General features: G+C 37.3%; 2 protein-coding genes across 4 annotated transcripts in view; both read left to right on the plus strand.

Moving 5' to 3' along the window:
• The first annotated feature begins 8,996 nt into the window (after window positions 1-8,996).
• On the plus strand, window positions 8,997-116,457 carry LOC111158985 (cancer susceptibility 4). Of its 2 annotated transcripts, XM_022521336.1 has the most exons (10): window positions 8,997-9,491; window positions 44,779-44,833; window positions 51,576-51,678; window positions 53,355-53,445; window positions 56,917-57,061; window positions 57,575-57,655; window positions 72,710-72,808; window positions 75,052-75,222; window positions 107,208-107,375; window positions 114,366-116,457. In XM_022521336.1, the coding sequence occupies exons 1-10, from the start codon at window positions 9,165-9,167 to the stop codon at window positions 114,434-114,436; spliced, it is 1,311 nt and encodes a 436-aa protein (XP_022377044.1). In that variant the 5' UTR covers window positions 8,997-9,164; the 3' UTR covers window positions 114,437-116,457. The 2 variants fall into 2 exon arrangements, with proteins under 2 accessions (XP_022377044.1, XP_022377053.1); XM_022521345.1 differs by lacking the exon at window positions 107,208-107,375 and having other exon boundaries at window positions 8,998-9,491.
• An 8,433-nt stretch (window positions 116,458-124,890) lies between these two features.
• The window catches only part of LOC111158971 (CTD small phosphatase like 2), a 77,221-nt gene continuing 57,932 nt past the window's right edge, over window positions 124,891-144,179 (plus strand). Inside the window, exon 1 of one of the 2 annotated variants that reach the window (XM_022521319.1) lies at window positions 124,891-125,104. The gene's annotated coding sequence lies outside the window, so the exon portion shown is untranslated. Of the gene's footprint in view, window positions 125,105-141,847; window positions 141,905-144,179 lie in introns of those variants that run through there. The other variant, XM_022521325.1, reaches the window with a different exon arrangement.

The following is a 144,179-nucleotide window of genomic DNA, read 5'->3' on the forward strand; positions in this document are numbered from 1 at the left end:
AGACAGAGAGGGAGAGAGGGAATCTCAACCAGACTCCCTGTTGACCACAGAGCCCAAAGTGGGGCTCGATCTCACAATCTGAGCTGAAATTAAGAGTCAGACACTCAACCAACTGAGCCACCCAGGCACCTTGGGCTCTGTGCACTCTTTCTTTCTAAAATAAATAAATAAAATCTTTAAAAAAAAATCTTGTTTGTCTGATGTAAGTATGGCTACTCTGGCTTTCTCTTGATGTCCATTAGCAAGATAAATTGTTCTTCATCCCCTCACATTCAATCTGCAGGTTTCTATAGATCTAAAATGAGTTTTTTGTAGGCAGCATATTTATCCATTCTGATACCCTATGTCTTTTGATTGAAGCATTTAATCCATTTACATTCAGAATGATTATTGATAGATGAGTTTTGTGCCATTGTATTACCTGCTGTCATTATTTTTGGAAATTTTCTCTGTTCCTTTCTTTTCTTTGTCACTTTTGGTCTTTCTCTCCCACTCAAAGAGTCCCTTTTAATATTTCTTGCAGGTCTGGTTTAGTGGTCATAAACTCCTTTAGTTTTTGTTTGCCTGGGAAATTCTTGATCTCTCCTTTTATGCTGAATGACAACCTTGCTTGATAGAGTATTCTTGGCTGTATATTTCTCCCATTCAGCATGTTGAATATATCATGCTAATCTCTTCTGGCCTGCCAAGTTTCTATGGTGAGATCTGTTGCTAACTTTGTCTTCCCCTGTAAGTTAGGGATTTCTTTTGTCTTGTTTTTAGAATTTTTTTCTTTATTTCTATATTTTGCAGACTTAACTAGAATATGTCTGGTGTTGACCTGCCTTTGTTGAATTTGATGGGAGTTCTCTGTGCCTCCTGGATTTGGATGTCTATTTTCTTCCCCAGATTAAAGAAATTTTCAGCTATTATTTGCTCAAATAAATAGTCTGCCCCTTTTCCCCCCTCTTCTTCTTCTGGAACTCCTATGATATGAAAGTTATTATGCTTTATGGAGTCACTGAGTTCCCTAAGTCTACATTCACATTCCAATATTATTCTTTCCCTCTTCTTTTCAATTCATTATTTTCCACAATTTTCTCTTTTGTATCATTTATTTGTTCCTCTGCTTCTTCCATCCTTGTGGTCATTACAACCAGTTGGCTTCACATCTTCATTGTAGCATTTTTAATTTTGGCCTGGCTAGTTTTGGGGTCATTTATCTCTGTGGTAAGGGACTCCCGGGTGTCTCCTATGCTTTTCTCAATCCCACCTAGTATCCTTATCATTGTTATTTTAAATTCTGGATCAAGCATATTATTTATATCTATTGTGGTTAGATCCCTGGCTGTGACCTTTTCTTGTTCTTTCTTTAGGGCTGAATTCCTCCATCTTGGCTTTTTGTCTAGGTCTTTGTCATCTTCTGTGTATTAGGAAAGCCTGTTATGTTTCCTGCTCATGAGAGTAAAAGCTTTCTAAAGAAGGGGTTGTGTACTGTCCAGGGCCTGGCACTTTAGGAAGTGTCTCTGCTGTATGCTGTGTGCACTCTGCTGCTGTGTTTTGGCTGCTCCTTCTCTCAGTCAGTCTTCCGCAGAGTTTCTCCTTGCCTTAAGTAGGGAGCATTTTGACCTTGTCCAGAATGTGGTGAGTTTTAACTAGGTGTGCTCTGGTCTGCTTGTTAAAACTGAGACCTGATACTATTTCCACTAGAGCTGAAGCTTTGCAGAACTCGGTGGTCAGGAGATATGGTGTGTGTGTATGGTGGGGTGGGGGGTGTAGGGGTCCTGTGCTGGCATTTGCCGGGGGGGGGGGGGTGCTGCTGCATTGGTTTTCAGGCAAACTTGCTGGGGAAAAGCAGCACCTGCACAGTGCAGGGGGGAGGGGCTTGATGTAAGTGGTGTTTTCTGCCAGTGTTGGTATTGTGCTACTTAATGAGGTTAGTTTATGCTGAGGGGTTGGGGAGATTTTGAAATGGTGCTCACGGACTCCTTTGTACCTAGAGAGGCAATGCCACCTCTCTCAGATGCGCTCCAAGAAAGGGCAACTGTCTTCTGAGTGTGTCCCAGGGGCTCCTCAGGTTACACCATCTGCCCCCACACTATGTGCCCTCCTTCTCCTCAGGAGCACTGCATTGCCTGCTGACTCTTCAGCTGTCAAACCACAGACCTCTAAGTCAGTCTTTGAGCCCTGTGGTTGTAAAAACTCACAAAAATCAGCCCCTCTCGTTTTCCCAGTCAATGGCTTTTGAGAAATGTTTTTCCATGTGCAATCCCCTGTGCTCTCCTCTCTGTCTGTCTCTGTCTCTCATTCTCTCACCTCTCTCTAAGACCAGGGCTCCCTCCCATCCATGGAAACCATGATCAGCTTCTCCCCCTCCCATCCATAGAACCCATGATTAGCTTCTCCCCCAAGTCACATCTCTGCATCTCCTACCTTCCACAGTATGACCTCTTCTCTCCCTCTAGTTGGTACAGTTTGTTCTGCCAATCCTCAGATCGATTTCTTGGGTATTCAGGAGGATTTGATATTTATCTAGCTGGGTTCAAGGGACAAGACAAGCCTGGGGTCCTCCTACTACTCCACCATCTTAGCTTCTTCTCAACATGGTATATATATTAACTCACTTAGTTCACACAACAGCTTTATAAGATAAGCATTATTACTATCCCCATTTGTGACAGAGTTTGTTCTTGCTTCCCTATACTTTTCCCTCCTTTCCCGTACTAGGAAACTGTAATTTTCAACTGAAGACTTTGTTGGTGTAGGGCTATATTTCCTTGCTTCTTTGGTCTCTGGGGGTGAAAATGTGACTAGGTTCAGATCAATGAGAAATAAGTGGAAATGCACATTTGGAGAAGTCTTCTTAAAAGCTGAAGGTAAGTAGGTTGGTGCCTTTCTTCTTTTTTGATTCCTGGATCAAGAAAGTCATGTCTGGAAATGAAGATGAGGTCTACACTATAGGGAAGACAGCAGTGAGCTTGAAGGAGCCTGTCATACCCATCCTGGATTGCTTGTGTCTGAATACATTTTATGTGTGAGAGAAAAAAAAAATCCTATCTTGTTCAAGTTATTTTTCCCCCGGATATGGAGCCCAACTTAATCCTAATTGATATGCCACTTTGGAAATGGGACACCTGGGGTCCTGAAGTTAAGTATCTTGTCTTACGTTACAAAAATAATAAGAGGCAGAGATTTTAACTCACACATTCTTTCTCCAGAGCCCATGCTAACATTATAGTACATTCCATAGGAAGCAGATTTGATATAGGGAAATAACAAAAGTGTGTTCTCTTCACTAGCATTGGTTGTCGGTTGCCATGGGAACAGGGCACTCCACTCACTAGGTAGTCTCTTCAATTGAGGCAGTACTGAAGATGGCTGATAACTGAAGTCTCTCTGTTGGCAGCACTCCTGAAGTTGGGGCAATAAGTCCTTTACGCCTGAAAGGGGATCTGGATTCTGCATCATAGCATCTACCTCCCATGCAGGACATCATACCCCCTGCTGTCCCTGTGGACAAATTACTCATTGATCATGCATCCTTCCTCACTTAGCCCAGATATACTTTCTCAAATTTTCTCTAATATAGCAATTCAGGCATAGTTACTAATTCACTGGAGTTAACACATAGCCTACTAGCCCTTTACCCCTAGCTGTCCAAAACCTGGTTGATATGGGGCTATAAAGGCCTGCACCCCTCTAACTTCGGACAACGCTGGAGACCAGCTTCAGACTCTAGATAGAACTGGCTGAGGTTTTTGCTGAGACTGCATAGCATTCCAACTCTCCCTCTTCCAATACTCTTTTCCTCCTATTATGAATCTCCATCTCAAAGCCTGTTTCCTGGGGAACCCAAACTGCAATATAATGTCTTTATCCACTTAGTAACTGTTCTTAATTAGAAGAAAGATATATCTCAAGAATAAGAAAACTCAGTTGTAGCTAACATTATTTGTTTTGGTCTTCCCAAAATTCTTTCTCTTTCTTGGTATTAGACTGACCACTGGGCATAGGGGAGTGTCTTATGCTGGGCTAATCATAATACCTTACCTCCCTGGCCACAGTGATGGATATAAGCGGTGTGCAATGATCAGGCTGGACAACCAGACTCCTTTCCTGGTAAATTTTGTACTGAAAGGCAGAACTCCCTTCTCAGATCAAGGAACTATTAAGATGTGACCCTGGGAATACTGGGGTCATATTTCTTTCTTTTTTTTTTTTTTAAGATTTTGTTTATTTATTTGACAGAGAGAGGAACCACAAATAGGCAGAGAGGCAGGCAGAGAGAGGGGGGGAAGCAGGCTCCACACCGAGCAGAGAGCTTGATGTGGGCTCGATCCCAGGACCCCGAGATCATGACCCAAGCCGAAGGCAGCTGCCCAACTGACTGAGCCACCCAGGCGCCTCTGAGATCATATTTCTTATCTGCAAAGCACCACCTGAAGAAAGAAAGAATAAAGCCAAGCAGAGGGGAAAACAGAAAGACTGAGTCCTGGAAGCATTGAGTTCCCTGTAGGCACCCCAGTTCCTGTTTCTCTTCTACTATTACTGTGAACTATCTTAGTATGCTTCTAAGATAAGTATAATTTTTTGCTTAACGCAGTTTTGACTGTTTTTTATTTTTTCCACTTGTAATGGAAGGAACTTGCTTAACACATTTGCGTATTTTGTATTTCTATGAGCTGCCACCTTCTCTAACCTAGTCCTACCCAATGTCAAAAATACTGAGGAATAATGGGGCAACTGGTTGGCTCAGTCAGTAGGGTATGCAACTCTTGATCTCAGGGTTGTGAGGTCAAGCCCCACACTAGGTGTTGAGATTGCTTAAAAATAAAATTAAAAAAAAAATAATGGGACATCTGGGTGGCTCAGTTGGTTAAGCTTCTAATTCTTGGTTTGGGCTTGGGTTGTGATTTCAGAGTCATGGAATTAAGCACCACCTCAGGCTCAAGCACAGGGTCTGCTTGAAATTCTTTCCCCCAATCTCTCCTGTGTCCCCATTCCTGCCCCTCTCTGTTCTTTCTCTTTCTCTCTCTCTTAAATAAATAAAATCTTTAAAAAAATATATATTGAGGAATAAGCTACAAAATAATCCACTTCTCTGGTCAACTGTAGCACATAATTTTTTTTTTTTTAAAGATTCATTTATTTTAGAGAGAGAGCACATGTGAGAGAAAGTGAGAGAGTGGGAGGAGGGGCAGAGGGAGAGAATCTTCAAGCTGACTCCCACTGAGTGCAGAGTTCATTGTGGGGCTCCAACCCACGACCCACGAGATCATGACCTGAGGTGAAACCAAGAGCAGGACCAGGCACACCAGCTCATAAAATTTTTTGAGTCAATATAAAATGACATATGCCAAATAGTGTTCTGAGCTCAAAAAAGTGTCTGGATTGCACAAGAGAAATGAACGATGTGATTTTTGCCCTTAAAGAAAACTCCATTTAAACACAAAATTCCCACTATTCAACCTCATTTGTCCCTTTATAATAGATGCTTATTCAAATAAATCGCTTTTGTGCTTTAAAAGATTTTAGGGGCACCTGGGTAGCTCAGTGGGTTAAGCCTCTGCCTTTGGCTCAGGGCATGATCCCAGGGTCCTGGGATTGAGCCTCGCATCAGGCTCTCTGCTTAGTGGGGAGTCTGCTTCCTCCTCTCTGCCTGCCTCTCTGCCTACTTGTGATCTCTGTCAAATAAATAAATAAAATCTTTTAAAAAATAAAAAATAAAAGGTTTTCTTTATTTATTTGAGAGAGAGAAAGTGCACATGAGCAGGGGGAGAAGCTGAGGGGGAGGGAGAGGGAGGGTGAGAATCTCTCAAGCAGACTCCATCTTAAGTGTGGAGCCTGAGGTAGGGCTCTACCCCATGACCCTGAGACCATGACCTGAACCAAAACCAAGAGTCTAATGCTCAAACAACTGAGCCACCCAGGTGCCCCTACCCCTCAAATTAATCTTAAAACATAATTTCTCAGTGATTATACTGCCTTTCCAGCTATGTGAACATATTTGTCTATACATGATAACCTAAAAGATATCCCAAAAGATAGAAACTGATGATTTAAAAATAATTTTGGAGTTTTAGAAATACAGAAAAAGTGAAAATGGTAGAGAATTCCTACATACCCCACATCGATCTCCCCCATTATCAACATGCTATATGAGCATGGTATATTTGTGATGATTAATTAATATTATTATTAAATGAAGTCCATATTTTATTCAGAGTTCCCTCCTTTACCCCTAATGTTTTTTTTTTGTTGTTGTTGTTGTTTTTCTGTTCTAGGATCCTATCCAGAATGCCACACTATATTTAGTAGTTACGGCACCTTATGATTTTTTTGCCTGTGGAAGTTTCTCAGATTTTCCTTGTTTTTGATGACCTTGATAGTTTGTAAGATTACTGGTCATTTTGTAGACTGTGCCTCAACTGGAATTTGTGTGATATATTTTCTCATGATTAGACTAGAGTTATGAGTTTTGAGAAGGAAGACCACAAAGTGCTATTCTCATCACATCATATCAAGGATATATACTAATACCATAATTTATCGGGGCACCTGGGTGGCTCAGTGGGTTAAGCCTCTGCTTTCGGCTTAGGTCATGATCTCAGGGTCCTAAGATCGAGCCCTCCACTGGGCTCTCTGCTCAGCAGGAAGCCTGCTTCCCCCCCCCCCGCCCCCGCCTGTCTCTATGCCTACTTGTGCTGTCTCTCTCTCAGTCAAATAAATTTAAAAAAATCTTTAAAAAAATAACATGATTTACCGATTTTGTTATGACTCTCCTGCCTTAAGGAATTGACTTTTACTTCCATTTATTTAATGCCTAACCCAGAACCATCTTTAGGAGAGAACTCATACAGTGTCTTGATGGTATGTGGATTGGGCTCTTTTTGTAGGGAGAATAGGTTGAAGAGGTAACCACAATGGAATAAAATCTTTTTCACTGGGGGAAGAGTGGAAAGAGGACTGGTTTTCAAGATTCAGCCCTGCCACCTGCTAGACATGTAACTTTGGACAAGTTACTTTTGCATCTGTAAAATGGAATAATGGAACAATAAGTACCAAATAGTTCTTTTAAGCATCTGCAGAAAAAAATGTGAACGTGTTTTATAAAATATTAAACTTTTACAGGTCAGAATCCCATATAAAAATGAAAACATTTTTCAAAGAGTGACATCTTAAGCAGTTAACACTACTTTATAGTTAATTTTCAACTGCTGGCTACACAAAGCAAGGCCATTATGAAGTTGAGGAAAGAATATGTGGGAAGGTTCGTTATAGTCAGTGATTTCCCATTATTGCTTTGTTCCCTCTTGTCAAATTCTGTTTGCCATTTGAGACTGGCAAATGTTTGCCATTTGATCTCATTATTTTTTTTAAGATTTTATTTTTTATTTATTTTTTTGAGAGACCACACAAGAGCATGGGAAGAAGGAGGGGAAGAGGGAGAAGCAGACTCCTCCCTGAGGAGGAGTGCCTCAGGTGCCCTAATTTCTTTGATCTTAGGAAACCAGAGCAAAAGCCTCAAGTGTGATGTGAACTAAAGATTAATAATTTTGGTGTTACTTGTTTTTCTGTATCTATGAGAGAGAATCTGTATCATTCTTTGAAGGTGCAATAAATCTTCCAGGCTACTCTGGGATCATTAGACAAGTAACTTCATTTTGAAATGGACAGGAAGCAAAGAATAATTATTTAAAGATGACAAGTCTTCTTTCCTCAAAACCATACCAGTCTGACTTGAATGAAAACACCAAAGCTTTTTTGTTTTTGGGGTTTTATGCTCATGGAAGTTCTTGAACCTAAAGTTTGAAAAATAAAGGAATTCCATCTCCTTAAACAGGACAGAGCCAATGACTTCCAAATTTTTTTTATGTCAGGACAAAGGAAACCTGCAGGAAAAAAAAAATGTGGTGGGAGCTTTTTCTGCATCATTATGATTAATGCTGAACATCTAGCAATGGTTAGCCTGGTATAACGCAAAAAGCAATGAAGTTTGAGAACAGTGATCTGCATCCAAGCTGAACTCTGTCTCAAACAAGATATGGGACTTTGGGAAAGTTTCTGGAACACCCTGTGTCTTGGATTCCTCATGTGTAAAACTGTGTTGAGAGGGAACATGAGAGTAGGCATACAAAAATAATTTGTAAAAGAGCTGTTATTTCTAACCCAGAGTGTTTCAGCTGTCATAACAGCATTAGTTGCCATTTATTGAGGGCAGGTTCTGGATTTTCTGTTTGGAAGCCTGGCTCAAAGCAAAAGCAGCAGTGAGTTTAAGAAAAGAGCTCACACATTCTTAAGTTCTTCTCTTTCTTGAAAGCCGTAACCTTGGAAACCAGGCTGGCACCACCCCCTTCGGTCATAAATCTTAGTTTGTCTTGATTTTTCTCTGTAATGTTTGGGGCACGCTATTTTATGGTCTTTTTTTGTTTACTCTCCACATCATTAGCACAAACGAGAACATCTCTTTTTACTGAATTATGTACAAAACCTTTCTAGTTGCCCTTTCTGCCCGCAGCTCACCTACCGTTTTCACTACAAAGCGGTCGCAGCCGCAGATGCCTTCGAAGACAAAAACTCTCGCAAGGACCAGGGTAGGACTGACACTCTCTAAACCCTGGGTCAAAGGAACCGAGAGCGCAAAAACTGAAGGGACTCGAGCTCGTTCCAGGAGCCAACACAAAGCGCCAAAATTAACACAACACTGCCCAACAGCGATAACACTCGCGAGATAAGAATGCAAAGGGCGAGAGAAACTCACTATCTCGCGAGAAGAGGGGGCGTCCGCGGAAACTAGGCAATGGCCCCCTAAGCGACCCGGACCCAGCCAATGGGCGGAGCCAGAGTTAAATCCGCCCCCTTCCGGCACCTTTCCCCGCCCCCCAACCCTGAGGTGTTAGGCTCCGGGTGCGGGCAGCTGGGTTCTCCTGCTTCCACCCGGCTGGTGCGGGTAGTTTTCACAGCCTAGGGAACGCGCTTTGGCCGGATTTGAGGAGGGGGGGCGGGGAGGGGCCTGAGGCTTGCGGCCCCGCCCCCTTCTCCGGCTCGCCGGCAGGCAGATTGGCCCGCCTCCTCCTTCGGCCGGCCCTAGGGCCGCGTCCCCCGGGCAACTCAGCTTCTGAGGCCTGAGCTTCTGCCCGCAGGTGTCGGCACCGAGGCCCCAGGGCACAGCCTAGTTCGACCCCATGGTGGGTTTTGGAGCTAACCGGCGGGCCGGCCGCCTGCCCTCCTTCGTGTTGGTGGTGCTGCTGGTGGTGATCGCGGTCCTCGCCTTCAACTACTGGAGTATCTCCTCCCGCCACGTCCTGCTTCAGGAGGAGGTGGCGGAGCTGCAGGGCCAGGTCCAGCGCACCGAGGTGGCCCGTGGGCGCCTGGAGAAGCGCAATTCCGACCTCCTGCTCTTGGTGGACTCGCACAAGAAACAGATCGACCAGAAGGAGGCCGACTACGGCCGCCTCAGCAGCCGGCTGCAGGCCAGGGAGGGTCTGGGGAAAAGATGCGAGGATGACAAGGTAAGGACGAGCCCTCTCCTTTCAACCCCCATAGTTTCAACCCCGGGGTTGGGGGGCGGTTAGCCCGCCGCGGTTGCTTTTTGCCTTCCAGGATCGCAGCCCTGGAGGCTCCCCTTACCGTCAACAACCCTGTTTCTGCCAGACTTTTCCCGGTTTATCACTGCCACGTTCTCCAGTCTCTACCAGACGAAACTGGCCGTAAGTTCTGGTTCTCTAGAGTGGCCTGTGTGTGGATGCCGCCTTTTCTCCAAGCTCAGCTGATGAGCTGGCAGTAGTAGTCATCTGGCCTATGTGGCAGCCTTAGGTTTACACAGACACCAGTCTGGAGATTGCCAGATTTGGTGTTGGTATTGTTGCCTTATCCTTATTCGTGCATACAGATCAATATTAATTTCTTTAATTAATTAAAGAAAGAAACCTCTAACTCCTGTTCTTACGTATTTTTTAAGCAGTATGACTTTTCTTAAACTGTGTAGGTTGGTATGTTAAGTAGTTGAAGAATCAGATGTTACTACATTTTTTGTATCAAAGGGTTACAGTAAATGGGCTCTGGAGCCACATATGAGCCAGAATTGTGACTTGGACATAGTTAATACAAAATTATGTATTCAGTTTGAATTGTTAATGAAATTAGCCAAAAAGGTAGAGTCTATAATTATGTTCTGAGCAACAGAATCTCATGTCAGTGTCGTGGTTGTTGAGAGAAATAAAAAATGAAAAATTTTATGCTTAAGTGGCTCTTAGGGTTGGTGTTTTATGTAAATGGAAAGCCATACAAAGTTTAAATTTAAAAAGTTTGAGGTTGGACTGTAACTAGACCTGCTACTGAGTATTCTTTTTTCTTACTCACCAGCATATTGGAGTTACATTATTAATTTATGACTTATGCAACTTCTGTTGGTACAGCAGAGTTGTGGAAATTTCTGGGTAGGCTAAATAGATGCCTTTTTTCTGGACCCTTCTATGGTAATCTTCACATTTTGTGTGTGTGTGTTCCTGTTGTTACTGTTTTTATTTTGTATGTCAAAATCATTTGTACCAAGTCATTATAAATTGGAGCTCCAGCTTCCTTATTTTCATCTTCCTCCACCTGACTTACTTCATGCAGATTGGGGCCCTCAGGTAACTGCTGCTCTATAACCCTCTTCTTTTGCCCATAACATAGACACCCTCTGAGAGGAGCAACACATCAGCAAATTTATATACATGCTACACACTGAACTATAAAGACTGAAAAATTCTCTAGGGTGGAGTATGCAGAAATCTATGAAATTTTGGAGTATTAAAATAAGGTCATTAGACTTGGCTAGGCATTGCTCTTCAAATTCTCTCCAATCTAAGAGGAAAGATAAGTTTTTTCTAGTCATTATACTCTGTCCATTTCTTCCAACTACTAGTCTGTGATTATGTTTCAGCATGTTTTCCCTTTTACCTTCAACCAGGTACAGGTGTCCCCCATTCCAAATTTTTTTTCATTCTACTATATACTGCCTTTTTCCAACCAACCAATTTCTTTTTTTTTTTTTTTTAAGAGTCATTTTCACTTAAGGATGTCTTTTTCTTTCTTTCTTTCTTTCTTTTTTCTTTTTCTTTTTTTTTTTTTTTTTTAAGATTTTATACATTTATTTGACAGAGAGAGAGAGCACAAGCTGGGGGAGCAGCAGAGGGAGAGGGAGAAGCAGGCTCCTCAAAGCTGGGAGCATTATGCGGGGCTCGATCCCAGACTCCAGGATCACAACCAAGATGAAGAAAGACACTTAACGGACTGGGCCACCCAGACGCCCCACCAATTTCTCTCTTTTTTTTTTTTCCTTTCACTGCTAAACTACAATTATTGGTGGTCTAGAAATGCTTCATCTACTTCTTTTATCATTTCCATCCTAATCTTTTTTTATTATGCTTGCCAGCCTTCTTTCCTCCCCTTTTCTGAAGCTGTTTTCTTAAAGGTCACAAATGACAGTTTTCCTAATCCAATCCAAAAAATTTTTTTATTATCAATCTATTTAATCTCTCAGTAGTCTGGTTCTGTTGACTCTTTTTAGAAACCATCTCCTTTCTTGCTTCTATAATAATGAACTCTCCAGATTGCTTCCTACCTTCTTCACTGTGTTTCTTCCAGCTCCCTAATAATGGACTCTGTTCTTGGGCCTTTGCTTTCTCTGTAGAATAGTGTTTCTCAAAATGGTGTTAAACAGAATACTCTCCTAAGAATTGTTTATAAGTGGTCAGGATTAAAAAGGAAAACTATTTTGGAGGGAAATGTTAAACATTATAAGTAGAATATACTCTTCTTGGAGTTCATAATGCCTGCTAGCATATAAAGGCTATCTTGGTAAATAAGCCTATTTAATTTTGCTTAACCTGATCTCTCAGTTAATTTGATCACAGGTTACTATTTTCATGGCCTACTTGTTAGCATGGTACAGAAAAATCCAGCGAAGCACAGTAGTTGGGGAAATATTACCATAGGTGTCTTAACTACTTTTGTTTCGAAAATTTATGCAGCTGGCTCACGCATCTAAATCTCTCACTTGTATGTCAGTTCCATATTTTGAGCTCCTACAGCAACTTTGTTGGAATGCTTGTGCATGTTTGTTCTTGGGGTTGAGGGGGCTTTGAGCCTCTAATAGGGTAGTTTTGGTCTAGATGAGCTATAGATGAAAAGTTCTCTTTTAGACATGTTTCCTTTATATATATCTGGGGAAGTCTATGGTAGCTTAGAAAACATTTCAAGTTTTGAAGACTGCAATATAGCTTAGAATTGTAACTCAGTTTCTAGCTATGTGATGTTAGGCAACTTATTTAACTACATTGGGTTCATTTCCTCATCTGTAAAATGGGGATCATAATACCTACCTACGTATTATACAGATCTGAGATCACATATATGGAAATATCAAACTTGACACATTACAAATCAGACTGTAGAAAAAACAAAGCCCTAAAGCTTTATTATTTTCTATAACTGATGTAAAAATTGCTCTGGATGGTGACAGTGTTGGGGGAAGAAGTAAATTAGTCAAAGAAAAGTGTCTCATTCATTTTAAAACAGACTTGTTTATTTAATGTAGTCTCCTGAATAGAGGCTCTGCCTTTTAGGATTTTTACCAATAGACACTGGTGGTGGCCTGCTCAGTGTCCACTCACACCCCACTTCATTTTTGCAGACCAGCCCTATTTTGTATGATATATATCCTTCCCTTGTGACTCAGGGCTAAGTCCTAATAGATCTAAACTGATGATGGTAATTCCATTTTTCTTCCTAGTGATTAATTTAATGAGGGGCTTTTGATGTGGCTGGTGAGTTGTGAGGGGAAGTTTTCCTTGCTCCTTAAAGAATGACATTCTAAAATATTCTTACCCCAAATCTAAAATCCCCAGTCTAATCATGAGAAAGCATCAGACAAATTCATACTGAGTGATATTCTGCAAAATACCTGACAAGTGCTCTTCAAAAGAGTCTCACTTAGGCGCCTGGGTGGCTCAGTTGGTTGAGTGTCTGCCTTCAGGTCAGGTCATGATCCTGGGGGTTCTGAGATGGAGCCCTGCTTCTGGCTCCCTGCTGAGCAGGGAGCCTGTTTCTCCCTCTGCCCCTCACTCAGCTTGTGCTCTCTCCCTCTCAAATAAATAAATAAATAAATAAATAAAATCTTAAAAAAAAAAATCCCAAAACAAAAAAACCAAGAGTCTCACTTGAAGAGATGGTTTCTTCTTCTGTCAGATGTTTCTTCTGCATGTGATACCTGAAATGGAGAGGTCAAGAGTGCCAGGAGAGTTAACCTGAGGAATGGCTGAGGCACTGAAGATTATAGGGTAGAATATTGTAATAGAATTATTGGCACTTGTTACTTGAGATAAAAAATTTTCCTATGTTTAAGTCAGTCAAATTGAGATTTTTTTTAACTGCATCCTAAGGTGTCCTAGTAACATTCTTATTGTCATGGTAGTCTGAGGTGTAGGTTAAGTTTTATATGTTCCCAGGGCATTGTGGGCAGTGACCTCAGAATTGCATGTCATTTTGGGAGTCTTCTAGAGTCTTTTTCTTAAGTGTCAACAGTGGTGTTTGAATGCCTGATGAGGCATTCTTTTATAGTCTTTTGGAGACCATGATCCTATGGAGGCATCACCCCCTATATGCCCACCTCCTTCCAATAGATGTTTCACACCAAAAATCCCTTTGCCCTGCTGAGTTGCCTTAGTTAGTATGCATGTGTAGGGGGTGTTGGCAAGGCAGTTCTTGCTCAGGCTTTTTCTTTTCTTTTTTTAAATAAACTTTTAGAGGCGCCTGGCTGGTTTAGTCGGTTGAGCAGCCTACTCTTGGTTTCAACTGCGGTCATGAACTCTGGGCCTCTCAGAGTGATGGGGTGGGGCCCCCTCCTCAGGCTTCATGCTCAGTAGAGGTCTGTTTCCCCTCTGCCTCTGCCCTTCTCTCCACTCACCACACACTCTCTCTCTCTCTCTGTCTGGAATAAATAAACAAATCTTTAAAGAAATTAAATAGGGCACCTAGATGGCTCAGTTGGTTAAGCATCTGCCTTCAGCTTAGGTCACGATCCTGGAGTCCTAGGATGGAGCCCGGCATCTGGCTCCTTGCTAGGCAGGGAGTCTGCTGCTCCCTCCGCCACTCACTCTGCTCGTGCTCTGTCTCCCAAATAAATAAATAAAATCTTTAAAAAATAAAAAAATTAAATAAACTTTTATTTTATAACAATTATAGATATACGAAATTACTGCAAAGATAGTGCAGAAAGGGCACCTGGGTGGCTCAGTGGGTTAAGCCTCTGCCTTCAGCTCAAGTCATGATCTCAGGGTCCTGGGATCAGCCCCACATCGGGCTCTCTGCTCAGTGGGAAGCCTGCTTCCCCCTCCTAGCCTGCCTCTCTGCCTACTTGTGATCTTTCTCTCTATTAAATAAATAAATAAAATCTTGAAAAAAAAAAAGATAGTACAGAGAGTTTCCATATACCCCACACCTGGTTTTATTATTAACATCTTACATTAGTATGGTACATTTGTCATAATTAATGAACCCCTGTTGATACATTGTTATTAACTAAAATCCATACTTTATTCCAGTTTCCTCATTTTTTCCCTAATGTCCTTTATCTGTTCTAGGATCCCATCCAGAGTACCACATTACATTTAGCCTCATGTCTCTGTAGGCTCCTTTTGGTCGTGACAGTTTTTCAGGCTTTGTTTTTGATGACCTTGGCGGTTTTGAGGAGTACTGGTCAGATATCCCTCAGTTGGGTTTTGTCTGATGCTCTTCTAAGGATTAGAATAGGATTATGGTTTTTATGGTTTTTGGGAAGAAGACCACAGAGGTAAAGTGTCATTTTTATCACATCATATTAGTAGTACATCTCTCAAAATGACTTCTCACTGTTGATGTTAACCTTGATCACCTGGCTTGAAGTAGTGTTTGTCCTGTTTCTCTACCGTAAAGTTACTCTTTTTTTCCTCTTTTTCCACACTGTACTCTTCGGAAGGAAGTTACTATGTGCAGCCCACACTTAAAATGAATGGGAGTTATACCCTTACCTCCTTAAGGTCAAAGTATCTGTATAAATTATTTGAAAACCTTCTGCATGGACCTTTGTCTCTTTTTCCTTAATTAATTAATTAATTAATTTAGTCATTTATTTATATTAGTATGGACTCATGGATATTTATTTTATACTTCAGGTTATAATCCAATGTCACTTTATATTTTTGCTCAAATTGTTCCAATTTTGACCATTGGGAGCTCTTTGAGTTGTTTCCTGCATCCCTTTGACATAATACCCATTGCTGTGACATGCCGCTTCCTTACTTCCTGGCAATAAAAGATGCTCCAGTTTACCTTGTAGATTTCCTGCCCCAGTCCTCGAATCAGCAATTTCTCCAAGACTTGGTTTCTTTCATTGAAAAATGGTATTAGAGACGAAGATCTAGGTGCTAGGTGTGCTACTGTCAGGGTAGCTTTGGGAGTCCAGAAATCCCAGCTCCAAAGGAATCGGAAAGGTGATAATGGACATCTTCCAACTTATTGTACTGTCCTGCCATTTTCAGTCTGTTACCTCTGTTATCTGGGCTGTTAGAACACAGAAATAACTTAAGGGAGCATAAGTTGTCTGGGAAAGTAAGAAGCAAGGCCCACTTCTGTGGGATTCTCCCATATTTATCTTATTTTTTGCCATCCTCTAAAGGAGTTTCCCCAGAGGGTTCTTTTAGTTTGCTAGGACTCCCATGCAAAATACTGCAGACTGGATGGCTGAAAACAACAGAAATTTTATGTTCTCACAGTTCTGGAGACTAGAAATCCAAGGTTGAAGTACAGCAGATTTGTTCCTTCTGGAGCCTCTCTCCTTGGTTTGCAGATGGCTGCCCTCTTGCAGTTTTGCTATCACATGGTTGTGGTCCTCCTTCCCTGCCTGACCTGCTTTGCACACAAATCCTTAGCATCTCTTCCTTTTCTTATAAGAACACGAGTCATAATGGATGAGGGCCCAACGCTAATGGCCTCATTTTAACTTAATCACCTCTTTAAAGACCTTATTTCCAAATAGGTTACATTCTGAGGTATTGGGGTTTGAGACTTCAATATGTGGATTTTAGGGGGAACACAGTTCAACCCTTCAGAAGGGGAATCTATGATACGCACAATACCTTTCTTTCCTCTTTGCGTCAGACAGGACTATCCTTCTGTTTCCCGCGTGTAGGGTATTTCTCTTCTCTGACCTTGAATTCTTCCTCTGTATATCTTATATTAAAGCTGTGTGGTCCACATGAGCCAAGTCAGGTTCTTGCAAATTAAAAGGAGCTGTTAGAATGTACCCCCCAAATTGTTCCGTTATTACAAATGCAAAAAAAAAAAAAAAAGTCAGTTTTGAGGTTTGGAGCTAAACAATAAATAATCTGTTTTGCCTTTAACAACCAGAGTCTTCCCTGAGGTAGTATATACCTGTGGTTAAATAGGGAAAAAATTATGTGCCAGAAAGGAGGATGGGAAGCATATTACCTTTTTTCCCAAAAAAATATGCTCAGAGTGTGTGTGTGTGTGTGTGTGTGTGTGCGCGCGCGCACGCATGTGCGCATAAAACCTTGGCACACAGTAGATATTTATTGCTGTGGACTCAAATCCTGGTGCTGCCATTTAGTTATGTGTGTAACTTTGGGCAAGTGATTTTTCTCTGCCTCACTTTCCTCATCTGTAAAATGAGGATAATAATAGTTACCTCTTTTTCTTATAAAGTTTAAATGAATAAATTTATTAACGTGTTCAGAATAATGCATACCATATATTAAGAAAGAAAGAAAGAGAGAGAAAGAAAGATAGAAAGATCAACAGATAGATAAATTGGTTCAGTAAGTGTTATACTAGCTATTATTCCGCAGCTACATCCTGTCTTCTTTCCAGGATGTAGAGAGTTCCTGCCTAGAACTGGTCCCACCTCCAGCCTACCTGCCTCACCCATTGCCCTTGGTTGTTTGACTTTTTCTTTCCTCCCAGGTTTCCTGGTCCATTTTTAATTAGGCTTCATTGACTCCTCCCATATTTTTCTTAGCTGACTGCCCTGGAGCCTGCCAGTTCCTCTGTGATTTGAGGATCAACCTTCTACAGTTCTTGTAATATGCTGCACATGATAATTCCTGCCTTGGCCTCTGCCTCATCAGTCATAATCTGGCCAAGTTCTAGCTGTAATTTAATTGCTACCTCAAATTATTCATAAACCATACAAAATTCATACCTCCTCTCCAAACTGTATCACTTTCATATTTTCTTGGCCATGCAACTATTATTAAGACTGAGGTTAGAAATTTTGGTGTCGGGGCACCTGGGTGGCTCAGTGGGTTAAAGCCTCTGCCTTCGGCTCAGGTCATGATCCCAGGGTCCTGGGATCGAGCCCCGCATCAGGCTCTCTGCTCAGTGGGGAGCCTGCTTCCCCTCTCTATCTGCCTGCTTGTGCTCTCTATCCAATAAATAAATAAATAAATAAATAAATAAAAATTTGGTGTCATCTTTGATACCTAGCATCTGGTATTCAGTGATTTAACATACAGAGGTATTCCTTGATCAGATTGAGTTAAAAAACATCTTCCTGGTTGCAGAATAGAGAATTGACTGGAAAGGAAACAGCAGTAGCTTCCTAGCTAGTCTCCTTGCCCAGGTCTGTATTTCTTTCAGTCGATTCCTACCCTTAAAGCAAATCTGATCTTCCTCAAAACTTACATTCAGAGTGGCTATTTCACTGCATTAATTCTGATGTCTAACTTTTAAGGTCTTCCCATGGAGTGGCTTCAGTGGCCTTTGGCTCCCATGATCTCCTGAATCAAACTGTGATCTAGACATGTTATTTTGTTTCCTTTTGTTTCCACCTGCCTCTCTGTGTCATGTTAATTACTGTTTTTGTACTTTTGTTCCTGGTGTTTGACTCTTAGTGTCTTACCTCGGTTCTGTGTACATATTTTATCCATCTTTTACCCAGCTTTAAAAAAAAAATTTTTTTAAGATTTTATTTATTTGACAGAGGTGAGAGAGAGAACATGAGCAGGGGGAGCAGCAGAGGCAGAGGGAGGAGGAGGCTCCTGGCTGAGCAGAAAGCCTGAGGTGGGGCTTGATACCAGGATCCTGGAATCATGACCCGAGCTGAAGGCAGTCTCTTAACCAATTGAGCCAGCCAGGTTCCCCTTTACCTACTTTTTTTTTTTTTTCTATGTCCAGGACTTCTGCCCCAGAGCATGCTTTTCCTTCCTTATATACTATTTACACTTACTATATGAGCCACACTAATTTTTTTGTTTGTTTTTCATTTTTCACTAGTAGCTTCTTATATGTTAACGTTGTCTTCTCAAAAAAAGTTTCAGTTCCATGAGGAAGGACCATATTGTAAATCTCTCCTGTGAGTTCTTAACAGTCCTTAGTGCTGATACAAAGTGTTATGGGTTACTGGATTAGTGTGGACCCTGATCCACTCACTGTCTTGTATCCTTTTAAGAGGACATTTGGACATGGTTACACAAAGACACACAGGAAAGAAGAGCATGAGACAGTGGAGGCCTTGACTGGAGTGATGCATCTACATGCGAGGGGATGACAGGGATTGCTAGCAACCACTTAGAAGCTAAGAGGCAAGGAAGGGTCTTGCCCTAGAGCCTTCAGAGAGAGAGCATGGCACTCCTAATTTTGAACTTCTAGCCTCCAGAACTGTGAGAGAATAAATTTCATTTGTTTTAAGTTTTAGGTGGCACTGAGTTTGTGGCACTTCGTTACAACAGCCCTAGGAAAAGACTAATACAAGATTCAATAAAAACTCCAGTAGGCTTTTTTATTATTGAAACTGACAAACTGATTCAAAAAAGTATCTGGAAATGCAAATAACCTAGAATAGCCAAAGCAATTTACAAAAAAAAAAAAAAAAAAAAAAAGCTGTAATGGAGAAAAGAGAGAAAAGTCTATTCTACCAAAAATATTGAAACAATTCAATATACTGAAATAATTTCAATATTTTTTATTTTTAACTGCCACCTTACAGTATGTGCAAAATTAACTTGGGGCTCCTGGATGGCTCTGTCAGTTAAGCCTCTACCTTTGGCTCAGGTCATGATCCCAGGGTCATGGAATGGAGCCCCGCCTTGGGCTCCCTGCTCAGTGAGGGGTCTGCTTCTTCATCTCCCTCTGCTGCTCCCCCTGCTTGTGCTATCGCTTTCTTTCTATTAAATAAATACATAGAATCTTTAAACAATAACAACAGAATTAACTTGAAATAAATCACAAACCTAAGTGTAAAAGATGAAACAATCTTCTAGAAGATAACACAAGGGAAAATATTTGCAATTTAGGATATGAATGGATTTCTGAGGACACAAAAAGCATAAGCCATAAAGAAAAATATTGATAAATTAGACTTTCAAAATGAAAAACTCAAAAAACACTACTTTTTAAAAGAGAGTGAGACACAGATTGGGAGAAATATTCATGGTACAGAATATATAAAAACTTCCTAAAACTCAATAATAAGAAGATAACCCATCGGGAAAATGGGTAAAGAGGATTAGGAGGTACGGGCTCCCAGTTATGGAATGAGTAAGTCACAGAGATAAAATTACAGCATAAGGAGTATAGTTAGTGGTAGTGCAATGCGATTGTTTGGTGACAGATCTGAGCTATACCTGTGTTGAGCATAGTGTAATATATAGAGTTGTCCCATCATTATGTTGTATACCTGAAACTAATGTAACATTTTGTGTCAACTATATTTTAATGAAAATAAATAAATAAGACAATCTAATTTTAAAAGATGAGCCAAGGATTTGAAAAGACACTTCATCAAAGAAGACTGATGAATGGCAAATAAGCACATGAAAAGATGCTCAATATCATAAGTCATCAAGTAAATGCAGATTAAAACTGCAATGGGGCACTGGTACAGAGCCATTAAAATGACTTTCATAAAAAGACTTAAAATACTGAGTGTTAGTGTGGATGTATGTAGAGAAACTAGAGTTCTCATGTACTACTGGTGGGAGTATAAAATGGTATAACCATTTTGGAAAACTGCTTAGCAGTTTCTTATAAAGTTAAATATATATCTTATCATATGACCCAGCCATTCCACTCCTAGGTTTTTACTGAAGAGAAGTAAAAACATATGACCAAAACAAAAAAATTTATACACAGACATCCATAGCAGCTATATTCACAAAAGCCCCAAACTGGAAAAACCCAAATGTCTATCAACAGGCAAATGGATAAACAAAATGTGATAAATCTGTAGAGTAGAATATTTCACAACAGTAAAAAAGAATGAATTACTGATACACCCAACAACATAGATGAATCCAAAAACCATTGCGCTGGGTGAAAGAAGCCCAGCTAAAACAGTACATAGTTGGGATTCCATTTATATAGTTTTCTGGAAGAAGGAAACTAATCTATAGTAATAGAAGACAGAATTGTTGTCACCTGAGGCCAGAGATAGAGGAAGGGATAACAAAGGGATGAAAGGAAACTTTGAGGGGGTGGTAAAAATGTTCTCTATTTTGATTGCAGTGGTGGTTACACAAATGCATAAAGCTATCAAAAGCCATTACATTGAATGCTGTAAATAAATGCTGTCTGTTGTACGTAAATTATACATCAATGAAGTTATTTAAAAATAAAAATTAAGCATGTCATAAAAGGAGATGAAGAAGCCAGTTAATTCCTTCCTATAGCCCTAAACATAGCTTACAGATCTTTTCACACTCTGACTCCAGCCTTGCAGTCCAGCATCAGATATTATTATTCTCCCTTTGGTTCCCTCCTCTGCACATACTGAACTTTTATATCCTCTAACACTCCATGGTTTTTCCTCTTCTTTGCTTTGAAACATGAAGTGTCCTCCATTTGGAACCCTCATCTTTTCCAAGCTTCTTATTTCTCCAGACCTCTCTCTTTCTTTACCCCACTAAAACCTCATCTTTTTTAGGACTCAGCTAAAACTCTCTTTCTCAAGAATGTCTTCCCCAAAACTCTTAAATTGGGTTAGGTCTTCCCCTCATATTCTCTGCTCAATTGTAAGCTCTATAATCATGTATACTATATTTGCTCTCATTCTCTGATTCACTGCTGCAACCATAGTATATAGCATAGGTACTGCTCCAAAATAGAAACTCAAATGTATTTGATGAATAAAGTAATGAAATTAGGGTTAAAGATGGAAGCACAGGATATATAAACATTCAATAGGAGACAGATATGATGAGAGAGGAATAGGTGCTACTAAAGACAAGGGATAAAAATTTGAAAAAGGAAGGAAGGGCAGGACAGATCAGTACAAAATGCTAAGTAGGGTCAAGTTTAAGAGTGAAAAATGTTAGTTGATGAGGTCTCTGTTAATCATCTAATGAGAAACAGTTTTTCCCCAAGGTGAATTTAAATTAGATATATAGGATTGAAATTATAAGGTACAAATATATCATTTTATATTAAATATAAAAGGCTTCCTGTAGATAAGGTTTGAATTTATCCTTAGGGGAAGGACCTAGTTTGCCAGAGACAAAGAATCAGACATGGAAGGTAACAGGCAACATTGTTCAAAGGAGGACCTACCTGGCCAGGAAGAAATAATGGCAGGAAAGTTAGATAAAGTTATTTAGGAATCAGAAAGAGAACCTTGAGGCAGTGGGGGAAGCTGGAAATACTACATACCTAGCTAGCTGTGTCTAAAGGGAACCTTGGACTTTCAGTCAAAGGAAATGTTAATTTTCATCCAAGGAAGAAGCTAAAATGGGGAAAATTTAGGTCTTAAACCACAAAAAATTAGTTCTTCTTGCTTAATGAAGTCGCAATCTATAAAGTTCTCCTTATTACTCGGAGGACAGGTATCATACCACACAATTAAGGATTGTTTCTCTTCCTCTATCAAGCAGGTGGAAGGAAGCTCCTGGAATGTCCTTTTACCTTTTCTCTGCATAACTAAATCATAGCCATCAGTTTTCTTTTCTTTTCTTTTTTTTTTTTTTTTTAAGATTTTATTTATTTGTTTGAGAGAGAGAGTGTGCATACCCAATTTGAAGGGAAGGGCAGAAAGAGAGGGAGAAAGCAGAGTCCCCACTGAGCAGGAAGCCTGGGTCAAGGCAGATACTTAACTGAGCCATCCAGGCACCCAACGTAGCCATCATTTTTCAAGAATCAATTTATGATCTCTTTGGAACCTCCTGGGGATCACTGTTCCTTAATATGGAAGCAAAAGAAAGTGGAGAAATATGAAAATAAAAGGAGACAAAAAAGAAAAATGGGGACAGGTTTCAAAGATCTTTTTAGTATAGAGTAAGTGCTCAATATATTTTTGTCAGTTTAATTAATATATTCAAGCTTAAAGAGAACAGTATAAGACTAACTATACCAATATACCCAGGAAGAAAAGGAACTAACATTACTGAATGTCAAACTCTGTACTGGACAGGTGTTAACATATTTTATTTCATTAATCTTCTCATTTTATGAATGAAGAAACAGGCTTAAGAGGTAAGGCAGAATTCTAAACTCAGGTCTTTGATTATGACAACCCTTGCTCTTTCTAGTAAACTGTGTTGCCACACAGAATTTTATTTTATTTAATTTTATTTATTTAATTTTTTAAAGATTTTATTTATTTATTTGACAGAGAGAGATCACAAGTAGACGGAGAGGCAGGCAGAGAGAGAGAGAGAGAGAGAGAGAAGCAGGCTCCCTGCTGAGCAGAGAGCCCGATGCGGGACTCGATCCCAGGACCCTGAGATCATGACCTGAGCTGAAGGCAGAGGCTTAACCCAGTGAGCCACCCAGGTGCCCCTACACACAGTATTTTATATGTATGTTCATAAGTATATAAAATTAGGGGCGTTTGTGTGGCTCAGTTGCTAAAGCCACTGACTCTTGGTTTTGGCTCAGGTCATGACATCAAACCCCGCACTGGGCTCTATGCTTAGTGGGGAGTCTCTTTAAAGATTCTTTCCCTCTACCCCTGCCTTGTCTCTTTCATGTGTGCACCCACTCCCTCAAATACATAAATAAATTAATTAATAAACAAACAAACAAACAAACAAATAAATCTTTTTAAAAAAGAGAAAATGTAAAATTATATATATAAAATATATTATGTGATATTATATAAGAGCAGTATCTCACCAACAAATTAAATAACTTTAGAGTATTCACTATGTGTATTAGTTGCTTAGGGCTATAACAAAGCACCACAAAATGAGTGGCCTAAAACAACAGAAACTTGGGGTACCTGAGTGCCTCCAACTCTTTGTTTGGACTCAGATCACGATCTCATGGGTGGTGGGATCAAGCCCTACAGAGGAATCTATACTTAGCAAGGAGTCTGCTTGAAGAGTTTCTCCCTCTGCCCCTACTCCACTTTCTGTCTTTCTCTTTCTCTGTCTTCTAAAATAAATAAATCAATCTTTAAAAAAAAAAAGAAAAAAACCAAACCCAAACCCAGAAACTTAAAAAAAACCCCAAAACTTGTTATCTTACAGTTTTGGAGAATGGAAGTCCAAAATTAAGGTGTTGTCAGCATCATATTCCCAGCAGAGCCTCTAGGGGTAAGATTCTTCTAGCTTCTGATAACATCAGGTGTTCCTTGGCTTACTGCAGCAGAACTCTGGTCCCTGTTTCCATCTTCTATAGCTGTCTTCCCAATATGTCTGTGTATCTTTGTCTCTTCACATGGTGTTTTCTTCCCTAATTCTGTTTTCTCTTTTTCTAAAGATAGTGGCCAAATTGGATTAAACTCTGCCTTAATTCAGTATGACTCTGTTGTAACTTGATTACATCTACAGTGGCTCTCTTTCCAAGTAAGGGTCATTCACAGGTACTGGGAGGTTAGGACTTCAACACATCTTTTTGGGCACACAATTCAGCCCATAGTAAATCTAGAAATCAATTTGGAGTGAATTGAATCTTAATAATATAGAATATTTCAGTCCATGTATGTGGTGTTTCTCTATTTTTTAGCCTTCTTTAAATTCTTGCAGCAGCGTTTTATAATTTTCAGTATATAGCACTCCTATATATTTTACTACATGTATTTCTAAGTATTTTGTGTACTTGATGCTATCAAAAATGAAATTATATCTTTTTTTCTACTTGTTCTTTGCATAGAAATGCGATTAATTTTTGTATATTGATTATTTCCGTGCATTAGAGCTCATTCTAGTATTAATGGAATCCAAGGAATTCTAAGGAATCTACCAGTAAAAAGCCACAATACTCATTAGTAGTAGGTTTTTTGTAGCCTGCTTAAAATTTAGAATTCTTTATGTGTATCATTGTGTCATCTACATATAATTCCTTTTTTTTTTTTTTAAGAGAAGGGGAAGGGGTGGGACAGAGGGAGAGGGAGAGATAGAGAATCTTAAGCAGTCTTCACATCTAGTGTGGAGCTTCATGCAGGGCTTGATCTCACAACCCTGAGATCACAACCTGAGCCAAAATCAAGAGATGGATGCTTAACTGACTGAGGCACCTGGGTGCCCCTCTCCCCTTTTCAGTTGCATGATTTTTATTTTTCCTTGCCTTACTACAAAAGCTAGGACCTCTAATACAATGTTAGATAGAATTGGTGAGATTGGATATCCTTAGAGAAAATGCATTTGACAAAATTTAATACCCATTTATGACAGGAAACTCTAAGCAAAATAGGAATGAAAGGAAACTTCTTCAAATTCATAAAGGGTATCTATCAAAGCCCCCACAGCTAACATTATATATATATATTTTTTTTAAAGATTTTATTTATTTATTTATTTGACAGACAGAGATCACAAGTAGGCAGAGAGGCAGGCAGAGAGAGAAGAGGAAGCAGGCTCCCCGCCAAGCAGAGAGCCTGATGCGGGGCTATGCGGGGCTCGATCCCAGGACCCTGAGATCATGACCTGAGCCGAAGGCAGAGGCTTTAACCCGCTGAGCCACCAGGTACTCCACTAACGTTATATTTAATGGTAAAAGACTAAATGCTTTTCCCTAAGTCCAGAAACATTGTGGATTTTGAGTAATTACTTGATCAGATTAAGCTTAAAACATTTATTCTGGCTGCATAATATAGAGTTGATTGGAGGGAAGAAAAAAATAGATATAAGGAAAATAATCAAGGTTTTTATTTAAAATTTTTTTTTAGTAGTGCAGATAAGAGATAATGGAGTCTTCAACTAAGCATAGTGCAATTCTTAGCCTGGTCAGTACTAGCCTCAGGGAGCATTTTTATTAGTATTAATGACAGGGGAGCATTTAGACATTGAGGTAGGAATGGTAGATGTTCTGTATTGCAGGAGTGAATTCCAACAATGAGGAGCTGTCCTGCTTTTATGCAATTAAAATTTTATACAGTTGGGCGCCTGGGTGGTTCAGTGGGTTAAAGCCTCTGCCTTCGGCTCAGGTCATGATCTCAGGGTCCTGGGATCGAGCCCCGCATAGCCCCGCATCAGGCTCTCTGCTTGGCGGGGAGCCTGCTTCCTCCTCTCTCTCTGCCTGCCTCTCTGCCTACTTGTGATCTCTGCCTGTCAAATAAATAAATAATCTTAAAAAAATAAAAAGATTTTATACAATTAAGATTTTATAATACATTTGATGTGTGATGGGGATTCAAAGATGAATCCCTTGATACTGGTTTGTGCAGCCCAGCTGATGGTGTGCTGTGACCTGAGGTAGGAACCTTAGATTAGAAGTTAGAGAAAAGTACAAATTTAGGTAAATTGCGTTTGAGGAATCTATGAAATATCAAGTAGGTATTGGAAATACACTTCTGGAACTCAGTAGAAATGATGGGTTAGGGACAGATTTAAATCTGTTAGGGTTGTTAAAATCATAGGAATTGTAGGTTGTAGAGGGACGTGCATATATAGTGCAGAGCTTTGCAGCAGATAAAGGTTTAGTAGAGGAGGAACAGGTTTAAATGATTGAGAAAGATTAGCCAGACAGAAAGGAACGAAAAACCCCAGATACTGTGGTGTCATAGAGGCCAAGGGAAAAGAGTTTTGAGAAAGAGTTGTCAGTGTTAATTACCATATTTGTTTATTATAATTGTCTCTCCATATCTAGACTGTAAGCCAGGCATGGCTGTATGTTCTGTTCATCTGTGTATTTACACAGTTCTTGGCATAACATTACTTAATAAATGTTTAAGGTTCTTGAGGGCAGTGTCCCTTTCTTTTTATCTGCTGTGTTTAGAGTATCTGACTAATACCCACTTAATAAATAATTGTTGAATGAATTACCAGATCTGCATGTTTATACGGTATGTTCTTTTTTTTTTGTATCTTTTTTTCTGTGTCTTCCGACTTTATATTATGAATTTCTTGACTATAAAAATCTAGTCTAAAGCATGTAAACATGTACATATTTGGTATTGTACCCTATAGGTATAATACTTAAATAAGTAAATGTTTGGTGATTGATTGAGTAGTTTGCACTGGCTCTCAAAGCGTGCATAAATATGTGCTAGGGCTACCATAGATATCCATATACCTGATTACACTACTTTTCTGGAAGGCATGGTCAAAATTTTCTGATGTAAAACTACTCATTATTAACTAATTTTCTTTCTAGACAGAATGTATCTTCTCTTTGAAATGTATGCTAGTACATTTAGATTAGTATTTTGTTCATGTAAAAACCCCAAAATATTTTTCTGGTTCAATTTAGCATCTAAAAGAAGAGAAGAAAACCTTGGGATTAATTTAGTGGGAGTATAAGGAAAAAAATCATTATATATTGCATATCGTCAGGGACTTGTTTTGTAAACTGGAAGCTAACTTGAATAAATTCAGAAAGAGTAAAATGAAATAAGTCCTTTTCCTGACATAGTACTTTCTGATTTTTTCAAAGCATGATATATACATAAGTCATTTATTTGGGAAAGTTGAGTGTCTACCATGGGCTATGTGCTAGGCATAGAAAGATGGTAAGATTCAGTACTCGTTCTTAAGGAACTCAATGTAATCAAAGAGATACGCATCAAGAAAAAACCATAATGCATTTTTAAAATGCTACAGTAGAACTATTTACGAAGGGATTTGAGAGTACAAAGGAATAATTAACTGCTTCAGGAAGTCAAGAAGGAAAGGATTCACTGAAGAATGAATCCTGATGGATGAAGAGTAGTTCACCAAACTTAGGGGTAAAGCCAAAGAAACGTAAATGACACCAGGAAAGATTGAAAGTCTGTTGTACCTTCATGGGTGAGGCAGTTCAGTAAGAGAGTGGCATGCAGGGTGGTGAAAAGGAAGGGAATTTGTGGCTGGAGTTGAAGCTATTTAGGGTCAGACTCTTTGTTATCATTTTTTTGTTGTAGTGGTAAAATATACTTAACATAAAATTTATTATTTTAGGATCTTAAGGGTGCTTGTGTGGCCCAGTTGGCTAAGCATCACCTTTTTTTTTTTTTTTTTAAGATTTTATTTTATTTATTTGACACAGAGAGAGAGAGAGCGCGAGAGCGCGAGCACAAGCAGGGAGAGTGGCAGGCAGAGGGAGAGGGAGAAGCAGGCTCTCTGGGATCATGACCTGAGCTGAATGCAGACACTTAACCGACTGAGCCACTCAGGTACCCCAAGCATCCAGCTCTTGATTTTGGCTCAGGTCATGATCTCAGGGTTCTGAGATTGAGCCCCACATTGGGCTTCATGCGGGGCATGGAGCCTGCTTCAGATTCTCTCTCTCACTCTGTCCCTTCCCTCCTCCCTCTTTAAAAAAAATTTGCTATTTTAACTGTTGTTTTAAAAGATGTTATTTATTTATTTATTTATTTGACAGAGAGTGAGAGAGAGAGAGAGACTGTGAGAGAGGGAACACAAGCAGGGGTAGTGGGAGAGGGAGAATGAGAGGGAGAAGCAGGTTTCCCGCTGGGCAGGGAGCCCAATGCAGGGCTGGATCCTAGGACCCTGGGATCATGACCTGAGCCAAAGGCAGACACTTAATGAGTGAGCCACCGAGGGACCTCTGTTTTAACCGTTTTTACGTTTATAATTTAATGGCATTAAGTACATTAATGATGACAAATAACCGTTACCACTGTCTATTTCTAGAACTGTTTTTATCATTTCTAACAAAAACTCTGTACCCATTAGGCAATAACTATTCCCATAAACCAGCCCCAGATAACCTCTATTTTACTTTAGTCTCTATGAATTTTTCTATTCCAGATTCTTCATACAACTGGAATCATACCATATTTGTCCATTTCTGTTTGGCTTATTTCACTTAGCATAATGTTTTCAGGGTTTACCCATGTTGTGGCACGTATCAGAACTTAATTCCTCTTTATGGCTGAATAACATTACCGTCTTTTTCTCTCTGTGTATATATATCATTCTGTTTATACATTTATCTGTTGCTGGACACTTGATTTGTTTCCACCTTTTGGCTATTGTGAATACTACTACTACTTTGAACATTGATACAGAAGTATCGGTTTGAATCTGTTTTTAGTTCTTTTGGGTATTCACCTCGGAGTGGAATTGCTGAATCATATGGTAATTCTATGTTTAACTTTTTGAGGAAGCATCAAACTGTTTTTCACAGTGCCTGCACAATTCTACATTCTTACCAGCAATGTACAGGGGTTCCAGTTTCCTTTTATTCTCATCAACATGTTTGTTTGTTTTGTTTTTAATAATAGCCATTGTACTGGGTATGAAGAGATACCCCACCGTATTTGCATTTCTCTCTAATGATGTTGAATATTTTTTCATGTGCTTTTTGGTCATTTTTATCTTTGGAGAAAGATCTGTTCAAGTCTTTTGCCCATTTTTAATTGGATTATTTGTTTTTTTGCTAAGTTGTAGGAGTTCTTTATTTACTCTAGATGTTAAACCCTTTTCAGGGACACCTGGGTGGCTCAGTCTGTTAAGCGGCTGCCTTCTGCTCAGGACATGATCCTGAGGACCTGGGATCGAGCCCTGCATCAGGCTCCTTGCTCAGCAGGGAGCCTGGTTCTCTCTCTGCCTGCTGCTCTTTCTGCTGTGCGCTCTCTTTCTCTGACAAATAAATAAAATAAAGTCTTTAAAAAAAAAACCTTTTCAGATATATGATTTGCAGATATTTTCTCCCTTCAGTATGTTGTTTTTTCCCTCTGTTGATAATATCCTTTGATATTATCAATGGAGTGATAATATCTGTATCCTTTGATGCACAAAAGTTTTTAATTTTGATGGAATCCATTTTCATCCATTTTTTCTTTTGTTGACTTTGCTTTTGGTGTCATAGTTAAGAAACCATTCCCAAATCAGAGGTCATGAAGATTTCCCCCTATATTTTCTTCTAAGAGTTTTATAGTTTTAGCTGTTAAGTTTAGGTTTTTTGATCCATTTGAGTTAATATTCCTGTATGGTATAAGGTAAGAGTCTAACTTCATTCTTTTGCATATGGTTGTCCAGTTGTCCCACCACCATTTGTTGAGGAGATTTTTTTCTCCCCATTGAATGGTCTTAGCATCCTTATTGCAAAATCAGTTAACATATATGTGAGGTTTTATTTCTGGGCTCTCTGGGGTCAGATTCTTAAAAGTCTTAAATGCCATACTCTAAGGAGTTCTAATTTCACCTTCTAGGTGATAGAGAACAATATAATTAAATTTGTATTTTGCAAAGATAGTTATGGGTATAGTATAGAGGATAATTATAGAGGAAAGAAAATAAAATCAGGATCAGTTCAGAAATAGAAATATGTTGTTGCAGAAGTTTAGGCAAGAACTATGGGTCTATATTTAAGACAATGGCAGCAAGAATAGAGAATAATAGAGTTGAAAGTTGCATTTGATATTCATAGCTAAACTCCAGAGTAGGTAGGACTTGCAGTTCCATTTTATAGATGAGAAAACTAACGCTTTTTTGTTAAAGATTTTATTTATCTGTTTGAGAGAGTGAGAGAGACCATGCACGCACACATGCACAAGTTGGGGGAGGGGGCAGAGAGAAAGGGAAAAGCAGACTCCCTGCTGAGCAGGGAACCTGATCATCAGACTCAATCCCAGGACCCTGGGATCATGACCTGAGCCAAAGGCAGACGCTTAACCACTAGGCCACCCATGTCCCCCGAAAACTAAAGCTTTTAAAAGTTATTTGCCTCAGGTCTTTAGTACCTGATGTTGGATCTAAAACCTTAGGTCTTCTGATTCCTAATGCCATAGTTTTTTTAATGTATCATGGTTACTTTCTCAGATGGAGAATTATAATAAACATGGGACACAAGGGATTAGTTCTGGCACTGGTCATACTTAACATTTTTAATGAATGACTTAGAAAAAGTTCACGGTCTACAGGTGGCACTCTTTTTTTTTTTTTTTTTAAGATTTTATCCATTTATTTGACAGAGAGAGAGATCACAAGTAGGCAGAGAGGCAGGCAGAGAGAGAGGGAAGCAGGCTCCCTGCTAGCAGAGAGGCCGATGCAGGGCTCGATCCCAGGACCCTGAGATCACGACCTGAGCTGAAGGCAGAGGCTTTAACCCACTGAGCCACCCAGGTGCCCCTACAGGTGGCACTCTTGAAGGGGAAGGGTTATTAACAAAAAGATCATTAACTGAGTTGGGAAAAAAGTTGAAGCTCCAGTGGAAGCATTTAGGAGAAAATAATCCAAAATGTACTTATTTATATAATAAGTAGCTTGGCGCCAGCAAAAAAGGAATCAGGAATAAAGTAACATGTTAGGAAATTCTTTGAAATTCCTAGTTTATCATTTTGGCCAAAAAGGCTAAATTTGAGGGACCACCATGTTAAGTACTGGGAACAGTAAAGAAGATATTCTACTAGGTAACATTTGTTGAACACTTACTATGTGCCAGGCAGTGTTGTAAACACTATTTGTTTATCTCAGTCCTCTGAGGCAGATAATATTCTTATTTTACAAATGAGGAAACAGAAGCACAAAGAAGTTAATAAGCAGTTCGGCCCAGGTAATAATAAGTTATGAATTCAGAGTTCAGACCTAGGCAGCTTAATCTTAGAGCTGTTCTTTTAAGCACTATGTTATTGGGCTTTCCATAGTCACAGTCTTTCCTTATGCACAACACTGTTGAGTATTAATTACATGAGGGAGGTTTAATAAGGATACAAAGAACAACTGAAATCAAGGAATGAAAGGTCAGTTACTAAAGAACCATCTAAAAAGACCTGAAAGTGGGGCGCCTGGGTGGCTCAGTGGGTTAAAGCCTCTGCCTTCAGCTCGGGTCATGATCTCAGGGTCCTGGGATCAAGCCCCGCATCGGGCTCTCTGCTCCGCAGGGAGCCTGCTTCCTCCCCTCTCTCTCTGCCTGCCTCTATGCCTACTTGTGATCTCTCTCTCTCTCTCTCTCTGTCAAATAAATAAAATCTTAAAAAAAAAAAAGAATTTAAATCAATAAGCTAACCTTTCCCTTTTAAAAAATAAATAAATAAATAAAAAGACCTGAAAGAGCATGACTAAAAATATGGATAGAAACTTTCCATACCAAATTCTCTAACGCGGTTTTGCGCTTAGACACATTCTGCTTATTAGTGACCCATTCTGATAGCCACTTGCCTAATGCCATATGGTATCTTATACTGTAAATGGAAGAAAGGAGGAAACTATTTTAAAGCTTAGAGGAAAGAGTTTCTTAACAAGTTTTACTTCTTTAAATAGTACTTCTCCCACAAAACAAAAAACATTTATTTCTCAAATGTTAACGGTGCCTGGAATACCTTCAATTCGGATTTGAGTTAACAGCATAGTGTCTGTATTTTCCAAATTGAAAATCAGGACATCATGTCTGAAGAAGAATTAAAAAAAAAACAAAAAACAAAAAACTATTGAGAAAAACTGCATAACATAAAACTGACCATCTTAACCATTGTTAAGTGTACAGTCATGTTAGCAGTATACATATTGTTGTGCAACAGATCTCTAGAACCTTTTCATCTTCAAAATTGAAACTCTATACCCATTGAACAAAGCTCTCTTTTTTCCCTTCCCCAGCCCCTAGCTGAAAGAGAATTTTCTTGATTTGAGAAAAAAATTTAAAAATTATTACTGTGGCATGAAATTACATGTTTTATTGCACATATAAGGAGTCCCTTTCATTAACAGAAGGAAATTATATTAAATTGGAACCTTTAGAAAATCTAGGACATATACTCACTCAAGGTGCTGAGGACTGAAGTGAACTTTCTAGTACAATGACTTCTGGGGAATTAGTATCAGAAAACTAAGGGCTGACTCTACCACCATCAGTTTTTTTTATTTGGAAGTAATGAGTATGATCACTTGAGATAACTTTCATAGAAAGTGAGGCTGAAACCCAGTTTTGGTCTTCTGCTATGTAGAAGGATTATTGCTGGAAGTAAGTCTGGTAGCTTATTCTGAAAACAACAACATATTCCCTTAAATTCACTCTAATCAGGCTTTTGCCCTCATCTTACCAACTGCGGTCTAGTATTTGAGTATTGGCTAAAATCCAGTTGTCAGTTCTTAGTCATTATTTTACTTCACCTATGAGCAGCATTTGATACAGTTGTTTACTTCCTCTTCTTCCTTGAACCATGTTCTTCATTTGGGCTTACAGGAAATACTGCTTTCTTTCCACCTCACTAGTCATTCCTTCTCATTCTGTTTTTCTGGTTCCTCCTCAACTAGAATACTCCAAGGCTTAGTCCTTGAACCTCTTCTTTATCTACACATAGTCCTTTAGAGAGCTCACCCTGCCACCTCTTTCAATACCATTTATATACTGATGATTTCCAAATTTATATCTCTAACCCAGACTGTTCTCTTAAGTTCCAGCCTTGACATTTAACTCTCTACTCATCTTCTTCTCCTGGATGGCATATATGGTTTTGGACTTAACCAGTCCAAAGCCAAATTCCTGATCTTTCCCCTACCTCAAAACTTCTATGCACAGTTTTTCCTAGCTCAGTTAATGGCAACTCCTTCCTATCAGTTTCACAGGCCAGAAGCTCTGGAGACATTCTTGACCCTTTCTTAGCCCCACATCCAATTTATCAGCAAATCTCGTTGGCTTAGCTTCCAAATAAATCCAGCATCCAGACACTTCTCTCTACCTCCTTTACTACCACTCTGGTCTAAATTGTCAACATCTCTTGCCTAAATTATTGGTGATAGCTTAACTAGATTCCTTTCTTCTTGCTCCTTGCTCCTACTTCAATCTGTTTTCAACATAGCACTATGTTAAAATGCCAGTTATGTTATATTCCTTACTTGCCTAAGATGCTCCAGTGGCTTTCATCTCAATTGCAGAAAAAGTCCCGAGTCTTTCCACTGGTCCACAGGCCCTTCACCCTCTGCTTCCCTTACATTTCTCTGACCTCTTACTACCCTTGTTGCTCATTTCATTCACACCATGCTGGCTGTTTTGATCAGTTCTTTGACGTATCAATCATTTTCCTGTGATGATGCTTTTACTTACACTGGCTATACCTTCTGTCCTAGACCCACTTTCCCCACATAGCTTCATGGTAACTCTCATTCTTAAAAGTTTTCATTTAAATGACAGGTTTTTGTTAAGGCCTTCCCCCCTTTTCCATCTCTAATGTATTTTCTCCACAGCACTTACCACTTTCTATGCTATGGTATGACTCCTTTATTATAATAAACATTATACATTAAATATTATAATCTTCTAGCAAGAGCAGGGATTTTTGTCTTTTGTTGTGATTTGCTATATCCCCAGTGCTTAGAATAGTGACTTCCATGAAATAGCTGCTCAATAAATATATGTTAAATAAATTAACATAGGAAGAAATTAAATGCACACTTAAGACCTAAAAGGGAATTTGACAACGGTGTTGGGTAGTCTTGGTAGGAGGTGGCTGGAATATGACTGAGTTAGAGGGGACCTGGAAGTGGAAGCTTCAAAATATTGGGAACATGTTGGAAGGATGGGAATAGTGAATATAATGAAATTCTTAGTTATAGAAATTAACATTATGATATTATAGAATCAGCTTAAGTCGGTTTTTAATTTATAGTAGTAAAAAGGAAAGGAAAGGGCATTCTGATGAACCATGGACATAGGAAAAAGTAGTTTAACTTAGAGATGGTTAAAACTAGCTTGACTATGTCAAGGAGACCATTTTTGATAAATGGATAAAGTGGTTCCCACCTTTTGGAAGGCATTAAATGCTTGATAGAAGAGTTTTAGATTTCACACTATGGGTAATAGTATTCTATTATTGGATTTTGACTGGAAGAAAGATTTTTATGGAAAACAAGTTTTTGCCAAGATGTTTGTCACTACCATATGGAAATAGATAAAAGCGGGAAAAAGACTGGTGATAGGTTAGATTTCTTCATTTATTTATTCTGTCACAATGTTGAGTGCCTGAATTGTGCCAGGGGATAAGGGGTGACCAATCGAATAAGATCTCTGCTCTTACAGAGGTTCTGTTCTAGTTCAGCTAGATGAAAATAGTCCTTGTAGATTAAGGTGGTTGTCATGAACATAGAAAGAATTAAGGGTCAGATCTGAGAGAAATTGCAAAAGAAGAATTGGCTGGACTTGGTGAAAGCTTGTGTGGAGTGTGAATGCATGCAGTTCTAGGCACTAATGGGCTGGTTAATAAGATGAAGAGAGAGGGAAGAGGCAGGAGAACCGAAAGATTGAAGGTAGTGTGGAAGCTGAGAAGCGTTGCTAGTTTGTAGAGAAACTATTTTTATTTTTTATATTTCAAGTTTTAAGGATTAGTGAGGTGTGTAAGTAGAAATGCTTTATGAACTGGAAATGGCAGATGGGGAGGAGACTCTTCCTCTCATACCTTAAAGTCTGCCTTTCTTTCTCTGCCGACCTCTTCTTCTCTCCTTTCTGTTTCTTAGTCCTCCATCTGTATCATCTTATGTGGCTTAAAATTTATCACTGACTTGGGGTACCTGGGTGGCTCAACTGGTAGAGCATGCAGCTCATTCTCAGGGTTGTGAGTTCTAGCCCCACATTGGGTGTGGAGCCTACTTAAAAAATCAGCTGGTTAAGCATCTGACTCTTGGTTTCAGCTCAGGTTGTGATCTCATGGGTTGTGGGATTGAGCCCTGCTTGGGGCTCCTCTATCAACAGGGAGTCTGCTTGAAAGAATCTCTCCCCGTGCCCCTTGCCCCACTGGTGCACACTTTCTCTCTCTCCTCAAAATAAATAAATAAATCTTTAAAAAAATTATCACTCACTCAACATGCTCTTTGTGGTTTGACTGAAGGTACGGCTCTACATCTTCCTCATTCTAGGAACTAGGGAGACGGAGCAGCCCCCATCTGAAACATCAGTTGCTATGGTAGAATGAGAGAGTGGTGAATTATGCTTCTTGTAATTTCTTATATCTGGGAGTGATTCATGTTGTTTTGCTCATATTTATGCAACTCTTGATCTCAGGATTGTGAGTTTGAGCTCCATGTTGCATGTAGAGTTTACTTAATTAAAAAAAATTAAAGTTTGTGAACTTCAGACTTGCATATTCTTGGGAGAATATATCAAAAAGAAATTGGGGGGTTGCCTGGGTGGTTCGTCAGTTGGTGGAGTGTCTGACTCTCAGTTTTGGCTCAGGTCATAATCTCCCAGTTGTGAGATTGAGCCCCTTGTTGGGCTCCACACTCAGCACTGAGTCTGCTTGGAATTCTTTCCCTCTTCCTCTGCCCCTCCTCCCACTTGCATGTGCACTCCCCCCACCACCCAAATGGGTGAATAAATAAAATCTTTAAAGAAAAAAAGATATTAGAACTGCCGATGGACTATATTTGTTTTTCAGCTTCACCTGGACCACTTATCTTTTCCTTCTTTTCCAGCAGACTTGTTCATTCTTTACTACCTATCCAGCTAAGATTCCGTGGTCGGTTGTTTCAGTTTAGTTTCTCTCTTGTACATGCCATTATTCTCTCTTGTACATGTCTATTTCAAGCATAGCTGGAGAAAAGTATATAACCAGACTGGTACTTGTAGAAATTTATGTTCAGCTGCCCCAAATGGGTTTTCAGCAGCCCTTACAAATTACAATACTCTCTAGACAGCGTTATCTATTCCAGCAGCTTTCAAACTTCTACCCTCCTCAAGCCTTCCCTGCCTTCTTTCCCCCATTTAAATTCCTCTTTCCCTTCCTACAGCCCAGCAGGTGATCTTGTCTCCTTTTTGACCAAGAATTGGACAGGAACTGATAAATTTTTATTACCAAATCTGTAGGCATACCTACTTCTCTAACCATATGTTTTCCCTCCTTGTTGGAGTTAAAAAAAAAAGTTCCTACTTTATCTAGGACCAGCCTCTGTACCTGTTTTCTGGATTTAATTCCCTCCACCTTTAAAAAGACCTTGTAATATTATTAATCCAGTCTTCCTCTTATATTCAACTTCTTTGACTCTATTTGCTCCTCGGCACTTAAAAAATGCTTGCATCTTTTCTTCCTTTCTGAGTTACATTTCTTGAAAAGAGAATTGTCTTTGTTCACATTTGGATTTTCTCTTCCTACTCCTGATATCTCACCATCTTTTCACCCAGCTCTCTGTGCTCTTGGCTTCCATGACACCAGACTCTTTTTTTTCTTCTCTCAGTTCTTTTGTCTTTTCAGATTTTATTTCTCTATTAGAAAGAGCACATGAGCAGGGCAGAGGAAGAGGGAGAAGTAGGCTCCCTTGCTGAGCAGGGAGCCTAGCGTGGGGCTTGATTCCAGGACCCTGGAATCATGATCTGAGCCTAAGGCAGACACTTAACTGACTGAGCCACCCAGGCACTCTGTGAAGTTTATTTACGTAGCTGATCTAGTATATGCACGGTGTCATGAGCACAGACTCTTGTGTGGCACTGCTTGGGAGAATATTCAGAATCTACTGTAGGCATATGAAATAGAGTACAGTTTCCTTATCTGTAAAATGTAAAGCCTACCTCATAGGATGTTTGTGAGAATTAAATGTAGTATACTTATAAAACACTTAGCACAAGACCCAACACAAAATAAACATTAAAAAAAAATTTACACCCATCAGTTTGTGTCAATATCCCATTTTGATCCAGCTGGTATAGGTGCCGGCCAAAGACATACTATAGATTACTCAATCACTAAACCTGGCTGCTTATCAGAATCACTTGAGCTTTTAAAAAAAGATTTCTGGGCCCATTCCCAGACTACTAAATCACACTGGAGTGAGGTGGAGGAGGCAAGAATATGTATTTCTTACAGCTCTCTAGGTGATTCTGAGCATGATCCAGGTTTAGCAGTTACGTTATAGAAGATAGAATTGCCTCTCGAAATCATCTGAGTATGAGATATAAGGAAAAATGTTTCTGGTGTGGAGAAAAAGGAGCCAGAAATGACATCTGTAAAAGCCAATTATATATAACCTTTGGGATCAATGGTCAAAGTTATGCTGATTGCCCAAGAACAGGTAGGTCATAATGAAAGTAAAGCACACACAGCTGAGCCATTTTCAAGGTCCCAGAATGAAAAGAGAAGCAGAGCAACTGAGCTGATAACAGCTGCCAAAATTAATTCAAAGTAGCCATATGGGATGGGGAAAGCACTAAAAGAGCTTCAGAAAGAGTTGGTAAAAATATAAAGATTAAGTGTTAGGTATTGGAGGAAGAAAGATTAGAGGAAAATAGATGAAATAGCTGGGGATGAGCGAGAAGTGCTATAGGAAACTATCAGAAGATAATTGTTACTAAAGAAAGAGATAAAGAACATATGTCTTGGAAGAGAGAAAAAAAGGTTTCAGAAATGATAGTAAACACATTTTAAGAGATTAATATGGGAAAGGCCAAAGACAGTGTGCATAATCAGCCAATTATAGATCGATTTCAAATCCCAGAGAAAAAAGCATTGCAGAAGAGGAGAGGGAAACTAAGGCCCAAGGCAATGAAGTTGATAATGAGGGGAAATAAATGAGGGAGTTTAGAAGTCTTGGAGGATAATTAGAATTATACAAATACGAATAAAGTACAATTTAAGGTAGAAAACTATGTAGCACAGAGAGTATGGAGCATGAAGATCTAGGGAGTCATTCAGCAAACATTTACTGAGATGGATGCACAGGGGTGAGTGAGAGACACAGTCACTGTTCTCATGGAATTGTCATTTCTGATAAACCTTGGGAGTAGAAGACAAGGTGACATTCTTATTGGAAATAGGACGGTGTGTGATAAAAGAATGTTTAGTTCGGGGCGCCTGTGTGGCTCAGTGGGTTAGGCTGCTGCCTTCGGCTCAGGTCATGATCTCAGGGTCCTGGGATCGAGTCCCGCATCAGGTTCTCTGCTCAGCGGGGAGCTTGCTTCCCTCTCTCTCTCTGCCTGCCTCTCTGTCTACTTGTGATCTCTGTCTGTCAAATAAATAAAATCTTTAAAAAAAAAAAAGAAGAAAAAAAGAAAAAAAAAAGAATGTTTAGTTTTTGACAGGATTGAATATGAGGTTCTTACCAGTAGGCAAGGTATTTTGAGTATTGTGGGTTTTTGAAGGATATGTTGGAATCCAGGTTGGAATCTATCTGATAGATGTAAATTAGGCAAGGGCGTGGGGTTGTGTTTGTGTGCACACGTGCATCTGTGTGCATGCATGTCTAACACATACCTCTCATCCCCAAAGAAATTTGATAGAGAAATTATTTGAGATCTTGCATATTGTAAAAAAGGGAATTTTGGCAAAAGTCTGAAAGTGACCAAAAGGGTCCTGTATAGCCAGACAATGAGAGTCCTTTCATAAAATAATGATTAAATAATACTTCTTAGAGTTTATGTACTATTACCTGTCTGGAATATATTTAGGGGGAAAAAAAAGTATTCCTATGGCATTGCCAGTTCCAACAGAGTTTTTGTGGTAAAGTGAAATGTCTTTTTCTGATCATGCAATAGTGAGAACTTAAATTAGTTTCAAAACAACTGGGAAGTTTTATCAGAGTCATTTAAAGGTAAGCAAATTCATGTTAGAATACCAGAAAATTAAAACTATGAGGAGGAATAATCAGAAGGGAAGCCAAGCTTCCTTTTGAAGATGATGAGATGGTAGAAGTATTAAAAGAAGTGAAGACTCTCAGAGGGTTAAAGCCAAAGGAGTTAAAGAACTGATTAATGAGAAGCTTAAAAGGAAAGGAAGACAAAGTTGAAGAAATTAGTGCAAATAAAAAAAATCAGAAACCAAATAGGAAAAGTCTTCATAAACAGACTCAAGATAGTAGAAAACATAAGATTAAAGCCAAAATTACGTCATTGCTTTATATTAGATTTTGCAAGAATACAAAAAAAGTTTTATGTTAGCTGAAAACACATTCAGATTTCCTTGAAAGGATAACATTGAATGTTAGAAGGATTCTTTATGAAAATATTTTAGAAGCTAGATAAGAATTGAAGGGGGTGAAGAGGTGTGTATATGGAGAGAAGAGACATCAGATGCCTATGATATTGCAATGTCAAAAAGATGAACAGATTAGTAGCAGACATCAAGAGTCTGAAAGTGAGCAATACAGTAAAATTGCTGTAGAGGGAAGAGAACTTATGGGTTTAATGATCTACCAGCTGGGCTCTGCTGAGATCTTTGAGCAAATCCTTGGCACCTCTGTTCAAAGGCATGTGGAAGGTGTGATAACTTGCACAATGAAACTACTGTTAATAGGAAGTGAGAGAAATTGGGAACTGGTACTTGCTGGTAATACTAAACATTAAGTATAAGATTATTGTGAGACTCCTGCTGGAAAGATTGACTGGAATAATAGAGAACATGAGATGCCAAGGGAACAATGTGCCATAAGGGGGAGTGGGGTCTGAGAAGCTAACTGAAAAATTCTTCATGTCAAAGGAATGGGGTAGAAAATTTATTATGCTTGGAGTAAGTAAAGACTTATTTAGACAAGCTATGATTTTCTCTTTAATACCATGTAAAATACATTATTCCAGAGCAGCTTTTGAAATGTGAGGACTTGATATATATGCCATTGGGATCAGCATCTCCTTCTCAAAAAAGAATATTGAAGAGAAAATTAAAATGATAAGAATAAAGCAGTACTGGGGTACCTGGGTGGCTCAGTGAGTTAAGCCGCTGCCTTTGGCTCGGGTCATGGTCTCAGGGTCCTGGGATCGAGTCCCGCATCGGGCTCTCTGCTCAGCGGGGAGCCTGCTTCCCTCTCTCTCTCTCTCTGCCTGCCTCTCTGCCTACTTGTGATCTGTCCCTGTCAAATAAATAAATAAAATCTTAAAAAAAAAAAAGAATAAAGCAGTACTGTTCATATAATCGTGTACTATTTTTGTGGTCTGTAGACTGAATTTTCTTCCTCCATTAAAATTTTTTTTAAAGTATATAAGGATACAAAAGAGACAGTTTAGGGAAGCTGAGCACTCATAGCCTAGCATTTAAGAACAGCATCTCTCTAGCAATTTAAAAAGCAAGTAAAATAGAGTGTAGAGAAGTTGGAATAACATCATAAAAATGGATAAAAAACAAAGTCATGCTAACTTGTTGAAAACAAGAAAAAAAGATGGTTATGTTCTTTGGAGGGGCAAAAAAATGCAAAGAAAAAGGAGGGGGATCCTGAAAATAAAGGAAGTGGGAAAGAATGTAAACACAGGCTAATTACAAATGATTGGAGAGTAGTTCTTAGTGATCAGCTGCAGAAATTGGTATCAGTTTCTCCTGCTACCTCTGCACTTTTCCATCAGTGATCTCACCATTAGTTCCCTTGGCTTTAATTGCCTTTCATATGCTAATGAACCTCAACTCAATGGTGCTGAAGCTCCAGACCTTTTCCAGATCTCTTTTGGGGTGTGTCACAAGTGCCCTCATATTCAGCAGGTTCAAACCTGAAAAAAATCATTCCCCCACTTCTTCCCACCCCAAGTCTATTTTTCTTGCTTCCCTATTGGGGAGTATTCCAGCCTTACTCATTTAGTGTCCTACTTTAGAAATCTAAACATCGTCCCTGGTGTTTCTTCTTTTACCGCTGTTATCTAATCAGTCAGCAAGATTATTCATTCATCCTCTTTCATATTTCCCACATATATTTATTTCTCTATTATTCTATTAGTTTAGATCAGAGGTTGGCAAACTTTTTTTTTCCATAAAGGGCCATATTGGAAATACGTTAGGCTTTGCAGGCCATATGGTCTTTGTCATAATCACCATAGCTCCAGCCAGTGATAATATGTAAATGAATGGATGTGGCTGTTTCCCATAAAACGTTATTTATAGACACTGAAATTTCCATTTCATTTAATTCACAAAATATTATTCTTCTTTTGATTTTCCAACCATTTAAAAATGTATAAACCATCCTTAGCTTGACATCCCTCCCAAAACAGGAAGCAGGCCAGATTTGGCTCACAGGCCATAGTGTGCCCTTCCCTGGCCTAGACCATCATTTTCTTACCTGAAATGCAACAGTGGTCTCCTGCTCTCCTACTTTCCTTACCTGGTCTCCCTCTCTCGTCTTGTCCCTCTGGTCCATTCATCACACTGAAACCAGGTTGCAAATTGGATCTCTTTACCTTGCTTGAAGTCCTTTAAAGGTTGACCATTGCCATTGGAATGTATCCACATTTTTGGGCAAGACCATTTATAATGTGCACCTTGCTTACGTTTGTAGGCATATTTCTTGCTATTTCCTTCTGTCTGTTACAGCTTCTTAGAACTGTTTGAAGTTTTTGTAATGTGTGGTATTTTTCACTTCAGAGTTTTGACACATGCCTCGAATATCTTTCCCCCTTACCCTCAGCCCACTTCTACCTGGCAAAACTTTACTCTTCCTACTGGACATATTTCAGCTATCATCTCCAGAAGCCACCCCTCATTCCCCTAAGGCATTTCATCTAAGGAGTTAAATGTTTCTACTAAGTTTTCCTGTCATGTCTGTAGGACCTAATAATACCATTTATTTTACTGTATTATAATTGACAAGTTACTTGACTGCCTCTCCTAAATAATAAACTTCTTGGGTGCCTGGAGTTTGTCCATTATTTTATCCCCAGTTTCATATCCAGTCCCTGTAATACCTTTGGCATTTTCATTTCTATTTTTTTTGCATTAAAAATTTGAGATACAATTTTTATATCATAAAACTTAACCTTTTAAGGTGTACAGTTCAGGTTTTTTTCTCCAGTTCAGTTTGGTTTTTAATAAATTCACAGTACTATGCAGCCACCACTAATTCCAGAACATTTTCATCACCACCAGAAGAAACCCTATGTTCTTTTGCGACTGGCTTCTTTTACTTAGCATATATAATGTTTTTAAGGTTCATCCATACTGTAGCATGTACAAGTACTTCATTCCTTTTTATGACTGAATATCAACATCATATTTTAAACTTCATTCTTCAAAGCTACCTACCAGGACTCTAGGGGAAAAAGAGAGAGGGACTCCTAGATTGCCACTTCTGTTTCAACTAGAACAGGTATGCTTTCATTAGTTATTTGTTATGGATAAACTTTCACTTGAAATTTGAAAGTCACTGGCTCTCCGTTTGAAGAGTATACTCTTCTTAGGGCTAAAGGACTTTTTCTCCAATCTTCTTTCTCACTGTTTTTTTCCCTTTATTATGTGCTATAATCAAACAGTATTTTGATCAGGTCTTCATATGTGCCTCATGCTTGCTTGCTTGCTTGCTTTCCTTCTTTCTTTTTTAAAGATTTTATTTATCTGTTTGAGAGAAAGAGAGAGATATCGAGAGACAGCACAAGTCAGAGAAGCAGACTCCCTGCTGAGCGAGGAGCCTGATGCAGGACTCAATCCGAGGATCCCGGAATCATGACCCTGAGCACTGAAGGCAGCCATTTAACAGACTAAGCCACCTAGGCGCCTCATGCCTCATGCTTTCTTTGCTCTTTAACTTTTCTTATGTAATCCCCTCTATCTAAAATGTCTTTTTCTACCAATTTACAATTTTACTTAGCCTTCATAGCCTAAGTCAGATAAAATCCCTTCCATAAAGTTTTCCCTAATCACATTAACTAAGATTCATCCCTGAATTCCTACAGTAATTATACTGCTTTAGGTGCAGCCTTGTCTGCTGATTCCTTGAGGCTGCTCTCATATTTTCCAGTTGTTTTATATTCTCCCATCCAGTACCTTGGCATAGTAATTTTTTAAAATATGAATGAAAGTGACATGGCCTTTAGAAAAGGAGCAACCTCACTCCTGGGCATTTGTCTCAGAGAAGTGAAAACTAACGTTCATGTAAAAATCTGTACATGATTTTTCATAGCACCTGTATTTGTAATAACTAAAAAGTAGAAACCACAAAAATATACAGTAGTTGAATTTTTTTAAAAAACAGTAGTACATTCGTATCATGGAATACGACTCAGCAATAAAAAGGAATGAACTATTGATATATGCAACAACTATGTGTTATGCTGAGTAAAAAAAATCTTAAAAGATCACATGTTGGGGTGCCTGGGTGGCTCAGTGGGTTAAGCCACGGCCTTCAGCTCAGGTCATGGTCTCAGGGTCCTGGGATCAAGCCCTGAATTGGGCTCTCTCTGCCCAGTGGGGGACCTGCTTCCCCCTCTTTCTCCCTCTGCTGCTCTGCCTACTTGTGGTCTCTCTCTCTGTGTCAAATAAATAAATAAAATATTTTTTTTTTAAAAAGATCACATGTTATATGATTCCATTTATATAAGATTCTTGAAATGACAAGTTGCAGAGATGGAGGACAAATTAGTAGTTACCAGGGATTAGAGATGGTATGAGGAAAGAGGATAGATTTGAATATAAAGGACAGTATGAGGGACATCTTTGTGATGATAGAGTATAGAGTATTCTGTATCTTGGTTTTTGGTGGTGGTCATATCTGTACATATGACAAAATAACATAGAATTAATGCTTACATGTTGTACCAATGTCAGATTCTCGGTTTAGATGTTATTCGTGGTTATATAGGATGTATGCACTGGGGGAGTTGTGTGACGGGTACATGGGACTTCTCTGTGTTGTCTTTGCAATTTCTTACAAATCTATAATTATTTCAAACTAAGAATTTTAAAGCTTTCTCTTCAGAGATTGAGGAGGTATTTATCATAATCATTTTGGTACTCATGGTGCTGCTTCTGATCAATATGAATCTGTAAAGTTACTCTTGAGGGTGACAAGGGAACCTGTTTGTAGCGATATTTTAGTTGCATTTACCAATTCAATGAAGCCTTTTTAAGCAAGAACTGGTACAGTAGTTCTTTGTGGGTGAATCTTAGCTCTCCAAGGCCTTTTTAAAAAATTTTTTTAAATTAAGTGCTAAGCCTGGGGTGTCTGGCTGGCTCAGTTGGAAGAGCTTGTGACTCTTGATCTCAGGGTCGTGAATTGGAACCCCATGTTGGGTGTAAAGATTACTTAAAAAAAAAAAAAGATTTAAATGAAGTGCTGTGCCTTAATTTGAGTCATATTTTGGTATACTTCTAAGTTCTTACTGTTCTTTTATATTGGCTCTCGAAGGGCAGTGAACACAATTATAGGTCCTGTGTAGTATATGTTATCTTATGGGAGCTTAATAAGCATCAGTTATTTTTGATTTGCCATTAACTGATTCAAATAATTAATTCTTTTCTTAATACAGAGTTAATAAGAGGTCTCTTCTGGTAAGATTTTGAAAAATCCCATTAAGCAATATTCAACTCAAACTTTTAAATGTTTGAAAGTTATTAGACTATATTAAGTAAAATGAATATCCTTTTGCAAATTTAAAATGAGTATTACAAAATCAGAATTTATCTCTTAATTCTTTTTGGAAAGGGGTGGATTTGTATAAGTTAAGGATTTTTCTTTTGCATTTATGATCAAGTTCAAAGTGAATATGAGCCAAAAAAAGGAAATATGAGCAAAACTGTATATTCTATAGTAAAATGAAACGTAATTTTTTTTTCAGGTTAAACTACAGAACAACATATCATATCAGATGGCAGATATACATCATTTAAAGGGTAAGAAACTTAATTGCAGATTAAAGATAAATAAAGTTCACGAAATGTCTAAAATCCTTAAGAATTAAATATTGTTAGCTAAATGAAATAAAATGTTTTGAACAGAGTGATTCCAAGGCATTTATCCTTCTGTCTTAAGATAGAATAAAAGATTATAATGTTGCTTTATATATAATAAATACAAGTTAAAATTTGCATTTAAATCTTGTGTGGTAGACTGATTTCATGCAATGAAATGTTAAAAGAAGCATCAGAGAAAATTGAGCTGTAGCTTCAGAAGCTATCAGATTTCTAGGGAAAAGGTTAAGGGATAATCCCTTTGTACTGTTTCCAGCTGCTAAAATAATCCATTCGGGTCTAGAGGAGCTTTGGACAGGTCCTCCATGCTTAGTGTTTTAGATACCCTGGGAATAGAAAGAAACTTAGAACAGAAAGAAAACTTGAAAAGAAAGAAGCCAGGAAGGAAGAATCTGGGTGATTCAGTTGGTCAAGTGACTGCTTTCAGCTCAGGTTAGGATCCTGGATCCCAGGATCTAGTCCCACATACTGCATCAGGCTCCCTGCTCAGCAGGGAGTCTGCTTCTCCCTCTGACCCTCCCTGCTCTTATGCTCTCTCTCTCAAATAAATAAATAAAATCTTAAAAAAAAAAAAAAAAAAAGGAAAGAAAGAAAGAAGCCAGGAAAAAACCTGGAGATATAGATATAGATATATAGATATATAGATATATAGATATATAGATATATAGATATAGATATAGATATTCCCCCCTTAGGTGAAAAAATATATCACTAAAGCTTTTATAAAAAATAATGATAGTTAAGGAGAATAAACTCTATATACATTCCTTACATTACTTCACACCATCACTGGCCTTTGGAATTTGGGGTCTGAAGAGCACCCCCCTTTCCCTCCCACCTTTAGTTACAGCACTATATTATTTTAAAACTTTGCAACAATGACTCTAAGATTTTGTATGTGGTTAATAAATGCTTTGTAATTTCAAAAATATATCTTTATTCTATAACCATTTTAATACTCTTTAGGTAGAATTAGATGTTACATTTCTATTGTCCTCTTGAAGAAGCTAACCTGAGCTGGCTTTGTAGTTTATTGAAGTTTTGCTCTTCACCTAGCAAAACCATCTTTTTGTGTATGTGTGTGTGTGTTGTAACTTGAAAATAGAAATTATTTTTTACTATCTGTGATTTAGAACAGCTTTGATGTTCTCTTAGAAATTTACTTCCTGGGTGGCCATGTCTGATTTTGTTGCCTTTGTGTCCATGTTTTACTCTTTTTGACTCACAGCAGTACATCAGGAAGACACGGAAGATGCCACTCTGTCAGTGCTGCTTTCTGCTTGCTATTTTTTTTTAAGATTTTATTTATTTATTTGACAGATATCACAAGTAGACAGAGAGGCAGGCAGAGAGAGGGGGTGGGAAGCAGGCTCCCCGCAGAGCGGAGAGCCCGATGCGGGGCTCGATCCCAGGATCCTGGGATCATGACCTGAGCCGAAGGCAGAAGCTCAACCCACTGAGCCACCCAGGCACCCCTCTGCTTGCTATTTTAACAAATGATTCTGTTTGTCATCAAAGTACTTTCCTATTAAATAATCATAGATCAGTTGAATAAGAAGTCCAGTGGCTTCTGCTAGTCAATGCCAAAGTAAATGACAACCCCTGTGACTGAGTAAAAATCTTTATTTATTGTATTGTGTGCAATGAAGTAGATCTTGAGATGTTTGGAAATTTTCTGTGATAATCTTTAGTGGTAAGAAAGGCTTTGATTGGAACTCATAACTGTACAACTTTTGGTCTTAGTGCAGTTACTGAAGCTTGGACTCTTAGGAGTGAATATCCTTTTAAATGGACTTTTTGCACTTTAGGAACTATTTCTACTGAAACAAACTTCAAATCAATTATAAAATTCAAATTGGACTGTTTTCATTGAAATTAACATTGGGTATAATGGAATTAATACACACTAAGACTCTAAAAAACCTTATGGTAGTTAATATTTTTTTGGAAATGAAAGGAATGAGAGTTGGTTTTTAATCCCTGAGATAACAAAGTAACATTTTAGTATACACCCATTTATCTTGAATAGCTCGCCTTATTTTTATGCCTATTACTGAAAGGAAATTTGAAATAAAAATTTTCTAGAAGTAAATTTATTTATTTATTTATTTTGCCTTAAGTGTTGGTTCTAGGCAACCCATTTCTTAACTACATCCCTCTTGAAGGAGCATGGCCATGCCTTTCTGTAATATACCCTGGTGTTACTGTCAGAAGTAGATCATTCTGCATGATCAGCTGTGGACCTGATCTCTTGTTAAGTTACTCTGAGAATCCTGCTGTGGTTTTTAGGGGGAGCCACAGTAGACACAGTATCTTTGGGTTTAAAATAAAGAAAACAAGGGATGCTTCGCTGGCTCAGTTGGATAGAACATGCAACTCTTGATCTTGGGGTTGTGAGTTTGAGCCCCAGGTTGAGTGTGGAGCCTATTTAAAAAGTAAAATAAAATATACTGCAAGAAAGAAGGTAGAATAAAGACAATTAAAAAAAAATAAAAAAACACGGCCATCAGCTGAAGGTAAAATTGAGATATGGGAAAATTTTTCTTTAGTTTTGCTCTCCGATCTATTTACTTCTCCCCTTTTCAGGTCTTTGTGTTAAAGCACCAATTAGCTCCCGGCTTTGTAATCCTTTCCCTGTATTCAAACAGAAAAGAATCTGGTAGTTTACATGGACTGGAACTCACTGATGTTTTATTTTTCTTTGTCAATTGTATCTTAAGCCTTTTATTTCCAGTTACAAATAAAACTTTAGTTCTTTTTTTTTTTTTTTTTAAAGATTTTATTTATTTAATTGACAGAGAGATAGAGATCACAAGTAGGCAGAGGCAGGCAGAGGGAGAGAGAGAAGCAGGCTCTCTGCCAAGCAGGGAGCCCGATGCGGGGCTCGATCCCAGGACTCTGAGATCATGACCTGAGCCGAAGGCAGAGGCTTTAACCACTGAGCCACCCAGGCGCCCCAAAACTTTAGTTCTTTATAAAGGAATTTCCAATGTAGTTAGCGAAAAACTGTATGGGGAGGAGGAGAAGCCATCCCAAATCTTTTTTTTTTTTTTTTTAAAGATTGTATTTATTTATTTGACAGAGAGAGACACAGCGAGAGAGGAAACACAAGCAGGGAGACTGGGAGAGGGAGAAGCAGACTCCCCGCTATACAGGGAGCCCAATGCGGGGCTTGATTCCAGGACCCTGGAATCATGAGGGATCATGACCTGAGCCGAAGGCAGACGCTTAACTGACTGAGCCACACAGGTGCTCCACAAATCTTGAAATCATACTAAGCCTCAGGCTCATTCTGAAGATAAACTTAGCTACTTCAGTTATTTTACTGTGTGGGGGAAAAGAAGCCTAAAGACCACCAGTTGAAGTACATTCTCTAGTGGCTAGCTGCTTAGTGGTGCTCATTTTTTTTAATTGCAGTAACTTTTCAGTTTTAGAACCTTTCCTGCCTGAATACAGGTTCACTGAACTAGCTGACCATAAGCTACAAGGCTTTTTTGCCTCTTGCTGAGATCTCATTGTCTCTATAGAATCAACATCCATAGCTGAGGCCAGAGTTTGTCCTACCTCTAGTCCTCTGTGTCTTAGGAGATGGAGCCAGGGGTCAAGTAATAAGCAGAATGTGTTATTCAGGGATACCTGACATCAAATTTGCTATTTTTATCTGAGGTGGTTGTAATAGGTGAAAAACTATGAAGATCAACCATGTTTACATATTGGAGAATTAATAGAGTAAAAAGAAAGTTAAAATGTGGCTTGACTAAACTTACAGAAACAGAATGGAATGGTGGTTACCAGGGGTTGAAGTTGGGGTGGGGAAAATGAGGAGATGTTGGTCAAAATGTACAATCTCTCAGTTATAAGATGAGTAAGTTTTGGGGATCTAATAAACAACATCGTGATTATAGTTAAGGATACTGTATTGTGTTCTTGAAAATTCCTAAGAGAGTGTATTTTAAATGTTCTCACCACAAAAAAGAAATGATGATGATGTGAGATGATGGAGGTGTTAGCTAATGCTTTAGTGGTAATCATTCACAGTACATAAGTGAATTAAATCAACACGTTATACATTTTAAACTTATACAGTGTTCTATCTCAAAAATATATTTTTTAAAGATTTTATTTACTTATTTGACAGGGAGAGAGAGAGAGTGAGAGAGGGAACATAAGCAGAGGGAGTGGGAGAGGGAGAAGAAGGCTCCCCACTGAGCAGAGAGCCCAATGTGGGACTTGATCCCAGAACCCTGGGATCATGACCTGAGCTGAAGGCAGATGCTTAATGAGTGAGCCACCCAGGTGCCCTCAAAAAATTTTTTTAAATAAAAAATGTGGCTTGAATATATAAACATAATTATCAGTTACAAATATTTTACGTGAATCATTAACTTTTCACCACTGGTTATTATACTATACAATAACGATTAATATGCATGTTGTTAAATGTTTTATTTATATACTTCAGCAAGTGTCCATCTGACTTTAAAAATTTTTATTTGTTGTCATTGTCACAGTTATGATTCCACAATAAAATTTAGAAAGTAGAGAAAAAAATATGCTCAGAGTCCCACCACTAAACATGATCACTGGTAGCACTTTGATATGTTGTTATTCTAGTCCAGTTTTTTACATGTATATAATTACATTATAAATATATTTTACCTCTGCTTTTTGAAAACTTATATCCCAAGCATTTTTGGAGTGCCTTTAAAGTAATAAGACTAATTTTAGAAGCCTTCCATGAGAAGTAGATGTTATAATATTGGTACATTATGATTAGATATATTTAGTCTTTTTTTTTTTTAAAGGCTTCTTTTTTTTTTTTTTTTTTTAATTTGACAGACAGATCACAAGTAGGCAAAGAGGCAGGCAGAGAGAGAGGAGGAGGAGGCAGGCTCCCTGCTGAACAGAGAACCCAATGCGGGACTCGATCCCAGGACCCTGGGATCATGACCTGAGCCAAAGGCAGAGGCTTTAACCACTGAGCCACCCAGGTGCCCCTAGATATATTTAGTCTTAAGAGATGTTACTTTAGGGGCGCCTGGGTGGCTCAGTGGGTTAAAACCTCTGCCTTCAGCTCGGGTCATGATCCCAGGGTCCTGGGATCGAGCCCCGCGTCGGGCTCTCTGCTTGGCAGGGAGCCTGCTTCCCTTCCTCTCTCTCTGCCTGCCTCTCTGCCTACTTGTGATCTCTGTCTGTCAAATAAATAAATAAAATCTTTAAAAAAAAAAAAAAAGAGATGTTACTTTATATAGAAAAGACTTCTCTTGCCATTTATAAAAATTAAGACTTTCTTAACTACTACTTTTGCTTACTGCTAAGGCTGTTAGCTAATTTTTTAAAAGAAGATTTTATTTATTTGAGAGAGAGAGAGAGCGCATGAAAGGGGCGAGGGGCAGAGGGAGAAGCCAGCTCTCTGATGAGCAGAGGGCCTGATGTGGGACTTGATCCTGGGACTCCAGGATCATGACCTGAGCCGAAGGCAGTTGCTTAACCAACTGAGCCACCCAGGCTCCCGAATTTTTTTAATCCTCTGTTTAAGAAACTGACGTTTCTCTTCTCTGGCTGCATTTCTTTTATTTGTAGGGCCTCGTGAAGAGGGAGCAATCTATAAAATATGGGGCCGGTGATTGTGGATTAAATGTCAACAAAAGAATATCTGGGGCACCTGTGTGGCTCAGTCTGTTAAGCTTCCAACTCTTGATTTTGGCTCAGGTCATGATCTTAGGGTTGTGAGATCAAGCCTGGCAGTGGTTCCCACTCTGCATTGGGCGTGGAGCCTACTAAAGCTCTCTTTCCCTCTCCCTCTGCCCGTCCCAGCCTCCCCTTCTCTGGGGAGCAGGGGGCGGGGAAGAGCATCTGGTCCCACTTTTAATCTACTCTTCAGCTTGGAATTTCATGTTACTCATTACAACTAAAACTTTGAGCTCTTGTCCAGAAATTATAAGCTTTGAAAATATAATTATAGTATATGTGGACCTAGCATTAGTAGCAGAACTAGAAATGAGATCCATAGTGATTGGCATTTAATTTGGAAGTCAAATGTGATTTAGAATGAAAAGAAACCGTGAATTCTCTGTCCATAGCCAAAACATCGATTCCCTGCTCCCCTTTTATGTATTTATTTATTTTTAAGATTTTATTTATTCATTAGACAGAGGTCACAAGTAGTCATAGAGGCAGGCAGAGAGAGTGAGGGGGAAGCAGGCTACCCACTGAGCCACCCAGGCACTCCCCCCAACTCCCCTTTTATAAAGCAGATAGGTTTAAAGAGTTAGGGTTTTTTGGTTTTTGTCTTAGTTGCTATTAAGCATCTGACTCTTGGTTTCATCTCAGGTCACGATCTCAGAGTCAAGAGAAGAGCCCCTATCTTGGGCTCCTGCTCAGTGCAGAGTCTGCCTGAGATTCTCTCCCTATCCCTCTCCCTCTGTCCCTCCCCCTGCTCACTCTCTCTCCCCCACCTTAAATAAATAAATCTTAAAAAAATTTTATTGCCCATGCTTGTGTTATAAAAGACAATTAAATGTGGTACTAATTATACAATTTAACTGCCCTAGAGTTTGAGTAAAGAAATTGAGAAGTGTATATAAATTTTTAAAATCCTGTAATTTCTTGATAAGAAGCATTAGAGTGAGTAAACTATTCCTTTGATTCTTTGTGTGGCTAGAGCAACTTGCTGAACTTCGTCAGGAGTTTCTTCGACAAGAAGACCAGCTTCAGGACTACAGGAAGAACACTACTTACCTTGTGAAGAGGTTAGAATATGAGAGGTGAGATGCTATATGCAACAAATAGTTATGAATCTGGAATATTTGTCCAACTTTTGGACAATTTCTTTCTTTCTTTCTGATTTCTGTTTTTTTCTTTCATTTCATTAGGTCTTTTAAATTCCTTTTCTGTTGTCTTTCTATGCCTCTTTGAAATCTACTCTCTTTCATTTTGATATGATAAACACCATAAAAATATCTTTTACACGATATGTTTAGTCTGCCCATATAGAATAATTCATTGTCAGCCAGAAAATCTTGCAAGGCCTGAGTTCCATTGCATTAGATGTGCAAAGACTGACAGGAGAATCTGTGGTTCTCTTTGAGGGGCATTCAGAAGACAAAGCCCATGCTGGGAGGTGTCCCCAGAATGGCTGAGGGATTGAGTTCCAGCAGCTCCTGCTCTGTATTTCAGTCCTCTTGTGTACACCTCTACACTCAGTTGGTGAGGAGGTCAGGGAACCTCTTTCTAGCAATCACTCTTTAAAAATTTGTTATTTCTTTAATCAGTTTTACAATGAAAGGTATCTTTTGGATCTGCATACCCAAAACTAGAAAGATGAACCATATTTTAAAGCACCATGTATCCATTTCTGACTTCCTACTCTTGTAGTAATCAATATGCATCTACTTACATACATGTATTTTAACCCAATAGTATTCAGTAGTTTTCAGTTTATCTATAGAATTAGAGAGTTAGCATATTCAAGGGTAATATATTATTCCAGCATGTTAGTGTACCAAATTGTTAGTGTACCAATTGTTAATCTCTCCCAATTGCTGGACTGTTGTAGTTTTCCTTATCTTACTGTTGTAAACACCAGCTATAGACATTTTAATGCAAAAAGGATTTCTCTCTCTTATGTTGTTTCACTGGTATATATTCTCAAATACAGTATTGTATTGGTTTTGTTTGCATCACATATATGAAAAATGGTTGTACTAATTTATAATGTAAATATTTTCCCATACCCCTACCAATGTTGGCTTTTATAATTCAGTCTTAATTTCTAGTATAGGAATAAAGTACCATCATATATACATATAAGAAGTTTAATTGTACTTTTAATGGTTAAAGTTAACATTTTTCTGTATAGTTTACAACTATTTGTTTCTTTTTGTATGAATGATGTATTTGTATTCTATGACCAGTGGAAATTCCCAATCTTTATCTCTTCTGTTCCTTTACGTTTTTTCTTGATGGCTCCATTCTCTCTTATTTATTGGTTCCTTCCATTCTTGTTCTTCTTATGGTTTAGACTCTTACTGTTGTGTTGAAATGCTATCTTTTGGATGAATCATCTGCTACTATTCCTTATCAACTCATAATTCTGTGTTTTCTCATCTGTTACTATATATTGGTCTCATGGTTTTCTCTTCTGTAATGTCTTTTCTGTGTTTGAAGTTGGCTTTGATAGTTGTTTCTTTATAAATGTAATTTATAAAAATAATTTTTCATCTTTCTAATTTCCGTTATTTTAATTAGCTTTATAGTATTCTTTTCCTAAATATTCTCAGAATTTTGACTGTGAGCTATTTTTATATCTTTTCTTTGTCCTGTGCCCATCCTCTTGCTAACTGAATGCTTTATCTTTATAAATGTATGTTTTCAACTTCTAGACAACTTTGAAAAGTCAATGCAAGATAATATAGCTTAAAAGAATGACTCTGTGATTTAGTTTTCAGTGTGGACAACAGATCAAGGAGTTAAGAGCACAACATGAAGAAAATATTAAAAAGTTAGCTGACCAGTTTTTGCAGGAACAAAAGGTAAATTTAAAAAATACTTAGAATACATTCTTGTTATAAATCTTGTAATTTAGAAATTAAAATATGTACTTTTGTCATAAAGCATTGTATTTTTAAGTATTCTAGCTTGCCAGTATTTAAAATTGACTTGCAGTGTTTTTATTGCTGAGTAAATTAGACATTTGCAAAAAATATAACCTCAACTCTTGTAACTAATTTTGGGTTAAATATTTTTTATCTGACTTTCAAAAATAATTTTGCTATTAATATATTTCTCGGATTGTAAAGTGGATATTCCATCCGTTACTTCTTATTTTATGCTTTTGAGAAATAGAAAAATTTGAGACACCTGTTCATAAAGTATTAGTATCTGTTACTTTAAATTCTTTTCTTAAAACACAGAAATGAAACATTAGTCATTTTGATTCATATTTTTGGGGGTGGCAATTTCTTTTATTAATTTATCCATTTTCATTTGCTATATATTATGAAGGCCCTGCTAGAAATGGAAGGAACTTGAAAATTACTAGACATTAGGACATGCATTTTTTTTGCATCGTGTAATCTCACCTGATTAACCATGATTTGTAAAAAGTCTTGGGATTTAAAGAGAGATGGAATAGTGAAAAGTGTTAACATCTTACCTACAGGACTAGAAGTTAAGGAAACCAGATTTGTTCTTGGCTAACTCACTATTTTATAGCATAATATCGAGGGCATTGTTCTTTCTGTTTCATTTTTTGAATCTACAAAGTGGAGTAGCCGCTGCTCATCTGCAGTCTGCCTTGAAGAAATGTGAGCATAGATTGCTAGAAGATGACAGTGAGTGACTGAGTGAGCTACCATCTTAGCATAGAGGCATTGAAGGCAGCCAGAGGTATTATTGAGACACTAGATGGCTAGAGGGGCATAGTAGAACACAAAAGAAAGAGAGGGGTTTGCTGTTGCAATTGAATTATTATAAGACCAATATATAAATAAGGGGATAAATTTACTCTCTTCTGTTCTCCCAAGAAGAACAGATGAGACCTTTTCCTTTTTTCCGGGCAAGTGTGTACTAGGCTATTTTTATATTATTAGTTAACTAATGTTCTCTCCAGTTCTTATTTACCCTTATTTTGCCCTAAATGGAACAAAGAGGGGAGGAACTTCTCCTTTCTAGGGTAGCGCACCAGCCCTTACCCTTCAGGCCAGCTGCTAGTCCTACTCCCTATCCTTCATTCCCTGTTCTACTACCTTAATAAATTGATTCTGTGAAATTTCAGTTGTTTTTTTTTCATTGGAACAAATCTAATGGAAACTGTATGAAACAAGCATAAGTTGTATTCAGGGATTTTTTTTTTTTTAACCAACCACATGCCTACCTTAGAAATTACTGTGATGAAGAGGTCTGCAAACTAAATCCAACCTGCTGCCTGTGTCCATACAACCCATAAGCAAAACATGGTTATTACATTTAAAAATGGTTGAAAAAAACTAGGGAATATTTTATGACATTGGAAAATTAAAAGAAATTCATATTTTAGTGTCTGTAAATACCGTTTTTTTGGAACACAGCCATAGTCATTTGTTTACTGCTTTCATGCTATAAAGGAGGAGCAATTGTTGTAGAGCAGAGAAAACTAAGAATACCTGAGGGCTTAAATGAAATAGAGTATTCTGGATTGGATCCTAGAACAGAAAAAGGGCATAATGGAAAAAGAAGTGAAATCTGAATAAAGTCTGGAGTTCTCTTAATAATGTACTAATGCTGGTTTCATAGTTTTGCAAATGGACTGTGCTAACATAAGATGTTAACATTAAGGGAAATCCGGTGAGGAGTATAACTTCTCTGTAAGTCTAAAATTATTTCAGAATAAAAAGTTTTATTTAAAAAACATTTAGTGGCCCTCTTACCACATCACCAACATTGCGTTTAGAAAACCATCTAATTTTATTAAGAACATTTGCTATTGTCCAATCATATCAAGGTACTATCTTTAATAATTCATCTTCATTAACTATTTTAAATGGGAAAGTATTTTTGAGCAGTAATTTGTTGACTTTAAGTTTTGCTTAATATTATTTGTTTTATCCACCTCTACAAAGAGTACTATAGAAATAGCCTTATGATATAGCATTATAGTGAAATGCACAGAGATGCAGCCTGGCTCTTCAGGTTGTACCTCATGGATTTTCTTACCCTCAGCCTTCCTATTGACATGTTCAAAAATTTCAGTGTTATTTCACTCATCGATTATTAGGCTCAGAATTGGCTCCCAGGAGATGTGGGAATGAGGAAGACTGTGGTTTCTCTGTAACTATCTTGGTAACCTTGGATAAGCTACTGAACTTCTTCAAGCCTCAGTCTGACTTCATTATTTCCAAAGCTGTTCACTTTACTAGAGGATAGATTTGAAAGCAGTTTGTAAACTATGAAGCACAGTGCAAATGTTTATTGTTAATTTTATCTGCCAGCCCCACTGGAATACCTATACCTGATTGTCAAAACACCTTTTCTTCTTTATTGTGACAGATTTTTATAATTTGACTTGTTTTTCTAGATTTCCTTTAGATTTTTTGGTACTATTGTTTTTTATTGATTTTCTTTAGATTTTTTTAGTACTATTGTTTTTTATAACGAAATTTTATAATTTGACTTTCCTAGATTTCCTTTAGATTTTTTAGTATATTGTTTTTTGTAACATTGCATAGTGCTTTAGAGGTGACAAAGCATTTATATATGCATTAAATATTAAGTAGAAGGACCTAGGTGGCAACACAAGTATTTGTATTTAACTCCTTGCCTCTCTCAATTTTCCACTGAGGTCACTCAACCAATATGAAAGGCAAAACTGACCCACCAATAGAATTGAGTCAGGCCTAACCAGGTGTCTGAAGATTCAAGTTTCCAAAGAGATGATTGGGATAGAAGCATGTTAGAATACACTGACCTGTGTATTGTTCTGCCATTACTTCCTATGCTTGGGTGGCCAGTGCACCTAGAAAGAAGTCTGCCTGTTTTCCACCCTTGCTGTTTCTGCTTCTGGAAAAGCCTGGCAGGGTCACTAGCCATCTGTCACACTTGAGGGGGCACCCAGGTGCCAGCCTCCTATAGTCCACCATCCTGCTCGTTCACACCATAGGCCTTTAGAGAACTCACCCTGCCTGTAGCACCTAGGATAATGCCCAGCTGTAGTCCTCCACAACAACCTACAGTGCTCAGCAAGACTATCTTGCAGCATCACTCCCTCAGCATGGCCAAAGAAAATTACCTCTGCCCAACACTTTAGACCACTTACTCTAAAAAGTGTTATTCTTTTATTTCATATTAGGTCTAAAAACTGAACAGAAAATAGTATTATATCCCACATCTCCAAGTGTTTGGAATTTGGACTCATAGTATATGCTTCGGAAAATGAACTGTTTCAGAACATTTAATTGGTAGTTGTGTCAATTGCTTAATCTTTTGAAATGAAAAATATTTACTATTACCAAATCTTTATTTAACAGCAAGACTCAAACAGGTTTGAATCAAAAGATGAAAATGATTTGGGTATAAACAATCATGCAGTACCTAAAAACATTCCCAAAGTAGCTGAGAATGCTGCAGATAAGAATGAAGAACCATCAAGCAATCATATTCCACATGGGAAAGGTATTACTATTTTGTTTTGTGTTAATAGGATATTAACTTTTTCTACTCACTTTGAAGTGAACATTTTCAGTCATAAAGAATATTGCTTGATTTTAGCTTAGTTATGATTAGGTGTCAGTGTTGTTTCAAATTTGGATTTTTTGATAGAAAAGAGAAAAGAGTAAATTGTTTTAGAGTTACAACTGTGTCCAAAGCAAGATATAACGATATGCAGTCAATGTAGCCTACTGCTTTAGAAACTGATTATTACATTTGTTCAAAACCTTTTCAATTATGTAAGGGAACAAAAGAATTATTGGGGTGGCTCAGTTGGTTAAGTGGCCAACTCTGAATTTTGACTCAGGTCATGATCTCAGGGTCACGGGATCAAGCCCTCTATCGGGCTCCACCCTCAGCGTGGAGTCTGCTTGAGATTCTCTCCCTCTTACTGCACCCTTTCCCATGGTCTCTCTCTTGTCTCTGTAAAATAAATCTTATTAAAAAAAAGAATTATATCTTTTGTTACTTGGGCAGAACAAATCAAACGAGGTGGTGATGCAGGAATGCCTGGAATAGAAGAGAATGACCTTGCAAAAGTTGAAGATCTTCCTACTGGTAAGTAAAAGTTATCAGAGTATTTACCCTACCCTCTTTTTTAGTAAAAGTCATAGTCATTTGAGAAAAGTCATAGATCTCTGGAAGATTATATTTTCTGTTAATTAACTACCCATTAGTTGCCAGGACTTGTTTAGGATCCAACTGTTTTTGAAAAATCTTGCTAAAATTTTGCTAAAGTACTGTTTTTGTGTTGATAAGAGAACATTTTCTTAATTCAGAGTTATTGCTCATGACAGTTACCCTATGTTAGAGTCATTTGTGTTCACTAAAAGTATATATGGCTCATATCTTTGAGACAAAATGTTCCCAGATTGCTGTGTTGTTGGTGTGCTTTAATATGGCATGGTAATACCCTTATATAGGTTTTTAGGACTTGGCTTGTCCTTTCAGTTAATTACCCCACACTTAATAGTTTATTCCCTACTTTTCTTTTTCTTCTTTTATGGCCATTGCTGTTCAGTGTCTGTTTCTTTCTTCATTAATGTGTCTGCTTCTTACCATTTCCACTTGAAGTCACTTCTGGGTGACTTCTAGTCCTGTTCAGTGGTTGTTTTTGTTTTTGTTTGTTTGTTTACATGTCTCTTTGTTTTTCTTGCCATTTCTGTTTCTTGGTTGTCATAAGCACCCTTTCCTGCAGACTCCAATTTATTGTGGTGAAAAATTGGAAGTCTTTTATTCTTCCTGGCTATTTTGATTCCTTTTTCAATCGTAGGGATCACTTCTGTGGTTATAGCTCATTGTGTGTGGCTCAAATTGCCAAGTGTCCGAGATCCAAATGCATGAATATTAGTCCTTTTATTTGTATAGTTTCGTCATCTTTTCAAATTCTTTTATGTCTTTTCTTTTGGGTTTCCACTTCACAGTATATGCCTCTAAAATAAAGGCAAGGACAAGAGCAGTAACAGGAATTTAAAAATACAGAGTTAGTATGAGCTTGATTTGTTTGTGAAGTAATGAAGTCATCCAGCAATTCTTAAAGTGTGGTCCTTGGACCAGCAGTATCGGCATTACCTAAGAACTTGCTAGAAATGCAAATTCTTAGGTTCCATTTCAGACACTGAATGAGAGGTTCATGGGATGGAGCCCAGTAATCTGTGTTTTAACCAGCTCTCCAGGTGAATCTGATCTATGCTAAAGTTTTAAAACCACTAACTCAACTTTAATTTAATATTGAGAACAAGGACCATGTATTATTCTGAATTTTGCAGTACTTACTCCAATCCTAGACTTACTGAGCTTTAGCTTGATTAATCTCTTTCACATTGCCATTGATTGTTTTTTAAGTTTCACCCAAAGTTTTACCAAGGATAAACTGTAGGTTTTTAGTATATAGAAGTACCCTATACAATATAATACAACTTGCATGTATTTTCTTTTATTAACATATAATGTATTATTTGTTTCAGGGGTACAGGTCTGTGAATCATCAGCCTTACACAATTCATAGCACTCACCATAGCACATACCCTCCTCAGTGTCCATACCCAGCCACCCTATCCCTCCTCCACTCCCACCCCCCAGCAACCCTCAGTTTGTTTCCTGAGATTAAGAGTCTCTTATGGTTTGTCTCCCTCCCTGGACCCATCTTGTTTCATTTTTTTCCCTCCCTTCCCCCCATGACCCCCCCTCACCTTGTCTCTCAAACTCATCATATCAGAGAGATTGTATTAATATTGTCTTACCTCTATTGACTTATTTTGCTTAGTGTAATACCCTCTACTTCCATCCATGTCGTTGCAAATGGCAAGATTTCATTTTTTGATGGCTGCATAGTATTTCGGTGTGTTTGTGTGTATGTGTGTGTGTGTATATATATATATACACACACACACATACACACATATGTGTTTGTACACACACACACACCACATCTTCTTTATCCCCTTATCTCTTCATGGACATCTAGATTCTTTCCATAGTTTCCATAGTTTGGCTATTGTGGACACTGCTGCTCTGATATAAACATTCAGGTGCATGTGCCCCTTTGGATCACTACATTTGTATCTTTGGGATAAATACCCAGTAGTGCGATTCCCGGGTCTTAGGGTAGCTCTATTTTCAACTTTTTGAGGAACCTCCATACTGTTTTCCAGAGTGGCTGCACCAGCTTGTGTTCCCACCAACAGTGTAGGAGGATTCCCCTTTCTCCACATCTTCACCAACATCTGTTGTTTCCTGACTTGTTAATTTTAGCCATTTTAACTGCTCTGAGGTTGTATATCGCTGTGGTTTTGATTTGTATTTCCCTGATGCCGAGTGATGTTGAGAACTTTTTCATGTGTCTCTTGACCATTTTGATGCCTTCTTTGCATGCATTTGTTTTTGATGTCGTATATATAAAAAAATATGTTTACACTGAAATTTATAATTTTTAACCTCTTTTTGTGTATAGTTTTCAAGTTAAAATTATATCATTGCTATTCTAAGTATGTAGTGTCTCCATTTATTTTCTTATTGGTCCACTATCATAATTTATTACCTGGCCACCAAAGAATTCCAGAGTTAGAATTATATGATATGAAAATGCAAGAGGTCTTCAGGATCTTATCTTCACCATTTTTAGGTATATTGTGCTTATCAGACAGTGGTTTTCAGATGTCTTTCATACATGAACCCCTTTAGTAGGGCAAAAATCCTGTCTTGCTACTTCTGCTTGATTACGAAAATCACACAACCATTTCATTAGAATGAGTAGAGATGAATAATGATACTTTTGATGAGATGCCAACAAATTCTTGTCTGATTTTTACAGTATGAATTTGCTATCTTGATTCATATAATGGTTGTAGCACTATAGCTTAGAACTGGGAAGAACACCAAAAAATGGTATACATTTTATGTAAATTTAGCATTAATGCCAAAAATACCTGTATAAGTAGACACTGTCTACACTGTCGTGGCCTATTAGGGATCTTCTTCTGGATTAATTTTTCTTTATATTTGATTTTCTGTAGTTTGAATGTGATATGCTTTGATGTCGTTTGAGGGGGGCACTTACTATGCTTGGTGTTCTCTGAGCTTCCTGGACCTGCAATTTAGTACCTGACATTAATTTGGGGGAAATTCTTCATCATTATTGTTTCAAGTATTTCTTCTGCTCTTTTCTCTGTTCTCCTTCTAGTATTCCCGTTATGCATTATGTTATACGTTTTGTAGTTGTCTTAGATATTGGCTTTTTTTCCCCCCATTATTCTCTTTGCTTTTCAGTTTTTGAGGATTCTGTTGATAGATCCTTTAGCTCATAGCTTCTTTGCTCAGCTTTGTATGGTTTACTAATGAGCCCATCAAAGGTACTCTTCCTTGCTGTTACAGTGTTTTCTTATCTCTAGCATTTCTTATGGTTCTTTCTAGGATTTCCATCTCTCTATTTACATTGCCTATTTGTTCTTGCATGCTGTGTACTTTATCCATTAGAGTCTTTGGCACATTAATCATAGTTGTTTTAAATTCTCTGATGCTAGGTCTGTCTCTTCAAATTGTGCTTTTTTGCCTTTTGGTATGACTTGTAATTTTTTTCTTGATAGTCAGACATGATGTATGAGGTAATAGTTATTGCTGTAAGTAGGCCTTTAGTAATGTGGTAGTGAGGTATGAGGTAGTGGAGAGTCTGAAGTGTTCTTTAGTCCTATGATTTCTATTCTTTTAGAGCAAGTCTATGTCTCTGGTCTGTGAACTTCACAAGTTTTTTTCAGTTTTTTTCCTTCCCCTTAGGTGGGACAAGATGGCTAGAGTGGGCTGAAGTTGGGTATTTTTCTAATTGTGGTCACTCGCTCTGATAATACCCTAGCAAATTAGGCTCTGTTTGCCTAGTTTCTCCTGAGGGCAGGCCTTGTTAAGAGCAGAGTGCTCTGATGTATTTCAAAATGGTTTCTTTTTGCTTTCCTCCTGCCTGAGGGGATTCTACCTACCCCCCCAATATTTCCTTTGGGACTATAGTTGAGCTCCTGGAGGTAAATCTCACAATATTGTGGGGAGCCTCCCTGTGACTGAGTCTCCCTGGAATTTTTAACTCTCTGAGTTGTTCACACTGAACATCTTACAGTTCAGGTTTTCCTACCCTGCCACTGGCGCCTGTGGCACTTTCTGCTTATGAGTCTTTTTTGCAACCTGGGATTTCCTGTATTCACCTTTCTGTCTCTCCATTTTTAAGAACAGTGGTCTGCCCTGTGTCCTCTTCTCTTCTTATCCAGGAAGAGTTGCTGATTTTTCAGCCTGTATAGCTTTTTACTTACTAGGATAGTGTGGCAACTCCTAAGCTCCTTACTTGTAGAACCAGAAACCAGAAGTCCTATAGATTAATTTTTGAACTTCATTAAACTGTTGGTGCTTTGCTTTAAAAATCACTGTTCATGACAGTAACCCTTAATTATTTAGATATGTGTCTTGAGTATAAAGATTATTTTGGTATAGTAACTGTTGAAAAGAAACTTTGAGCTGTGTAGTCAGTCAGATGCACACAGAAAGGAAGCCATGTCATGTCTTTGTACCTTGAGCTCCTAGCTTGATGCCTTAGATGTAACAGGGTCCCAATAAATGTGTCTGCTTGAATTACCAGAATATCCCCACCTAGATGGGACAGTGGTATCTGGAATTAAACTGCCAGGATTCAAACCCTTGGCTCCCATCTTTTAATAGGTGTGTGATGATCATTTATTTGCTCTTAACATTATCTGTAAAATAAGATAACAACAGTTCCAACCTTGAAGTGTGAATGTGAGATTTCAATGTGAAGCAGGTAGGACAGGGCCTGGCTTCTTGCCACAGCTATATAAATCTTAGTTACTATTGTTATTATTATGATTATTGCATATCATTAGAAACATATTCTTGTCATTCCTTTTACTGAGTGTTGTCTTTTTCTTTCTGAAGTAGTCTATGCTGAAATTCTTTTTTTTTTTTTTTTTAAAGATTTTATTTATTTATTTGACAGAGAGAGATCACAAGTAGGCAGAGAAGCAGGCAGAGAGAGAGAGAGAGAGAAGCAGGCTCTCTGCGGAGCAGAGAGCCCAATGCGGGACTCGATCCCAGGACCCTGAGATCATGACCTGAGCCGAAGGCAGCGGCTTAACCCACTGAGCCACCCAGGCGCCCCTATGCTGAAATTCTTAATGCCAGTACAAGTTCTGGTGTATATGTGGAGTCCCTAATGGCTGTAGAGGTAGTAGCCCACAGAAGTAGTAGAGGAAAGAACACATCCTTGTCACTTTAAAGTAGATTTTTATCTGTTAATGATTGTTTTATTTATGATAGCCAAGGCTCTACCAGAAACTATAACAAAGCAGGGCTGAACTGTCTTAAAATGTAGCTCTAAAACAGTCAAGGGGTATATAACATGTGACTATGATTAACATGACATTTCAGCTTCTGAGCTCCCTAAACCATAGAGCTAAACCTCAGTGGATTTTGTTTGTTTTTAATGTTGATTTGAGTTAGTCTCTAAGATTTTATGGAGTCTTAGAATTTATCCTTTACCAAACCCTTACCTGGATATTTACCTTTATGCTGTTTTAGGCACCTGTTATGCTAGACAGCTATATATTTATATCACTAGTTTTTTAGATTAAAAAAAAAATCCAAAAATACAGAAAAACAGGATAATATGATAAATAGCCAAGTACCTACATCCCCCCCAAAAAGAAAGCCACAAAAATAACATAACATTTTGCCACATTTGTTTCAGATATTTCTGTTATTGATGTTATTATTAAAGAAATAAAACATTACAGATAAGTTGAAGCCTCCTTGTGTACCCTCCAGATCCTATTCCTGTCTCTTCTTCCCCAGAGGTAACTACTATGCTGAGATTGGTGTGTATCAATTTCCATACATGTTTTTAGACTTTTACTGTATTTGTAAGCATCTGTAAAACTATAAAGTATTGTTTTGTTTGCTGCCTTAAGCTTTAAATAAATGGTATCTTATTGTGTATATTATTCTGTAACTTGTTTTTCCTCCCTCAATTTTATGCTTTTGCAACTTACCCGTGTCATACCTGTGGCTTTTCAACAGTTATAATTATTTCATTGTATAAATATATCATGATTTATTATTCACATATAATAAACATTAAGACTGTTTTTAGTTTTTTGTTATTTCAGACAATACCACAGTGGATGTTCTTGTTTACATCTTCTTATGCACATGAGACTCTCTGGATTCTAATATTTGAGTAGTATATTGAGTTACAAAGATGAGCCTGCTACTGGCTAGAAAACGTGACTAGGGATCTACCTGTCTCAGGCTCTCCTCAGTCACAGAGTTGTGGGGATCAATAGCTCAACACACTGGTAACCCATAAACAATTCTCAGCACAGTGGTTACAAAACTGTGTATAAGGGTATGAACTTAAAAATAGAATGCTTGCATGATAGAATATCTTCATCTTCAGTAATATCAGTTGACATTTCTGCTGGTAATATAGGACAGTATCTGTTTATCCACATCCTCACTAACATTTGGGTTTGCTATACTTAAATTTTTTGCCATTTTGAAAGTTATAAAATGCTATCTTATTTCAACTTAAATATGCTGTGGTACTAGTGACATTAAGTATCCCTTCATATATTAGCCATTTTGGTTGCTGCCTTCTATAAATTACCTGGTAATCAATTTTGCCCAATTTTCTCTTGGTTTGTTGGTATTTTCCTTATTGATCTTTAAGAGTTCTTTAGAAGTATGTGATGCAAATGTCTTCTCCATGTCATGTGTATCAACAGACAGAAAAATCTTATTTCTTACATGGAAACTTTTTTCTAGTTTTAAGATCCAATTACTCTTTTAGTAAAAATTGCCTCTAATGATTTACTTTGGGGAAAATCCTGATAGATACAAAGATTTTTAGGTTCCTAAACAATTGGAAGTTCTTTTCTAATTAATAACTTAGAAAGAAAAAATTACTCCTTTTGGTTTATACATGTGTATTAGATAGAGCTACTCTATGTGTAAGATATTTAATTTTCTGAAATAGAGGCTTTTGACCCTGGCTGTATATTGGAATCATTGGGGAGTTAAAATAAAATTATGTCTGGGTCCCACTCCAGAGATTTTGATATGTTTGGTCTGAGATGCAGCTTGGGCACTGAATGTGCAAGTGTTCTGTAGGTGATTGTATTATGTAACTAAGGTTGAAAAACACTTCTCTTGGGGGAATTTTTTAGATCTATACTGTCTAATACAGTAGCAGTTGGTCACATGTATTTATTTAATTTCATTAAACTTAAATAGAACTAAAAAATGAGTTCCTAAATCTAGAGATACTTCAAGTGCCTAATGGTTGCCTGTGGCTAGTGGCTACTGTATTGGACAGTGCAAGTATAGAACATTTTCATCATTGCAGAAAGTTCTGTTGAACAGTGCTGCTCCACATGATAATAGTGATTACTCTTGGGAAAGAAGACTGAGGACAGAGATAAAAAGGTGACTTAGTTTTCATCATACAGTCTTTTGAACTTTTTGGATTTTGGTTTCAAAATTTCGTAAGGTAATTTCATAAATTACCTATTAAAAATAAATATTTTTTAAAAAATTAAAGAGAGGTGGGTGCCTGGGTGGCTCAATGGGTTAAGCCTCTGCCTTCAGCTCGGGTCATGGTCTCAGGGTCTTGGGATTGAGCCCGGCATTGGGCTCTCTGCTCAGCAGGGAGCTTGCTTCCTCCTCTCTCTCTGCCTGCCTCTCTGCCTACTTGTGATTTCTCTCTCTCTCTCTGTCAAATAAATAAATAAAATCTTAAAAAAAAAATTAAAGAGAGGTAATTATAGTGATGTATGAGAGGAGGGGGAAAAAAGATTTTTTTAAAAGATTGTATTTATCCATTTGATTTTATTTACCTTGCTTATTTATTTATATTTTGTCTATGGCTGCTTTTGTGCCAGAACAGTTGAGTACGGCCTCCAACCCTAAAATATTCACTAACTGACCCTTTAAGAAAAAGTTTTCAAAGAAACAAATTATACAAAATTGGGCATGGTTTTTGGGGGTAGGAAAAAAATTCTTAAGTTAGGGGTGCCTGGGTGGCTCAGTGGGTTAAAGCCTCTGCCTTCGGCTCAGGTCATGATCTCAAGGTCCTGGGATTGAGCCCCGCATCGGGCTCTCTGCTCAGCTGGGAGCCTGCTTCCTCCTTTCTCTCTGCCTGCTTCTCTGCCTACTTGTGATCTCTGTCTCTCAAATAAATAAATAAAATCTTTAAAAAAAATACTTAAGTTAGCATAATATCAAGTTGTATTATTGGAAATTGCTACTAAAGATACATAAACTTCTAATGGTACATTGGTTTATAATTTCTTTCGTTGTCGTATTTTATGGGGCCACAATTGAGAAAAAAGGAATCAGAATAGGGTCTTGAATTAGAAAATACCTAGAGAGAGTAGGATAGTTAGTACTCACTGGGTTTGAGGGCTTAATTGGTGTCTGTTTCTCTCACTTTTTAAGAACTGTACTTAAAAAGTTCTGTGTTTTAGTGGTTATTCCAGGGATTACTATATGCATCCTTTCTATATCAAGGTCTACTTAGAAATAATCTTGTCATCCTTCATGTGAAATATAGAACTTTACCAAGGTGTGATGCCATTAGCATTGCCTCATCTTTTGTTGTGTATTTTATTTATATATAAATCCTAATATTTTTAGTATTATTTTGCTTTAAAAAGCTTTATTTTAAGAACATAAGAGAAATGGGGTCGGGAGGGAGACAAACCATAAGAGACTCTTAATCTCACAAAACAAACTGATGGTTGCTGGGAGGAGGGGGGTAGGGAGAGGGTGGTTGGGTTATGTACATTGGGGAGGGTATGTGCTATGGTGAGTGCTGTGAAGTGTGTAAACCTGGCAATTCACAAACCTGTACCCCTGGGGCTAATAATACATTATATGTTAATAAAAAATTAAAAATTAAAGAAAAAATAGGGGAAAAAAAAAGAAAGAACATAAGAAGAATATATTATGGTCTCTTGTATTTACCATATTCTTACCTTTGGTCTTCATTCCTTCCTAAGGATTCTATTTTCTTTTCTTTTCTCTTTCTTTCTTTCTTCTTCTTTTCTTAAAGATCTATTTATTTATTAGAGAGAGAGAGAGAGAGAGCAGGGGGAGGGGTAGAATGAGAGGGAAAGAATCTTAAGCAGACTCCTTGCTGAGTGTGGAGCCCTACTCATGGCTCGATCTCACAGCCCTGAGATCATGACCTGAGCCAAAACCAAGTGAGATGGTTAACTAACTGAGCCACCCAGGTGCCCCTAGGTTCTGATCTCTATCTTGATTATTATTTTCCCTTCAGCTAGGAGAACTTCCTTTAACATTTCTTGAAATGCAGGTCTTCTAACAACACATTTTTTTCAACTTTTGTTTATCTAAAAACATTTTTATTTCATACTCATTTTTGAGTTATGTTTTTACTGAATATAGAAATTCAAGAGACCCCTGGGTGACTGGCTTGGTGGTTAAGTGTCTCCCTTCGGCTCAGGTCAAGATCCCAAAGTCCTGGGATTGAGTCCCGCATTGGGCTTCCTGCATAGTGGGGAGCTTCCCTGTACCTCCGGCTGCCTGTACTTTCTCTCTCTGACAAATAAATAAATAAAATCTTAAAAAAAAAAAAAAAAAGAAAGAAATTCAAGTTGATTTTTTTCTTTTATCATTTTAAAAATACAATTCCACTGTTTTATAGATTTCGTTGATTCTGAGCTAGCCATCATTATTTTTGTTGTGCCTTTGTATTACTGTGTGTGTTTTTTTTTTTTTTTTTTTTTTTTGTAACTGCTTTTAAGTTTTTTTCCTATAGCTTTGGTTTTCATGAGTTTCACTAAGATATACATTGAAATGGTCTTCTGGGTTTTTTTGTATTTGTCCTGCTTGAGATTCCCTGAGGTTCTTCAATATGTGGGTTGATGTTTTCCACCAAATTTGGGAAATTTTCAGCCTTCATTCAAATTCAGATATTATTCAAATTTTTTCTGCCCTGTTCTCTTTTTTTTCCTTCTGGAATTCAAGATATATGCATTTCAGACTGCTTTATATTATCCCATAGTTCACTGAAGTTCTATTCAGTTTTTTTGCAGTACTTTTTCTCTATCAGTTTGTTTAATGTCTTTGATCTGTCTTCAAATTCATTGACCCTTTTTCTACGGTGTTTAGTCTGTTGTTCAAAACCCATCCAGTGTATTTTTCATTTGAGACGTGTTTTGAGTTTTAGAATTTCTGTTTGGTTCTTTTTTTAGTTTCCATTTCTCTACTGGATGTCTCCATTTTTTCCCTTAAATTGTGTGTGTGTGTGTGTGTGAGAGAGAGAGAGAGAGAGAAACAGTTGTTTACAGGTCCTTGTATGTAGTTTCAGCAGGTGGGTCATCTTTGAGTCTGTTTCTCTTGATTGCTTTTTTTCTTTGATTATGGGTATTATTTCCTGCTTCTTTCTATGTCTAGTAATTTTATTGTGTGCTGTATGAATGCTATAGTATAGAAGTATGGGTTTTGTTTTTTAAAGGGTGCTGAGTTTTATTCTGGCAGACAGTTAAATTACTGGTGAATGCTTTTGATTCTATCAGACTTGATTTTATGCTGTCAGGACAGTATAGTTTTGATTTTGTTTTTCATCTGAAGGCATGGCCCTTAACTATATGGTATGATCCCTACTTCTAAAGTAGGCCTTGTAGCATCTCATCTGAATGCCCAGGATGGTCAGGAAAGATTCTCTATTGTGGCTGGCCCAAAGATGCATTGTTTTCAAGTGCTTTATGACCTGTTTCTTTTCAGCTCTCAGCCCTGCAGCAGCAAGTGCTTTCTGTTAGCCCCTCTAAATCTTATCCTGTGTGTATATTAGCTGAGGCCTCAGCCAAAGACCCAAGAGGAATATCCATGCAGATCTCTCTCCTCCATTTCACCCCACACAGCTTCTTTCTCTGTAGTATTCTGTCTTACAAATTCCAACCATCTTAGCTGCCCAAAATCTGATGATCTCTGCCTCCTCTGCTCACCGAGATTGCCCATCTCATGTATATAGCCCTTCTTTCAAGAGTTAATCTTGTGCTGCTGGTTGTCCAGTGCCTGAAAACTGTTGTCTTATTAAATATTTTTGTCCATATTAAAAAAAAGTCTGGGGTGTGAGAGGGTAAGTCCAGTGCTGGCTTCTATGTCATGGCTAGCAGTGGAAATTTGTGTTGCTCTTTTTAAATTATATAAATGGATCTCCATATTTGAAGGATGTGGAGTAAGCTTTGTGCAGTGGCAGTATCGTAGCCAATGAGGTTTATCTGAGGCGCGATTATTGCTAATTGAAGGATATGGAGTTCACAGGCCAGGTCTTACGAGCCACATGAGAATATCATTTTAATAGTCTCTTTAGATATGTATCTATATTGCTCAGAGGGTGGGGATGGTTCTACTGGCTCGTATTTGAATAGTTTACAAGCATGTTATATCTGTTTGTATATGCAGAACAAAGGAACATTAAAATGTTGTATCATTGTTTTATATTTAATGTTCATGCTTCAAGATGATTAATATTTTTATAGGCACTTATCAATTAGAGTTTCATAACTTCCCAAAACATTACTGTAAGTAAACATTCATCAGGATCCCCTGAATATGAGCAAACTATGTATTCATGAAGCTCAATATATTGGCTAGGGCCAGTAGTTCTACATTTAAATGTTTTTGTTTTTTCAGCATGAATCTTGGATTCTTTTTTCATTTAAGGATTAATACTTAACTTAGACAACTTCAGTATATATTGACCATCTACTATTATCTGGCTTATATCATAATTCATTAGTTAATATTCTTACTTAGCCTCCAAAACAATCATGCAGGGTAAACGGCATTATTCCTGTTTATCAGATGAAGACTAGGGCTTTTAGAAGTCACTAACCCAAAATCATACAGTTAATAAATTACAGAATCATGATTTAAGTCCAAATGGTCTAATTTGGTCTAATTCCAAAGCTTATGCTTTTTATTCTGTCTTTTATTCTCTTGGCTATGCAGCAGAACCACTTTTGGAGCTTTTAATGAATATAGATACCTGTGTACCACCCCCATATGCAGTATGTCCAGGATGGTATCTGTAATGGCGCAGTGTTCCCAGAGTTGAGGACTGTTGCCTATTAGTGTCATGTAACTTCTCGCTACTTCTCATAACTGGATTGTGATGCCCTGTAAGACAAAAACTGGAAGGTTTGAACATTTTTGAGGTTGTAGCCCTGTTGTTGGAAAACGGAAATGCGGACAGTTCTGTTTTGGCTTTCAGAGTAGGGACTGCAACTGAGGTCTAATAGAGAAGTGAAGGAGGATTAACCCTAAACCTTCTATCACCTTTTATAAGCATCTCAGTGATTTTCTCCAGAAATGACTACTTTGAATTTTTAAGTCAAGTGAAATGTATATCTTCTGTCATGAGTTTCAGTTTCCTCATCTGTGAAAGGCATATTTATCTCACATAGATTTGAGGGTGACATGAGATTAGTGCCTGCTTTATACCAAACAGTCAGAAAATAGGAGTTACTGTTATTATTAGTAGTACATTATTGCCTCCTTTGGAATTGCCAAATGTAGTCCCAGCCATCAGCCCCCCAGCCCCCTAACCAGTTATTCCTAATGTTTTAATTGTTGTGTCTCTAATATAGATCCTTCTTTCTTCTCTGGCCTCCTTTCTAACACTTCTCCCTCACTCCTTTCTTTGCAGTTCCTCAGATATGCTATGCATCTCCTGTCTCAAGGCCTTTGTGTGTACTTGATGGTCTTTGCCTGAATGCTTTCCCTCCATGTTGGTTCAAACATGATTTAAAGTGATTTAAACACTCTGCTCAAATGTCTCTTCTTTGAAAATGGCTCCCCTGACCAAGCTATATATAAAGTAGAATCTTCCACCACTCTCTATCATATCTCCCTGTTTTACTTTATACATAACACTTTTCTCTCTGACATTTATATTTTTTACATATTCTTGTTTACTTATTATCTACCCAACAAGAATGTAAGCTTCATGGGGACAGTAACTTGGTCTATTTTGTTCACTGTTGAATCTCCAGCTTTTTATAACAGTGCCTAGCATATAATAGACACTTAATAGATATTGTTGAATGATTGAATTTTCATACAGATAGCTCTCCTTTATAAAAAATATAAAATGCAGAACCCGAGTAATAGGGTAAATGCTCTGTGCTACAATTTTATTTCCTGTGTTTTGTCTTTATCATAACTAGGCTTTATCATTTTATCTTTGGTACTTTTCCTTAATAATGGCTTTATCAATGATATATCTTTTAGTAGCCTAGTTATTAATATTATCTGATGGCAGCATGGTGTTATCTGTTGATTTATATACTTTCCCCTGGCTCTTAATAGTCCTCAATGGAGAGGACCAGGGTAAAATACATAGAAAGTTAGAAATGCTTTGATACAAATTATTGTTTGCTCTTGCCCTACTGCTTAGTACTTCCCTGAGAATTTACTCTATCGTGTAGATGTAAAAAGGCATAACACAAAATTGTTTATAATGACAAACTAAAAGTTATATGTGTTTTACAGAGGGTTAATTCATTAAATTTATTATATCCATAAAGTATGGTATGTAGTTGTGTTGAATGTTGAATGTTGAACTGTATTTATTAACATACAAATATATTTATGATTTTTTAAATGAAAAAAGCAGGGTACAAGAAAGCAAGTATAATATCTCATTTTTGAGGAATAAACATTAGATACTTACATGTATATAGAAAAAGAATTTGAAGAACTCTGTAAAAATTGGAGAGTGAGATTAGCACTGTCACTTATCTTCAAGCCCACTAGTAGTTTTCTAGGTCATCATTTGTTCTGACCCCTGGGGGAAGCCTCTAACTGTCTTGTCCTAGGTCATGATCTCAGGGTCATGAGATTGAGTCCCATGTCTGGCTCTGTGCTGAGCATGGAACCTACTTAAGACTCTCGCTCCCTCTCCCTCTATCCCCCCCCCCCCAAAAAAAGAGAAAGAATTCATCAGGTGTGTTATATTAGCAAACAACCCCCAATTGCAGTCGCTTTATTTATTTATTGTTCATTTTACAGTCTGATATAGGTTGGATGATTATCTTGTAGCTGTCCTCCCAAGTAGTGTCTCTTTCATTATTTGATAATATTCATCTTCACATGTAGCATCCTGAGTGGCAGCAGAAAGGGAAGAGAGATTGTGGGTGATTTGCACAGATTTTATTGCCATACCTGGAAGTGGCACATTCAGTTTTGCTTATATCCTCAGATCAGAACCTAGTTGTATGGCCCCTAACTCTAAGGAAGGCTGATCTTCCTCTGATGAGATAAGAACACATTATCTCTGCCACCAAAGTTTTAGAAGAATAAAATGTGCCACTAATTATATCTTACAGATGGGTTCTCTGTTTTTTTCTTCTTACCTGTTTCTGTTCTCTCTAGTTTCTTTGCTGTCTTGTTTCTATCTTGTTAAGCTGCCCAGGGAAACTGTAGCGTTAGTGATAGTGAGTGGAAAATGATCTTTCACTGTTGCCTTCATTTCTTAAGGGAGAATAAGGTCCCCACTAGAAGATGTACATCTTTCTTAGTAAAGCTCTTTGTACAAAATATAAATTTTCCGTCTTCAAAAATAAAATGCATTGTTCCATCAGTCATATTTAATTTTTATTTAAAATCTGAGCAGTTTAGAGTAGCATATTCTCATTGCTTTACCTAATCTATAAATGTCGATTTTTATTTGTACTATCAATAGAAAAAGATCTTGCTGTATCTGAAGAGATTCATTTATTTTTTCATTCGTCAAATCTTAGTTGAGCTTTTGTTATGTGCCATTTATTCTGGGTGATGGGGATATAGTGGTGTCCAGATATATGAGTTCCATCTATTTTATATCCTGGTCAGATTTATTGGTCACCAAAATCTGTGATGGATAGTACAATGTTTCACTTAGTAACCATAAGTTAATTAGTTAATATATCAACTATAAAGATTACAAAATTAAAATAAGCATCATAGGATTAGTGCAGTGCAAATAGATTCATGGTGGTTGGTTTTTAGAAATCATATTGTCAGGAATAATATGGATATCTTTTCTTTTAGCTCTAAGGAAACCCTCTATTTCCGTTTCTCAATATGAAAGTCATCAAGCAATCTCCCATATTCCAACTGGACAACCTCTCTCCCCAAATATGGCTCCAGGTACGAAGTCATATTCTTAAAATTCCATTTGAAAACCAGTTTACTGGTCGAGTGTTATTAGTGAATAAAACATGTCATTTAGTAACATGGTGAAGTAGCATTCATTCTAGTTAATGTTACATATTTCCCAGTGATTAATCAAAGCTCAGGGATAAACAATCCTTTAAAAGTACACTTAGTCTGAAGTGTTCTGAAGAGCAGAAGAATTATTTGTTCTGCCTGTCTGGACTATGTTCCCTTTCATCTCTGCCAGTCTGTTTGTGTTTACCCTTTTCAAAATGTGTTGAAATTTATCTCACAGAGTCCTTCTATTAACAACTACATCGATCTGTATTCAACTCCTTACTTATAAACGTATCTGTCTTCTACTGAATATATATTTGATTTTATAGAAATGTTCCTCTAAAATGAGAATTGATATGATTAAAATTAATTATAGTAAGGATCTAAATCAAGGCTTTGATGAGGAAGAAAGGGAGTAGGGGAAAGGAAAGTTTTATCCAGGAGTTAACTAATAAGAAAGAATCAAGAGTTAGCATGGGGGCCTGGCAGGTTCAGTCAGTAGAGCCTGTGACTCTTGATCTCTGGGGTTTGTGAGTTTGAGCCCCAGATTGGATGTAAAGATTACTTAATAAAACCTTTATAGGGTGCCTGGGTGGCACAGTCTGCTAAGTGTCTGCCTTTGGCTCAGGTCATGATTCCAGGGTCCTAGGATCCAGTTCCACATTGGACTCCCTGCTCAGAAGGGAGCCTGCTTCTCCCTCTCCCTCTGCCTGCCGCTCCCCCTGCTTGTGCTCTTTTTCTCTCCGTCAAATAAATAAAATCTTTAAAATATATTTAAACAATCTTTAAAAGAAAGAGAGAAATAGGGGCGCCTGGGTGGCTCAGTGGGTTAAGCCGCTGCCTTCGGCTCAGGTCATGATCTCAGGGTCCTGGGATCGAGCCCCACATCGGGCTCTCTGCTCAGCAGGGAGTCTGCTTCCCTCTCTCTCTCTGCCTGCTTCTCTGTCTACTTGTGATCTCTCTCTGTCAAATAAATAAATAAAATCTTAAAAAAAAAAAAAAAAGAAAGAAAGAAATAATCAAGATTTAATACTGGCTCACTCAGTCAGTAGAGTCTATGACTCCTGATCTTGGGCTCCTGAGTTTCAGCCCCACATTGGGTGTAGAGATTACTTAAAAATAAATAAGTGAACTGAAAAAAAAATTAACAGTTCTGAGTCACTGTGTAGATGAAAATGACTTAGAGATGGGATGCCTGGGTGGCTCAGTTGGTTAAGCATCTTCCTTTAGCTCTAGTCATGATTCCAGGGTCCTGGGATCAAGTCCCACATTGGGTTCCTTGTTCAGTGGAGAACCTGCTTCTCTCCCTCTCCTTCCTCTCCCCCTGCTTGTGCATGCACACAGTTTCTCTCCCCAACCCCCAACAAATAAATAAATAAACGCTTTAAGAAAGAAAAGAAAATGACTTAGAGACCAGAGATTTCTGACAGCAATACAGAGTTTGAAGGGAGAAGATGATACAGGTCTTTTTTTTTTCAAAATTTTTTTAAAAGATTTTATTTTTTTATTTGACAGAGACATAGTGAAAGAGGGAACACAAGAAGGGGGAGTGGGAAAGGGAGATGCAGGCTTCTCGCTGAGCAGGGAGCTTAATCCTAGGACCCTGGGGTCATGACCTGAGCTGAAGGCAGATGCTTAACGACTAGGCCACCTAGGTGCCCCAAAGATACAAGTCTTTTTTTTTTTTCTTTTTTAAAGATTTTATTTATTTATTTGACAGAGAAATAGAGCACAAGTAGGCAGGGAGGAAGGCAGAGGGAAAGGGAGAAGCAGGCTTTCTGCTGAACAGGGAGCCTGACATGGGTCTCAATCCCAGGACCCTGGGATCATGACCTAAGCCCAAGGCAGACGCTCAACCAACTGAACCACCCAGGCGCCCCCAAAGATACAGGTCTTAATCCCATTAAAATCTTTGGGTTTCTATTATATATCTCTCTGTTGGATACGTCTATAAAATCAGTACTAGAGATACTTACCTAGAAATTATTAGTGATTTTCTCACAGCTAAAATTACATTAGATGTCAGATTTGATTAAAGAAGTTAGAATAAAGCCCCCCTTCCCCCAAAAACCCTGCCTGAGTACGCAGTTTCAAACAACAGTTGTCTTACCTTTTCTAAAGCAGGTCTTGTGAAATTCCTCAGAAAAATATGACTTTGGTTTGATGTTTTTATGCTATAGATTCTCATGGACATCACAATGGAAATGCTGGAACTTCAAAACAGAACCCTTCCAACCCTCTTCAGCGTTTAATTCCAGGCCCGAACTTGGAGAGTGTACCCAGAATTCAAGCAGATATACTAAAGCAGGCTACCAAGGATAGAGTCGGTGATTTCCATAAGTTGAAGCAAAGTAAGAATCAGTTGATGAATGTTATGCTGAAAAGATTTAAATATAATATGTTTACAAGGATTAGTTAAAATCTTCATTATTATAGTCTCTAATGAGTGTGAAGTTATATGCGTATAGAGAGAAGGTATGATGGTGGTGAAATTAAAAGGAAAGCAAGTTTTAAATGGATAGACATATATTAAAGAAGACTTTAAAAAGCTTCTCATGTTTTCCATTATTAAGTAATGAACTTCAGGTGAGTTGATTTTTTTAAAAATGCTGTTAGTTCTTATGACTATAAAATTTTTTTGGAGAGGTGATAAAAGATATGTTTTGTTAGGCTAATGAATGAAAACTTTGCTTAGGAGGAGAAGATAAGTAGTTTTGATAAATGGATTCTGGGAGATATACAGATCTGGGGAGACTGCCATAGTAGAAGGCTCAATGCTGCTCTCTTTTCTCTTCCCTCCAGTTGCAATTTGCTTCATTTCAGTGTTAGGAGAGAAGTGAAAGAAATTGAACAAATTTGTAGTACCATGTAATGAATTATCACTGCTTAATTGTTTCAGGGGTATCAACTTTGATAAGTGGACAGTAGCTGTTAATCTGTGTAACTCTCTAATTGGCAGGTTCTTAGGAAGTGCGAGAAATTCCAATAGTAAAGTTTGAACAGGACATATCTCTTAGGTCAGTTCCCTTAAACTATACCTTTCACTACTTTTGCTTTACAAAGCTTTTTCTCTTCAACTTCTGAACAGACAGAATGTCTCAAAGCTGCAATTTGCCTTTGTTGGCTTTTTATGATGGCTTCTATGGCAACAACTGTTCAGAGCAGTGTTTAGGCAGGTACTTGTGCACAGGTTCCTTGTACAGTGAGGACTGCACAGTGTTATATTTTTAAATCTATTCAACATATTTTTATTGGTCTTTTGACAGTTGTTCATACTTCTTCATCTATATGAATATATACTTTACATATATTATTTCCTCGGTCTTTGCCCCCCCCCCCCCACTGATAGTTTTTATTTATTTATTTATTTATTTATTTATTTATTTATTTATTATGTGCACTGGGTGTTATACTTTGCATACGTTTAACTCACTTTCTCCTTCCTTGATATTTTAAAGTGTATCCATGTAGACTGAATGAAGTATCATCTGAAAAACATTTTTTTAAAAAGACTTACTTATTTTATTTTTGGACACATGTCAGAAAGAGAGATTGAGAGAGAACGAGTGGAGGGAGAGGGGCAGAGGGAGAAGCAGACTCCCCACTGAGCAGGGAGCCCAATGCAGAACTCGATTCCAGGACCCTGGGATCATGACCTAAGCCAAACATTGATGCTTAACTGACTGAGCCACTCAGGCACCCTGAATTTTTATTAAACAAATGTGGCTAATTTTTTTGGAAGATTTTATTTGCAGGTAATCTCTACACCCAGCCTAGGTCTCAAACTCACAACCCTGAAATCAAGAGTTGCATGTTTTTCTGACAGAGCCAGCCAGGTGCCCCTATCGTTTAAATTCAATGAAGGGCGCTTGAGTGGCTCAGTTGGTTAAGCGTCCGACTGTTGATTTCTGCTTGGGTCATGGTTTCAGGGTCATGGGATCGAGGCATAACCCTCTGAAATAAATAAATCTTTTAAAAAAAATACACTGAAAATATTTTCCTCTAAGTCTTGTTGAGGAATTGGCCTGAAAACTTATCTGAACAGAAAGAGATAGTAAGCGTAAAACAAAATACCTTTATTTAATATCTTAATTCATTTAAGACTTTATTCTAAACTTATAGTTTATACTGAAAAACTTTTTATTTTTCCCATATCTGTATTTTTTTTTTTACTGATCTTCGAGTAAAGAATGTGATTGGAAAATAATTGCCAGGAAATTATTATTCTCTACAACTTATTTAAAAGAGCCTGTTGAGTTTTAAAGTCTTATTCCAAATTCTTTTCATTGTTGAAATCAATGGGAGCACTGTTTTGTGCTTTACATTAGCATTATCTTTACATACATTTTAACCCATCAAATAGTTACACAGTTGTCATATTAAATAGATACATACATATACACACATGTATAGGTGCATATATTCCATTGTGCTTAAGCAATAATAAAAGTTCATTTAGCTTAACTCTTTTTTATTGACTATACAAATTATTTCATATTTTCTCTTGTTAGTTGTCATGGCTGTGAATATCTTATCTTCAGATTATTTCCTGCTTCTCCTACTTTGAGGGTGTTCCTTTAAAAGTAGTCCCCAAACTGAAATTCCTAGGTCAAAGTATCTGATAAGCTTCTTTATAGTTCCAGTTACATATTGTCTGTCAGATTGTTCTCCAGAACAGTTTCACTATGTCACTGGAGATTTTTTTTTTTTTTAAATAACTGCGTCCTTTAATGGCAATAATACAATTACTGGATTAAGAGACCACAGGAGAAAGGGCAGGTGTCACTGGAGATTTTAAACTTATTTATTTCCCTGTGGCCTGACCACATTTGGTTTTTAACTCTTTTATGAGACATTTAGAATATAATGATTCCTTAAAAATGTTTTAATAAACATTTACTTCCTAGTAGCTTCTCCATTTTTATGTGAGGAATTTTACTGTAATTAGTTCTTGGTATATAATCTGTGTATCAGTTTGACCACTTAGCCTAATAACTTTGGATATTGATCCTATATCTTTGTGTCAAATCTTTATATGTAATTCAGATATTAACCTTTTAAAAATTACCTTTGCCACAGTTTTACTCTTCCATTGCCTTTCCTGATATGAGACTTTATTATATTTTATCATGCAAGAATTTTTTTAATTAAAAATAATTTTTAAACTGTGGCAGAATGCACATAAAATTTACCAAAGTGTACATTTTGTGGCATTTAGTACATTTATAATGTTGGGTGATCATCACAATTATCTAGTTCTAGAACATTTTCATCACCCCAAAAGAAAAACCTGTATTCATTAAGCAGTCATTCCTGGTTCTCTGCTACTCACAATCCCTGGCAAAGATTAATCTGCTTTCTGACTTGAGGGGTTCACCTATTCTGAATCTTTCATATAAATGGAATCACAATATGTGACCTTTTGTGTCTGGCTACTTATACTTACCATGATGTTTTCAAGATTCAGCCTGTTATAGCATGTATCAGTATTTTATTTTTTATGGCTAAATTACATTCAGTTGTATGAATACCTTTTGTTTATCCATTTATCTAAATTTCAGTGGTTTCCACTTTTGGCTATTATAAATAGTGCTGTATGAACATTGATTTGCAAGTTCTTGTTGAACACTTGTTTTTGATTCTTCCAAGTGTATATGTAGATATGGAATTGCTGGGCTATATGGTAATTCTATGTTTAGCTTTATAAAGGAACTGCCAAACTATTTTCCACAATAGCTGTATCATTTTATAGTCCTACCAGCATGTAAGACAGTTATTTCTCCACATCCCTGTCAAAACTTAGTACTTTCTGGGGTTTGTTGTTTTATTTTTCACTGTTGTCATCCTAGTGGATGTGAAGTGGTATCGCACTGTGATTTTCTTTTCTTTTCTTTTTTTAAAGATTTTGTTTTCAGATAATCTCTGCATCCACTGTGAGGCTCAAATTTACAACACTGAGATCAAGAGTCATGTGTTCCACTGTCTGAGACGGACATTGTCCCTGAGAGGGACAGGTGCCCCTCATTGTGATTTCCATTTGCATATCCCTAATGACTAAGGAAATTGAGTATCTTTTCATGTACTCATTGGTCATTTGTATAAATCTTTTTGGGAAAATGTCTATTCAAGTCCTTTGCCCACTTTTAAATTGGGTTGCTTGTCTTTGTTGTTGAGTTTTGAGCATTCTCTTTTTTTTTAATTTCTAATTTTTTAAAAGACTTTTAAAATTTACTTATTGGACAGAGACAGTGAGTGAGGGAGCACAAGCAGGGGGAGTGGGAGAGGGAGAAGGAGGCTTCCTGCTAAGCGATGGGGATCGATGCAGGGCTTGATCCCAGGAACTCAGGATCATGACCTGAGCTGAAGGCAGACATCCAATGACAGCCACCCAGGGGATCCTTGAGCATTCTTTTCTATATTCTGATACTAGACCCTCATCAGATACATGATTTACAATTATTTTTGCCCATTCAGTGGTTGGTCTTTTCATTCTTTGGTAGTGTCCCTTGATGCACAAAGTTTTTAATTTTGATGAAGTCCAATTTATCCCTTGTTTTGTTGTTCATGGTTTTGGTGTCCTATCTAAGAAACCTTTGCCTAATCAAAGCTTATAAAGATTTCCCCCATGTTTTCTTCTAAAAGCTTTATAGTTTTGTCCTTTATATACAGGTTTTGATCTATTTCTTATACTATTTTTAATCTAAGTTTTATATATGATATGAGGTAAGAATCCAGCTTCATTCTTCTGTATGCAGGTATTCGTTGTCCCATACTATTTGCTGAAGAAACTTTTTTTCTCCATTGAACACTTGTGGCATCCTTGTACAAAGTTAATGTATGAGTTTATTCTGGACTCTCAATTCTGTTCCCCAGATGCCACTACCACACTGTTTTGTAACTTCGTGTTGTTTTGAAATCAGGAAGTATGAGTCCTCCAACTTTGTTCTTTATAAAATTATTTTGATGATTTGGGATCTCTTACAATTCCATATGACTCTTAGGATCTGCTTGTCTACTACTAAAAAGGCAGTTGGCATTTTTTTTTTTTTTTTAATTAATGTAAGCTCTATACCCAATGTGGGACTTGAACTCAGGAACCTGAGATTGAAAGTCACATGCTCTACTGACTGAGCCATCCAGGTGCCCCAAGGCAATTGCTGAATCTGTAGATTACATTGAGGAATATTGGCATCTGAACAATCATAAGTTTCCAGTACATGAAAATGGGTGTCTTTCCATTAATTCAGAGTATCTTTAGTTTCTTTCAGCAATGTTTTATAGTTTTAAGAGTACAAGTCTTGTGCCTCCTTGGTTAAATTTATTCTTAAGCACTTTATTCTTTTTGATGTTATTGTAAATTTGATTCTTTTTCCTTTTCAAATTATTCTTTGATAATGCACAGAAAAATGACTTTTTTTTCTTGGCTTTTGAGGTTTTAATTTTTATGCAAATTTCTAAAAATATGTAATATTTGGTTTCATCTTAAAAATTTGGAATATGGGGACGCCTGGGTGTCTCAGTTGGTTAAGCGGCTGCCTTCGGCTCAGGTCATGATCCCAGTGTCCTGGGATCGAGTCCCACATCGGGCTCCTTGCTCAGCAGGGAGCCTGCTTCTCCCTTTGCCTCTCCCTGCTTCTCTGTCTGCCTGCTTCTCTCTCTGCCTGTGCTCGCTCACTCTCTCTCCCTCTGTCCCTGACAAATAAATAAAAATAAAATCTTTAAAAAAAATTTTTTTTTGGAATGTGGTATTTTATTTTCATTATTGTAGCAATATAGCTCTGGATCAGTGTTTTTATATATATTATATGTAATATACCTATGTCATACATCAGCATATATAAACATGTGTGTGCCTGTATATATATATACACACACACAAAGTTAGTACTTTGAATATGATTCAAAATTTTTGTGCCTATTTTCTATCAACTGCGTTTGTTTTTTTTTTTTTAAAGATTTTATTTATTTATTTGAGAGAGAGGCAGTGAGAGAGAGCATGAGCGAGGAGAAGGTCAGAGGGAGAAGCAGACTCCCCATGGAGCTGGGAGCCCGATGCAGGACTCGATCCCAGGACTCCGGGATCATGACCTGAGCCGAAGGCAGTCATCCAACCAGCTGAGCCACCCAGGCATCCCCTGCGTTTGTTTTTTATGTTTTGCCCTGCTTTACACACTTTTCCCATCCCAACTTCCATCTCTGGCAACTACCAATCCGCCCACTCTATCTATAAACTTGGGTTTTTTCCTTTTTTAAAAATTTATAAGAGAAATCATATGGTATTTGTCTTTCTCTGACTTATTTCACTTAATATAATGCCCTCGGGGTACATCCATATTGTTCCAAATGGCACTTTCCTTCTTTTTTATGGTTGAATAATATTCCATTGGATATCCATTTATCCATTGATAGACACTTAGATTGTTTCCAGCTCTCCCTTTTTTAAAAAAAATTTTAGTGGAGAGAGAGTGAATGTGCGTAAGTGGGGGAGGAGCAGAGGGACAAGCAGATTCCCCACTGAGAGCAGAGCCCAGCATGTGGCTCAGTCTCACAACCCTGACATCATGACCTGAGCTGAAATCAAGAGTTGGACATTAATGCACTGAGCCACCCAGGCATCCTTCCATCTGTTGAGTATTATAAATAATGCTACAGTGAACATGGGGGTGCATATATCTTTTTGAATTAGTGTTTTCGTTTTCTTTAGATAAATACCCAAAGTAAAATTGCTGGATCATATGATAGTTGTAGTTTTAATTTTTTTTTTAAGATTTTATTTATTTATTGACAGAGAGAGATCACAAGTAGGTGGACAGGCAGGCGGTGGGATGGGGCTCAATCCCAGGACCCTGAGATCATGACCTGAGCTGAAGGCAGAGGCTTAACCCACTGAGCCACCCAGGCACTCCTAGTTTTAATTTTTTGAGGAACTTTCATACTGTTTTCCATGGTGGCTATACCAATTTACATTTCTACCAACAGTGCTCAAAGATTCCCCTTTCTCCACATTTTTCCAGTTATGGCTGATTTTTGTTTGTTGATCTTCTATCCTGCCCCTTAGCTGAATTTGATACATTAGGTTTTTATTTGTATATATTCAGGTATATCCATCTTGACTTTTATGAGAACCTTCATTTCTTTTAATCATCTATTCTTTATCTGGGCATAATGTACTCTACTCAGTCCAGGTTGTTGTCTGTGCTTCTGACCAACTGATGGTAGATTTGAGGTTCCAACAACCCCTTCCGTAAGTTCGATTAATTTGGTAAAGTGGCTCACAGAACTCAGAAACACTTTATTTCCTAGATTACAGGCTTATTATGAAAGGATAGAACTCTGGAATAGCCAGACAGAAGAGACATATTGGAAGGTATGGAGACAAGGTAGAGTTTGGCTTTCCTCATTTAGAAAATTCCAAACGTTTTAGGAGCTCTCTGCCAGAAAAGGGATGAAGACAAATACATGTTTCTTAGCATAAATCAGAATATCACATATGGATTTGAAAACTGCTTTATAATAATTTGAGCTTCGAAACTTAAAAAAAAAATCTAATTTTTTCTCTATTCTTCCAGAATAATTTCACTAACTAGTCCTCAGTAACCTTACTGTAGGGGTACCCAGGTGGCTCAGTCACTTAAGCATCTGACTCTTGATTTTGGCTCAGGTCGTGATCTCGGGGTTGTGAAATCTAGCTGCGGGTAGGGGCTTTTTGCTGAGCATAGAGTCTGCTTAGGATTTTCTCTCTCCTTCTGCCTCTCCCACCTCTCTCCCTCTCTGAAAAAATTAAAAAAAAAAAACAAAAAAAGAAACTGTATTATTTGCTATCTTTAGTCTTTACATCTAAGCCTCCATTTGAATAAATATCTGACTTCCCAAGTTATATTGGTGTCCGAATATTTAACTGTTTTTCCTCATTATTTAAAAATGGGATTGTTTTTCTTTATGTTTTCAAATTGTACATAACTATTTTGTAGATTATAATTTACTTTTTGGTATTTCTCATTTCTTGCACCTTTAAATTGCTTATTCAATATGTCCAATAAATTCTTTTTATAAAGATTTTGAGAGATATATTATCATGTTAATTGCATAAGTGATTTTATTAAATATTTATTTTTCAGAGTAAACACTATTTAGTCATAAAGGAAAATTACTTTTTTTTTTAAAGATTTATTTATTTATTTGACAGACAGAGATTACAAGTAGGCAGAGAGGCAGGCAGAGGGGGTGGGGGGAAGCAGTCTCCCCACTGAGCAGAGAGCCTGATGTGGGGCTCAACCCCAGGACTCTGGGATCACGACCTGAGCTGAAGGCAGAGGTTTTAACCCACTGAGCCACCCAGGTGCCCCAGAAAATTACTTTTTAAGTACAGTTTTGCCTTATAGTTTTCTTTCTTTTATTTTTCTACCTTGTAACTTTCTTCTTCAGTTTTATCCTTCTCAAAATCATATTTGCCTAAAAAATTTCAAAATAATAGAAAAATGATTTGAAATAAACTTCTAAGATACAAGGAACCTGTAGAGATGACCTAATGCCCTATTACACGAAGTATATAGATCAGTGACCAAGAGCATCCATATCACCTGTTAGGATTTCAAATCTTACCCTAGACCTTATTTATTTATTTATTTATTTATTAAAGATTTTATTTATTCATTTGACAGACAGAGATCACAAGTAGGCAGAGAGGCAGGCGGAGAGAGAAGGGGAAGCAGGCTCCCTGCTGAGCAGAGCGCCCAATGCAGGGCTCCATCCCAGGCCCTGGAATCATGACCTGAGCCGAAGACAGAGGCTCAACCCACTGAACCATCCAGGCGCCCCATAGACCTTATTTATATTTCTATTATAGTTTGAGACTCTTCTCTAATATGTGAGTCCCTCATTTCCCAGAAAAGAAAAATGAGGTCCAGAAAGTTTAATTTGCTTAAGATAAATAGTGGAACAATCAGGACTATTATCTAAGTCTTCAGGTTCACTGTTTCTCTGCTTTATCACAGTGCCTCCTCTACTTTTGAAGTTTTAGAAAAATTCTTCAATATTTCCTTTTCTTGTTCTTTTTCTAAGAAGTTCCTAATCATACTTTAAAGCCATGCTCTGTTGTCACCTGTTTGGTAAAGTCCTTCTTCATATTGTTACTAATCTTGACCATGTTAATTACTCCTTTCTCATATTTTTTCAATCTATTGAACATACCTTCATTAGTGTATTTGCCACACTATTCTGTAATAAACTGCTGTAGGGGAGGAAAAGTTTTCCTTGACCACCTTAGGGTCTATGATCAGGTCTGAAATTTAAAAAACTGACAAATATTAACAAGAGGAAAGCATACAAATTTATTTAATGTAAATTTTAATGATGCAGGACACTTCATAAGAAAATGAAGACCTGAGAAGTGGTTAAACCTGAGTGTTTTTATGCTAGGTCAGATGAAAAGTGGAAAGTTGTGGAAAGATGTGATAAGAGAAAGGGTATGAGGTAAGTGTAGTAAGCTGGGGGAAATGTAACAAGGCCTATTTGTTCAGATTCTTCTTGGTGTTGCTGTGTCTTGGATATAAAAATGTTCCTTCCCTCTAGGTCCAGGGAGGGTACCTTTCACGTGAGGGTTTTATGACCTGCTTCAGGAAAGGTCAGAAAGTCCTTCCTTCACATACCATTTCTCATATTCCTTCAGCTTAAAATATTTAATATGCCAAGGTATTGTATTTGGGGGTGGCATGTCCTGAATCCTGTCATTCCCCCATCTGAAACTTCAAGAAATATCATTCCAGAAACTGAGTTGGTAGATTGTCCCATAACCCACTGAACCTGTCTCTGTCCTGAGTATTTCTAGGGCAACGAAAGAAAAATAACAGTTAATGATTGGAACCAGTTTTTAGCCCAGAAGACAGTCAGTTAAGAAGATTTTCTAGATGTTGGACTTGAAGCATGTTCAGGTGAAATAAGGACAAGGCACTGGAACTATAACATATTTTCCTGGTTTACACTTTGAATGTCTCTGACAGTGTCATTAAGTGATCTGGTGAATTTTTTTTTTTCCTTTTTAAAGATTTTATTTATTTGTTAGCCATAAGCAGGAGAAGCGGCAGGCAGAGGGAGAAGCACACTCCCTGCTGAGCAAGGACCCCACTGTGGGACTGTATCCCAGGACTCTGGGATCATGACTTGAGCTGAAGGCAGACACTTAACTGATTAAGCCACTCAGGCGTCCCGATCTGGTGAATTTTTGAGGTGACACACATAGGAACGCACAAAATTTTTCCATATATGAGCTGTTGTGGTGATTTCTCTGAAGTTTACATTTAAGTTGTCCAGCTTCAGTTTGCACAGCTTTGGGAAAAGGACACTTTGAATTGTTAGTAATTCAAAGTCAGAGGGTGGGGAAAAATTAGAAACTAGAAGGATTCAAGATGCAGTATGGTTAACAAGTAGGTAACAAAATCCTTTTTTTAAAAGATTTTATTTATTTATTGGAGAGAGAGAGTGAACAAGAGGGAGCTTGGGATGGGGCAGAGGAATAGGGACAAGCAGATTCCTGGCCAAGCAGGGAGCCCAACACAGGGCTCCATCCCAGGACGCTGGGAGCATGACTTGAATTGAAGTCAGATGCTTAACTGACTGAGCTATCCAGGTACCCTAGTAGGTAACAAAATCTTAAAGACAATGAACAGGATTAGAATTAATACCCATGAGGGTGTGCTATAGTTTTTTGTTGAAGCATCATTTTTTCCTCTGTAGTCACCACCATTTCTATCAAAGTAACACTAATCTGTTTGCAAAATAAAGCTAGTCTCATTAAAATTGATCTGATTATTTATGTAAGTACAGCAACAATAGTGATTGCCCACATAGGTCTTTTGAGTTTGTTTGCTGGGACTTTTCATAAGGAATCTCAGATTCGAATTTTAAAAGCCTTTAGAGGTTAGGAAACCAAGCCAAGGAAAACCCAATAAATAAATACTAACACCTGCAGTCAACCTTAGATTTGTGAAGCTGGTCATACTGAATTTTATGCATCATTCTGATGTATGACATTTAGTCAGATCCTTGGTAATATAACTAAAGTTTCCAAATATGTCCTAATACCAGGAGAACAGATTCTTACTGAAGTTTCCCAAATAACTATATTGCATGAAAATAAGATTACTCTGTTTCTGAATTTTCTAGTGATCAGGTAGGGGGGAAAATTACTTCATCTTTATTAACAAAGGTATATTTTTACAAATTGCTTTAAGTTATAGATTGCTTAAGAGAAAAGAGAAAAAGTTTTCCTTAAATCTGAAAAGCAAAACCAGCAATGTTGGATAGTCTGTCATGAATCCTGTAACTGTTCATTTACCTTCATTCTGTATTAAAGTGGTAACTTGTTGAGGGCAGAACTGTGTCTTAGTCTTTTTTATTTTCCCAGACTTCATATACATAGTAAGCATTTGTTAAATACTTATTAAACTTATTGTATCAGTTTTGGGATTTTTATTTATAGATAGTGACAATCAAAACGATAGCTTGATCATAAATTATATCAATATATGGTTATGAGAATTTCCTACTTTTAATTTCTTCATTTTAAAATTCTTAGTCCTAGAACTATTATAGTCACTCTCTTTTATTTTATTTATTTTAAAAGACTTATTTATTTATTTATTTGACAGGCAGAGACACAGAGAGAGAGGGAACACAAGCAGGGAGAGTGGGAGAGGGAGAAGCAGGTTTTCCACTGAGCGGGGAGCCCAATGTGGTCCTCGATCCCAGGCCCTTGGGACCATGTCCTGAGCCAAAAGCGGATGCTTAATGACTGAGCCACCCAGCCTCCCTGTAGTTACTCTTTTTTAAATTGTAGTTTATCAGCTGTTTAAATTCTTCTATTTTTCAAAAACCTGACTACTAATTTTGCCACTGTGTAATTTTTTTAAAGATTTATTTATTTATTTTAGAAAGAGCGCGTAAGAGCACGGGTTTTGGGGCAGAGGAAGAGGGAGAGAGAGAACCTCAAGCAGACTCCCAACTTAGTGCAGAGCTCGGGCTCCATAGCAGGGCTTAATCCCATGACCCTGATATCATGGACTGAGCCAAAATCAAGAGTTGAATGCTGGGACGCCTGGGTGGCTCAGTTGGTTAGCGGCTGCCTTCGGCTCGGGTCATGATCCCAGCGTCCTGGGATGGAGTCCCACATCGGGCTCCTTGCTCGGCAGGGAGCCTGCTTCTCCCTCTGCCTCTGCCTACCACTCTGTCTGCCTGTGCTCATGCTCTCTCTCTCTCTCTAACAAATAAATAAATAAAATCTTTAAAAAAAAAAAAAAGAGTTGAATGCTTAATTGACTGAGACACCCAGGTGCTCCTACCACTGTTTAATTTCTAATCTATCTTATTTTATTCTTTGCTATTTGTGACTTGTCACTTTATTTTTTTAAAGTTTTTAGGTTTTAAACTTTAATTTTTAGTTTTAGATACTTAAATCTTCATATTTCTTTTTCTTACTAATACATTTAAACTAACTTTTCTTGAATGCCTGTTAGGCAGTGCCTTATGCATTTATAGCTATAATTTTTCCTGACTAGATATGGGAGGAATTTTATTGAATATATTTTATTCAATAATCACCACAAAGTTTTTGGCACTTTAAGATTTAGTATTTTTTTGTTTTTTAGGTTAGCATATCATATTTTTATTGATATATTTTTATAAATTTAATTTTGTATTGCCACATCATTTGAAAATGGCTATGTTGGCATGTTCCATTAAATTTGGAAAATCTCTTTGGGTTGGTTTAATTTAAAATGTAGAATGTAAAAAAAAAAATGTAGAATGTAGGCTATATTGTGACACAAAATATAGTCTAGGGGATATTTCAAAGTATCCTGGAGGCATACTCCAAGGAGGGAGTCAGATATTCTCCAAGGTAGTTAAAACTGAAAATTCGTGTAAGGCCTACCTGTTTGCCAAGTAGGAAGGACATATCCTGTATATTTAGATGTCTTGAATAGAAAAAACTGTTCTTTTTAAATGTCAGCTTTATCCTGAAAGTCAGAAAGAAAGTTACTCAAAACAGTAGGCAATGATCACGCTGCCTTTCATATGGTTTTTTTCTGTATAGCATGTGTCAGGTAAGTAGCAGCAGGAGTTCGTTTATTTAACCAAGGTTAATGATTCTCCTGAACAACACTGGAGAGACAAGCTAGAGTATCAGAGCGTATATGATTTTTCTATATATATATTTATGGATTTTTTTTTAAAGATTTTATTTATTTGACAGAGATCACAAGTAGGCAGAGAGGCAGGCAGAGAGAGAGCAGCAAGCAGGCTCCCCACTGAGCAGAGAGCCTGATGCGCGCTCGATCCCAGGACCCTAGGATCATGACCTGAGCCAAAGGCAGAGGTCTTACTTAACCCACTGAGCCACCCAGGCATCCCTATATATATGCATTTTTTTTTAAAGATTTCATTTATTTATTTGACAGAGATCACAAGTAGGCAGAGAGGCAGGCAGAGAGCGAGGAGGAAGCAGGCTCCCTGCTGAGCAGAGAGCCTGATGCGGGGCTCGATCCCAGAACCCTGAGACCATGACCTGAGCCGAAGGCAGAGGCTTAACCCACTGAGCCACCCAGGAGCCCCTATATATATATGAATTTTTAAAAGTACTTTTCAACCTCTGATCCTCATGGTTTAGTGAGTTCACCTTTGATATATCCACTCTGCTCACACACGATAAACAAAAATATAAAAAAAGAGGACTAAAAAGTTACAGATAATCTCAAAACAATGCTAACATTTCTGTGGTCAAGAAACAAAAATCCTAGATAATGAAAAGAACTGAATTAATTGCACCTATGATGCTCAGGTCTGGAAATGTAGGTTTCTAGGAATTCAGCTTTTAAAAGCAACCAGAATGATACAGGAGCCTCACTTGTTGCTTAAAGCCAAGACATGGTTATTGCTCCGTTTTACTTGGTGAAGGAAACAGAAAATAAAGCTATTGCTGGCTGTTATCAACAGTATCTGGTATCTGATAGTATCACTGCTATCAGTATTTAGCAACCTGAAGGCCTACGGAGACAGGAATTTGGGGATGTAGCCTTGTAACCATGCTACGTGGTCCTACCACACCATCATTGGTTTTATACTGAATTTGTGCTATCCCCGGTAGCATCATGCAATGGAAACTCTGAAATGTCATTATAAATCTCATTCTAGACTGGGGAACTGGGTAAAAATATCTTTAACCTTACCAGATAATATGAGTTGACATAGAGAAGGAAAAAGAGAGAAAACGTGAACAAATACCCCACCTACATGGAAAATCAGTCAGCAAACCAAAACTCTAAAATGTATGAAAATATTAATGCTAAGGGACATAGCCACCATATCAACGATTGAAATGTGAAAACAATTTTATCTAATAGCCTGCTAAAAACAAAATATGTTTAAGGATGCTCGAAGAGGTAAATAAAGAGATAATTTACTAAAAAAAGAGAGAAGAGGGGTGTCTGGGTGGCTCAGTGGGTTAAGGCCTCTGCCTTCGGCTTGGGTCATGATCCCAGAGTCCTGGGATCGAGCCCTACATAGGGTAGGGCTCAGCGGGGAGCCTGCTTCCTCCTCTTTCTCTGCCTACTTGGGATCTCTGTCTGTCAAATAAGTAAATAAAATCTAAAAAAAAAAAAGAGAGAAGAGATTAAGAAAGAGGCAGAGGTAAAGCAAAAACAGATAAATATAAAAGCCAGTTTTACGTTTTAGAAAGTCAAAATATATTCACTGCAATAAAAATCAGTCTATGAGATGCTAGACCATGAAAATAATTGACTGAAATAAGTGATTTGGAAACTTGTACTGAGATTTTTTTTTTAAGGATTTTATATTTGACAGAAGAAACACAAGCAGGGGGAGTGGGAGAGGGAGAAGCAGGCTTCCCACTGTGCAGGGACCCTGATGCAGGGCTCAATCCAGGACCCTGGGATCATGACCTGAGCCAAAGGCAGACACTTAACCAACTAAGCCACATAGGCATCTGTGTATTGAGATATTTATCAGGAATATAGCACAGAATGGCAAAGAGGTGGATATAGAGACAAATACATGTCATATGTATATATGACATGTTAAGACAGAAGATATATGTATATCTAATAAGAGTTTCAGGTAGAGAATGGAGGAAATGGTAGGTAATCAATACTTGAAAATAATTTTGAAGAATTTGAAGAGCTCAGAATTTCTGCAGTTGAATCAGGACATGCATGTGTTCTCAGAACAAATGTGCCTACTGAGTGTCAAGTAGGATAATGAAAATCTTTGCTTTTAGGCATTGTAGGGAAACTTCAGAGTATCCAAAAATAAAGGGAAAAAGTCTTAAATGATACCAGAAGATATAGATTATATCCAAGGAATAACAGTTATATTGACAGACTTTTCATAAGCAACTCAAATGACAAAAGATAATGGAATAATATCTTCAGTGTGATGAGTGGAAAATAACTACCAATGTAGAATGTACCAGCTAATGAGGACAAAGAGGATAAAATGAGGACATATTCAGTTGCACAAGACTGAGTTTACATCTCATAAACACACTCAATGAAGGATAAAACTTATTCTTTAGTAAAAAGAAAATTGAAGAGTGCTAGTAATAGCTACAAAAAAATGGGATCTCAAATTGATCAAATTGGTAAATTTATTGACTTAAAATTATTTTTGTGTTAAGACAGCACAAACAGCAAATAAGGGGCACCTGGGTGGCTCAGTAGGTTAAGCCTCTGCCTTTGGCTCAGGTCATGATCGCAGGGTCCTGGGATCGAGCCCCACATCACGCTCTTTGCTCAGCAGGGAGCCTGCTTTCCCCCCTCTCTTTGCCAGCCTCTCTGCCTACTTGTGATCTCTCTGTCAAATAAATAAATAGATAAATAAATAAATAAATAAATAATAAAAGAGAAGGTATTCAGGGGTAAAGTGAAAAGGTTCATGTCCTACTCAGAAAGAGGATAGAAATATTGAATACTTTGTAATGTTGCTTAAAATATGTATAAATTATGTATGTTTAAAAATTAAGGGTTAAGGTGCCTGGCTGGCACAGTTGGTAAAGCATGTGACTCTTGATCTCAGGGTCATGTGTTCAAGCCCCATGTTGGGGATGGAGCCTGCCTAAAAAAATAACTAATTAAAAAAGAAAAACTTAAAAATCAAGGGTAATCACTTAAAAAAAATAGAAATACAATGTACCACTTCCATCTCTTGTGGATAGAAAAGGGAAAGGAGGTAAATTAGAAAGAAAGAAGAAAATTTAAAGGCGCCTGGGTGGCTCAGTGGGTTAAAGCCTCTGCCTTCGGCTCAGGTCATGATCTCAGGGTCCTGGGATCAAGCCCTGCATCAGACTCTCTGCTCAGTGGGGAGCCTGCTCACCCACTCACCCTCCCCCCCGCCTCCCTCTGTGCCTGCTTGTGACATCTCTCTCTGTCAAATAAATAAATAAAATCTTTAAAAAAAAAAAAAAAAGAAAATTTAAAGAAGAAAATCCTAACAGTAAAATCAAAGAAATAAGGTCAAATATTACAAAAACTATGATAAAGATAAACAGGTTAAATTTATCAAAAGAGATCATTAAAGGATACAAAGGCAGAATCTAGCTATAAAAGGTTTACAACTAAATCTTAAATACACACAGAAAATATGAAGAACTATGAAAGCTATTTCTCACTTCTTGAATATGTGTGTACAAATCTCTGCTCAAGTTCCTTGTTTTCTGTTCTTGGGAACTTGAGCAAATATTTGTACACACGTATTCATAGCAGCATAATTCACAGTAGCCAAAAGGTAAAGCAGCCCAAGTGATCATTGCTGAATGAATGGATAAACAAAATGTGGTTTATAGGTACAAAGGAATACTCCTCAGCCAAAGAAAAGAAGGAAATTCTGACACATGCTACAACATGGATGAACCTTGAAGACATTATGCTGGGTGAAATAAGCCAGTTACAAAAGGACATATACTGTTATTCTACTTATGTGAGGTGCCTAGAGTAGTCAAATATACAGAAACAGAAAGAGTAGTAGTTGCCAAGCCCTGGGTCGGGGAGAGGATATTACTGTTTAATGAACATGGAGTTTTCAGTTGGGAAAGATGAAAAAAGATCTGGACATGGATGGTAGTGGTGATGGCACAGCAGTGTTAATGTATTTAATGCCATTGAACCGTACACTTAAAAATGGTTAAGATGGTAAGTTTTATGTAATGTGGGGCGCCTGGGTGGCTCAGTGGGTTAAAGCCTCTGCCTTCAGCTCAGGTCATGATCCCAGGGTCCTGGGATTAAGCCCCACATCGGGCTCTCTGCTCGGCAGGGAGCCTGCTTCCTCCTCTCTCTCTGCCTGCCTCTCTGCCTACTTGTGATCTCTGTCTGTCAAATAAATAAATAAAATCTTTAAAAAAAAAAAGTTTTATGTAATGTATGTTTTACCATAATTTCAATAAAGATACTCCTTAGTGAAAACTAAAGAAAGTTGATGTAAAGTATTAAACAAATGGTGGTGCGTATTATGGAGGGCATGTATTTTATGGAGCACCGGTGTGGTGCATAAACAATGAATTTTGGAACAAAGATACCACTTAAAAAAAAGAAAAAGAAAAAAAGTATTAACAAATGACAAAATAGATTTTAAGGAAAAAAGAAAAAGGTTATTCCATAATAAGAGGAACAACTATAAAGATTTATTTATTTATTTAGAGAGAGAGAGGAAGAGCACAAGCAGTGGGAAAGAGGGAGGGGGTAAAGGGAGAGGGCGAAGCATACTCCTCTCTGAGCAGGGAGTGTGACTTAGGGCTCAATCCTAGGACCCTGGGATCATGACCTAAGCCAAAGGCAGACACTTAACCAACTGAGCCACCCAGGTGCCCCTGCTTTATTTTATTTTATTTTTAAAGATTTTATTTATTTATTTGAGAGACAGAAATCACAAGTAGTCAGAGAGGTAGGCAGAGAGAAAGGAGGAAGCAGGCTCTCCACTGAGCAGAGAGCCCCATGCGGGGCTCGATCCCCGGACCCTGCAATCATAACCTGAGCCGAAGGCAGAGGCTTTAACCCACTGAGCCACCCAGGCACCCCTAGGTGCCCCTATTTTAAAAAAGATTTTATTTATTTATTTTAAAGAGAGCGGGATGGGGGAGTGAAGCAGTGGGAGAGGAACAAGCAGGCTCCCCACTGAGTGCAGATTCCCTTGGGGTTTGATTTCAAGACCCCAAGATCATTATCTGAATGGAAACCAAGAGTCAGAGGCCTAACCTACTGAGCCACCAAGTGCCCCAGATCCCTACATTTAGTAGAGAGACTTTTTAAAGTATACATGGAATAATTACAGAAATTGGCTAGATCCTAGGTCACAGAGAGTCTTGATAAATTTTAGAAATTTATATCATGAATAGTATCTTAAAACCCCTATATTATAAACTTAAAAGTATCAGTCAAGAACTTTTTTTTAGGGGGTGAATAATCAGCACTTTAAAAATTGAACAATAACATAGTACCATACATATTAAAATGTGAGAAATACATACAATAAATTTATGGCCTTGAAAGCAGTAAGAAAAACCCTAAAAATTAAATAAGTTGAGGGGCACCTGGGTGGCTCACTTGGTTAAGCCTGCAACTCTTGGTTTCTGCTTAAGTCATGATCTCTCAATTGTGGGATCGAGGCCCAAATCAGGCTCTGAGCTCAGTGCAGTCTGCTTCAGATTCTCTCTCCTTCTCCCTCACTTTCTCTCTCTTTCTGTCTCAAACAAATAAATAAAATCTTAAAAAAAAATAAAATGAGTCAAATTCAAAATAGTAATAATAGTAGTAGAGGTTGAAGTAGTTATCCTGTTACTACTACTAATGATGATGATACTAATATAATAGCTAACATTTGAGTGGTTATGTGCCAGTTTTTGTTCTAAAGGTATTTGTATGTATAAACGCATAACAAATCAGTGTGTAGATTTTATTCCCGTTTTGTAGACTGGAAGCAGACACAAAGAAGTTTCATAGTACTTTTAAGATTGCTTAGCTAGGGGTACATGGGTAGCTCAGTCAGCTAAGCATCTCCCTTTGGCTCAGGTCATGGTCCCAGGGTCCTGGGATCAAGCTGCACGTCGGGGGCTCTCTACTCAGCAGGAACCTGCTTGTCCCTCTCCCTGCTGCTCCCCCTGCTTGTATTCTCTCTGTCAAAGAAATAAGTAAAATCTTAAAAAAAAAAAAAAATTACTTAGCTAGTAAATAGCTGAATCAGGATTAGACCAACCCTTAACATCAAAGACAAATCTGACCTCACAGAAAGGAGAAAAAGAATAGCAGCAGAAATAGAAAGAATGTAGAAGAGAGGGAAAAAAATAGACACTTCTTTGTGTCTGCTTCCAGTCTATAAAACGGGAATAATAGCAATCATAAGTGAAGTGGAAAATAAAGAATAACTAGGAGCAAAAATAAAAACAAACTAGATAAACCTCTAGTAATACTAATAAAAAAATAGAAAAGATAAAAATCAGTAATATTCAAAAAAACAGAGATTAGGGACACTGGTTGGCTAGGTCAGAGGAGTGTGAGACTTGATCTCAGGGTCATGAGTTCAAGCCCCATGTTGGATGTAGAAATTACTTAAAATCTTAAAAAAACAGAGGGTATATAAAATCTTAAAAAAAAAACAGAGGGTATATTTCAGATCTTTAAATCACAAGAAATTTTTATCTAAAACTTGATAATAAATTTGAAAACTTAGATCAAATGGGTAATATTCTGGAAAATTAATTACCAAAACTGGCTCAAGACCATTTGAAAACCTGAATAAACTAATGACCATTAAGTAAATTGAATAATCAAATCTCATCACACCCCAAAAGAGACTAGTATAACTAATAAGATAGTTTAGCTAGATAACTAAATTCAGGATCACTATATGAAATCAATAATGACACCAATAAAACTAAAAGTTGGTTCGTTGAAAAGACTAGTGAAAGTAAGACCTCTAACACAGATCAAGACAGAAAGAGATGGCACAAATTATTATCAGGAATGAAAAAGAGCATCCATATCAGCCCTACGAATAATATTAGAGGCTATTTAGTGAGGTATTATTATGAATTACTACCAAAACATTGGAAAATGTAGAAGTGGATAGTATTCTACAAAACACCTTTATATAAAACTGACAGAAGAAGATATGGAAGATATGGAAAATCTGAATAGTTCCGTGTTTATTTAAGATATCGAATCTGGGGCGCCTGGGTGGGTCATTTGGGGCTCAGGGCATGATCTTGGGGTCATGAGATACACCTAGGGCTCCATGCTCTGCTGCACTGCGCTCTGCGCTCAGTGGGAATCTGCTTGTCCTCCCTCTTCTGCCCCTCTCACCATTCTTGCACACTCATGCTCTCTCTCTAAATAAATAAAATCTTAAAAACAAAATAGATATTGAATCTGGGGACACATGGCTCTCTCAGTTGGTGGAGCATGTGACTCTTGATCCTGGGGTTATGGGTTTGAGCCCCAAGTTGGGTGTAGAGATTACTTAAAAATAAAATCTTTTTTAGAAGATTTTATTTATTTGAGAGCGTGAGCAAGAGAGAAAAGGAGCAGGGGAAGGGAGAGGGAGAAGGAGACTCCCCACTGAGCAGAGAGCCCAGCGTGGGGGTTGATCCTGGAACTCTAGGATCATGACCTGAGCTGCAGACAGATGCTTCACCCAATAAGCCACCCGGGTGCCCTTAAAAGTAAAATCTTTAAAAAGAATAGATCCTTAATCTGTAATTTAAAACCTTCCCTTAATGAAATTTTCATGCCCAAATGGTTTCATGGTTGAATTCTTCCAAACACTTAAAGGAAGAACTAAAACCAATCTATCATGAACTTTTTCAGAGAATTGAAAATGAGGTAGCACTCCTCGACTCATTTTATGAAGCCAGCGTAAGTTGGATGGCAGAACTAAGTATTTTATGAAAAAGGAAAATTACAGGACAATTCCTGCCAACATAGTACATCTAAAAATACTGAATAAAATATTAGCATATCAGATCCAGAGATAGATAAAAATATATACATGATGACCATGTTGTGTTTATTCTCAAAATGCAAGGTTATTTAATATTTGAGAAGCAGTCTATGTAATTCACCATATTAACAAAATATATGAGACAGGTCGAGTAGGTGCATCTCAATACGTGCAAAGAAAGCATTTGAAGAAATTCAACATATATTCATGATAAACAACAAACTCTAAGCAAACTAGGACGAGACAGTAATTTCCTTAATCTGATGAAGACTATCTACAAAAATCCTATAACATCAGTTAATGGTGAACTATCAAAAATTTTCCTTTTGAAATCATGAACACCAACATAACCTCTATCATCACCTATTTTCAGCTTTTCACTGTAGGTCCTAGTAAATGATATAAAAAAAGAAAAAAAATAAACAGTATAGAGATTTAAAAGGAAGAAATAAAACTGGTAAATTGATATTATTTGCAGATATAATTTTATATGTGGAAAACAAAACAATCTACAAACTATTAAAGTAAATAAGTATTAAATAAGCATTTAGCAAAGTTATTAGAAGACTAATATAAAAATTAATTGTGTACGTCAGCAAAAAAAGTGAAATTTTTAAAAGAAAAAAATTTTTTTTAGATTTTTTAAAAAAATTATTTATTTGGGCTCCTGGGTGGCTCAGTGGGTTAAAGCCTCTGCCTTCAGCTCAGGTCATGATCTCAGGGTCCTGGGATCGAGTCCCGCGTCAGGCTCTCTGCTCAGCAAGGAGACTGCTTCCCTCTCTCTCTGCCTGCCTCTCTGCCTATTTGTGATCTCTCTCTCTCTCTGTCAAATAAATAAATAAAATATTTTCTAAAAATTTTAAAAAATTATTTATTTGACAGAGAGAGACCCAGCAAGAGAGGGAACACAAGCAGGGGGAGTGGGAGAGGGAGAAGCAGCCTTCCCACCAAGCGGGGAGCCTGATGTGGAGCTTGATCCCAGGACCCTGGGATCATGACCTGAGCCAAAGACAGACACTCAATGACTGAGCCACCCAGGCTCCCCAAAAGAAACTATTTTTTTAAAAGATTTTTATTTTAAGAAATCTCTACACATAACCAGCAGCCCAAACTCACAACTCTGAGATCAAGAGTTGCATGCTCCACTGACTGAGCCAGCCAGACACCCCAAAAAACTATTTTTAATAGCATAATACATCAGATTCTTGAAAAAAATCACAAAATATTCACAAGAACTTCTGTAAACTACAAAACATTATTGACAGATATTAGATGATATATAAGTAAATTCATGTTGATAGATTGGAAGGCTCAGCGTTTTGAAGATGTCAGTTCTTCTCTGATTGATCTAGAATTCCAGTTCTAGCCCATTCATTATCCATATTTTTTTTTCTTTTTGGTGGAAATTGGATGGAATTTGGTGGGAATCAAGTGATTCTGAAATATGTATGGTAATGCAAAAGACTTAAGAATAGCCAGGACAATCTATAAGAAGAATGAAACTTAGTGACTTCTACTATCAGACATCAGGATTATTATAAAACTATTATTGATGAGGTAATTAAGACAATATGGTATTGGCACAAGAACAGACAGGTGGACCAGTGGAACAGATTGAAGAATGAAGAAATTAACCACACATATATAGTCACTTGATTTATGACAAAGTTGATAATATAATGCAATGGGTGAAAGGATAGTCTTTTCAATAACTAGTACTGGGTCATTTCGATAGCCAAATGGGAAAATATTACCCTTGGCTCTCCTACCTCCACAATATGCAAAATTAAAATCAAGATAGATGGCAGAGCTTTTTCACAACAGGTATTCTGCCAGAAAACAGGTGTTGTGAATACCACTGCTAAACCTAAACCAAAATAGGAAAGGAAAAGACTCACATCAACATCATTGTCATTGGGCACGTTGATTCAGGCAAGTCTACCACTACTGGTCATCTGATCTATAAATGTGGGATCGACAAAAGAACTATCAAAAAATTTGAGAAGGAGGCTGATGAGATGGGAAAGGGCTCCTTCAAGTATGCCTGGGTCTTTGGTTAACCGAGAGCTGAACATGAATGTGGTTATCACAACTGGTATCTCCCTGTGGAAATTCGAGACCAGCAAGAATTTTGTGACCATCATTGAAGCCCCAGGACACAGAGACTTTATCAAAAACATGATTATGGGCACATCTGAGGCTGACTGCTGTCCTGTTGTTGTCGCTGTGTTGGTAAATTTGAAGCAGGTTTCTCTAAGAGTGGGCAGATCTGTGAGTGTGCCTTTCTGAGTTACACACTGGGTGTACAACCACTAATTGTTGGTGTTAACAAAATGGATTCCACTGAGCCACCCTATAGCCAGAAGAGATAAGAGGAAATCGTTAAGGAAGTCAGCACCTACATTAAGAAAATTGGCTACAACCCCGACACAGTGGCATTTTTGCCAGTTTCTGGTTGGAATGGCGACAACATGCTGGAGCCAAGTGCTAACATGACTTGGTTCAAGGGATGTAAAGTCACCCATAAAGATGGGAATGCCAGTGGAACCACACTGCTTGAAGCTCTGGATTTCATTCTGCTTCACCTCGTCTAACTGACAAGCCCTTGTGTCTGCCTCTCCAGGATGTCTACAAAATTGGTGGTATTGGTTCTCTCCCTGTGGGCTGAGTGAATACTGGTGTTCTTAAATCTGGCATGGTGGTCACCTTTGCTCCAGACATTGTTACAACTGAAATAAAGTCTGTTGAAATGCACTATGAAGCTTTGAGTGAGGCTCTTCCTGGGGACAGTGTGGGCTTCAAGGTCAAGAACATATCTGTCAAAGATGTTTGTTGTCGCATTGTGGCTGGAGACAGCAAAAATGACCCACCAGTGGAAGCAGCTGGTTTCACAGCTCAGGTAATTATCCTGAACCATCCAGGCCAAATTAGTGCTGTATATGCACCTGTGCCGGATTGTCACATAGCTCGTATTGCTTGCAAGTTTGCTAAGTGGAAGGAGAAGATAGATCATCCTTCTGGAAAAAAGCTGAAGATAGTCCCAAGTTCTTGAAGTCTGGTGATGCTGCCATTGTTGATATGGTTCCTGGCAAGCCTATGTGTGTTGAGAGCTTCTCTGACTATCCTCCTCTGGGCCCTTTTGCTGTTTATGACATGGGACAGTTGGTTGCTGTGGGTGTCATCAAGGCAGTGGACAAGAAGGCAGCTGGAATTGGCAGGGTCACCAAGTCTGCCTAGGAAGCTCAGAAGGCTAAATGAATATTATCCCCAATACCTGCTACCCAGTTCTTATCAGTGGTGGAAGAATGGTCTGAGATCTGTTTGTGTCATTGGCCATTTAAGTTTAATAGTAAAAGACTGGTTATTGATAACTGCATTATAAGACCTTCAGAAGGAAAGGAGAACGTTTTGTGGACCATGTTTTGGGTGTGTGTGTGTGTGTATGTGTGTGTGTGTGTGTGTGTGTATGACAGTTTTAAGTTGTATGTTTTTATTTTATTCTATTTTATTTAAAAGATTTTATTTAATTTATTAGAGAGAGAATGAAAGAGAGAGAGCACGAGATGGGGGAGGGTCAGAGGGAGAAGCAGACTCCCCACCGAGCAGGGAGCCTGATGCAGGACTCAATCCTGGGACTCCAGGATTATGAACTGAGCTGAAGGCAGTCGCCCAACCAAGTGAGTCACCCAGGCACCCAAGTTATATGTTTTTAGAATCAGTTTTTTTTAGTGGAAACAACTTGATCAAAAATCTATCACCCATTTTGAGACCCATTAAGACAAAAGTTTAATGAGAAAAAAAGATTGCACATTTAAAATTAAAACTAAGAAAACCTCTAGAAGAAAACAAAATGGTATCTTCATAACATGGGATAGCGAAAGATTTCTTAATCTCCCCTCCCCTAAAAAAGCTAACCATGAATTTTAAAAATGATAAATTGGAGTTGATTAAAATTAAGAACTTTTGTTAATCAGAACATCAATCATAAGAGTGAGAAGATGCACATACCCTACAACTTAGTACCTAATATGTACTTAAAAACACTGTACAAGAATATTCATTATTTATTACATTAAAATTGGAAATGAATATTCATCGGTATGAGAATGGATAAATCATTGTGTATACAATGGAATTATACATATGATGGAATTATATATAGGAATTCATATGAATGAACAAAACCACATTTATCAACATGGATAAATGTAAAACAGATACATTATACCATGTTGGAAGTCCTAAGATCATCCTCAGGTTTGATGATTCACTAGAAAGGCTCATAGGACACAGAAGAATTATACTCACAGTTATGGCTTAGTACAGTGAAAGGACAGAGACTGGAACCAGCAAATGGAAAAGGCTCATGGGGCAAGATTCAGAAGAAAGCTGATGTAAGCTTCCCGGTGTCTCCTCCCAGTGGATTTGCATGGAAATTTGTTTAATCTTTTGAGTGAACATGTGTGACAAAACGTGTGAAGTGTTGCCAGCTCAGGAAACTCACTTGATCCTTGGGGTCTAGAGTGTTTATTGGGGGTCAGTCATGTAGTGCCCACATGTCATGTGATGCCCTTGTGACTGAGCTCATACTCTAGCCCTTATATCCTCCACCTAGCAAGAATAAATATACACCATAAGTTGCTTTGTTGGGATAAACTTATCTAATCATACTGGTATAGCATGGCCCAAGGCCTCAGCCATACAAAACTGCTTATCAGGCAGAACATTCCATAGGCTCAGAAGTTATCTTCCAGCTTCCAGCCAACCACCAGTCCCAAAGACAAACCATTCTTTGGAATGTACCAGGTTTGAACAAACCTGGCATGCCAAGTTAACTCTTTCCTGCCCAGATGCCATTATTTAAGGTTTAGAGACTGGTGAATCAATGCTACTTATTAATGAATACATAAACTTTCATAGGGATGTTTAACACCCAGTTTAAGATAGAGGTTATCTTTGGGATAGGAGGAGAATACTAGGGAGAGGTCCTGGGGAACTTCATGTATCTGTAATGTTTCCTTTATTAAAAGTTCTAAAATATGTCTAAATTAGACAAAATTCTGCATGATGGAAACATGGATATTATATTCTCCACACTTCTGTGTATATCTAAAAATATTTAATAATAAAAAATAGAAAAATCTGTCAAACCTTTGTAAAGTATGGAACATAGTGCTACATTATAAAGAAAAATTCAAAACAAAACAAAAGAAGAAAAAATTTGTAATGGCGCCTTGCTGGATTAGTTGGTAGAACATAGGACTCTTGATCTCTGAGTTGTGAGTTTAAGCCCCGTGTTGAGTAGAGAGCTTACTTTAATTTAAAAAAAGAAAGAAAGAAAGAAAAATTTTTCAGGGTACCTGGGTGGCTCAGTAAGTTAAGCATCTGCCTTTGGCTCAGGTCATGATCCCAGGGTCCTGGGATTGAGTCCCACATCTGGCTCCCTGCTGAGCTCCCTACTTTTCCCTCTCCTTCTGCAGCTCCCCCCATGTATGTTTTTTTTCTCTCTCTCTCAAATAAATTAATAAAATCCTTAAAAAAAAAACTATTAAGAGGGGCACCTGGGTGGCTCAGTGGGTTAAGCCTCTGCCTTCGGCTCAGGTCATGATCCCAGGGTCCTGGGATCAAGCCCCGCATTGGGCTCTCTGCTCAGCTCTCTCTGCCTGCCTCTCTGCCTACTTGTGATCTCTCTCTCTGTCAAATAAATAAATAAAATCTTAAAAAAAAAAACTATTAAGAATATTTGAATACCAAAGCTGAAATGAAGTGTCCAACTATTTAATGTATGTAGGATTAATGTACTTGTCATAAATATGTTACCATGTGCCTGGTAAAAAAATTAGCAAATTTTTTACTTACTAAAAGTAATTACTTCTAATTACTTACTAAAAAATTAGCAAATTACTTCCTGCCTCTGGCTCCTTTATTTTAGGCTGGTTCTGAGACTAGTCCAGTAGGTTTGGTGGAGGATAAAAGCAAAAGGTAAAGGAGAAGAGCATTTGACCTTGATGCAAATCAAATTGTTTCTGTTCTCTTCTTCTCCTTCCCCCTCATAGAATTAGTCTTAAAAAAACAACAAAAGCATAGCCTATGGGTAATGTAAAGAAGGGGAAAGAGCAGTTGAACCTCTTTCCATTGGGAATGGGACTGAGGGAGGGATGAAGGTCAGGTTATTCATATGCTGTTAGACATAATTTCCAGCTACCATGCTTCTTTCATTTTCCTGGTTTCTCTTTACCTTCCATAAGTCCACAGTCAATTAACAGATTCTTTCCTGTGCCTACTACATGCAGGTCCTATACTTTGAGATATAAAATAAGTATGGTCTTTTTGCCCCATAATGTGCCTCGTAATGAAGTCAAAGTAAGCTGTTCAAAAGCCATTTGGTAGTTTTCCCTATGTGTTGCTTGGTGGGGAAAGCCTACAGTAACATTTTTATCCAGTTTGCACACCTCACTCTTCCAGCATTCAAACTCTAACTAATGTCTCAACAGATTATAAATTATCACATGCCAGGGACCCTCAAGGATACTTGAAGTAGTCAAAACTTGTAGGTGTCATTTGAATGCATTGATTTCCAAATGAATGGTACAAAGTGGGTACCAGGAGTAGATAAAGGCTAGAAAAAGAGGTTGCCTTCCTTAGAGTAAAATTTCCTTTACTTTCTCTCTCGAGTTACTATGACCAACTCAGATTGATTCATTTTCTTTATAATAGTGATAACATATTAAAAGAAGGACTAGAAAAACATAAAACCTGTTTTTCATACAATATTTCATACAATATTGTTTTTCAAACAATACCTGTTTTCTCAACAATAGTTGAGAAATTGAAACCTATAAGCAATCCTTGAGCTAATGAAGCAAAAAAGTGACTTATCTTAGTTTGATTTCCAGTATGGGATTAAAACTTACATTCTCTTGGTTGAAATGCCTTGTTGTGATTGAGAAATGTTACCGTTATTTGTTGTCAACCTTTTGTTTTCTACTGGTATTGCAAGTTTGCAGTCTGATGTTTAAGGAGTTTTACAGAATACTTGTCATTCTGTATGAAGTTCTGTTGTATTGTTTAAAGTGAACTGAAAAGTGTGTCAACAATCTCTTAGGGTTTTTTTTTTACAACTTGATACCACCCAAAGACTTTTCAGTAGCTAGAGTGTATGTTGCTTCTTTGTTCATGTGCTCGTGTTTAAACTGTTGAGGTGGAACTAGTATCTTGTTACTGATAGGCTGTAGGTTAATCATTTTCAAGCAGCCACCAGGATGAAAACAATATTCAAGTACACAATTGAATTTTGCAAAAATATTAGGAGATTTGGGGATCCAAACTAAATATAATTACTCTATTACTCACCTACCTGGGCACAGTTTTAGCATTATGGTTACTAAGAAATAGGACAGAATTAAAAATCTTTAAATGGGTAAAATGCTTCAGAGATAAAATACAATATTTAATTCTTGTTGAACATATCACAGCTTTACACCATCATGTGATAACTTTACCCTCATTACTTCCTTTTCCCCTTCTTAAATTCAGTCATTACCTAAGATCACTCCTTTAATTTATAGCTGTTGTCTGTGAATATTCATTTCCTAATAGAAGTTATCTTGCCATAATTTAACCTGTCATCTTTATATTTATGAATCTTAAATCTATACAACTAGCCCTCACTTTGTGCCCACAGTCTAGTTCTGTATTTCCAGGCATCTATAAAATACTTTCATTTGGACATCTTACTGTAACCCTAAGTTCAGTATACCAAAAGCATTTGCTTTCCCATACATTCTCAGTTGTTCCATTTGGGTGCAAATACCTTTATTTTTAGTTTCCAGGCTGGGATTATAAACTCATTCTTTGAGTCTTCCTATTCCATTGTGTCATATATTCAGTTTGTCATTTTTAAATCTATTTGATTCATTCATTCCTAACTAATTTCTGTTATATCTTCCTAGTCTAAGTCCTCATAGCTGCTTACCTGAATAGATAGTGGAGTTGCTATGGTACATAAACCAGATTAGATTCCTGTTCTCAGAGAGCTTAAAAGAAATCATGACAACTGCCTATTGACTCCTGCATAAAGTCCAGACTTCCTCTATCCGGTGGTAGTGATAGTCTCCATGTTCAGATGTCACTTTCTAGGTCATTGGGTATAGCACACACAACATTGCTTTCTAAATATTTGTTTACATGTTTGTCTCCCTTACTACAATAGATATAGAGATGGTAAGTTTATTTTTGCATCACAGTGCCCAGTGCAATACCTTTCACATACATTAGTGGGTCTTTGTTGGATGAAAAAGCATTGTAGATAATTTCATGTACTTTGTCATTCATTCTAACATGGACCTTGTGAAGTGGATATAGGAGGCCCTTTAAAGTCTCTAACTGTAAAGGTTTTCCATAATTATTCCTAATTTTCTTGTTTAAACTTCCTCTTTCTACAGTCTAATATAAATCCAGTCAAATTAATCTCTCTTCTGTCTCCTGAACACTTCATCTACCTTCTTAACTTATCCATTGAATATTTCTTTCCTTCACTCTGTCATGGTCCAATATAGTTGCCTCTTCTTTGAAACCTTCCCTTCTAGCTCCAACCATACAGATTTCTCCCTTATATAACTCTTTCTGCAGATATGTTGCCTGACAATCATACAATTTAGCAGCCTGTTATATTTATTATTGTTAGGCATTTTTATTTTATTTATTTATTTATTTTATTTTTATTTATACTTCATATCTATTCACTGTTTAATGTGAAGTTTGATGTCCCGACTTGACTGGCAACTGGTTCTTGTTTACTCTATTGTTTTGGCTATCACAGTGTTGGAAACCCTATATGAAGGGTTAGCTCTTTCTCCAAAGATGAAAATTCTGTATGTATGATAGCACAGATTACTTAATCAGCAAAGGACAGTGGTGTGGTAATCCGTTCTTTTTTTTTTTTTTTTTTAAGTAATCTCTATGCCCAAACTTAAAACCTTGAGATCAAGAGTCTCACACTCCATTGACTGAGCCAGCCAGGTCCCCCTGTGGTTGATTTTTTAAGCATTCTTGTTATTGATTTTCTGGTTGTCTCTGTCTAGCGTCTCATGTCACTAATTATAGTATTATAATTTTAGGAGTGAATTCACTTTAGTCAGATCACCAAACACCTATAAAGGAAAGAAACTGTAAATTGTTCTGTTGGAATATTATAATAGGTATAGGAGGACGATTTTTTTTGGTTAGTGTACCATGTCTGATAATATTAACTATATTTCACAGTAACTTTAGACTAATTTTTTAGCCTTCTATATTTTATGGCTTATAAAACATAAAAAAAATTCTTAGAGGAAATGGTTTACCTTGAGAAATTTACTGGTAACTACCATATTAAAATGTTTATATATAAAACAGCAGTTTCTTATTGCATAAGGATGATTTAACTACTCCAGGTACTTAGATCATAATAAATATTACATTTAAAAAAAAGGAAAATATAGGACACCTGGGTGGCTCAGTCATTAAGCGTCTGCCTTTAGCTCAGGTCATGGTCCCAGAGTCCTGGGATCGAGCCCCACATTGGGCTCCCTGCTCTGGTGAGCCTGGTGATCCTGCTTCTCCCTCTGCCTGTTCCCTCTGCTGTGCGCTCATGCGCGTGCTCTCTCTCTCTCTCTCTCTCTCGCTATCCAATAAATAAAACAAAATCTTTTAAAAAAAAAAGTAAATGCAGATCTCTATAAATCTCCCTTTTTCCTGCTTACGTTGCTGTCATCTCTTTTATTGTTAGTGAAAGAAATAATAACAAAAGCCACCAAGATGTTTTGTATTACTATCCTTAGGAGACAAGATGTCTTTCTCACAAATTAGCTTACATATTCTTCTTGTTTCTGGGGGTTTTTTTTTTTTTCCTTTTTAACTCTTTTATATCCATTTCTTTAACTCTATTTTATCAACTTTTCCTTTTTTTTTTTTTTTTTTTTTATTTTTTTTTTTTCCCTTTTTTTTCATGTTTTTTTTAAACTTTTTTTTTTTTTTTTTTTTTTTGTTAAGTGTACATATCCAACCTTATTCTGAAATAGATGTAAGATGACTTTGTGCTCTTTTTACTGGCCCCAATTACTTAAGTCTCCTGTTGTAAACATGCCCCATCCTTGAAAGCCTATGTAAGAATGACTTTTTCCTTAACTATTTTCCTGATTAACTCTTTACCCAGCAAATAGAAATATATTGGCCTAATGATGTGGTGAGCTATTTGTAGACTTGACCAATACCTCCATAATTCTTTCCATTTGTACTTAAACTTTCTTTCCAAGCAAAGAAGTCATTAATTTTTTTCCTGAATGTCTCATTGCAATGTAATTCTTAAAAATATAATTCAAAAAATTTTAGACTTATCATAGAAAGTTTTTACAATTTTTTAAAATCTTAAATTCTTTCATTATCAGTAAGATGCTGTTATTTCCATTTTAGGGATTGGAATAAAATTTACTTTTATGCTACTTAAATTTAATGTCAAATTAGAGATTAACTTGTGTTTGTGAGTCAGATCTTAGGGTGCCTAACATTTTTATTTTCAGTATTTAGTTATTGAATAGTTTACTACAGTAGGTGCTATTTCTATTGCTCTTTTTTATTTATTTTTCTGAATGTGTGCAATGTAACAGTCTCACGTAGGTCAACTTAAGCTTCCTTAAGCTTAACAGGACTTAAAAGTCTTGTTTAGGATATGGGAAATAATAAATCAGAATTAAATGGGGTGTTTTTTCAAAACACATACCACTAGGAATTCTGATGGTTTATTCTTTCTGCCATCTCTCCTTGGAAATCCAAGACTATAGTGAGTCATTGTCACTGAAGAAACCTGAGATAGCCCTCAGTTGTGTTAGTCTTAGCATCCAAAAAGAAACTAATCTGCATAGTACTTGTTTATTTTTACAAAAAAAAGTTATCAAAATTATTTATAGAAAGTGGTATTTTATAAGCAATAAATGACTAGAGATTCCAAATATGTATTGTATCTAGTAATAAAATTATTTATTATTCTTCTAACGTGGTAAATTAGACAAATACTTACGTTGGAGAAGTTGTTGGTTATTAGGAAAACAGTCCTGAAAATATTCAAACCTTAAGTAGCAAGTACTAAAATTAACACGAAAGAGAAATTATTTTTAAAAAAGTTTTCAATCTTCATTCTTATTTCTTTTTTGTCTTGGATAACCTTCACAAAATGTATCTTTTTTATAACCCGTACCCTCAAAGTTGCCAGGTTTCATTTGTCTACTTTCTGGTCTGCCTCCAGTGTAGGTCCCTTCTTTTCTTCTCTCTTTACTCTGGAATTAATCCTCTACCTACTTCACAGGCCGATTCTTTGATGAGAATGAATCCCCTGTTGATCCGCAGCATGGCTCTAAACTGGCGGATTATAATGGGGATGATGGTAACGTAGGTGAGTACGAGGCAGACAAGCAGGCTGAGCTGGCTTACAATGAGGAAGAAGATGGTGATGGTGGAGAGGAAGACGTCCAAGGTGAGCGTGGGCCTGGCCTCCATGCTGTGACCGTGAAAACCACCTCTAAATTTTTTGGTTGAATTTGTGTAGAATTTTTCCCACTTACTAGTGGCATTACAATCCTAATACAAAGAGATCCTCTGTGGTTTTTCAGTTTTATTTTGAAAACAATTTTATGATAGTCATATTTATAAATATTAATTATTTTATTTAAGTATTTTCATTTTAGTTATCTTGCATATATTATTGATATAATTTGAAACTCAAGAGTATTCAGAAATTTTAGATTTAAATTGCTTGAAATAGCTCTAGAGTTAATCTGAGGCAAATACTCCCAGTAAATAATTCTTTTCCAACTTCTCATCTGAAAACATTTCATTATTCCAGGTACAAATATTGACCAGACAACCTTTTTGTTATAAAGGAAGCCCCAAAAGTAATGGTCTCCTCCACAATGAAGATGATTTCACTACTGATTCAGTATAGGAAGGCTGTTTCTGAAATTTTTTCTGAGCAGCTGAAAATTTATATTTAATGGTTTGTAAAGATTTGTCTGTTTTATGTTTAATACACAGATTCAACGTATTTTCCTTAACTGTGTAGCTTCTGAGCTTTTAAGTTATTAAAAGTTCAGAATTTACCTGTGTGCATGCAGCCCTACCCATGCATGCGTATCAGAGTATGTTGTATTATTCCAAGTTTTTAGGCTTGTTTTTTGCCTGCTGATATCATTTAGTAGTATTTGTGGAACTTTTTCCTGTAAAAGTTGATCATGAACATAATGTCTGACATATTTGATTTTATAATGTGATGCATGAAATATTTTCCAATGTAAACTGTTTTGATTTCTTCCTTAACTCTTTTATTTCTTCCTTTACTCTTTTTAAAGTAATCAGATGTTATTTAGGTTCATGACAAGGGTTGTTTTTATAAAAACTCAAAATATTAGTTATCCTAGAATACTACGTAGTTAATAGAGAAAGGGAAATTAGAGACTCAGTCTTCCACATAGACATTGTTTGATAGTACATTCTACTTTTGGAAGAATGGTTGTTGTAAATAGAAAGAGATAATAATCATTCTAGGAGTTATTTAAGGATGTATTAATGAGAACTCAAACAGTATTTGGAGCTATTGAATAAATTACACCACCTTTTCTATAATCTCATCCATTTTTCATAAATTTTACCATTTTTTTCTTATTGCTTTGTGATTTGCCTGGATTATATTTTTTTGCAGTTATTTATAACGTTGTTTTCATGCATGTACATTATATCACCAGTTAGATTGTAAGCTCTTGCAGGGCAGGGATTTTCATTCTTTTGCCTTATATTTTGTTTGTATCCTTTTCTGCCTTCACATTCACCCATCCACCACCCCCCCCCAAGTACTTAGCATACATAGGGCCCTGGGTAAATGTTAACTGATAATTTTATGCTTTCTCATTGACTTTTTATTCTTATAACTGTGACTAGAATAATCTTTTAACTTCTGGTCTTACAAATTTAGTTTATACTTTGTCTATTTTTCATTCATAGGAGCTGCTATCATGTCACTGGATAATTTTGAGGTCTTTATTAGAGCAAATAATTTCAACTGTAATTGAAAAGCATTTCTTATGTTTTAGGGTATCTTAAAGTTAATGACTTTTGTCACAAAATTTCAGCTATTTTGTATGGCTTTTATCCATAGTAAGTACATTTATCTTCAGTGTCCTCTTTCTCTCTCCCTTTCTCTCTCTGTCTCTCTCTCTCTCCTGTACCCTTCTCCTTCTCTCACCCCTAGTTCTCATTGCCACGTTAGGTCTCCAGTACCCTAATGCTGCTCTGCTGCTTTTCCTTTCACAAGGAAATAAATGCACCAGGTCCAAGGAATATGAGGAAATAACCTAAGATGATACTCTCAATGAAGTAGGGAGGGGATTGTTAAATTTTGGGGTTTCCTCATTTGCAGGTGAAGCTTACTTGACCTGGGGGTTACCACTTAACTTTTTTTTTTTTAAAGATTTTATTTATTTATTTGACAGACAGAGATCACAAGCAAGCAGAGAGGCAGGCAGAGAGAGAGAGAAGGAAGCGGGCTCCCCGCTGAGCAGGGAGCCCGATGTGGGGCTCGATCTCAGGACCCTGGGATCATGACCTGAGCCGAAGGCAGAGGCTTTAACCCAGTGAGCTACCCAGGTGCCCCACCTTAGCTTTTTTTAATCCTATTTTGGGGTTCACTAGATGACAGCAGCAGAAGGATGGGATACCTTTATCATAGGGAACAAGGATTCAAGAACATCAGCTGCAGCAAATGAAGAGGGATAAGTTTGAGTGAACTGACTAAAAAAGAATATTGTAGACCCAAATAATTTTAAACATGTTTTCAGGGATTCTTTAGGTGTAAAAACTGTCCAAAAAGTCGGAAGAGGCAATTATAGGTGTTCCCTTGTTTATCAGCAATTTGGATTCTTAATGTTTATTGTTAAGTTAGAATACTTAGAATTAAAAGCATTTCTATATAGTTTTAATGTAGAAATAGTGGTTGGATTTCCAGGCCAGTTTGCACTTGTAGCCAAAGCAGGCAGTAGAATAGAAGGAATTTCTTTTCTAAGAAATAGGCATTATTCTGAGTTAGGAGACCAGCTGTGTATTGCTTTTCAAGTCACTTAAACTCTGTGGGCCACAGTTCTTCATCTGTAATGTGAGTGTTGAGCTACAATAGATGGTCCTTCTCAGTTCAAAAATTCTGTGGTCACATTCACAGTGGAAGCACTGTATTGAACAACAGGTATCGTGGGAAAATGTGTTTCAGATTCGAAACACACCTTCCTCCAAATCCAGGAGAGAAAGTGGAAACTTCACTACCACCATTGAGACTCTGCAGCTAGAGAGATACCAGAAATTGAAACATGATGGTAACAGATGGTTCCTACACTTTGTGGTGAACCTAGAATAATGTGTAAACTTGTGGAATCACTATGCTGTACACCTGAAACTAATGGAACATTGTATCAACTGTACTTCAATTAAAAAAACTGAAACATGCACTTCAGAAATACTACTAAAGTTCTAGCATTAGGAGCTCTTTTCTGCTTTTTCTAATGTTAGAAGTATTTTTTTTCTCAATCTTTTGGGTCCTTAAGATTAGAGATTCCAATTGTAGTACTGAGGTTCTGGATTCAGCTAAGGACATTCTAGCTTTGGTGCCCCAAATTCTAGATTATGAAATGGAGATTTTGGCATGATCTCTGCCATTAGAGAGCTAGAGGATTCCAGTTTTATCTCTGATGCTTGTTCATATGTATTGATCATTTGGGACAGTACTACCTATAAAGTGTTTCCTTGTAGAATTAAATGAAGCCTGTTTTTCCTGTGTTTATAATCCTGGTTTATTTTGATTTTTTAATTCCTGTTTTCGTGAAGCATTCTTAAAGAAATATTACTTTATTTGCTTTAGTGTAAGACATTCTTTTTCCTGCCTTCTTTTAAGTGACCCAGTGAATAGATTAACTCTGGAAACTGTATACATCTGATGGATATGTCTTTTAATTCATTCTTTATTGTAATAAGGGGACGGATGTTTGCAAATTCTCTTTACTCTTATCTTTAATCCCATAGAAGTTCCAAGTTTGCTTAGTAGAATATGACCTGCATATAACAGGGTATATTTATGGAAGGAAGCTTAACATAATGCTTAAGTGCTTGGATTCTGGAGCCAAATTGCCTGGATTTGATCCTAGCTCCACCACTTATGAGCTCTATGACCTTGTGAATTACCTAACCTCTATACCTCAATATCCTTATCTGTAGAATAGGGATATACTTACCTGTTGTGTGGATTATATGATTCACATATTTGTTCAGTACTTAGAACAAGTCTTCTGCACTGCAAGCACTATGTGTTTGTTGAATAATAATTTTTAAGAAGTAAAAGCAAACAGAATATTTTTCTTTGGATTGCCTGCTTTAGAGGATAACTGCACTTTGGCCTGTGGATTAATTTGTACATTTTAGTGGAGTCTCACTGCCTTATTACCCCAAGATGTTCTTGCTTGGTATAGCTTGCTTTATGGAGGTGGTCATTCTTGACTTCAGAGGGAATTTAGGAATTATTTAATAAATTATGAATGTTTTTGTTTCCTTTAATAGTCATTTTGTTGTTAATAACATATTTATGTTAATGAAGTATTTACAGATTTTGCTGCTTTGTAAAATGAAATAAAATATAATTATATTTAGTGGTTCTTTGTTCTGTATCAGATTTGGTAAGGTAATTTTATCAGACTTTACAAATACATGCAAAAAGTTTGTCAATAGAAATTTGAATTTTGGTTAGAATAGCTACACTGAAAATGTACTCTAGTTAACATAAATAATAGTTCAATGTAAGAGAAATGCAATATTCTAAAAGTCCTGTGGAATTTTAAAAAATAATGTGAAGGCACCATATTAAAATTTGATTTAAAGCATAACTTAATAGAATCAACAAACTATATTTATAGAAGACTTTGGAAGTAAAGACTGCCTTCATATGCAGTATTTTATTTTGAGATAGGAAAAACAGTTGCTATCTGTACTCTACTGAGAAGGTAATTAAAGGTCTAAAGAGGTTTGGAAACTAGCTCAGGTTTGTTCATAAGTGCCTGGGTCAGGACGAGAATTCAGTTTTTCTATTCCTAGAGTTTTGCTCTTATTTTCTCTTTATAATCAGCCACTTAAACATCCTCCAACATATCTCCTTTTTCCTTTTAGTAACTTTCCTGTTAACTTTCTAGGAATTCTCTTTTGTATAGCTGCTTTCCCCACTGCTCCCCAGTGATTAAGTCTTCGTTTAATTACTGAAGCCCTGAAAGATGTATTTGTAGCCATAAGGTGATGTCCTATAACATGGATCCTAAGGAGAGCTTTCTGGAGAGGTGCCAGTGACTATTTTCCTTTTATTTTATTTTATTTATTTATTTTTTCAAAAGATTTTATTTATTTGTCAGAGAGAGGTCTCATACAAGCACGGGGAGTGGCAGACAGAGAGAGAAGCAGGCTCCCCGCGGAGCAGGGCACTGGATCCAGGTGCCCCAACCTATTTTCCTTTTAAAACCAAAGATAATTTGGGGGCACCAGGGTGGCTCAGCCGTTTAAGCGCCTGCCTTGGGCTCAGGTCATGGTCCCAGGGTACTGGGATCCAGTTCCACATCTGGCTCCTTGCTCCGCCGGAGGCAAAGGGCAGGGGAGAGGCTGCTTCTCCTTTTCCCTCTGCCTGTGGCTCCCGGTGCTTATGCTGTCATATAAATAAATAAAATCTTAAAAAAAAAGATAATTTTTAAAATATAAAGAGTTCTATGATAAGAGATTGATTAGCATATTTTCAAAATACGGATGTGATTATGGATACAATTTCAGCCTTTACTTGTAACAGATTTGAGCTTATCATACTAGTGGATTACCTATTGGAGATGTGAGATCATTTTGTTAGCTTATGATGCAAAATGGTTGCTTACAATTCTATATGAGAATTTCTGTAAGTTTAACAGGAAAGTTATTGGAAGGAAAAAAGAAGGTTCGTTTATTTGGCATTTTTTATGAATAAACATAAAGAAGAAATAACACATCATTATGTGAAGTTCATACATACTACATACACCATATGGCATCTTTCTTGGACAAAATTTTACTATAGGATATGCTAGAGAAGCTGAGAGTAGAAAACTTATCAAATCTAAAAGAACAGATTTCAGAAAGTTATAGTATACACGTGAATTTGAATTCTAACGTATAACTCTTTAAATCATATGAAATTATATTTCCAAGCAATTATGATAGTATCACCTCAGTCTATCAAAAACTAAGCTGTTGGGTAGTAGTTTATTTTATTTATTTATTTATTTATTTGAGAGGGAGAGAAAGAGAGAGGAGAGCACAAGAGGGGGAAAGTTGGAGGGAGAAGCAGACTCCTTCCCAAGCAGGGAGCCCGTTGAGGGACTTGATCCTGGGACTCCAGGATCATGATCTGAGCCGAAGGCAGTTGCTCAACCAACTGAGCCACCTGTTGGGTAGTTGTAACTGTGGACCAGAAAGTATGAAAAATCATGTTTTAAGGCTGTGGAGGAACCAAAACATGTCATTAAATATGTCATTAAAGCCTTATACTAAGAAAGAAGCCTTTTGCTTTCATTAAATTACTTTTCATTCTTGTTCTAACATAATTTTTGTGTTCTGAGCAGTCTTATTTCAAAACCTGTAGTTTATAACAAAATTAGAAAGGGATTGCGACTGGCAGATAAGCTAACAGTAATGTGAAGTGACAGGTGATAACCAAGAACAACCCAGAAAAACCTGTCAATGGCTTAAATAAGTAAAACTCCAAAGTATTATAAGGAGTTGTTTAATATAGTTACTCATAGTGACCTTGAGGATCTTATTAACAATATTATGTAATAATTTTTTTCTTTTTGGTAAAGAAAAAGTTAAGTTTTGGTTAGTATATTTCACTTAAGAAGTTGCTGGTAAGCTCTTTGCAGAGGAGCAGAGAAGTTCACTATAATGTTAAATACTGGGATTCTGAGTGATTTTTATTTTCCTATCTTTTATTTTCTAATTTTTATGTGATGAGTATGGATTCATTTTGTAATTAGAAAAAGAAGCTGTTTTTTAAAGGCATGAAAATGTATACAGAATGGTTTCTACCAAAACTTTAATTTAAAGGACTACTTCATCTAGTGGAAATAATATACTCGTGGGTTCCTAAAGTTTTGCTAACTATATCTAGCTCTACTTCTTTCTATCTACTTACATATCTGACTACCATCAAAAGATTTATTAAAATTAAGTAATCTTCCAATATACTGGAAGACAGACTTTTCACTGTTAAGCTAAGCTACTAAGAAACAGGATGCTATTTTAGAAGGCATAAAATAACAAGCAGAAATCTACCCTAAGGCTGAGAAAAAAAACCTGAGGCATTGTTTAATTGTTTTATGCAAATTATTTTTAAAATAATGTTTTTGATACATAACTGTTTTCCTTACAGATGATGAAGAACGAGAACTTCAGATGGATCCTGCAGACTATGGAAAGCAACATTTCAATGATGTTCTTTAAGCCCTAAAAGAAAACTTCAGAAAACCTAAAGTGCTGTAAAATGGAATCATTTCTACTTTGTTGTTTTTGACTTTTGTTGTAAAGATCAGTTGTAAAGATACATGAGATAGATTTAAGGAAAAACTTTAATGAAGAAATGTACCCATGTACATAGGTGAACTTTTTCATATTGTATTATTAAAGCAGAGATTTTTTTGGTTATATTACAGTTGAGCCAAAAACAAAATAAGCAAAACTGTAATCTTTGCGTTTAAAATGAACTAATGTATATTTTACATTTTATTGAGCCCAATTCTTTCCACAAATGAACAGATAGGAAAAATTGGTTGTACAGTTTATATGTTGCACATAGCATAACCCCAGTGAGAACAGTTACTCAGAAGAAAAACTTTTTATTCACTAATATATTCTTGCTAGCCCAACAACTGTTCTATCTACCCCTCATCTCATGCTCTTCATGGAATTATACCTAGAATAGTTACATAAAAGAGGGGTTGGAACCTGAAAGCCAAACACTGGGCAGCATGTGTGCAAAATCATTTCCCTCCCCTACTTCTTTTATTTTATAGAGTGCTGATGTGTTTCGGCAGATTAGCTTTCAGCTGGTGCTTGATGGAAGTTGAGGTAACCTGCAAAGACATAATATTTATGAGTTATACCTTACTTAATTCATGAAATTGTGAAATGCATGATTGACAATATACTTTCAATTTTTATTTTTTCCACATCATACTAGTACTGTTTAACTGTCATTGGCTAAAATTTTTATATTTTCAGAGTCCAAGTTGGTGAAAATATTCATGATTTAAATGCCAGATTCTGAAAGAAGATAAATCAACTTTGAAATGAATCTGCAATCAGTATTTCAAAGCTTCTCTGGTAGTTATAGTGATCTTATTTGACTAGAATTTTTCAGAAGTACTAAATAAGGAGTTTTAACAGGTTTTTATTAATGCACAGATAGGTAGAAGTACAGTAAGGTCTACAGCCATTTTATTAAAATAGCTTAAAAGTTTGTAATAAAGATGAAGAATCTTTGTAATTAATATGTTGTTAAGAACCCATAAACCTCATATTTGCTAGACTTACAAAATTATTTTAAATCCATTTGTCTTTTTTGACACTATTCCATAAAATGCATAAGCTAGTTATAGTTAATCCCTGCTTTTGGATTTAAATCTTTTAAATTTTATCCCCCACCACAAAATAAAAGGTTTTGATCATAAGGAGAAATTTAAGGTTGTTAACTCTGCTTTTTCAGAAAGACTACTGTTAATTGCACATAAACATGAAATCCGCCTCCCCCCCTACTTTGTGCTCAGGTTCTAGTCAAAAATTCAGACTTAAAGAGGTAAAAAAGGTGTTCACTTATTAGAGGTGCAAAAATTCTTGGACTTCAGTTTGAAATTATTTACTAACCAGGAAAAGATACAGTGATTTACTAAAATTATTATTTCTACCAAATCAAAGTAAGCAATTCATGCCTTTGCTTAGTATACTCAGGCCTATAATGAATATAGGTATGCTAATTCACAAAATTTTAAAAAATGGAGTTAAAGGGAATTGATGTACACCGTTTGGGCATTAGGGTGGGAAGATGAATCTAAAACATACTTCTAGTAATACTTTATATTTAATACTGTAAAATCTTTACAAATGAAAACCATGAAATTTCCTGCCTCCGTTTGTCATAAAAACAATCAATTATATGGTAGCTATTACTTATACAACAAAATTTCTTTAATTAATCTATACATTTTATAAACTGAGAAATCTTGGACCAATTGATAATATTTCTGACTGTATTAACATTTTAGTGCTATAAAATACTATGTGAATCTCTTAAAATTCTGACATTCTATAGTCTGTAATAGACATGCCGGTTTTTATAATATTTTACTTCTGCCTTAAGATTTAGGTTTTTTACATGTATTTTTGCCCGGAATTAAGTGTTAATTTGATGGAAACTCTGCTTTTAAAATCATCACTTACTGGGTTCTAATAAATTAAAATTAAACTTGTTTTACTATTTTCCTGATTCTGATACATATACACATATCACACTCATGTGATGCAAATAGCTACACTTTAACACTAAAATTTGAGCAAATTTAGAATACATTTTAGGCTAAGCTAAATGAGAATGGCAGAAAGATTTATATTGGGGTTGTTTATTGTAGTGCTAGTATATTTAACAAATGCTGAATGCTTCCTATGTGCCCAGTATTGTCTTATATAATAATACTGTAATGGATAAGATAGACCAGGTTTCTGTTCTGATGGAGCTTTGAAGTTGGAGCTGTCAGACAATATATAAGTAAACACATGAACCAGCTAGTTTTAAATAATGATAAAAACTATTAAAAATAAAGCAAAGTTCCAAGGTTTCAAGGTCTCTAAGTTTCTACATAATTAGGTTTCCACTTAACTGAAACATTATAATTGTGAGGCTAGAGTATCATGAGCAAGGAGAGAGAAATGCAGCTGAAGAGGTATGGAAAGGGTTTAGGAGGGAGAACCTTGTAAGTTCAGGTCACTTGCTACTGACCCATAAAGAGAAAATGTAAAATAAAGTATACTTGGAGGGATGATTCCAGGGAAATGTAAATATGACTTCAAAATCATTTCTAAAATATGTAACTTTATCTTAAAAAAGTCTTAAGATTGTATGCCTTTTTTACTTGTCCTGTATATGCCTGTAACAAAATTTGCTAGAATGAGGAAAGAGAATCTGCAAGAAAACAAAATAAAACAAAAACTGCATAGTTATGAGGGGAATAGTTACTTCCCATAATGGCTAGCCTTGGAAACTTCTGTTCCTTTACATACATGTCTGACCCTATAGTTTCAGTAAGATAATCAAACTGTGTGACATTAACATATTCCTAACATCTAGGTTATTGAGTCTTCACATCAATATTCACTTTTTTTTTTCTAAGATTTTTCATTTATTTATTTGACAGAGATCACAAGTAGGCAGAGAGGCAGTCAGAGAGAGAGAGAGAGAGGGAAGCAGGCTCTCTGCTGAGCAGAGAGCCCGATGCGGGGCTCGATCCCAGGACCCTGGGATCATGACCTGAGCCGAAGGCAGAGGCTTTAACCCACTGAGCCACCCAGGCGCCCCCAATATTCACTTTTAATTGGGCTATACCCAATTCCTTTTAAGACTCTCCTCACTAAGGGTTCCAAATGAAAATTAAACAACTATCCCAAAGAAAGGGGGAAATTTAATGGTCCATGTGAGCAAACTGCATTAAGGACAGGAATCCCTTCGATCTGTGGACAGTTGACACAATTAAATGCTGCTCACTTTGTTTCATCAACTCCCATTTCTGCCTCTACTTGCTATTTTCTCTCATGTAGACCCAGCTTTCCCCTCAAACCTCTAACCATGACTTCTAGCAGGTCATATTTTCTTAGTTGGTCACTTGTGAGCAGCTGCTCCTCTTTCCTTAATAATACTCCCAGACAATCTGAGGGAAGGGAGACTTTTGTTTCTGGCTATGACTGAGTAATTTGACTAGCTCTCCTGAATTAGTAGCAACTATGAAACTGGACAGTATATATGAAGTGACTGTTTTGGGGTAGCACAAAACTAAAACTTTAGAAATAAGGGAAGTTAAGCAATTGACCCCCACAATCACCCAGCTTCTTGTGGTGTAAAGAGGCTGAGCTGAGAAGACAGAGGTCATGGTGGAGAGCAGCTGAAGCAGTTAGAATCAATGGTGTGGGCATCAAGAGGGAGCTAAATGGTTGGAATCAATGGGGTGAGCATCAAGAGGAAACTATACAGAGAGGTAACCTGAGAAATCCTTGGGGATGCCCACAAATCCATGGCTGAGGGCTGAGCTGTACATAATTAGAGCAAGACCACCTAATGCTTACCAGATAGCAGTTGCCACAGAGTTGAGAATGGAATGTAGATACTAGAGGTCAAGAAGTGTTGGCCTAAAAGCAGTAGTCAGGGGTGCCAAGTTTCCGGGCCTGCCAAGGTAGAGATCTCTAACAGTTGTGGCATCAAGCTGAAACATTAGAAAGGTTGTACCTTGGGGGTAAAGACCATGCCATAGTGTTAGACCTCCATAGACCTGCCCTAACAAGCTCTGACAAGGTTATAAGGGGGATTGACTGACAACATTATATGGAGATTGAGTCCTGCCTGCCAAGTTAGAACTTAATGAAAGTCCTTGGGCTTCTCATAGATACAAACTAATAACAAAGTGTAAAACCGAGCCTGTAGTTGTTTAAGTGATCACTCAGTAACTGAAGAACCTCCTAAAACAAGAATCATCACTTTTCAGAAGATAATAGAATCCAGAACCTGTATAACATATACACAATGTCCAATATTCAATAAAAAATTACTAGACAAAGACTTGAAATGTGATCCATAGCTTAAAAAATTAGATGGTTATTGTTATATTGTTTTTAAAGATTTTATTTATTTGACAGACAGAAATCACAAGCAGGCAGAGAGAGAGGAGGAAGCAGGCTTCTGGCTGAGCAGAGAGCCCAATGCGGGGCTCGATCCCAACACCCTGGGATCATGACCTGAGCTGAAGGCAGAGGCTTTAACCCACTGAGCCAACCAGGTGCCCTAGATGAAAATGTTTTAAATGAGTGAACAAATAGAGGATCTCAGCACAGAAATGAAAATTATAAAAAACCTAATGGAAATTCTAGACCTGCAAAGTATAATAATTGAAATGAAAAATTCATTGGTTGGGTTTAATTGCAAATTGCAATGGTAGTAGAATGACTGTGAAGACATACAAATGTACTTTAGGTATTTGAAAATAGAGGGTTGAAATGTTGAGATACCCAGAAATGTGGATTTGGGGTTCATTCAATATTTGGTGAGTGCTCAAGATGTCCACCCCACCCCCTAACACATAAGCCTAAAGATTCCATTATGAAAGAACAATGGTCATTCTTTCAATTAGTTATTGCTTACCTAATATGTATGGAGAATCGTTTTGAGTACTAGGGTTACAATAGTGATAAAGTCTCTGCCTTCATGGAACTTATATGCCAGAGGGAGAGATCATTATTTTCTATACTCATATTGATAAATTCAAAAGAAAAATCAGAATAAAGGAATAGTGATGGAGGAGTGCTATTTTAAAAGATCTTACTTATTTTAGAGAGTGGGAGAGAGAATGCAAGCAGGGGGAAGAGCAAAGGGAGATAATCTCCAGCAGACTCCTTGCTGAGTGCAGAGCCTGATGCAGGGCTTAATCCCACAACCGTGAGATCATTAACTGAGCTGAAAACAAGAACAGGACATTTAACTGACTGAGCCACCCAAGTGTCCCTAGAGGGCTGCTATTTTAGATAGGATCATCAGGGAGGGCCTTTCTGAAGAGGTGGTAAGAGAACAAGCCATGTGAATATCCTGTGCAACACTATCCAATAGAAATATAATACAAGCTGCCTAGGTAATTTTAAATTTTCCAGTAACCACATTTTATTTTTATTTTATTTTTATTTATTTTCCCTCCCTGGCTCTTTCCTCCCTCTCTCTCCCTTACTCTTCCTCTTCCTCACTTCCCCTCCCTCTTCCTAGTAACCAGATTTTAAAAAACTGGTGAAAGTTTTATATTTAACCAATATATCCAAAATATTACCATTTTAATAGGTAATCAACATAGAATACTACTAATGAGACATTTTATATTTTCTTTTGAACTAATCTGAAATCTAGTGCATATTTTACATTTACAGTACATTTCAGTTTGGACACTAAATTGTCATTGGAAATATTTGATTGGTATTTAGCATTATTAAAATTTATGTTTGAGGGGCGCCTGGGTGGCTCAGTGGGTTAAAGCCTCTGCCTTCAGCTCAGGTCATGATCTCAGGATCCTGGGATCGAGCCCCGCATCAGGCTCTCTGCTCAGCGGGGAGCATGCTTCCTCCTCTCTCTCTCTCTCTCTCTCTCTGCCTGCCTCTCTGACTACTTGTAATCTCTATCAAATAAATAAATAAAATCTTTTAAAAAAATTTATGTTTGAGTATGTTCACAATACTCATGTTCCATGCATACTTAAAAGTTTTCCAATAACTGAAACAAGTATTAAATTTTTTCAATAGACTTTACTTTTTAGGGAAGTTTCAGGTTCACAGCTAAATTAAGTAGAAAGTAGAGAATCCCCACATACCCCATTCCTGCATACGCGTGTGTATATGTGCACGCACACACAGCTTCCTGCAGCAGTGTAAAATTATTTGTTAAGATTGATAAACCAACGACTGTACACATTATCAACCAAAGTCAGTTCACATTAAGATTCATATTTGGTATTGTAAATTCTATGTGGGTTTGGACAAATGTATAATGATGTGTATCTACCATTATAGTATGCAGAATAGTTTAACTGTCCTAAAAATCCCATGTGTTCCACTTACTCCTTCCTTACCCCTACCCTGGCAGCTACTGACCTTTTTACTGTCTCTGTAGTTTTATCTTTTTCAGAATATCTCATGATTATAATCATACAGCATATAGCCTTTTCAGATTGGCTTTTTCCACTGAGTAATATGCATTTAAGATTTCTTAAAATATGCATTTATGCATATGCATATTTTAAGTATATGCATATTTAAGCATATGCATATGCATAGATGCATTAAGATTTCCTTTTAGCTGATTACTATTCCATTGTATGGATATATCACAGTTTACCTATTTACCTATTGAAGGACATCTTGGGTGATCCAAGTTTTGGCAGTTATGAATAAAGTTGCTATAGACATTCATGTGTAGGTATTTGTGTGGACATAAGTTCAACTTCTTTGGGGAAATACCAACAAGCAATTCTTTTTATTGTTGTAAAATACACATAAAGTAAAATTTATTATTGTACATTTACATGTAAAATATACAATTCAATGGCATTAAGTACATTGACAATATTATGTAACCCTTGCCATTAACTAGTTCTAGAACTGTTTCATTATCCCAAATGGAAGCTCTCTTAATTATGCAGGTATTAATTTAAAGTTTAAGCTGATTAGGGGCGCCTGGGTGGCTCAGTGGGTTAGGGCCTCTGCCCTCGGCTCGGGTCATGATCCCGGGGTTCTGGGAACAAGCCCCGCATCAGGCTCTCTGCTCAGCAGGGAGCCTGCTTCCCTTCCTCTCTCTCTCTGCCTGCCTCTCTGTCTACTTGTAATCTCTGTCTGTCAATTAAATAAATAAAATAAATAAAATCTTAAAGTTTAAGCTGATTAAAATGAAATAAAATTAAAAATTGATTTCTACAGTCACACTGCCACATTTCAAGTGCTCAGTACCCACACATGGCTTGTGGCTAGGGGCTGTTGAATAGCACAGGTCTAGGGGAAGAGAATTAGAAGCAGAGAAACAATAAATACAAAATCCTTGATACAGGAATATATTTTTTCAAAGAACAGTTAGTTGGACGGTATGATGGGAATCCAAATAGCAAGAGGTAGGGAATATAGTAAGGTAGCCAAGAGTGAGCTAATGAAGGGCTTCATGTGTCATAATAAAGATTTTAGATTTTAAGGGTGATGGAAAATTTATAAAGAGGTTTAAAATGATCAGTTTGGGTATGTGTTATACTGAAGGAGGTTTAAGAACGGAACAGGAAGACTTAGAGTATTTCAGGTCAGAGATGATGGTCCTTGACCTAGGGAGATGGCTGGGGTGATAAGTGTTTGGATTCAAGACATATTTTCAAGGTTTAGTTTATTGCACTTAGAAAGCATGAAATATGAAAAAGAAACTGCATTCTATAAGGTGGAAAATATTAAGAGAGAAGCAGGTTTGAGAGAAAAAAGCTTAGTTTTGACGATGTTATGTTTTACTTGATCATTGCCATCAAGTCATCGGAATATTAAAGCAAAATGGCAGTTCTGATATTTCAATATTTATTATGAGTATTACTTCCTTACTGAGTTGTAGTAAGAGTAATATAATTTATCTCAGAGAGAATTAATATAGGAGTGGATTGTGAAGTACATATGCCTTATATATCAGATAAATGGTAAATATAGCCCATATACTGTGAAATAAGGGTCTCTCTGAAGGATTCTGTTGAATATCCAAGATACTTCTATCACATTGCTTAGTAAACATCGTATTTCATTAATGTTTTCATATAGCAATAGTTACATATAGTTTAGAAAGGATGAATGTCACTAGGTTTTTGCATTAATTTTTTCCCCTATGGCTACCACTTTGCATCTTAATACACTCCAGATTTTTTTTTAAAGTTCATATTTTTAAACCTTTATTTTATTCTAAAATCTTGGACAAGATTTTTACTGAAGCTTAATGACAATACAGATAAGGAGCAACGAAAACACTCTGTTAAGTGTTTCCCATAAATCTCATTTGATCTTCACAACAATCCACTTAGATATTGCAGAAAAGTGTCTAGTAGAGACTATTAGATGTAAATAAAGGTGAAAATCAGAACATAATACAGTTATCCTCTGTGAAAAAATGCTGTTAAAATGTTAAATAAATTGCAAAGGCATTTAGACTTGCTACCAGCAGCCTTACTAAACTTAACATCTAACAATAACAACATTGCCACAGGAGACAGTTGGATATGGTGTAATGAGCAGAAGGAGAGCTTGACTCCTGATTGTGTTTCTTAACTAGTGGATTATTTTTTTGTATAGGCATCTGTTTTTCCTTTTTTCTCCCCTATCCCCACCATCAAAAAATTTCAATGGTTTCAGCTGAAGAGTTGGGGGACTAATATCACCTATTCTACTTATTTCATAGGGTTGTTGGGAAAATCAAATTGCATATAAAAGCATTTTATAAATTGCATAATTAAGTTTTAGGAGAGAACACTGGGAAGTTACTACTACTGGCAACATTTTTTTTTCCAGAAATATTTCCAATTTTTATCTAATTTAAAAATTATTTTGGTAATCAATTGGGTAATTGTTTAGTCTGTATTCTATTGCTTTCCATGATACAGACTGGATAATCAGTAACTGTTGATTTCCAATTAGTTTTTCAGTAACCTATTATTTTGTGGACTAATACCAGTTCTGCACGCTGTTACACCACGGGCTGTCAATCAATGTCTCATTCAGACCATTCTTGTATTAGGAAGATACCGGGTGCAAATGAACTCTGGATCTGCAGTACATAAAGCTTTCAGGAGACAACCCACCTGCTCCACACCTTGAAACAAACAACCAGATTCACAAGGGTTCTCTGCTTACCTTTGTCTCATCTCTCTCCACTATCTTCCCCTCAACTCCTGTATTCCTGGTGCACAGAACTATATCCCTAACGGGTCAATACAATCTCATTTTTGGATTTTTCCATCTGTTTCCATCCGACACCCTTCCTTTGTAACATCAAATCCTCATGTCATCTCATGAAAGCCCTCCCAGAACCCCAGTTGTACGCCTGTCAAAATTCTTGTGGTCATTCTAGCACATTGTATTTAAATTGTTTACATGTCTCTCTCCTTCAATAGACTGTGAACTCTGGGAAGGCAGGGTCCGTGTCTGCCTTGTTGTATCCCCCGCATCTAGTATGGTCCTCATACTGTTTTTTCAATAAATATTTCTTGATTGAATAATGTGAATGGCCCGGAGTTTTAGTAAACAGATGATACTCTTCCAGCCACTACGCTTGGTATTCTGATACTCCACTAGGGCTGGACGCTTGGATTTACACATTTTCACCCGGTGAGGCTGACGGTCTTTAGACCCAGGCATGCAGGTAGGAACCCATTTGTCTGAAGGATCAGACTTCTTGGCAGAACCACCGTCGACATCGTTTGAAGTCGTATGACAGATCCACAGGCGACTGCAATGCTCTCTAGGCAGAGAGCTGGAAAGAGGACCTTAAAGGGCCACTGGGATCCCTGGAAAGATGGAAGGATTCATCTCACCACGGCCTCGGGCAGCGCTCTCTGCACACTACCTTCTCCTGCGCGCCAAGGCGTTAGTCCCACCCCGTCCCACTTGGCCCCACCCACCTAGCGCGCCTGAGTTACTAAACCCTAGCCGCCAGGGTGAGCGACGCGTTCCTAAGCCCCGCCTCCGGGGCGAGGGCGCGCTCCCCCTCCCACCTGCCTAAGCAGTTCCGTTAGCCGCGGGAGGAAAAACCGTCCTTCGGATCCCCGCCTCTTCACTCCCAACGCTTTACTCCCTACTCCCCCTGCAATCACTACACAACCAGCTACGGAGGCCCCTAAAGTACAAATAACCCCCAGGCCCTGGCGTATCCTGATTGGTTTTGTCCTTGTTCCTCCATTCGGTCCCAAGGGCCTGCGTTCAATTTTTGTCGGGAATCTGGCTTGTGAGCGTCTTCTGGCGGCAGGAACTCCAACGCTCTTTACGGAAGTAAAAGTTGTTTGTTTTTTGTTGTGGTTTTTTTTGTTGTTGTTGTTTTTTTTTTTTTGCCTCTGAGGCCTCCCGCATTCCTTCCCTCCCACCACGCGGAATTGTGGCGGGAGGGGGAGGAGGAAGTCAAGGCGCCTGCGCGGAGAGGCCGCTTTCCATCCGGGTCTCTGTCCGTGCGGTGCAGCAGGTCGGTAGGCGGGAAATGGCGACTGGCTGAAGGAGCTGGTTCTGTTGCTGCTGCGGGCTAAGCGGGAAAGACACCACACATTGCGCAGTCGGGACCATCGCCGGAGCCTGAGGACACTTCTCTGTCGTCACAGTTAGGTAATCCCCCTCGTCCAGACACTGCCGTTGCTTCCAACCTTAGTCCTCCTCCTCTTCCAGGGCCGTCTGCCGGGGTCTCCTCCCCTTCTTAACCCGGTTCTCCAGCGGCTCCGGTGCCTTGGTAGGCATGCACTATTGGCGCCTTGTAAGTGCGCCTTGTGGAGCCGCTCTTCTCTGGACTTTCCCCTGGGAACAGAAAGGGAGCTCACTTCCCGCCAGCTTCAGCTCCCAGGCTGCGGCCTGTGTTGTGATTTCTGGGGTTAGATTTCACTTTGCTACCCACCCCCACCCCGATCTCACGTTCCTAGTCCCAAACCCTGTGGTCCCTCCCGGTAATTGGGTTAGATCAGCTTTTCTAACCTTGGCCCACCTAATGTTTTTGATATTTCATTCTTTCTAGTAGGGCGCTTTTAGGGGGGCGTTGCTCTTTCTCAGTTTTTATAAACATCTTTTAAGGATCTGGAATTAGAAATTTCATCAAGTTCTATTATCTTCTGTACTGATAAAATGTTGAGTTGACATTGTTACTTTCTCGAATCGAGAGTGGTAATAAAGGACAGCCCATGTGGAAGGCCTGTGGTTTCTGTAGTGGTCAATTAAGGGTGAATGTTATCGGCCGTAGTATTCGACGCTTTCTTTGGGTGTTAAGTGACAATGTGGATGTTTACTTTTTCATTCTTGACTAGAATTCTGTGGTAAATAATTGCATAAGTAAATCGTGTTTATTTACTTCTCACCCTAGTGGTGGCTGGATGTGTGAATGATGTTAAGCACTTTAGAGTACCTTAGGGAAGCCTAAAGAGATACTGCTCGTAAACTGCGCTAAGATCCTGAAATGAAATGTACTTAGTAAATGTTCCTCCAAGGCAAGGATTTATTTTTCTAGTGCTAATAAAGCGGTACCATGATTACTGCCCAATATGGGTATACAAATTAGTGGCTTAAATGATAGATTTATCTTAGTAGTTTTCAGATTGTAGATTTCTTTATATACAGTTTCCCCATTCTTTGCCAAGTTTTTAATTTTCGTTTGTTGTCCAAATGTAATCCTTATAAAAGCAAGGAAACTGCTAGTTAAAGCTAGTTTTATACCCCCCCCCTTTTTTTAACCTTGCAGACCAGTTGTCCTAAAGAGAAGAAATGTGGAGGCTGTTGGTGTTTTCAGAATTTGTTTTCCATCTTGCTGAATTTGGGGCATTGATAGTTTTTTTTTTCCCCCTTTAACTAGTCAAATTAAATTTTTAAAAATATGGTTCATGTTACACATCAGTCGACGTTTATAACTCAAAGGTTTTCAGTTCTCTAGGTTCAGTTTAGAAGACTTCACTAATGTTAGCATACTGGGGTTAAATTTCAGTGATAAACAAGAGCATGCCAACTTCATTATAGTTGTCATTTGGTAGATTCCCCCCCAAGGTCATAAAGAAAGTCAAGGCAAAAGTAGCTCTTAGGTGAAGCAGTCTTTTAGGATTGACTTGAACCTCATATTTGTCTTCTAAGACCAAAAGAATAGGGGATGGGAAGTGAAGGTGAGGGCGTATTGAATACTTGCTGAGCCTATTTGTTTAAAGAACAGGGCCAAATATGTGACTTAAAGTAATGTAAATTATTGGACGGGTGTAGGTTTTATCTCTATTTTAATGACCTTTTTGGGTAGTTTATAAAGCACCGTTTTAAGTAAAATTTGATTTATAGATAGCTGAGTTAAGGAAATAGATTTTGTAATTGTAAATAGATAGTAAATCTATTAAATAGATTAAATAGATTGTAAATTGTAAATAGATTTTGTCTTCAAGAATTCTCCCAAATTGTTATAATTCTGCATTCCTTCAGTACCTGTGCTCTTTTCATACTCTTCTCAGTATGGGTTGAAAGGTTGTAAGAGCTCTAAGTGGTGTAGTCCTTAATCTCTGTGGACTTGTAGCTGTATAGAAATTCCAAATAGGATTGTATAGAAAAATAGGATTGGTATGTTTTATAATATTCTACATAATGTCTCCAGCATTTCATTTGAGCTAGTAATGGTATTCTTTTTCCACTGTTAAGAAATTAAGAATTGGGGAAATTTTTTTTCTCCCAAATTTATTTAACTATTCTCATGTTTGAGATTTCTGGTCTAGAGGTTTCTTCACAAGATTATTGCAGAACAAAATCCATACAGTTCTGGTTTTAAAAAAATAACTTGGACCTGTTGTTCAGAAAGATGTACTAAGCTCTAGACTTGTAACTATAGAATTAATTGCAGATTGAATGGAATGGTATTAAATTATCTCGGTCATAGGAGACTGTACTTTGGATTAATGCAATAAAGAATAAAGTGGTTTGTTAGAATTTGAAGTAAACAGTCTGTAATTATATTTGAAACTTACCAAGCTGTTGTGAAAAGCATAAAGCAAAAAGACACTAAGTCATAAATATCAAATGTTCTGAGAAGGTCTCATATATGGTATGCTAAAGTAATTATTCTGGGTAGGTTAAAAAGTTATCTGACCATTTTAGGGGCACCTGCTTGACCCAGTTGATAGAGCATGCAACTCTTGATCTTGAGGTTGTGAGTTCAAGCTCCACATTAGAGGTATATAGAGATTACTTAAAATTTTTTAAAAATTTAAAAAAATTACCTGACTACTTTAACTGGATTAAATACAAAGGGTCATTTGCTCTGCTTTGAAAATGAGAAGATTTAACAGATATAGGACTTATGATAAAACCATACTGTTGTAGTTTTAGTTTTCACTTATTTGACATTTCCCATGAGGTATATATCTAAGCCAGACGTATATTCAGTACTGGTTGTATAGGACTACATTAATTTTTAGTTTAAACTGTGTTAAATTGTAACTGGATCTACATTACAGAGAGGTAGATTATGTGGTGGACTGTAGTATGAGAATTGCCAATGCCAAACTTTGTGTCCTGTGTGTTATGGAATTCTTTTTAAAAGGATCTGTTTAAAATCATAAATTCTCTGGAAGAGAAACTTTAAGCTATTATCTTTTATTGGCAATATTATCCCATATTAGTTCATCAAATAAACTTGCTGATACCACAAACAGGTGAGCGTTCAGAGGCAGTGGCATGTAGAAGTAACCTTTTAGGTACTCACTGATCAGGAGAGGTGTGGCATATAGGAACACTGTACAGCAGAGAAAGGCATGGTGGGGGTTAAGTTGTAGTGAGAAGCTTGGGTTTCTTGGGGTCCTTTAGCGGTCTTGTGAATCTGACAGTAATGAGGGGTGAGACTAAGTGTGGTCTAAAGAAGAATGGTAGAACCGTAAAGACAAATAGGCTTGTAGGTTTGGCCAGCCCTTTTGTTTGTTACCTTCATCTGCAGGTCCCCCAGTTAGTATGGTATTTTTAGAAGAGTGAAGGGAAACTCTGGTATGCCACTAAAAAAAATAGTGTTGTAAAATTTTTACAAAATGAGTCTTTTAACTTTATCATAAGGTTACTATAGGCCATTTGAATATATTTTGGATCCCTTATTTTATGGTATTCATAAACTCTCCTGTATTAATTTAGGGAGATTGTAGGAAAGGAAGTATGTCTAGATTAAACATGAATCATCAGCAGTACTTTTACTTGAGGTTCTAGCAATCAGGTTTTTGTAATAGCTGTAATAATTTTAGTACAAGGAAATGTGTTTACTACTTTAAAGAAACATAAAACTGTGCTATTAGAAGGCTCTTAAATACTTCAGAAATAATTGAGATTAATATTTAGTAATAGTTGCTTATATAGTGTAGGAAGAATTTTTTTTCTTTGGACTAAGTACTTCCATATCAAGAAATTCTTCTGGGGCGGGGAGCTCCTGAGTGACTCAGTTGGTTAAGGGTCTTTCTGCCTTTGAAGCAGGTCCTGATCCCAGGGTCCTTGCTCCTTGCTCAGCAGGGAGTCTGTTTCTCCCTTTGCCCCTCCCTCTGCTCATGCATCGAGCTCTCTCTCTCTCTCTCCAATAAATAAAATCTTTAAAACAAATTTTTTGGGAAGTAAAAAAGCAGAGCTGTGGCTAAAAGTAAATAAAGGGAAGATTAAGACCCTGTTAGCAGCATAACCTGATATTTTAAGTTTCTCATGTCGCCCAGTTTAAGTAATCTTTAAGTAGGAATTTAAAAGTATGCCTTATTTTTTTTTAAAGATTTTATTTATTTATTTGAGAGAGCATGCGTGAGCAGGGTATGGGGGAGGGCAGGAGGAGAGGGAGAAGCAGATGGGGGCTCAGTCCCTGGACCCTGGGTTCATTACCTGAGCTGAAGGTAGACACTTAACCAACTGAGCCACCCAGGTGCCCTGAGTATATTACTTGTTAAAAATATCCAGAACATGTAAGTATCTTTTTAGTTGAGAAAAAAACTATGATTATTTATTTTAGTAATAATTGCTTTCTTCCTGGTATTCCCCAAATATGTATGATTAACCTCTCACTGATACTACAAGTGCCTGCTTTAGTGTATTTTGTTAAATAAAATAATTATACAATCCTTTAATTTTCTGAGATACTGATAAAAATTATTTGAAAAATATTTACAATCACATTTCAAATAATTATGCACGTTTTCCTTATTGGGAAATAAGGAAATATACATTTTTATTTGTTTAGTCACAGCAAACAAAAGGTATTTCTGTTAGAGAATTACGATTATACCTTGCCATTGACTAGTTATTTATTTATTTACTTTTAAAGATTTTTATTTTTAAGTAATCTGTGTCCCCAATGTGGGACTCGAACTCATGACCCCAAGATCAAGAGTTCCATGCTCTGCCGACCCAGCCGGATGCCCCTATTAGTGATTTAAATAGAAATTCACTCTGGGTGCCTGGGTAGCTTCTATTCACATAGAATATGTGACTCTTGATCTTGGGGTTGTGAGTTCAAGTCCCATGTTGGGGGTAGAGTTTACTTTAAAAAAAAAGTTCACCCTTCATAGAGCTTGTCTTTAGTTTCTTTCCATCAAATTGACTAGTTTTTATGTGGTAGGTAGTATAAGAATAGTAGGGATTATTTCAGATACTATAAGTGTATTTTGGGCAAAGGCCTTGGTGTTTTTACTACATAATTTTAAAGATTTTTAGTTATTTTCCTTTTTGTCAACATCTCATTGGTTCTTTATAAATTAATGTTTTCTGCAGGTTTCAGATTTCTACTGGCCTGAGAGTAGGTTTGATATAAAATTAATTTTATTTTTTTTAAGTTAATTTTCTTTAAATAGAAGTTTTAATCAGAGAGTATAAATAAGTAGCTATATTTTTCCTCTTTCCCAGTTTTGGTGAGAACTACTTAAATAAAAAGCACTCTTTGGAAAATACTGCTAAAATTAAATTCACTTTTTTTATTTTCCAATTTTCCTTGTTAATGTATCTAATAAGTATATTATAATGTAGATTTATACAGGTGACCCAGCAAATTAAAAAGCAAAAATGTTGGAATATATAAGTGTTCTCCAAAGGAAGTAATATGGTGAAAAATGATAGAATAGAGTGACAAAATTCATATGTGCTTTTTGAGGAAAAATAAAAGTTTCTCATGAATATTATGGTCAATTATTAAGAATTCAGAAATTAAAAAAAAAGAATTCAGAAATTATATTTTTGCTAACACATTATGTTATAAAGTATAATTTAGGGAATTTCTTTCAAAACCATGTAGTTGAATGCCCTTTTTACAAGATGTTTAAAGTGTATTTATTGAAGGTAGTTAAAATTGAAACAATCTCCAGATTACTGTTCTGTTAAAGATTAGGTTAAAGAAATAAAAAATGTTCTCAGCAGGACATAACTACCTCATGCTCTCCATAACATACATTGATTTTGCCCCAAGGGTATTTCTTCTGGGGATATACTAGGTTTTAAGTTGGGGTACTGTTAGTAGTATTTTAAAACATATACCTGAAAAACTGTGCCTTGATATTTTCAGTGATTAACAAACTGAATAATGCTCTCTATTCTCATAGAGTCTTTTAATCATCACTAATTTAACAGTCCACATATTTTGTTTCTCCAGAGAAAAATAATTGATCATGGATTCAGAAAAAGCATTCTTTGTTGTTATTGTTCATCAAAGAAAACTTTGAGAGGAAAAAAACAATTTCATTAACGTAACTCAGCAGCTCTTTTATTTTTTGTATTTTCTCTGTATTTTGAGAAATGCTTTTGACTATAAGTTTATTAATTTTTGTAGTTTCTGAGGAATCCTGTAATGTTAGCTAATAGAAAAAGACCAAGTCAGGGGTGCCTTGTGTGGCTCAGTCGTTAAATGTCTGCCTTTGGCTCAGGTCCTGATCCCAGGACCCTGGGATCCATTCCTGAATCAGGCTCCCTGCTCAGCGGGAAGCCTGCTTCTCCCACTCCCCCTGCTTATGTTCCCTTTCTCGCTGTCTCTCTCTCTCTGTCACATATATAAATTAAAAATTAAAAAGACCAAGTCAGGGGCGCCTGGGTGGCTTAGTGGGTTAAAGCCTCTGCCTTCGGCTCAGGTCGTGATCCCAGAGTCCTGGGATCAAGCCCCACATGGGGCTCTGTGCTCAGCAGGGAGCCTGCTTCCCCCCGCCCCCCCCTCTGCCTGCTTGTGATCTCTGCCTGTAAAATAAATAAATAAAATCTTAAAAAAAAAAAAAAGACCAAGTCATGTATAAAAAATAGTAATAACTCCAAAGACCACCTATCTTTATCACACACTTTTTTAGAGAAGGATTTAAAGAAAACTCTCCTTGTATTAGAATTGATGCTTATATAATACCCTCTAGTTAACTCCTTCTGCTCTAGTTGACTTTTGACTTTTATTAGGTGATAAGTGTGAGAGACAGAGAAATCTCTTCCTTCTCTGAAGTCTTTTAATGAAAGCTTAGGGAAGTAGTGGAGATTAAAGAGGACAGTTGTAATACCTGAAGCTGTTGATTTCAGCTTAGTCAGGCTAGAAATATAGACCTTGAAAACCGATGCTGACACTTAGAAAGTGTTATTTGGTATCAATGAAGGTAGTGAGTGATTTTAAGCTTTTTCTTTCATAATATAATTTTTAATATAAATTTAGTAGTGATACCGTTTGTAATAGTATAAATTTAACAAACCCATAGAACTCTAGAGCTAATGGAGACCAAAGGGGTCATCTAGTCCAGTAAAGTCTTTGTTTTATTAATGATGAACTATTTTGAAGTTTTTTTTAACATGTAGTAAATGTTTGTCTTAATTAGGGTGCTGTGGGATGGATTGTATGTAATACAAGGATGAAAATAGCTCAGATGAATTAATGACTCATTTCCCATTTTGGCAGCCCTTTTTTTTTTTTAATTTACATGTGGTGAAATGCACAGATCTGATGTCGGGTAACAATTTCTGCTGTTGAGGAAATGAAATGCTAGAATGATTGTATGACTTGATCATTGCCTGATCAGTGTCACAGCTAACTAATGATAGATTTGGGACTGGTACCTCCCTGTTACCCCTTCAGTATCTCCCTCAGGAGGCTATTCCATAACCTTGCATGCATTTATTCTTTATATAGTTGATATATTATTTATATTTACCTAAATTTTATGGGAAAACCCAGACTTTTCCTTTGAAGTTTGATTTCTGATGTTTTTAGTTTTCTTTATATTTATTACCTACTTTTATTTCCCTCTTCTCTGCTTTATTCAGCAAATACTTGTTTAAAGGATGTACATCCGTTTAGTACTAGCTGATTTGTTAGGAATCCTTTATATATGCAGTGTGCTCTTTTGTTGTTTTGATAGAAATTTGTGAACTCAAGACCTCAGTAGCAAATTATTGAGTTTATGCTTGTAACATTATTATAATCTTAACACAAGATAATTTGTAACTGTAATTGTTTGCTTCATATATTGCTTGGAATCAGATTTTGTGAAGAGGAAGGAAATCTTATGAGGAAGGAACATTTTTAGTTTTATTTATAAGCCTCTTTTTGTGAGCAGGAATTGATTGCTGCAGTGAGGATTGTTTATGTTTTAGTGACATAGTTTTTTCCCCCCATTCTCTCGTCTGTGAGGAAAATGAGAAAAATTATGGTTGAGCTCAACAGAGATTGAGTTTTCTTTTGTACTAGGTTCCTGGAATTACAGATAAGATTTTTGCCTTCAAGACTCTTGCAGTCTAGTGGAGCTAAAGATATTTGGATTATTTCAGTAGGATTTGTGGAGAGCTTAAGTAGAGATAATCATAGGTTTACCTTAGGCTTAGGGATGTGGAGGTGTTTACTTACCAGGGTGCATGTTACTAGAGCTGAGCTTTCAGTGAGGAAGATAAGAATTAGTTTAGTTGGAAGAATGTTTGAGGTAGAGAAAAGCAGAAGCAGGATACAGCACATTGTGGACAGGAAACTAATCATTGGGGCACATAGAGTGGGGCAGCAAATAGCAATGAAAAAACACTTGGGGGAGGTGTGTTGTATAGGGTTTTACATATAATACTGGGGTTTAATCTTTATTTTGAAGGTAGTTAATGAGAAGGAACAGGCAGATTTGTGGAGTGTGGAGGATGGATTTAAAGGGGGACAAGACTAAGAAATGTTTCAGAGATTAAATAATAAGGATGTGGTGATTGACATAGGAGACAAGAGAGAGGAGGAATGGGTGGGATGTTTAGGATGATTTCTGGTTTGGTTGATTAGGTAGATGGTAGAAGCATTACTTGTGATCAAGAATATAGGAGGTGCTCCTGGCTGGCTCAGTTCTGCAGAGCATGTGGCTTTTGATCTCGGAGTCAAGAGTTTGAGTCCCACATTGGGTGTAGAAATTGCTTAAATAAACTTAAAAAAAAAAAAAAGGAATATAGTAGAAAATATATAGTAGGAAGGTTTGGGTTGGATGTGGGGGTTGGGTGGGAAAGTGAGTTCAGTTTTGGGTAAGTTGAATTTGAGGTGCCACGTGCTGAGTGTGTTGAGAAGTGTTGAGAAGGCTGCTGGATGTGAGTCTGAAATATAAAGGGGATAGAGAAACTAGCAGAATTAATTTTGTAATTGATAGTGGACATTTGGAATAGGCTTTCTCTGCCCCCACCCACTTTCCCAAACCTTTTAGCTGGCCTGCAGGTAAATAGAAAGCAAACTTCATTGCCTAGTTTTAGATTGTTGAGCAATCAGCTTTTTCTGTTTCTGTAATGAGATCTGGTTTAAATGTTGAAAAAAGTGGAAATGTTTTACATTATATACTCCCTCATTCCCCACCCCAAAGTCATGAGTTCTTAGGCTTAACATGTCATTGCCCCCATTGCTATGTTTGTTTTATGATGTAATCTACTTAAATTGTACCATTTTCATTTGTTAGTAGTGGATTTATTTCCCTAGTTTAGTCATTTCCCAATCTTTACTTGTTTTATTCTGTATTACTTATAATAGAAAAGAACATATTTAGTGGAACTCCACAGAAGACCTAGAGGATATATTAAATTCTAACATAAATAAAATTACTGGGATGAAGCAATATGTGCATGTTCAGAACTCTTTCCTTTATATTTTAAGTTTAAATAATATTACTAGGTTATAGCAGGTGTAGTATTGGCAGTTTCTTATTGGTATTTGGCCCAATTAATATGTATCATTTAATTTTGTTATTAGGATGATGCTGACCTCATAAAATGAATTGAGAAGTGTTCCCTTCCTTTTTCTAAAAGAGTTTGTGTCAATTCGGTGTTTTGTTTTTGTTTTAAATGTTTGGTAGGACTCTCCAGTGAAGTTATCTGCACCCCTGTTTTGGACATTTTTCCTATAATTTCAATTTTTTAAAATAGATATAGGACTGTTCAGGTTGCCTATTCTTTTTTTTTTTTTTTTAAGATTTTATTTATTTATTTGACAGAGAGATCACCAGTAGGCAGAGAGAGAGATAAACAGGCTCCCCGCTGTGCAGAGAGCCTGATGCGGGGCCGGATCCCAGGACCCCGAGATCACCACCTGATCGATGGCAGAGGCTTAACCCACTGAGCCACCCAGGTGCCCCTAGGTTACCTATTCTCCTGTGAGTTTTTTTTTTTTTTTTTTTTTTACGAATTTATTTATTTGACAGAGAGAGATCATAAGTAGGCAGAGAGGCGAGCAGAGAGAGAGAGGGAAGCAGGCTCCCTGCTGAGCAGAGAGCCTGACGTGGGGCTCGATCCCAGAACCCTGAGATCATGACCTGAGCTGAAGGCAGAGGCTTAAACCACTGAGCCACCCAGGTGCCCCTCTCCTGTGAGTTTTGTTGGTTCATGTTTTTTGAAGAATTTGACCATTTCTTCTAAATTGTTGAATATATGGGCATAAAGTTCTTTGTAATATTCCTTTATTGTTCCTGTAACGTCTGTGGGATGTGTAGTGATTTTCACCTTTCCATCCCTGATATTTGTAATTTGTGTCTTATTTTTCCCCTCAGTCTTGCTAGAGGTTTATCAGTTTACTGATCTTTTCTAAAAATTAACTTTTGGTTTCATTGACTTCTGTTTTTGTCCTCAGTGATTTTTGGTTCTGTTGAATGCTTTGTCTCTTGACAGTGGGTTATATATTTCTTCTTTGTGTGTCTTGCAGTATTTTATCAAATGTTCGGTATCATGAATAGGACAGTAGAGACCGGGCTTCTTAGTGTAGGGGGTCTGGATTAGTTGAGTTTTGGTTTTGTTGTTGGCAAAAATTTTTTCTTTGCAAAGAATATTTTAAGTGCACCATTGATTTCAAACCTCTCTAGTGGTACTTTGTCCATTAGCTAGAAATTGAGTTATGAAAAAGTGTTTCTTAGTTTACCTGATTGACTCAGTTTTTGGCTTTCCTTGTGCATTTGTCCCTCTATGTGGACTGTAGATGTTCTTGATTATTTCCAGTGGGAGATTACTGTATGTTAATCTGTGCTCGCTCACCTGGTGGTGGAATCAGGAATATGTCTGTTGTCCTGGTCCAGTCTCAACGTAGGTAGGCCCTATGTATCTGGACGTCAGGGATGGGGCTCTGTCAGTGATTGCTGCTCTGTGCTAAATTAGGCCTTGCATTTTTTCAGGTCTAATTTAGAAAAGTGTTTCCCAAGCCTTGCTTAGTGGTAGGAGATCTCTGAAGGCAGTGATACTAAGATTCTGGGCCCAAAACTGTTTCCTGCCCCCTCCCACAGTGGTCGAGGGGTTTTTCTTTGACTCTACCCTTATCCTTAATAATGTCTTCACTTATGCCCTGAACGTCGCTGGACTTGATGCTCTTCCCCCAGCTTTAAAATTTTCTTTCCTTAGGGGAGAAGGATCCAGTTAGGGCTTTGATATTTTTCCCCTGGTAGAAGCTGCTCTTCTCTTAAGCCCCGCTCCACAGAAGATTCTTTCTAATCATATGTTCCCATATATTGTGAGTACCTGGTGTGGAGGTCTGTGGCAAAGATACTGCAAATATAGAGCCCTGTTGTGTCTAGGGCTCCCAGGAGTACTACATTCTATGCCAGCCCACTTTGCCTTAAGGAGTTTATTAACAAATTTAGATGAATTATTTTTACCTGCTTTTTTGGCCCCGCTGTCTTTTCCCATGCTCTGCTGTAGGTGAGCCAGCGCTTACATCCTGTCTTTCCTAGGAGGGAGTTGTCTTTTCTTGAATATTTATTTGGTTGTCCTGTGACCTTAGCTCTCTGATGGGTTCAAGAAAAGTTTGATTTTGTAGTTTACCCAGTTTTTCCTCACAACTTTCTGTTGTGTAGGCAGAACCCAATTAATGTATAAAAATGGGTCTTTAGGCAAAACTCCATAATTAGAGGAGCTTTCCTGTCTGTCCTATGAATTCTTTGTTCTCAGGTTGCTTGGGATAAACTCCCTCTGCCTTTTCCATAGTTTAGTCCCTGTTGGGGCCCAATATTTCGGGGTCTGGTGCTGCAGGGTCCGCCTGATGATAGAACACTGTGATCATTGCTCTGACAGCCAGTGAGGGCAGAAGGGTGAGGTGCCGGATGGAACATGCAGAGGGAAGACCAAATTTTTTCCTCTTCCCTAAATATTGCGGTTACCCCCAAACTACCTTATGGTTAGCCCTTCCTTTACAATTTTTTTTATCTTTCCCTCAAACCTTTCTCCCAATTGTGCTTATCCTTCCATTCCATTTCCTGTTATGAAAGGCCCAGAAAAACCAGGTAATATTAAAATTTTTTATCCCAAATTTAGATGAACTTTTTTGGTACTTTGTATATCTGACAACCCCACCGTTTTTTGGTCTACGGGTTATTTTGTCAGTTCTTAAAAGTAGTAAATATATAAACAGCAGAGTATGGGGGCAGATTTTACTTGTCCCCTTTTCTGTACTTTCCTTACCCCTTTTCTGTATTTCTGTTCTTCCCCGTGTAGTTTGTTGAAAAGTTAAAAAATAAGGGATTTCGTTTTCCTATTCCAGAGTCCCCCCATCTCTCACTCTCTTGGAAACCTTTACCTTACATTTTCATGGTGGCTCAGAGAAAGGGATTAGATGGAGACCTATAGGGTTTTACCCTCCCCCCCCCCTTATAGTTGTGGTAAAATATAGAAAACATAAAATTCACTTTTGAAACCTTTTTTTTTTTTTTAAGATTTTATTTATTTGACAGGCAGAGAGAGAGGGGGAAGCAGGCTCCCCGCCGACCAAAGAGCCCGATGTGGTACTCGATCCTAGGACCCTGGGATCATGACCTGAGCTGAAGGCAGAGGCCTAACCCATTGAGCCACCCAGGCGCCCTTAAGCCATTTTTAAATGTACAGTTCAGTGGTACTAAGTACATTCATCTTGTGCAGCCATTACCACTATTTATCCATCTCCAGAACTTTTTCTTCTTCCTAACATGAAACTCCATATCTGTTAAATAAGAGCCCTCTTTCCCTTCCTTCCTCCAGGCTCTGGCAACCACTATTCTACTTTTATCTCTATTGAATTTGAGTAGGTATCTCATGTAAGTGAAATCATATATTATTTGTCCTTTTGTGACTGATTTATTTTCCTTAGCATAATGTTAACAAGTTTCATCTATGTTGTAGCATATTGCAGAATTTACTTCCTCTTTGGGGCTGAATAATATTCCATTGTATATTCATATTGCATTTTACCTGCTTACCTGTTTTTTTGTTTTTTTTTTTAAGATTTTATTTATTTATTTGACAGAGAGCACAAGCAGGGGGAGCAGGAGAGGGAGAAGCACGCTCCCCACCTAGCAGGGAGCTGAATATGGGACTCCATCCCAGGACCCCGTGATCATGACCCGAACTGAAAGCAGATGCTCAACTGACTGAGCCACCCAGGCACCCCTCCACTTCTCTGTTGATAGACACTTTTGCTTCCACTTTTTGGCTATTGTGAATAATGCTGCTGGTAATATGGCTATACAAATGTCTGTTTGCTTTCAATTCTTTATAGAGTATATATCTAGAAGTAGAATTGCTAGATCATATGGTAATTCTATTTTAAATTTTTTGAGGAACTGCTGTAGTATTTTCCACAGTGACTGAACCATTTTGCATTCTTATCAGTTCACAAGAGTTCCAATCTCTCCACATCCTTGTTGACACCTCTTATTTTCTGGTTTTTTATTATAGCCATCCTAGTGGGTGTGAAGAGGTATCTCATTGTGGTTTTTGGTTTGCATTTCCCTCATGATTACTGATGTTGCATTTTTTTATGTGCTTATTTATATATCTTCTTTGGAGAAATATCTGTTCAAGTCTTTTACCCTTTTTTTTTTTTTTTAAGATTTTATTTATTTATTTGACAGATGGAGATCACAATTAGGCAGAGAAGCAAGCAGAGAGAGAGGAGGAAGTAGGCTCCCTGCCGAGCAGAGAGCCTGATGCGGGGCTCGATCCCAGGGCCCTGGGATCATGACCTGAGCTGAAGGCAGAGGCTTTAACCCACTGAGCCACCCAGGCGCCCCTCTTTTACCCATTTTTGGACTGGGTTGTTTATTTGTTGTTGTTGTTGCTGTAGAAGTTTTTCAGATATATTCAGATATATAATATTCAGATATTAAGCCATTACGAGATACATGATTTGCATATATTTTCTCTCATTCCATAGGTTGCCTTTTCACTGTTGATAGTATCCTTTGATACACAAAAGTTAACTTTGATGTAGTTCAGTTATCTTTTTTTTCTTTTGTTGCCTGTACTTTGGTGTTACAGCCAAGAAAATCTTTGCCAAATTCAGTGTCATGAGCTTGTCCTCTTTTTCTTCTAAGACATCTATAGTTTTAACTCTTAAGGTCTTTGATCCATTTTGAGTTAATTTTTGTATATAATGTAAGGTAAGAATCTAGTTTCATTTTTTATTTGGATGCTCAGTTTCCCTGGCACTAGAGATGGATAATTTTACTATCAATAGGCTTGGTGTAGAAATATGGAAGGAATATAGTTTTCCACACTGTTGGTGTAATTGTTTAGGTTCAAAATTTTTTTTCAAGATTTATTTTTAGAGAGAGGAAGGGAAGGGTAGATGGGGTGGGGGTAGAGAAAGAGAGAGGGAGAGAGAATCTCAAGTAGACTTCCCAATGAGAACAGAGCCGGATTTGGGGCCGATCTCAGGACCTTGAGCCAAAACCAAGAATCAGACACTTGACAAACTGAGCCACCAAGACACCCCTAGGTTTTTCTTTTCAGTTACACTGTGGGTAAAAATATGCCATAGGACCTACCCTGGAACTGTAATCCCCATTTGTAACACTATTTCTATGAGAAATTTTATTTTGAGCTTCCAACTGCCAATTTGTAAACACAGCTGTTTGTAAGTTAACCCTATTTTAAGGCTTTGTATAGACAGGGGTTCAGCAGGAAAATCACTTATGAATGACTATGTATTTAGAAAAGAGCAGAGGGAAAAACAAACTTAAGAGGCTAATGGGAAATTAGAATCATTAAAATTTTTTAGTTTCTTGGTGGTAAATAAACCATTGTACCTTATTTTTATTGAAATTGCATGGAAATTGTTACTTAAAACACTTCTGCCATTTTTTCCACCTTATTTCCACTTTATGTTGTTGAAAGATTAAAAGTGAAATACTGTATTAGAAAGCACTTAAGACAGTGCCTTACACCTAGTAATTAATAAAGGACAGCTGTTTGTTAATGTATTTAACTTTTTCCATGTTCAGGTAAATGTAGGTACTTTATTTTTGAAAAGGATAAGTTAAGGGTTGGTTTTCTGGAGTGGACAGGAGACTTACTAGAAAACCAACACAATACTTTTTACAGTGCTTTGGTAGTGTGGTTGTTTGGATTATGTTTCAATATTTAGGTAAGCATGGGCATTTGAGCCTTTACTTTAGGATTTTAGTAATTTGCAAGAAATGCCAAGAGATTAAATTAGCAAATATTTATTGAGATATTTGAATATATAAGTGCTTTTGAAGTATTAAATATGGTTCCATTATTTTGAGGAGTTGGGGCAAATAATGCAAATATCTTCCTCTAAATTAAGCCATAATTGGCAAATAAAAAAGTTATATAAAATTTTTTTTAAGTACTAAAATGAAAAGAAGTTTCAAGCTTTGGACTTATAACAAAGAAAGTTATGCTTAGCCAATTGCTAGAGTTAAATTCTTTTTAAAAATTCTTCTTTATTTTGTTTATTTGTTTTCTAAGTAGGTTGTGGGCCCAGTGTAGAGCACAAGTGCAGGATTGAATTCATGACCCTGAAATCAAGACCTGATGTGAGGCTCCTTCAGGGAGCCTGATGTGGGACTCAAACCAGGGACTCCAGGATCATGACCTGAGCCAAAGGCAGTTGCTTAACCAGCTGAGCCACCCAAGCACCCGAGTATATTGTGGGTTTTATTCAGTTCACTTTAAAAGTTTTTTTGGTTAGAACTCATTTAACATTTTAAAATACTTGTATTGGGAAGTAGTGAACTTCATGTCTCCTTAAGTATTCAAGCACATTCTAGGTTATCTTTAGACAGGAAGAATACCTGAAAGATTACTGCTTTGGTTGGGGAAATTGAACTAAAGTCTTTTTCAACTTTCGTGTTTTGATCCTTAGAGGAAAAAATGAGGAAAGGGCATACATAGGCATTTAACAAAATGGGAACTAAAGGCAGCCTATACATATAATTAAAACATTTAATTTAACCAGTCATTATGACAATTTAATGTCATTTTTTACTTTCACTTAGCAAACATTTTAAAAATTAAAAAATTCTGATGTGCAAGATTCAGTGTGTGGATAGGTGGGGCCCTCTTTGGTCTCCGTTGTGCATGTGTACTGCCTTAGCCAGAAATGTGATTGTCCCAACACCCCTGCAACTTCAGACTATTAGAGCTGTTGGCCCTCTTAGTTTGCCTGCCATAGAAATTATTACTTACACCAAAATTGTCACGTACACTGGTGACCACTGAGTGTGGTCATTGCCCAACTGCTTTAAATCTTGTGAGTCTCTTTTTATGGTGACCTCAAAGTTGGCAGTCCTCTCAGCCTGACAGACCATCTGAGCTTGGAGGTGGAGGATACAGGAATAGAGCAGCAAAGTTGAGCAGTTTTATAAGCATTCTCAGAGTGTTATAGTATCTTGATTGGTTTCTAGAGTACTGAAATGGTGGTTTTTGTTATTTTGTCCAACTGATTGCTTGCTTTTTGGGGAGATTTATTGACCATAGTCAGAATTCCAGGGATTTTATTTTTAACTTCCTCTCTGTCTCTTGTCTTCTTGTTCCATACTGTGTCTAGGTTCCTGAGGACCCAGTAGATGACAGACCTGGAATTAGAAATCTAAATACTAAATTAGATTTATCTCATAATAGTCTCACAATAGCAATGCCAGTGCTGTTATCCTATATATGATTATTGAAGCCATATATATACCCTTTGCTGTGTTCTTCCTATTCCCCCCTCACTTTTTTAAATAGGTAAGTATATTTACATTGTCATAGAATATACATACTATATTTTCTCTCTTTCAACCTTCATTTTATTTTTGTTGTATGAGTAACTACATATTGTATGTTTGATAGTCACCATTAGTTCTTATGCAGTATCTGTAGTCAATTGGGTTTTCTCAAATGCTCTGATTTTTTAGCAAGGGCTCCATAGGCACAGCATTCCTAGAGTTTTTGCTCATTGATAATAGTTTGTGGCCATTATTCTTATCTTTGTTGAATATGAAATCCTGGGTTTACATGTTCTTTTCTTGATTATTTTAAATATGTTGCTCCATTCTTTGGCATAAAGTGTTGCTATTGAAAAATTTAGAGTAGTCTAATGTTTTTTTCCATTATAAAGTCATTTATAATGCATGCCTACATCAGGGTTCTGCATACTGCTGCTCATGGGCTGATTGCCTGTGTTTGTAAACACAGTTTTATTGTTATGTAGCAGCTATGCTCATTCACTTACATACTGTTTTTGGATGCTCTTGCTGTGCAGTGCCATAGACAGTATTGAAACCAGTGAGCATGGTCTAGACTGATATTTGAATTTCATTTAACCTTCACCCTGTGGTCTGCAAGCCTTAAATATTTACTGTGTTTTATAAGAAAAAGTTTGCCTACATCTGGCTTAGATGACCAAAGGATTTTTCCCTCTTTAAAGTTCAGTAAAGTTCTAGTAATTCGTACCAGACTATTTCTTCACATTTGCTATTTTCAGGTCTATTTCTTTCGATAAATGGTTTCAAACTTTTTCTATTTCTGAAAAGTTCTCTTGTTTTTGAGTATCTGATCTGTTTTTCCGTATTTACCAGTTTCTCTTGAATCTTTTTTTAAAGTAATCTCTTCACCTAACATGGAGCTTGAACTCACAACCCTGAGATCAAGAGTTGCATGCTTCACTGACTGAGCCAGCCAGGCACTGCTTGAATCTTTTTTAATGTGTGAAAATACTATTTCTTTTTTCTGTTCATTTAATTCTTTGTTCCTTCTTTATTAGTCTATTTCTTTTTTTTTTTTTCCTCAAAGATTTTATTTATTTATTTGTCAGAGAGAGAGAGAGAGGGAGAGAGAGCAAGCACAGGCAGACAGAATGGCAGGCAGAGGCAGAGGGAGAAGCAGGCTCCCTGATGAGCAAGGAGCCCGATGTGGGACTCGATCCCAGGACGCCGGGATCATGACCCGAGCCGAAGGCAGCTGCTTAACCAACTGAGCCACCCAGGCATCCCTTTATTAGTCTATTTCTGAAATGACTTTTTTCTGTTTTTTTTTTTTTTTTTCACTTTATTTCCCTCTCTTCAAATCCTGGTTAAATGGTTTACTATCAATGTCTTTTAGGTTGCTTGGAAATAGTATGTAGTTGTGATCTGTTTTTGTGGACTTATCTTTTATAGTCTTATTGTCTGTAGAAAGTTAGGGGTTTAAACATTTTTTTTTCAATATTTTATTTATTTTTTTAAAGTGGGCTCCACACCCAGTGTGGGGCTCGAACTCATGACCCCAGGGTCAAGAGTCACATACTTTATCAACTGAGCCAGCCAGACACCCCCCAAAAGTTGGGGGTTTTATTTTGCTCTCTCTGTTTTTGCTTCTCTCCTTTTTTTCTTACGACTGTATGGGATCTGACTAATTTCTGTTACTATTTATTTATTTATTTACAGAGATCACAAGTAGGCAGAGAGGCAGGCAGAGAGAGGCCCCACTGAGCAGAGAGCCTGATGCAGGGCTTGATCCCAGGACACCAGGACCATGACCTGAGCCCAAGGCAGAGGCTTTAACCCACTGAGCCACCCAGGCGCCCCTTCTGTTACTTTTTAATGTGTAATTTGTTTTCCTGAACTTTTAGGAGGACTTGAGGCTCAAGACAGTTTTTTGACTTACTGGAGCTTTCTGTTAATTTCTATGTTCAAAAATATGGAGGATTGCTCTCTTGAGATTGCTTTGTTTATGTTCCTTTGCCCCCCTTTTCCTAGATGTTCTCTTTGCTTTTCTCATTTGATCCTGTCCTACTCTATTTTTACTTAATTCAGTTTCTTCTCAGTGTTGAATCCTGTTGGTAGCTCTGTTGAATCCTGTTGGTAGCTCTGATAGTCCAGGTTTTTGTTGTTGCTTCTGTTTTTTAATGGAAAATATCAGACATATGCACAAAGTAAACAGAATGGTATTATGAAGCACCATATGACCATCACTGGGTTTGAGTACTTACTAACATTTTTGTCTGTCTTTTAGATCTGTATCCCTACCCGCTCCGACTTCC

This window comes from Enhydra lutris, unplaced genomic scaffold, assembly GCF_002288905.1.
Source record: "Enhydra lutris kenyoni isolate GAN:26980312 unplaced genomic scaffold, ASM228890v2 scaffoldscaffold4, whole genome shotgun sequence".
Classification (NCBI taxonomy): domain Eukaryota; kingdom Metazoa; phylum Chordata; class Mammalia; order Carnivora; family Mustelidae; genus Enhydra; species Enhydra lutris.

What these genes read in the sequence shown, in the direction of transcription:
- LOC111158985 (XM_022521336.1), top strand. Translation starts at nt 9,165, where the DNA reads ATGGTGGGTTTTGGAGCTAACCGGCGGGCCGGCCGCCTGCCCTCCTTC. An exon ending in AAGAGGTTAGAATATGAGAG is followed by an intron (nt 51,679 to 53,354) that starts GTGAGATGCTAT and finishes TCTGTGATTTAG; the next exon opens with TTTTCAGTGTGGACAACAGA. An exon ending in TGGAGAGGAAGACGTCCAAG is followed by an intron (nt 107,376 to 114,365) that starts GTGAGCGTGGGC and finishes TTTTCCTTACAG; the next exon opens with ATGATGAAGAACGAGAACTT.